The sequence below is a fragment of the Phalacrocorax aristotelis genome, chromosome 1 (assembly GCF_949628215.1).
Source record: "Phalacrocorax aristotelis chromosome 1, bGulAri2.1, whole genome shotgun sequence".
NCBI classification, from domain to species: domain Eukaryota; kingdom Metazoa; phylum Chordata; class Aves; order Suliformes; family Phalacrocoracidae; genus Phalacrocorax; species Phalacrocorax aristotelis.
Window position 1 is genome coordinate 178942595 of NC_134276.1, and position 144179 is coordinate 179086773.

The 144179-nt window shown below is 39.6% G+C and overlaps 1 protein-coding gene across 4 annotated transcripts; it reads right to left on the reverse strand.

Annotated features, from left to right (window-relative positions):
• Positions 1-241: 241 nt before the first annotated feature.
• Positions 242-94249, reverse strand: CNOT2 (CCR4-NOT transcription complex subunit 2). 4 transcript variants are annotated; one of them, XM_075080815.1, is made up of 17 exons: positions 93982-94108; positions 60077-60149; positions 40185-40307; positions 38829-38876; positions 27967-28033; positions 24438-24585; positions 23632-23814; positions 20764-20843; positions 19506-19631; positions 16820-16944; positions 15125-15245; positions 14857-15013; positions 10868-10929; positions 10722-10771; positions 9783-9883; positions 9065-9209; positions 242-1384 (listed from the first exon to the last, which is right to left on the reverse strand). In XM_075080815.1, the coding sequence occupies exons 3-17, from the start codon at positions 40293-40295 to the stop codon at positions 1298-1300; spliced, it is 1611 nt and encodes a 536-aa protein (XP_074936916.1). In that variant the 5' UTR covers positions 40296-40307; positions 60077-60149; positions 93982-94108; the 3' UTR covers positions 242-1297. The 4 variants fall into 4 exon arrangements, with proteins under 4 accessions (XP_074936916.1, XP_074936918.1, XP_074936917.1 ...); XM_075080817.1 differs by lacking the exon at positions 38829-38876 and having other exon boundaries at positions 93982-94248; XM_075080816.1 differs by lacking the exon at positions 60077-60149 and having other exon boundaries at positions 93982-94247.
• Between the last annotated feature and the right edge of the window lie 49930 nt (positions 94250-144179).

The window sequence follows — 144179 nt, forward strand, 5'->3', positions numbered from 1 at the left end:
AAAAGGATGTGCCGTTTGCTGTTACAGAGAGGGGATCTGAAACCAAGGTTAACCAAACTTTAAGGTTGTGGAAAAGAATATCAAACTCTCTCATAAATTTACTTGTCAGCAGCAAAAAGACTCTTCAAGTGTCTTAACCACTGTACAGCTCGATAGTTTTAATACTTCAACTTTTTTGTTTTTCCATTTTTCATTGTTGAAGAAATAATGTCACAATCTCAAATCAAAGTCAACACTGCAGTGAGGAGAGCTTTTCTACTTTATTACAAAGAGAAGAAGCCTTTATGTGGTCAGAAAATACAAGATTGATCTTTTTTTTTTTTTTCTCTTCCTATGAAACGCTGCTGTTCAAACAGCCAGAGTGAATTGTCTCAGTTCACTTCTTTAAGTCCCATCACATTCACTTGGGTATGGATGTCCTTGGCTGCTGAAAATCTGGCCCTTTAGTGCACAGGGCGACAAAGTAGTCCCCTGACCAGCAGTTCCAGAATGTCCCGTTTTCATATATTGCATCCATGCACACCTCCTAAAAATGAGGTACAGCAGGGCAAACATTTTCCAAAATAGATGTCATATATATAATATATACACATTCGTACATACATACCTTTATTCATGTGATGTCCAAAAATTTAAAAAAAATGTACACATTTATTACAAAATCGTAACAAAGACTGGACAGTGTTTTGCTCATTCTGGAAAGATGAAGCTCAGTAATACACAACTCTGGAAACTAACCAGAGACTGTGGCAATATCTTTCTTCTAAACAGTCAGGTATTCTTGCATTAAGCTTGGCGAAAACTGCCTTTCAAAAACAGAAGGGGAAGTAAAATGAAGGAAGCAAACCTTGCTCATCTTTCCAAATGAAATACGAGAAGGATCCTCACATAAAAATGCACAAACATTTTTTATTACCAATAGTGCTACAATGAACAATGCAAATTTTGTTGTCTAATTTTTTGTCTTTTTTTCTTTTTTTGTTTTTACATTTTGGAAAACTAAGTGGTAAACTTTTGTCAGTGTACTCGCTTGTCTTTACAGACCCAAGCTTGTCTGCTGGCAGAAAATAAAACAAAAACAAAAATTCAGACCCTGCTCAAACTAAAGAAAAACAATTACAAATTTAGTTGTTGGGCAGCACATAATTAGTAAGGCAGGACCTCAAATGGTGACCCTTCGCATGAGCCAATTGCCAGATCCTCAAGGAATTAAAACCAGGATGCCTGAGCCACATCAGTTCTGCAGTTATGTTGAGTATTGTGCTGAGACAGCCATACCCCAAGAAAAGGGAAGTCTTTAGAAGGCTTGCTGAGCAGGGTTGTAGTTGAAGGTTGATGGCAGATGAGGCCTTTCTTCTAATTTGTCATATTCCAGATGGAACTCCTACAATTGAGACAAAAAACAAGATAAAACCAAATAAAACAACTTATTTACCTGTTGAGAACCGTTCGTTCTACCAGCCATACTTGAAAAGCACAAATATGGAAGAGATCAAGTCCTAACTTATCTCAAGACAGAAACGCTTGATTTTGCTCTCTGGGATTCTGTATTTAGTTAGGCTAAAGTCAACATCCAAAGCCATCACACCTGCAACAGGTAGGCTCTCTTTTTTTAATGTTACATGACTCTCGGAACCCTAGTCACAATCTCAAATAATCTTTGTGTATATATTTATACACACACACACTCTCACAAACCAAATACACAGTCACGGCATGAGCTGAATTATGAATAAAAGGTTCTGTCTTTCCACAGTTCAGATGCACAGAGACTTATTTTGGATGACATGAAGCTACACGGTATTTTGTGCCATACTACCAGGCCCAACTGTAAGTTAAACTAGCTAGGTTTGTCCTTCTTCGTACAAAATTGGGAAACATGATCTAAAATGCTGGAGACAAACTACTGAAACCTACTTAAGCCAGAGTCTAACAAAATATTCCACCACACTTCATACTCAGATTTAAGCTATAGACTCACCCAACCCTCCCATACATCCTGAGCTTCTTGCTTCTATATCACACTTTGCCACTACCTTTCAGCACAATTTGTTCCAGTGCTTTATAAACAGCCACACAAAATCAAAACCTTTGCCTATGCACTCAGATGCCACACAAGCTACTGGTTCATAAATAAGCAGCTTTAGTGTCTCACTGGCACAACCACCTGACCTGAGGGTGTCTGGTTTGTGTAATTGTAGAACATTTCAGTGATCCTGTAGGAATTCTGACTATAGCAGCTACTACAAATCAGATTGTAGCCACTCTTGATGTCTAAATACATCCTGATTATTACACTGAAAAAAGCAGCTTCCTTCCCTGTGACCTTAATTTGTGCACACAACCCTAATTAGTGCACACTGACATTTGGTGCTTGTTACTTCATTCATGCAAAAACATACAAGGACTTACTTAAATCTTATATTTTTCAGATCCTCTCAGCAGTTTAACTGTGTCTCATCCCCAATTTGTCTTCGTCCAAGAAACAGAGTAAGCGGAAGTTTCAGAATTGTTCTTTAAGGGTACTTCTTGGTAATTCAACAACAGCTACCTTGGACACACACAGCAATTTGTTTTGCCTAACTCAGTGGAGAACCTCAGCAGAACATCATCTGTATCTGCAGAGCAAACCTCCTTCACTATTTTTATATGTGGATGAAAACACTAGGAGTAGTGAATAGATTATTTTAGAACACTCCCTGAAGTGATTAAATAGTGTAATATTTCAGTTTTTACAGGTAGACAAACTAAATTAAAGACCAAGTCAATGCAAGACTAGAAATAAAATCTACGAAATCCAACTCACAGACCTCTCCTCTTTAAGGCAAAACACGGTCCATCTAGCATAGAAAGACCATTCAGCATGGTAAGGAAACAAAGAAAGGGAAAATGCTAAGCATTCAGTAAGCCTGTATTCCCCCGAGAATACTGTCCCCGAAGCTGGAAAATCCTAGCAAAAGCTATGTGAGATTACAGCCATCTGCGCTGAAGTGCTGCATATCTGCTTCATTTCTGGTTCCTCGCCCTCTCCTCCAACCAAGGGTTTTTTTAGTTGGTTGGTTTTGGTTTTTGTTTTTTTGGTTTGTTTTTTGGTTTTGTTTGTTTGTTTTTTTACCTCATTCCAGTGGTGGGTTTGTTTCTTTGGGCTTTTTTAGGTTATATATATGAGTCAGTTACTTTTGGCATTCCTAATTAACACGGCGCGCTGGTTGGTGAACGTTCTCTCTCTGTGCAGATACAGAGACATGTGCTGATGCTGAAGAGACGCCTGCTCCCTCCTTTTGTCAGAAGCAAGATCAAGGTGTACAAATCTATTGCGGGTATTTTGGTGTCAAAGGCTGGTTTAGGTTGGGTAGATCTTCAGTAATTCTGAAGTAGTTTTGTAACGGAAAAAAAATACCACTCAATCGTCTCTCCCATTCCTGGCTTTCAAAGTTTCCATTTTGCACGTAATCATGGAAGGGTCTGTGGATTACTATCAATCTATGGTCTGCTGTTGGGAATTGCTTCCTTAACAAAACTGTAAACAAGGAGAAGGGTTAATAATAAAAGCTTTGATCAGTTACCTGAACCTCCAACAGGCTCTCAAATGCCTTCAAAATTACCCACGCAAATGGCTACTTAAGCTGGTGAGACAGCACCAGTAGCCTAAAAATTGCTTTCCAAACTTCAGGTGGTTGCACCCCTCTGTTGGCAGCAGTAGCTGCGAGCAAGGCTTGTGTCCGGAAGAAATTCTCAGGAGCTTGAGCAGCCCTTTGTGTGCCACAAATTGGAAGCCCCTTATTTAGAAGAAGGAATGTGATTCCCTACCAAAGCTTCTTTAGAAGTACATTACTTAATATTTCAAAACTATCATTGATTTTTAAAATAAACAGGCTTAAAGCATCCTTATATTTGGGGCCCAGCGTCAGCAATGCTCAAGTCCATTGTCCAGTAGTGCATTAGAACACCTAAAATTATATCTGACAATACCAAAAAAAGAACTCATTGACCAAATATTTTTGAAAACTAAAAGGCAATTATTTATTACATATAGAAAAATACTTGTATTACAGGTATACTTTATGTTTTTGCTTTTGATTCCAGGGGCCACTGTGGTTTAGGATGTGAACAGCAGCACTGATATTTTTTTAATATAAACAGATACAAATAAAAGTGTAAAACTGCCATTTATCCATTGACAAACATCTATTTTATTTTCCACACGGAAGAAATTATTAAAAATTAAATACCTTTTATTAACCAAGAATAACGAATACTAAATGTGTGTGGAAACTTATGGCACATGTTCGACACTAGATAAACTGTTCTACGCAAAGAAATCAATTGCTTCTCGCGTCATCCTGAAAACTTGTTTTGATGGCAAAGTTGCATCAGGCTGCACATGTAAAAACAATAACAGGTGAGAATACTAAAGATAGAAGAGAATTGCTTAAGGTGATCCACAGCATTAACACACAAAACAAAAAGTTAGCCAAATAGAAGTGTCCTGAGGATAAAATATTCTGGACTGTTTAAGTCCACCGAAGGAGATGGTAGAAATCCCATGGCTGGCTCAAAAATTCCAAATGGGACTGAAAAGCCAGCATGCATACCGGCTTAAAGATGGATGCAAAGATCCAAATTTAAATTAGGGGCAAATAAAAATGCTATGGCACATGCCTATTAGAAGAACAAATTTAACTTTCTAGCAATTATAAAAGTATTTCAATTAATACTGATCTTAAAAGGATAGGGAGTAATTTAATATAAGCAACAACCCTTACAAGCAAATAAACACTCAGAAATTTAACCTTCTCTCCCATGAAGAATCCCATGTTTATAACTACAAAATCAAAGTGAAAGGGTTTTATGGTCCTGTTCCTTAAACAGGGTTAATTCTCCTTACTTCTCAAAGGAAAAATTCCAGACAGTTTACTTCAGACAATTTAAATCAAGGTTTCAGTAAATGTGCAATTGTAGAATGCAAATATGCATTTTTGGTCTCATATCCACTTCTTCCTCTCTCATGTCTCCTCATCAGCAGCAAACTATATAGACAAATCCTCAGGTAAAAAAAAAAAACCAAAACAGAAGAAAAAAAAATCAAAGCCTCTTTAACCATACTGTACTTTCCACATGCCCTAGGATGAAAAACCATATACACAGACATATCTGTAACCAGCATTTTCCTGCATTTTGTTTTACGTTTTAGATGAATTTGAGGTTTATTGTCATTCATATTTTTTCACTATTTACTACCACGTATCAACATAGAATTAATTTGATTTTATTTCCTAACAGTTTAGAAATTGTCTCATTAATCAGCTGTTTTGCTGCATTTCCTTCTTTTGTCTACTATCTATTAGGAATATAAAAATAGAGCCTTCAGCTTAATAAAAAAGATAATTATATTACATTTTATGTTTTCTTGAAAGAAGTCTACCTTACTGGGCTTTGTTAAAACCAGTCTAGGACACTATCAAAACATTTGTTAAAACCGTGTCTGGTTTATGTTTTTACAAACTTAGTCTTAAGATCTAGCAATGTTACCCAAAGTAAACAGTTATAGCTCACTGTATCTATCGTAATGCAGTATCATTTAAAATCGGTAAAATAAATACATAAGCTCATAATGTACAATCCACCATGTCTGCAAAGCACAACACATTAAAATGCGCCGCCCTGTATTTGAGCATACACACTAGAACAGACAAATTTACGAAGCACCTTGAAAAACAATTGAATTTGCACATATACGAGTGTAGTTTACCAGAAATAATTCTTTTCTGACTGCTTCAAGAAAGGACTAATGAAACCGTTAAGCAACAATTACTATTGTGGCTTTCTAAGGAACTGATATTCCCGGCATTCGCTAATAATGATAGATTGCAGTCTCTGCTACAGAATTCTTTCTCCTTTTTTCAGCTTCTTATATTTTGTTATAGTTTGTTCCCGAAACATTAATTAATACTTCTGCATCTGTTAGACGAAAATGCTTGGCCATACTTTTCTGTGCATTAAAAGCAACATGGAGTTATCAAATACTGCCATTCTTGTTATAGTGAAGTCTACGTTAGTCTTCCTCCAAGGAGAAGTCAACCCCAGAAATTAATATCAGAAGTAACAACATCACCATACAATGCCAAGATCACACCTGACATACACCTAAGTTCTTATTTATTTATCAGAGATAGAAATGTAATGGAATTATTTCTAGCAAGTGATTCCTTTTCCATGTAACAAAATAGCATTTCTTCCCCAAAACCTTGTCTAGCTTCCTGTGATCAATACTCAGCTTGCCTGCTGTATTTTGCACCAAACTAAAATGAAACAAAAATTTCAAAATAATATTCCAGTTCCAACTTTTATATTAACAAGCCTAAAAGAAAAGATATTATCTCTTCCTATGGACACTGGTGGGGGGCAGGGAGGGGGAAAATCATGTTGCTTGTTAGCTTACCGCTGCAGGTAACTTCAGAAAATACTATCCCTCTCCTTATTAGCTACCAATTGCTTCTCATCTTTGGAGGAATTATTTTCACTATGCAAAGTTAAGAGAAGAGAATCTGTGTAGATCTTGGGCAAAATCATTGGCAAAACAGTAGTGATTCATATCTCTCTCTCATACCATCTCCAGGAATGCCTACCAGATGAAGGCAGCTCTAGTTTTAAAAGCAGAAAGATGCAGTATGCTAATTAAGAATTCAAGCACTGGATGCTGAATTTCAGGACAGCACTCAGGACTCCAGAGAGAGATAATACTGCCTTCAAAAGTAATGCTTAAGCATCAAGTAGCAAGCTTAACACATTTACTAGAGGTAGAAAAAGAGGAGACGCTAAAGAGGTTACTAAATCTTATACAATGGGCATGACTACCTCCTAGGAAAATAAATTATGTGTTTCCACATAGGGTAAAAACTCAATCTGATCCATCAGTACATGAACCTCTATATGAGGCTCTTATTGCTCATAAATAAATGGAACATACTCAGTTGACTCCAAAGAAGAAATCTATCCTTTCCAAAGGTAGTTACTCCCCCTCTGATGATCTTATGCAGTAATAAAATAGCTTTAAACAGTGTCTTGGGAAGCCTAAGAAAGTATACCAAGCAGCAAATAAATAATTCAAGTAGAAATTAAAACTTTCCTTTTGTTTAGGTTTTCTTTTGAAGCAAGCGATGCTTTTGCTTAAAAGTTCTGGCATTACCTTGCACATATGCAAAACCACAGAAATAGGGCTTGCCATTAAAACCTTCAGTTACAAAATCCTGGTTTTCTTACGGTCACAGGAAAGGCAACTGAGGCGGAAAGTCACACATGCAAATGGACTGAAGAGCCTCCCATATTGTTTGGGGCAACTAAAATGTTAATTTCTGAGGGGAGCTCGCACAGACTAAGCAAATTTACTGGGGTGACTGGGGAAGAAAGAATAAAGAGCATCACATCTAGTTAATCTCTAGGTGATGGCAAACTTCAATATACTGGCTAGGAAGAAAGACAACGCACTCAGAGGGGAATACACTGAACTCTATTCCTTTTAATTTAAAGCTGATGGTTAAAAACACATCAGACATGTAACTATTAATGCAGTATTTCATAATCTCCAAGTGCAGAGATGCAACTTGCTCACAGAAATGAAATGACTTTTCAGCAAACAATTCATAAGTTAAGCTTTAGGTGAAAAGATTTCTGATTAAATTAAATACCTAAGCACCCGGAAACACAAAATATAGTTCCACCATGCTGGAATCTCAGGAGTTCAAGGCTTCAAGATTAATCTGGTCTGATCTGTTAAGTGTTTTTTAGAGAAAGCAACAGTGTGATACTGTATCTACAGAAGGTCTGACATGGAAGTTTTATGTTTGTTCTTTCGTCAATGAGTCCAATACGTCGGTTAAAACTTGAAGCAACATCATGCTACATCCATGAAATCTCATATAACCAAACATAAGTGGCAAATAAGATTCTTAACAAACTAACTCAGGCTCTAGGTAGGTCTAACAGTTGTATGTATATTGTGAATTTATCTTTTACTCAGCTCCAGCTGAAGCTGAATGCATCACCCTGTAGGGCAGGCTATTTTCAAAAGAGCACACCTCTTGCCAGGTTAGTGAATGTTAGCACTCCTGATTTCTAAGGCAGTGTTTTGACACCTATCTGCTTTAGTGGAGAAATCACACAAATCAGGATCCAGCAAGGAAAAGGCATTGTACAAGATGGTCTTAAGAGCTGGATTTCAAAGTTGGATGGTCTTAGAAGTTGGAAGATACTGAAAATTAATTATCTTTGGGGGAAGGTGGAGAAAGTGTAGCACAGCTCTATGAATTTCTTCAGCTAACAAGTAAAGGGTGAACAGTAGTGACAGTATTCATGGACAGAAAGGAACAAATAGATTATCAGATGTGAGAAGGAAGACAACCGTAGCTTTCAGGTTTTTTTTTTAATGCCTCTTGGCCTAGAATACAGAAAATGAGAACTATGAAAATATGCCTCCACCCTAAAAAGAAGTGATTGTTTTCAAAGTACTCCGATGTTTAAACAGCAGAGCACAGAAGTCCTGTAGTGTGCTCAAGGAGAGACAATATCTGGAAAAAAACACCAAACCAAACCAAACCCCAAAATCAAAAAAGAAACCCCCAAAACAAAACAAAAAAGCCAACCACCCCTAAAACACCCCACATAGCTTTTTTTGAATTCCAAAGTGCAATGCAGTAGCTCCCTATTGTATTTTCTAAAGCAAAACAATAAAATATCTGCTTGCACAATTTCTGAAGTGCCAAATAATGCTTTCTATTCTATAATTCCATACTTGAAAAAAGTTTTCAATCTAAACAAACCTTCTAAGTTCTACAACCTCATACCTTGCAAAGAACACATCAAGTAGAGACATCTCCTCCTTTTCCCCAAAGAAGCCAGTTTTAGGCAATCTCTATTCCGTCACACATCAGAAATGAACATAATGAACTTAAACATTAGGTTAAAAAGTTGCAGATTTTTCAGGAGGCGGCTGGGTTTTACTCTTGTCCTTTCAAAAATACATGGTTGACAGACTTAAAAAATCTGGACAAGGGAAAGGAGATACCTTAGCTACTTTCCTCCAGTTAAGACAGTCAAAGAAGTAATATGTTCCCCTCTCGTACGTATTGGTTTTCATTGTTGGCTCCATGCCGGGTGCCCTGGTGATCCATACTCGTTCTTCTTTGTGGTATCTCCAATCCCGGTTAAATCTTTAGTTTTTAATAGGAAGGAAAAATAATTTTTAGTGTTAGTTATCTGAATTTGACTTCATAAAATACAGTTTTATGGGTTTCGCTCAAAACTATACAATGCAATCAAAACCAAAAGAAAATTTCTAAGATATTGTTATACCTGTGATATCATACCTCTTCCATACAATTACTACACCTCAAACTAATCACATATGAAACATTAAGAAGTCTGGTAGGTTCAAACAACAAATCCTTGTTATGGTTATTTACTGTTTTTCATTTTGCTGAAAATAAGTTAGATGTTTAATGATGACTGGCACTTGCCAGTTTTCCACAGTGCTTCATAATAATGCAAAGTCTATGAGAAAGTCTTGATTTCCGCTCTATGGATGAAAAAAAAAAGTACAAAATGGAACCAAGGTTGGAGGAGGTATTTTAAAAAAGGTTTCCAGCTTTCAATTGGCTAAGCTTCTATTTTCAGTGTCTAACTTGTTGGCGTTTTTGTTTTTTTTTTTTTTTTTTTTCACATCTACTACTTCATTACTGCAATAGATTAAATCATACAAGACTGACAAAATAGTTTGAACGTACAGCTCTACTGCTGCTAATAGCTGTAATACATCTCCTCCATTCATGTAATAGAGATAAAACAGGAGATCTTCTCCATATCGGCCAAGTTTTATTGCAGCCAGCTGCAAAAGATTGAAGAAAATGAGGATGAAAAATCACAATAGATAAATGTTTTAAGACATACTATCCCACTTAAATAACACAAGGATACATCCAGAACGTGCTTCCATCCTAAGCGTGTTGCAAACGATACTCTAACATAACAAGTGTAATAATTATTAAACCAATCATTTTCCTTCACATCTACTTAACCTTTCCAAATTAAGATACAACAGAAAAATAAACAGAAGTAATCAGCAAGACTTTTTTCCCTGCACTTGTGTCTATCCTCATGTATTTAATTAATTAAAAAAAACAAAACCCACAACATTTACATTTATTTGCTCACTTCACACTCTAAGTAACGTTATTATAACTTCTTACAATATTTCTCAGTGATCCCTCTTGCAGAACTACAATAGTTGAAAGATAATACAACTAAGAAAAAAAAATCCCTATTCATGTAGATACTGAAAGCAATGGATAAATGTGAGAATATATTGAACTGCAATTCTGAGCTTATTTCAAGAAGAAATATCCCTAATTTAGTATCACATTTGAATATTACAGTATATGGATTATAACAAACTTCTGCTTTGCATGAAGGGCATACTCTTAAAAAACATAGTATGGTCTTTAGCTAACCATGCCCATTCTCAGTTTTGTCTTCCCTCTCTTTTTCTAAGGTGGAATGGGCGCATGATGTGTCCAATTAGCCGGTTAATGCATCACTGTTCCTAAAAAGACTGAAAACATCCATAAAAGGTACAGATTTTGAACATTACCTATCTGAAAGAAAATGTAGATAATTACCAGTAATAAATTAACAAAAAATAAGCGCACACACATACACGTACTCACCTTATCCCTAATGTGAATGTTAGTTAAGTATTCAGATGGAACATGGAAGTCTAAAAAAGAATCGGAATTGATGCAACTATTAAGACATGTAAATGAATATAATTTGCAAATATTAATATTGAATTAAATAGTTATTTCTCTCTTACCTATGTCTTGAGGTCGACAAGGTGATGATGCCCAGGGTGATGCAAATTTGGGATAAAGATTTCTGAGGAAAAGAAAAAAAAAAGAAAGGGCGCACAAATTTATCAAAATTAAAAACAAAAATCAAAACAAACAAAAAATCCCCACAACCGAACTCACAAACCTGAAAAACCAAACCACAAAACCAAAATCACTACTGAGGGTAAGAAGGCAGGCAAAAAGGAAATTGCAAGCCCACTTTCCTAGAACAGTAACATTTATTAATTTTCTTTGTAATATGTGGAGTAAGATTATGTTTAAACTGCCATGGGAATCTACAAGGCCAAGATTTCCTTTTTAATCTACCATTCCTTTAACTGGGTGCCAGGGATCCCAGCCCTTTTTAGGGATCCAGTTCTACACAGGGTTTCAATTTCTGCAGGAACAGCTTTTTAAACAGATATAAAGGTGAGAAAAATCCTATATTGGCAGTTGTTGGTTGGGTTTTTTCTTTGTTAACTAACCAGTAAAGATTTTACTCTTCTTCTAAATTTCAGAGACGACAAATAAATGGAATCGCAGCACAACACAGATATAAGTTTATTATGATTTAATATTTTCCTTTTATATAGGTTTTGCTAACATATACTAAAAAAATGGAGCTATTAGTTTAATAAAAGAGAAAATTAGAACCTTCCAACTCTACTACAATGACTGATGTACTGAGGAATGTATTTTCTAATTAACAGTTGAAGTGAAAGAAAGGACTGAGCAAAATGTACTTCTGGCAGGTAGCTACAGCCTGCTTTTAATTATCCATGATAGCATGCTATTACGGCAAGTTTTGTAAATGAAACTTGAGTACAGCATACCCTATCATATACTTGCTTCCTTCTTGTCAAGGGCCTAATAATTACTATTAGAAAAAAAATATCAGAAACCCACCCAAATTACCTGAACACAACCAATTCCCAGCTGAGCTATATGGGCCAAAAACTGCACTGGATCAAGTGGTGTCAATCTTACTCTAGGCTAGTTAACCTTACTGTTAGCAAAAGCTTATGCTTTAGGGCCTGAAGGAAGATTTCAGAGGCAAAAATCAGCAGATGTTGAAAAATAAATAAACCATTCTTTCTGCTGAAAGTATGGCTAGGCATTGCCCCAAGAAGAGGAGCATCCTGCAACTCCATCACCTCATGTGTGACCCAGAGGCTTGGTTTCCCAAGGCTAAGAATCCATGGTATTACAGATTTGGGACTGCACCTCTGTATGCAATAAACACTGAAGCATCTGTGCACAGTGTCCCCTCTATGATACACATAAAACTCTACTAATTTAACATTTTTCAAGGAGGTATTGGACAGCCTACAGTCTATTTGATGAATATTTCAGAAAGCTTCAGAACATGAACAAACAGCTACATAATCTCTAAAGAATTAAATGTAGTAATGCCATGTTTCTTATTTCTGTTCATGTAGAATTTTAAGTTACCCTAAGGAATTAGAAGCATATTTCTTAACAAAGAAATACAGGGCTGTACAGGCAATACATAATCATTCTTTCAACAACTGAAATAAATCTTAACCTACCTACATGGAAAATCTATATAAAACCAGGAGTTAGAAGGGTTAATCCAAACGCTTAGAGATACACAGAATTCTAAAAATTCTTTCTGATGGCATGCTCATTCTGCTAATTGATTAAGTCAGACAGGTATCTTCACCATCAGAAGTACCTCACAAGGCATAAAATTTTTTTTGGCTTTCCACATGTGAAATGCTTTTAGTTTTTCAAACAGCAATTCACAAAGGAAGGAAAGGATGTTTAACATAAGGCAAGATGGCAGGCCAGACACAGAAGACCGCCCAGGCTGTTTGCAAATCTCTTCTGTAGTATAAAATAAAGCCAGCTTGCTGATACAGAACTGTCTGGATAAAATATTAACCCTATCACCTCCGAGACTCTTAATACCCTATACACAAACATTAAATGTTAAAAGCTTTTAAAAATCCACCTATTTACAGTACACCTGCTAAGGAAAAGCAGCAGCATGACAGGTGTGTGTATATATACTGCTTATGTACAAAGACACACTTATAATTTGCATGCTGTGTTCAGGAGCTGCATAACACAGCTACAAGTCATCACATCATCAAACCATGTTTAGTATTTCTCTGCAATGAGGTACTAGTTTTATGTAGACTTTCCAATAGGTATGTTAAGCTTAAGATTTATGTTGGTCATAAAAACTAAACAACAACATTGAATAAAATATCAAGTAGTATCACCAAAAGTAATACCTCTGCTACTGTTCTGCATGCAAACATCTAGATAAAGTAGCTATATAACTGAACGACATCACTAGATTCCACCTGTGTCTAGAACAGCTCAAGATTTCAGATACAGATTAAATTATTTTAGCAAGCAAAGGCATTCTACTTTCAGCTGATCATCCTCAAAACATGTTTCAGCAATCTGTACTGAGAACAGCAAATTACTTCAGTGTCACGTGGATCCAGGAGACCCACCTCCCATCTGTCATGAGGGTGCCAGAGCAGTGGAACAGGCTGCCCAGGGAGGTCATGGAGTCTCCTTCCCTGGAGACATTCAAAACCCGCCTGAATGCGTTCCTGTGCCCCCTGCTCTGGGTGTCCCTGCTCAAGCAGGGGGGTTGGACAAGGTGATCTCCAGAGGTCCCTTCCAACCCCTACCATTCTGTGATTCTGATCTCCCAGTCAGTGCTGTAAGCTCTGGGACTACCAAGGAAAAACCACCACCCATGGTCAGTATAACTGTTCTTTGTGCATTCTCTTCATATTGCAGGAGGAGATGGGAGTGGGAAACTACTGGATTCAATGGAGGAGTGACCTGTGATATTAACAGTACAAGTGAAGAAGATCCTATGTTAACATAACACATTCTGCAAATAACTACAGACAATTGTATTAGAAGGCTGACTTTGGATTATAATTTTGAAGTATTTTTGAAAGTGCCAATGGCGTAATGATTTGACTCAGTTTTGATGCAGGCTCTACAGAAAGAAATTCTAGAAGTGGTAATTTCTAAAAATTTACACCTCTAGAAAGGAATACGTAAATTCACACCAATTATTTCCATCTGTCATATGATTTCCCTCTCACCTTGATGTCCACATTTGTCAATGTTCCCTGAACCCGTGCATTCAGAGTGTAGCTCCATATAAATTTATGAAACATGGAAACTGCACGTGTATGCTGTTTGGTCTTTGTTTCGTTAATGTATTATGTATACTACTCTGTCAATAAGGCTAACGCTGTGTAAATCTCTGCTAAAACAAACAATGGGAGATTCTCAGCTGAAAGTCAGAATACCAGAAACTGCTCTCACAATTACAGTCACCTAGAAGGTAAGCATTTTTGTCCAGGTTCCTTCTACAACTACTGGAAGAAGAGGGGCACCCTGGGTTGGTGATCCATCTCATCTGTCTTAAGTACTTATTACTCTTAGTGCAGTTGCTAACTGCTTTTCTCCCCACTGCCTCTAGAGGAAGCCTAGATAACTAAGCTTAGGTGAACTGAATGACTAAAAGTTAACTATAAAACCACATTTTCATTTAAATTAATCTTTGGTGCAGGGTAACACTGCAGATACTCTGTTCATTATTACATTAATATAAATCAAATTTACCCCACACACTGCTGAGAGTTAAGCGTAGATACCCTCAAGGAATAATATTATTTGAAAAATAACATATACTTGAAATTTATTAACAATACACTATCAATTCCTTGAAGAAAGTCCTAAAGAAGTTGAGAATAAGCGAAGCCACTAGGTTTAGTGAAAGCTTGCATAACAAGATCTCAGTATACCTTGAAGCACAATTCTCTTGTTTATGAAAATTTTTCATTACATTTTCAAATTTTATTTGGAAAAATATCTTGTGGGTTTGATAACTGTGTGAGCTAAGTAAGCCTATTAGGAATGAGAGCATAATAAAACCAAAACTGAAGAGTACTAAAAACCAGAAACTTACTCAGGAGAGTTGAGATTGAGACCTAGTGTTGTTAAATCACTTCCTAATGCAAGATGTACCATTCCTGGATCTGTCTCTGCTGCCCTGATGAATGTTAACAAGCCAATCATTCCAAACTGGTCCGTCACCATCCCTTGAGGAATGTTGGTAACCCGACCTGGGCAAGAAGAACAAATTAATCCTCTCCTTTCAAGAAGTGGAGGAATCAACAAGGTGATCTAAATGACTGTCAAAACTTTTAAAGAAGAAAAAGTGGAATGACACTTACCATCAGGTAACACCTGGATCCCTTTTTTCTGCTGGTTGTTGTTTTGCGTAGTTGAACTTTTATCTCCAGGAAACTTGGGCCCATCTGTGCTGGATGATGTTTTGCCTGATGTACTCAAATTCTGTTAAAAACAGTTTGCAGAGTTGGTATGATGGAAACAAACAAAAATGGGAAAACTTGTTGACCATAGCTTTCAGTCAAGGGCTCTAAACCAGTATGCCAAGTCACTAACAAATTAGGGACTAAAATGGAACCAGGCTGAAGCTCTTGAGTTCCATTTGCAAACCTTATGTAATATTCACCATTTCCTAAAGTATACATGTCATACAATGAGTTATTAATGAGCCTGCAGCTTGCAGTGTAAAAGGGTAAGAAAATATTTTACACCTGAGCTTGAATACACAATGGCTATCCCAAGTGCCTGTGACTAAAGGATATTTTGGACTCATCACATCATATAGTTTTCCCATACAGTCTGGCTCCCACGTAACACTCCATGAAGTAGAAACAGCCAATTTCAGGTGCAAGCAACATACAGATTTGCAACTATCAGGAAAGAGATGCAAACCCCTACATCTGGCAAGAAAACCATGTCTGTGCTCCCAGAGCCCATATACTGACAAAAGATATCTTCTGTAACTATTATCCCTTACTTTTTGTTGTTCTTTAAAACAAAGTCTGCAGTAACATAATGTAATCACATTTACTCTCTCCTTCCTTGCTGTATTCAATGCTAACTGTATCAGAACACTTGGCACACAATAAAACTGGTCACAACATTTGGGGGCTAGGCCTCCCCACATCCCTTTTTAGAACAGCTCCATTTTTCAGTTTTCATATGAGTTTGTAGTCAGATACACTACTTGCTCACCAGTATTTATGCCACGCTGATTAGCATATTGTTTGCAATTATAAGTAATAAAACAATCAGAAACTGGAACATTTTGTCAAATACTGTAAGCAACTGTCCTCTCCCACCCAAATTTTATTCCCCTTTCTTTGGCAATAAAAAAAGCAATTTTTATTGCAAATCCTTCAGAGTAAACAATGAAAAAAATCCTGTAATTTATTACCTAAGCTATATATGTAATGCATGATAATTAAAATACTTAAGATATAGTGTATTCCACTCATTTACAGCATACCCATGAATGCAATCGTCTCTATTAAAAAGAGCTCGTTCCCCGTGATTTCATTTCCCCATCAAGAATTTTACCTTGAAGTGACTTTGTACCACCTAACTGCTAAAGATTTGACAGCTTTGAAGAAAGATGTTATAATGTGTAAAGTACTACTACTGATGAGACACACCAATAGCAAAAAATAAGTTGGAATTGGTAGGAAAAAACATTATGAATTGCAAAACTAGAAAAATACAATATCAATTCTCAAAAGTAAGTTTTGAGGTGTTCTTGCAAGTTCCTCCCTGGCCCCTCCCCAGAATAGAAAAAGATACATGAAGTCATATGAAATGAAGAAAGTAAGGTCTCAGTCACTGTTGGGACCAAAAAACTTCCTGAGAAATTCCATTTATGTAGTTACACACAAAATGCTGCTTATGAAAAATTTCTCATTAATTTAGAAGGGAAAATTTGAAAATCTTGTATTACAAATATAACCACTGCCCATTTTAAAACATAATCATAAAAAGAAGTATGAATACTCAAAATAAAAGAAGATTTCATGTTTACTTACAGATTTATTGTCATCATTACTCGATGTTGGGTCTTTGTAGCTGGAGCCTGGTAATGCTGGAAAATCTTCATTGTGTATTGAAAAGTCCTGGGACTGCTCACTTGCTGGTTTTGTTACCATTCCAACTATCATCAAAATGAAAGCAGGAATAACATTAAATTATTGTTAAGTAAAGCATTTTCTGCTGTTGATCTTGCTTACTGTCCATTTTCATTATGTGCAAGTTGTACAGCAGAAATGACTTTCAAAAAAACCAGGTAAACCAAACCAAAGCATATTCATTTAAACATCCACACATATTAGACTAAAGCCTCTTAAGTGAAAGCTGAGAAACACTCCAGGTTAAGTTCATAGACACATTCACTGCTTTAAGAATGAAGCCCAGTACTTTTACCAGGAACAGCACCTGTTTTGCACATCTAAATAATCTTTACAGGCATTATTAAAGCGGTATTTAAGGAAATCCACTGATGAAGGATGGATGTACTGCTTTTAAGATTATAATACATTTTTCCTCCATCCCCTAATTGCGTGAAGAATTTCTTAGCATAATCTCTCTAGAAGCACATATTCTTAAAGGATGCCCAGCTAACTTGCAACAGAACATATCACCAATTAAATACTTGCCTGTGACATAAGAACGACTCCTACTTTCAGTATGAAAACTGAAAGCATTTAGCCTGCAACTCTCAGTGCTCTGACCCTAATTTAAAAAAAGTAGGCCAGTCACATTGGAACATGGATTCTGACTACGGAAAAGCAACATTTTTTTTTTTTAATGCCAGTTAGAAAAAAAAAACCCAAACCAAAACAAACAAAAAACAACCAAAGAAAAGCCCCCACGCCACACACCCAAGGGCAAATATTCTTTGCTGAGAGACAGAGAATTAACACAGTGATTTGGTTGCAAACAACACTGCACTAGAGGAAGAGAAGACAGAAGTAGTCTAGGGCCTATTTTTCAGAGGTTCTTAATAGATTTATAGGTTCTAAAATAGTTCAGTAGCTGACAATATAAATGGCTTTTTCTAGTATTCTGAAGTTAGAGATGAAAGTTTCTTTATTTTAAGAAAAAAAACCACTGAGTTAATCTTGTTTCTGCTTTTCATCCAGAGTTACTATGATTTCTTCCACTGGATGAATAAAACTCATGAATTAACTGTGTTGCATATTCTCATTCTATCTAAAAAGCTGTTTGAATTCTAATTTTCCTAACTAAGCTAAGCATGAAGAAAGTATGTCTCTGCTCAAACCTTTTTTTTTTTTTCTTGATCACAACCAAAAGTGGTCTTCACTTTTTGCTGCTGGAGACAGTGTCCAGTGCATCTCATATCCCTGTTTCTTGATTGTTTCCACCACCATACCCATCCCCTGCATTAAGCAGATGCTCAAGATAACTCTTCAGACAGCAAAATTTATTTCCTGGTTCACCACAGTCATGCAAACAGCTATACTAGCACCAAAATGGGGAAATGGTGTAAGCATGGGAGCAATTACAGATTTGTTTTATGCGGCAGTGCTGCTGAATATTGAACTTCAGCCCATGCTGGAACTCCAACTGTGTGGATCTCCTTTGTACCTTCTATCAGTTTTCCATGTAATGGCTTCTCTTTAAGATACATAAACCTCATGTAAACCACAAGCCATATTAGCTCTCCACTCTGTGTGACTTTTCAGTGTCTTCATTTGGGGACTTTATTTGGGACTTTTCCCTGTGTTTAGGAGCACTTCAGTTTAACTCGTTTAGCTCTTTCTCACAGATATCTTGAAGCAGAGGGCCCTGGTTACGCCCAATCCATGAGGCTACTTTCTCCTGATAATGTGGTATCTATTATTTCTCTCCAATTAAAGTTGGAGATACCTCTGAAAAACACTATCTTTTTACAGTTAGAAAACACTGGGTTATTTTTGGTTGGAAATTTGACAAGTGTCACATAAATAAATTTAGGTTATAAAAGCAACTTTTCGGAGTAGCTGATGCAACATGCATGGCAAAAATCTACTAAAGCAGTAAGAAAAAAAGGAAGTATTGTGCCTCACACTAAGCTTACCTGAATTTTTTCCAGACCCAAATAATAAGATTTGTATCCACCTTAAAGCTTTTCTTTTTATTATTTTTTTAAGCTCTTCAGCAAGAATTATATAAGACACAGACTTGAAATCTGACTGATAATAGTTGACGCTTACAGGTTATCTTTTGAAATCTGATGTTCATCGTAAGAGTGACAGTGAACAGTGCTACAGCAAGTTCTACCAATAAATAGAGAAAATACACAGTATGCTTACAGCTACTGACTTTACACAGTAAAACCTCTAGGAATCAAATATTATTTCTAAAACTTACTACTCACACCTCAACAGTTCTTGTATACATGCAGTTAGAAAACAACCTATTGCCTAAGGAATGTCTAGAGTGAGAAGCTTCAGAGTAATCATATTATACAGACTGAAAACCCCAACAACCTCTATTGACGGTGAATCTAAAGCAGGTGAGTTCTAATACTTACAAAAGGCTGAGGGGAACTGCCAGTCACAGAGATATTGATTATTTGTTTTTAAAAATGAGACTTAGGAGCTCAAGTGTCTGGCATTTTTGAAAAGACTACCTATTGTCTTTTGAACAGCAAAAGGTGAATCAAGCAAATACTGATTTCATTCAAAGAGCCTTCAAAAAGTATAGTCTTACCATAGGGTGCCCTTCCAGCTAAAGGGTTTATTAATGGAGTTGGATTGCCACTTCCTTCCCTTCTGTTTCTGTCTGCTAGTGCTGGAAAATCTGAGAGGTCCAGTCCTGTCACATTTTCACTTCCATCTACAATAAAAACAGATATTTTAAATTCTCTTATGTTTTTTACTCAAAGATTTCATTATATACAAGATAAATGTTGGATATGTTTTCTTTCTTCAAGCTGATCTTTTTACTCCTACTATAATTATTACAAATAACTACAGCCTCTGTGTTATGAGACTAGCCTAAAGAGCATCAAGATGTTTGGGGTTTGTTTTTAAACAATACCTAGTCAACAGTATTTAGTAACAAGGCCTACTCATTTTGAATTAAAGACTAAGTGTAAAATACAGGCACACAATCAAAATTACAGTACTAGGATAGGTAGCCTGTTTAAAATTTAAGGACCTATCAAGAAGAAATTTCAGAGAAGGTAATAACCCATATTAGCAGCAGCATCAAGGAGCTCTTTTGTCCTTATGTAAGGTAAGATAAAGCTGAAGCAGTTCAAGTAACACAGGAACATTTTTTGATTTGCAGCAGAAAATACTACAGAGGTAAGGCCAGAGCTGCAGCTCTATAAAGGTGCCACCAGGTCCTACAGGACGCCCAAACCATTCCACCCTGTGGTGTCACCAGCACCTCAAGTTGCTTCATATACACAGCCACCGACGGAAACGTCGGTACAGACAAACCTAAAGCACTTATGAACAAGGAGATTTTCCCCTCTCTATTTCATTAAATTCACGTGAAGAAGTAATTCCCAGAGAAAAATCATGACTAAAACAATTGATTGAAAGGATCACGTTACAAACCAGCTGCTCAAAAGGAGTTTGAGATGTCAAAAAATGCCTTCCTACTGTTTTTACCCTATATAATGTTTTCATAGAAAATGGATAATCTTTTCTTCTCTGATCCTCTTTTCAATTCCATAAGCTATTTTGCATTTCTAACTGACAAGGTATAATCTATAGTCACGTGATGTACAGTGAGTTTTCTACAGAATACTTTCACTTTGTCTTAAAAAGTATTAAAATCCACTGTTACGAAGTAGTAACAGTTTCATAGCACTGCTCTTGGAGCAGCATTTCTATGGAACAACTGGAAATTATAAGGAAGTTGCACTACAACAGAACAAAGTATCTTCAATTAGTCTGATTTAGTAAAAAAAATTTCTACTGGACTTTAAGATCAACATTAATCAGAGTGAACTCACCTGTTCCATTAAAAATGTTACTTGATAAGGAGTTATTCATTCCAAACGCCTGATTTCTGTTCATCCCAAATCCAGACATACTGTGGAAAAAATCCAGGAAGTCAGACAAAAGGTTATACATACTTTGTAATTTCCAGTGGAAGGCATTAAGGGGAGGAAAAAACCTGTAAGACACTTAAATGATTTCAAGCTTAAGCAACCCAGACTAGCCTAAACTCAGTTTTAAATTATTTTCCTTTATACTTCTGAAAACTTTGAGCAGCAGCAGCAGCAAGCACTGCTCAATCAAGACAACTGGAATGACTTTAAAATTTAACAGCCCAACAAGTTATGACAAGCATGATCATTACTCAGTAATTTCATATAGAAAAATGAAGCAGCAGTAAACACAATAATAAGAAGTCAGATTGCAATCCATTCATTTACAGGTGGGAAGCTGGATCACGGCAGTGATCAAGTTTGTCATGACTCAGTTATAAGCTGAACAGTTATGGTGTGCACTCATCACCATGTACATATGGCACTATTAAGAGCACAGGGATGGTCTCTGCCACACAAGGACACCAGCTAAATTAAAATTTCACACAGGCAAGCAAAAATGTTTGAAGACATCTAAATATCATATAGGACTACTGTGGTCAGAAAGATACCCTCACAAATGATCCAATTCATTCTATCCAAGCTGGAGGTGTTGAGCAGCCCACAAACAGGCCCTAGCTAAGTGAAATTCTGAATTTCTGCCCTGTGGGAAATCACAACATTCATTTTTCCCCTGTAACAGGATGGAAGCTGATGTTTTAGAAGTTTTTCCGTAAATAAAAATGTCAAATGTTTTCCCTGTGGATATTTTACCTACACGGACTTTTCCACAGTTAGAAATCTGAAGCATTTCATTCCAACTTTAAATAGCCCTACGTGTTTAATTTTGTACTAAGCCATCAAGAAAGGGAACAGTTAGCCAAGAATGGTCCTATCCCGTTCTGCTTCCCAAAGGTGGTGTATTTGGAAGACATCCAGATCTTTGGCACCTCATGCATCTGAAGAAACAAACTCCTCGGATCACCTGTGAATTCTAGACCTGATGAAAGCACCAACAGCAGACAAATCGATCTTTACGATTATAATCTAGCCTGATGACTGACAGTATTTCTCATGCAAGGGGTTCTTGTTTGCTTGTCAAGTAATTAGAAATAACCATGTTAAGAATTTCAGGGATAAGAAAGGTATTAGGCCACAAAATGCATACTTCTCTACAATTATTTGTAACCTGTTTTACCAATGTAACTAAGAAAGGGGAAGTGAAGTATTTTTTAATGTTCAAAAACCTAAAAACTTTCATTGCTCCAACTAAGACAACCATTCAGAAAACACTTCTTGGAAGTCACATAATTCATGCACCTGTCAAGGAAACACCATATTCGCCCCCCCCCCCCCCCCCCCCCCCCCAATATAACTACAAAATTTTGTTAAATATATCAATTAACAATTGGGTATGTACTACTACCACACTTCTGTAGGCTAATAAGCTGTGGAATAAGAACTTGTCATTGTTCCTTCTCCACTTGTAAAAATTGTAGCTTCTTGAAAATGAGATATACAATGCAAACAGTGAAAGATGAGGATTTTAATTCAAATGCTCCTACAGACAGGGATTTCATTATCTACCCTACAGCTGAATGATACCTAAACAAGGACTTTCTATACAAATACCAATCTCCAAAAAACTACATACAGAGGACAATGATTTAAGTATATTATAATTTCAACCTTTTGTGATGCTCAAGTTTAAAAAATACTTTAAAATATAAAATCATCTTTTTAAATGATCATCTCTTACTTCTTGCAGTACAAGAAGACTTTGTATCTTGCCTCTGATTATGTAGAATTTGCCTTCTCTTTCCTGTGATGTACAGCAAGAACATAAACCGCTATTACCAAATCCCTATTGCTCTGATTGAGAAAAGCATTTTTATGCCTATATCACTGCAAAACTACAGAATTAGTTTTCAAGTGACCAAGTGACTAGTGACCAAGTTTCAGATAACTGTGACATTAGTTTTCACCTTCCTTTGTCCATTTTGTAAAATACTAGATTGGGTTAGAGGTAGAACCTCACTGCCATGAGCTTCTTTGTGCTCCATATAAAAGTCCCCTAAGGAAGGGCCCGAAGGGAGAAAAAGGATGAAACTGGGAGCACAGAGATCATGAGGTTATGGAATGAAGCCTGGAAAGCAGTCAGCTGTGCAAAGCTGTGACCACACACATTAAATAATCAGAATAAATGCAGTTTTTACTACAAGTTTATCAGAAAAAGCATAGCACCAACACACAGTTAAAGCCTAATTATTTATGATGTTACAATATTGCCCAGTTAGAAAAAGAGCAGAAGTGACTGAGAAGCTTTTGGCATCCAAATGAGCACCACATCCTTAAATGAATGGCAAACCACTGTTCTCTGCATTATTCCAGAATTTCAAGAAGTGAAATACTAGGTCCCTACTGCATCTGAATCAGTTAACTGTTCTTCCAGAATAACTACTGTGTTTTTAAAACTTGCCTTACTTCTTCCCAAACTCATAGAAGAATAGTCTTAAAATAGAAACATATACCCAAAAATCAATGTAAGTTTCAAAAAACAAACATGAGAAACATCACATATCTTAAAGAAGCAGCAGCAGAAATTCAGCGGTCGGAAACAGAATTTAGCTTAAAGGCCTCAAAAATCTTGTGTGAATATTAAAAGCAGCTTCAAAGTTTATTGCCAAGAGACAAGAACCCACGAACCAGTGTTTTTGAGCTTTATTCTATTTGCGCAGCATTTAAGCACGTCCATGACCGTATAGGGATGCTCTGACTAAGCAGCCTTACCTGTTCACAGTAAAAGGTTGTCGAGAGGGTTGCTGCTTTGGCATACATATTATGCTTGGAGAGCTTCTGTTGGGGCTGCCTAACCCTGAACTGCTCATACTGTTTGTCCTGCTGGGAATTCCAATGCCCTGACCAACCTGGGAGTGGTTCATCATATTCCTAGGATTCATAGGCAATATCCCCCTGAAAAAGAAAAACCATCCACAGAGATGAATCTGTATAGTAGTATTTGGTTACTCATTTAGATTACTAATGTTGGATGGACTCTGAGCTGTTGCAACTTAATTTGTGCTTAGCATCAAAACAGCGTGTTTGGATTACTCTCTATAATTAATGTAGTTTTGGATTTCTTCAGAAATAGCAGATGACCCATTACATACTGATCAAGTCCTTGGTCAGGTTTAAATACTTAAATATTATGCATTTGAAAAGGTCTTATAGCTCTTTTTTAAATCAGCACTTCAGACCTACTACCTTAATATTCTTGTACAGTGTATGACATCCACATAAAAATTTTAACTGTACATTTACCAGAACAACCAAAAAATAGCCTCTTACATTCTGAAGCAGAATTTGCCAGCAATTTGTCCTTTACATACAAAAATCAAATACTGTCTCACAGTAAGTCCTGTCTCACTGTTTTACAGTATTATCTCCCTAACATAGGCAGCGGTCAATAGAAACTACTTTTCTTCTTTTTTTTAATTAATCAGACTGTAAAGTATTCAAGGCAAAATATGCAGAACATTTAACAAGTGCTCTGCAGAAAGACACAAATTGCAGAAATATTGGCTATCAATAAATACCTGCTCGGAGATGGAGGCGTGTGAAGTGACATTGTTGGTACCCCTGTTGTTGGCGTTACGTGGCTCGGTAACTGAGTGCCTTGTGATAAGCTGCGATTTAACTGAGGGGTATTGTTGCTCATTCCCCTCATTGGAAGGCCTAGTGCACCTATTGAAAAAAAATTCAGAGGGGTGGAGATACAGAGCAATCAGGAACAAGTTCTTCTCCATCAGGCGTAGATGGAAACAATTTATGCTGACAACCTCAAAAAAGTGTAAAGACTAAAGGAAAGTGCAGTGTAAAAACTAAGTCCTTGTTTGCATAGTAGAAGCCCAATTATCTCAAATTCAGCCCCATTGCTGTTAAACTTTAGGAAGGCTCTTTAAGGAATGTTTGTATTGGAGTCATTAACAAAATTTTGTTTCCTTTGAGATGAATAACGTTGAGAAAGGTTTTTGATGAGGGCATGGAAATCTACAAGTTATCCCAAAAAAGGCGGCATTTTGAGAAAATCAATAACCGCACTCAAGAAATATGTGAATTACTTTTGAATAAACTGGCATAGGTTTGTCTAGTATTTAGAACACTGACCTGTCTTGTTAAAAATTAAGCAAATCTTTAACAAAAAAAGAAAATTATTAATATTTAGTTAACAATGACATTGCTTTTAGGACAACAAAAGCAACTTTTTAGGCCAGTTCTCTGTAAAGTTTAAGTTGCTTCTTTTTGATAACAGAACTTCAATGTCCATGATCCAGTCGATTTCAGTCTTTTGAGATAGGAAAGCAAGCAGAATTTTAACTGCCCTTTATTAGCATTTAAAAGTATACATTAGATTTTTAACAATGTGATGAAAAGTATTTTCTACACAAACAACTGGGTGTGACAGAATAAAGAAAGCACTTCAATGAGGTAAAAAAAAGAAAGCACTAACTCAGAACAGCAAAAGATAAGCAGGTGCTGCCTGTCTCAAAATGTCCAAAAACTTCATAAAGTTTCTCATCATTCTCACATCACTTCTCAGTGTTATGATATTTCAGAATGATGTCCAAAGACAAGAAAAAGTCCTTTAGTGCAACATATCAATAGAAACAAACTTAGCATATAAAAAGGTGATAGCTCTAAGTAACAGTCCCTATTGCTTTGGCGCAAGGCTGCTGAGGTATACTTAGGGAACTTAAAACCTTATCCTGGGGACCAAACAAAAGTGATGATCAATCAGTACTCTCCCATGGTAGATCATCCCTGCAGAAAAGCTGAATATGCCAGCGCATAATATGATTAAATACGACGAATGCAAGGAACGGACACCGCATGCGCTCCGGTTATTATCATGGGCAAGGTCTGAAGAAACCTCCCAGTCGTTTAGCTCTCACACTTTAAGAACTGTTGCCTGTCTGTGTCCTACCCTACAATTTGCAATCCAAGAAGTTTGCAGTAACACTCAAAGTTTGATAACACTCAAATTTCTCTCTGTACATTCAGATTAAGAGGTAGTGTGACTTGCTATAACAAGCCTCCTAAGACTTAATCAAATGCTGTTATATCAAAGTGTTCACTGTAACTATTTTGGCAATTTGCTGCATCAGAATAATTTCACTGACCATAAATATGTATTATAAAGAATATTTCATGCTGATTAACAATTAGGTGGAATTTTAAAAATAAAATGGAAAAGAAAAAAATACATATACTTCTAAACTACATAAAGTACACCGAAAAACATTATTACAATATTCAGGTTAATTTTTTCGCAAGCATTTGTTTCAGCAAAGCCAGTTTTGCACTAATGGTTATTTCTTTTTATTGGCTTTATTTAAAGTAAAATTTTTAATAATTAGGCCTGTAACAATGAAGTAGAACTATATTCCTGTGGCTGGCAAGTAGGAGCAGTTGAAATATTTACCATATGAAAAATAATTTTTTTTCTTATGCTTCCTTTTTCCACTTTTTTTTAATGGAAGCAATAGATCTGCATGGGCTATACTGGAGACTGATCAATGAAGTGGCCCATTTCTCAACCTAATAGTTAAGTTTAAGTTACATTAGCTCTATAAAATGACATCTTGCTAAATGACTGACAGCTACCAATCTAAAAGCACATAGGCATTATCAGACTTGTTTTTCCCAGAATTATTTTGATCACAAGCATTGACTTCAACACAGAGGTTTCTCGTCCCTTTTTCTCAGTATTCAGTAGAAACTGAACCCTGATAATATTTACTTTCTAATTTTTAGCCTTGCATGTCTCCACGTTAGAGAGGTTATGTCCCAGGCACCAAAAGCAACTGAATTAACACCAAAGTTGATGAAAAGAAGTTAACCTTAAAAATTAGCAACAAATAACTGTGATAAACAGAATAAATTACTTCAATATCTTTTTACAGTTATGTCTGAAAGGTTATAGTGCCAGATTCAGGACCCAAAAAGCCAAGAGCCAAACATGACTGTCAGACTGGCCAGAAACTGCTCATATAAATCTCAGCAGCATAATCAAATGCTGGCTTATGTTACATGGTCACTCATCAACAGCCACTGGTATAGTTAAAAAAAAAAAACCAAAACAAAAAACCCCAACCAAATTAAAATTAAAAAACCCAAACAAACAACAACAAAACAAACAAACTGCTATATTTTTAAAACTATCTGAAGAAAGCCAAAAGAATTTGTGAAGGCCATGCATCTAGCAAAGCTATCAGTTTGTCCAGACAAAAAAGTCCAGACTCTCTAAAATACTCTAAAGAGATTTTTTCTTAGAATCCCAGTCAGATGCACTTGGCAAGAAAGTTGCAAACATCCAAAAGCATACAGTGGTAAGAGCCAGATGTTCGTTCACAAGCCCGCTCTACTTGTGTAACTGTATCTAACTTGGATATTCTGAGTCACTTTCTGGACGCCCCTCTCAGCTGCGAGGAGGTTCAGTTCTCAATGCTGGCCCTTAAGTTAGGTGGCTAGTGTTACACACCATGATTGTTGCTCTCTAAGTCTTCCACTGCAACAGTATACACAAGACTGGCAGATACAGAAAAAAAAATCTTCAAGGTATGGGAAAGGAAAGAAACAGCGGTGCGGAAGGCATTAATCCTACTGGCAAAGTTCTTTGCCAAATGTGAGTTGCCAAGCACGTACACAAGATTTAATTTGCTCCTGTAGAGCACGAAATATTAGTTATAATTTAAGGTATAAATTCCTTCTATTCCTTACATATTTTTCTGAACTAGGTTCATTTTGGCCTAGCTCACTTTCCTTAGTTTTTCCTTCAGAGAGCCACAGGTAAATCACAGACATTCTTTACAGGATTATTATATTTGGATATTTAATAACTATACAGTGTCAATATATGACACTGCATACTAACCACTGCAAAAATGCATACTAAGCAAAGCAAAAATATATCTTAAAAAATAAATCACACAAATGAAGAGACATACCGTCTTTTTGACAAATCACCAGAAAACAAAGCCATATGCATGTTCTCTATCCAAAGAGCATAAAACTAGAACATTTTTAGCATAAAATAAACACACAATCAGTAAAAAGAATTCTTACTTTGTTGCCCGTATAAACTTGCCCCAAATTGAGACAGCTGACCTGATGGTGATGGTGATGCCAGCATCTAAAATATAAGAATAATAAAAGATTAAAGACACAAAGATATTGTGCTATCTTGCTCTGAAAGCTTACAACAGTATATTATTTTGCTAAGAAAGCTGAAACAGCAACTGAAAATTCCTTTTAAGTCATCAAAAGTTTTAGAAACTCCCCAAAATATCTGCACAGTAACAACTCTAACAGTATATTACATGCCAATAAAAATTTATGACCTTACATGTATAAAACCAGACTTTCTTTTACTTGCAACAAATAGCATAGAGGAAGAAGATCTAAAATCTTTCAGTTCTTCTACCTTGTAGCTAAGAGACCCATCTTTACAGAAGAAGGACTACTCAGTTATTTAAATACGATATAGGGTTTTTTACCCCCTATGAAACATGCATCATACAAGCAGATCAATCCCTGTTCAGTGGAATAACACCAAGTGCAAAGTTTCATATTATCAGGTATAATAGCAAAAGGTGGGAAATGAGTGGCTAGGTAGCAGCAGATATACAGAATCAGATATTAACTTCAAGATATTAAAGTTATAATGTACCCCCCTAACAGCTAGCTTCACACTTGTACACCCCATATGAATAGGTGAGATGTACAAATGTCAGAAGTAATCTTTCCTGCTCTATTATGCCCACTTTAGAGACATCACATATTACCAAATATGTCCATTAAAACCTTCTTTGTCAACTTTCCGACATCACACAAGAAATGTGACAAGCTAAAGAGACTCTTGAGAAGGGTAAGATCTAAAAAAAACCAACCAAACAAACAACAACAACAACAACAACAACAACAGAGATCTATGAAGAAAGATTGAGATTTGGGTTTGCATACTCCAAAAAGAAGGCAACCAAAGCAGGGACATGACACCAGACTTCCAGTCATTGCTGTAAAAGAATAAACTGCCCTCCATGCTGCTGCAGAAATACAAGGTATTAATAAATTTGAAAAAACAGGAGATTTAGCCTAAAATATCTGGAGGAAAAAAAAACCCTTTGCTAAAAAATCATAGGGACAGTTAAGCACTGGAGCATCCATCCCTGGATGTTTTTAAAGAACAGATGACATGTTCATCAACATTAGATATAGCTGATTGTCCCTTGGAGTAAAAAGAGGTACTAGTTGACCTAACCCACCCAGCTCACAACAGAATATGCTACTCGTATTTACTAACCCATGGGAAAATGTCTGCTTGTTTACTGCAGCAGTCTGGACCTGGATTGAATTTTAGGATAGTTTCAAGGAAAGGAATGCCGATTCTTAAACATAAGGAGATTTCAAGCTTTTTCAACTTGAGAGTAAAGAATTCGAATCAAAATAACTTTTACTGTGATAAATTGCAAATTGCTTTGTTGACTTAATCTAGGCAGATGTAAAACTCAAACAAACCTTATAAACTGAATCTGCTAGGAGTTTTCTATACTGAGGCCAAATCTAGATGACAGAAATGAGAAAGAAGACATGCAGGGTAGACACTAAATGTCAAAAGTAGCATTCATACCTATAAATCACAAAGCATTTATGATTTTTTAATACATACAGAAGGCATGAGAAGAGAAATTACAGCAGGCAATTACTGTAGACCATCTGAAGATGTATCAGAGATATCACCCCAAAATACTCACACATATTTTGAACAAAGTGCATATATTTGATAATAAGTAACTACAGCAATAAACATCCACACTTGCATACACAAGAGATTTGAAATACTAAGACAAAAAACTTCCTACAGAAAAAAAAATATAACTAAAATATATGCCAAGCTGGACCAAAATTCTCCTTTCTTAATGAAGAACTGGCTGTGAACAACAGAACATTTTAGATAACTACTGATGGCTTCAGCTCAGCACTCAGATAGCAAAGGTCACAGGCCACATTTGCATCAGCAAGTAATGCCGCCAGAGAGAAGTGCATTTGTAAAACAAAGAAAGTTGGTCCAGAGGGCCTAACACACATACTGTATGCATTTCTAACTGGTGTTAGCCATGACTATAACACCCGATGCCACAACACTGGTTGCCCTTTAGTGAGTGGAACGTGTCTGGCACACTCTTGAAGCAACTCTTCCAGCTTATTTTGATCCAGAAGGAATAAAATCCACTCATACCTAGACTGCTCTGCAACATGAAACAAAGCATGGAGAAGCAGGGACACTTGGGAGGCAGACTTCAAAAGCACACTTCTCACCCAAACAAACAAACTGACATTTGTTAAACACTGATAAAACAAGCTGATACAATAGTTCTAAGAAAGGAAAGAAAAAGTAATATCTTGAGGTAAAATAGACAAATATTCAAGTTTGACAAGTTGGAAAATCCCAAAACATGTTGTAAGGTGTGGCAAACTGTAGTTCCATGGAAAAAAAAATGATAGACAAAGTTATGACAAGAGCACACAAGCAAAACAACAAAAACAAAACCCAAAAAAACAACAACAAAAAACCCCAAGCCAACCAGACATTGAGATAGAAACCTAGAAACCGCAGTCAAAAGGTACTACTAGCTTTGGGACGGGCAAACAAAACATTTAAGCCAAAAAGAAGATCCCATAAGAACAGCTGCTCAGGGCATTCAAGAATTGCTGTGATAGCATGTAATATAATAAGCAGAAGTTGGTACAAATCTCAGCATAAAAACCTTTTATTTATGTTAACTTGGATTTTAAAAAAAAAGGTAAAATAATTAAAAAAAACAAACCACAGACCTAAGATGTACTAGATCACTTGAAAGAGAGGAAAAAGAATCTCACCTCTTCTGTACTGAGTACTACTTGACTTTTTAAATTCAGTTAAAAGAAAAGGAATGGCAAATAATATTTAATGAACACTGCTTATTAGAAATCGGATTTTCTTTTGAAACATTGCAAAGTAGGTCACATGTATTGTGCCATTTGCTTTTACATGAAAAGTTAATTGCAAAATGACTTGCAGAGAAAGCTTTATAGAAACCATAATAAAGGCCAAGTATTAAATTCAATAAGTCTAACAACTAGTCTTGAAGTCATAACATACTTAGAACATCAAACATAATAAGCCTGCAGAAGAAATAAATAAAAATGTCTGTGGATCTGTTCCAGGCTGATTAAATGCAACATTTCTCAGATCTCATGGAGGAGGATATGCCGTATCTCACCTATTCTCTCTCTAGCTTATTTTGTAATATGCCAAAAAACCCTCCTCAGTATTAAACACTTTTTATGTCATAGGTAAATAAAGAGAAGTTTTAAATTTTGTCTTCTTTTAATTAATTAATTAATTAATTAAGGTCAACAATAAAACAACTGAGTTAGCCAAAACCTTAACCTATGTTACCAGGACCTTTATTTGCATTCACCACCTTTGAGTCACTATTATAGTCTACTCAAACTTGGTCTACCAGAGATAATGCAGATTCAAGATGAACACTATTAGTAATATTAAAAACATTCCTTCTGACATTCTGCAATCATTATTTTATATGAGGGGACCACTAGCCACACAACACACAAAATATAACAACTCTCCAAAAGCGTACTTGCAACAGTGGCTGGAAGTCACTCTTGAATTTCTTTTACTCTACACCAGCCAAAGGTCATGATAATCTTAATAAAAACTAAAGCAGTCTAACCCTTAAGGTCACTAAAGCCTCTTCCAGCTTGTAAGATCTTTTAAGCTTTACCTAATTATGTCAGTATTTTAGTAAAAAAAAGTTTGGAATTATACCTGTAACAACCCTTGAGAAACAAAACATACCAAATTACTGAGATCACGTCTATAAACAGCATATTCTAGCAGTATATATACAATACCAACTTTTTAAAACAAGTGACTAACAATCATCTATCTAGTCAAGGCAATTTGTTTAACAAGCTTCTGATACCTATAGCTTCTGCTGCATGTATACAAAAAAAACCCCTCCACTCTTCAAACTTTGGCATTTAGGTTTAAATCAATTTGTCAGTGGTTAACAACTACAAAACCCAGTCATGAAATAGCATGGGTTTTCTCCTTCCATTCCAACCTTGTATGACTGAACTAGACAGTTTCAATTGGCTTTCCCTGTACATGTCAGGAGATGAAGAAGGCCTAACACTAGCATCTCCCACAGGACAAGGAGACAACTGAGCTAACAAGACCTTGTGTAACATGAAGGGTGCACATTATTCTGCTAGTATATGGAAAGACCGACACTCAGTACTGGCAGACTGAAGGACTAAGCTGATGGTAGTTGACCAAGATGTGAACATCATTTTACAAGCCTCGAACAGTCACAGTGCAGTTCTGATCATGGAAGATTCTGCTTCTTAACTCAAACGAATTGATGATCCAAGCGGATGGCCTGATTTTTCTGGACTGGTCCACACTAAAAAAGTCAGTAAGCCGTAACGTGCTATCAGGCAATTTCCTACCCCTCGTGACGAATGAGATTTTACTGTAATTGCTTTCATTAACTTATGGGTTTACTGTAGTAAGTTCATCTAAGAGTGTCAACAATCTCAAAAAACAGCACCAGCAGTTGCCTAAATTTGCCAGAACTTAAACTGCTGCATTTTACAACCGTCGAGAGAGAGTAGTGAACACAGGCCACAGCCTCCCTGAAAGCAGAGGGAGCCGGCGGGAGGAGGCCCAGCGGCAGAGCTGGCTGACAGGGTTCCCGCCTTCCCCCTGCACTGCAGCACCCTGCTTCTTCCAAGCAAACCCCCACCTTACGGCGGGGACTGCTGCCCGTCACCATAACCGCTGCGGTTGCCCACCTCAGTGCAGCGGCACCAAGCAAACTCAGTAAAGCAAGAATTCTGCGAAGGCTGCTACATTATGCAGTTACAGCCTAAAGCTACTTTCTTAAGCACAAAGCAAGCTGCAGTTAAAATACATCAATCTAATGCTAGAAAGCCAACTAAAACCAAAACACATTAGAATAAGCAAGGAAGCCTGTGAGTAATATCTGGCCAGATAAACAACGGTTTTCTCACAGGTGCAAACATCAGCATCATTTTGTATTTGCGCTACTTTATTTCTGGTATCTGCCATCTGTGCTGCACTATTTAATAATAAAACAGCTGACCCACAGCCTCAAAAGCAGATAATGTTATACCGACGTAAAAATAATAATAAATCAAGCCAACCAATGAGAGATTAAAAGAATACAGGTTTTTCTATACTATGCCAGTTTAATGTTTAGTATTATTATTAGCCTTCCTTTAGATTACAAAACACTTTAAAAATAGTGTCCACAAAATTCACACAAGAAAATATTTCCAAATCTCAAAATCAGAGACCAATGAGGAAATTCTGAAAGCCTTATATTTGATGGGTATTATCTGCAAGTGAAAATGGCTACTGATATACGTTATTTGTGAAATATAAAATCAAATGCAATATTAAAAAAAAGTATGAAATTTTATTCAATCTTTCAGATTTCATCACTTACGGTTGTGATCTCCTGCCTCCAGTGGCACCTGGGAAGCACACAGAGGTAGGACTGCACTGCAAGAATCCCCTTTTGCATAACATTTATCTGGAAATTTTTTGTTGTTGGCAGCAGTATCTCAGGATCATAAAGGCAAGATGTTGCCTTGGAATGACAATGACATTATTAACATGAGGTTAACATGGCTATTAAAGTAAAACTGTAAAAACAAATTCTCCCTGTGTAGAGACACTTGGTTTGATGGTGCAGTATATTAATGAGCCAAAAAATGACTGAAAACCTATTGAAATCTGCTACCAAAAGTGCCATAAGCAATTAAGAACTAGAACAACGAAGCAAATATTTAATTTTAATTAAATAACCAGTTGCGTATGAAAAGCTAAAAAAAAAAGCCACCCACACACTGAGCATGTAAACCACCAATATTACAATACAATATGTTCAGTGAACTGAATTTTTGTGTAAGAAACCATAACCTCCCCCTTCTAGAAAAGGCAGGGGATTTTATGCATGGAATTAATCTGGTCCGAGGAACCACTTCAAATACTGAAGCTGATGTACAAAAGCTATTATATATTGTTGATTTAAGTGGAGATGCAGTAAAACATAGCTTTTAGATAAAGTACAGAAAAAACACCTAGCACAGTCATTTAGTTCTTCTGCAAAAAAAATCTAAATACAAACTCAACCGCAGTAAGAAGTAAATACTCCAGCCATCAATAGTGAAATTAATTTACTTGTGACATAATTTCAAATTGTAAAGTAAGCAATGTGAAATAACTTTGACTAATTCAGATACATATTTCCTGCAAGCTGTGTGACAGAGTATGAAAACTCATTTTCCTCTCCAAGTACAATTCGTTTATTGTTTTATTTGATAAACCCATTCAAGTACTGACTTGTAGGTAACACAGTAAAAGGGTACGTTTTGCATTCTAAACTTTTTGGGTTTTCTTCACACTGCATAACTTTATTATGAAAAGGCAAGCTGTAAGTAGAATGACAACAGGCTCTGAAAGGGTATACTGCATTAAAGCACAAAAGCTCCCTCAATTTGTTTCTAATCTCATCCCCTGCAAGTCCTTCCAACTGTTTTCAATTAATGGCACTGCAATTTTCAGTCATTTAAGGTTTGTTTTTGTTTACTTTTTTAAACATATTATGTGCTCACTAAAAGATACAAAGTATGTTTAATCACTCTCTGGGAAGGTAAAAAGCAACTTTATTGCTTTGCAACTCTCACTTCAAAGAAAAAAGCTTAAGCTACATGTTTCACAATGCAAGCAGAGGAAACCAACCCACTATTCAGTCAAATCCACAAGAATGTTTCCATGCAAAGTAATGCATACGAAGATACTCATTCCTCATTTATAATTAAAGACATTAATTATTTTCTCACAAAAATAAGCTTTACTTTTTTTCCCCCTCCACAAATGGATCAAAACTGTTCAGGCTATGAAAAGTTAACATTAATGTTAAGTAGCTCTATTCAACAAGCCAGCATTAGCAAGAATGCTGTGACTGTTTCTGATACAAGAGGATTCCATGGGAATTCTTAAATACTTACAACTCCATGTGCAGCATCTGAAGTTAAATTATGACTAAGCTAATAAACTCTCGAGCAATGACTAAAGCAAATAGCAAGCAAGATGCCTTGGGAAACAACATACCATAGGTTTCCTTAGAATCCTAAAAAATAGCATTAGAAAGTCATCAGTCCAGCTGGAACGATGTGGTGTTCAGCAATCCTAAAGCCAAAGCTGTCTCCAGAAGACTGATTAAACCCCTCCCACACTTAGTTTCCCAAACTTAGCAAGATTCTGGATCTTTATCTCCATCATAAGCTAAGTCTTGTTTCAGGGTTTTCTCTCTTGTAAAAGCACCACGTCTTTGTAAGGCCATATATTTCAAAACATAGTAAGAGTTACATAAAGGTTCTACAAATTACTTGAATGGAAGTTTGCAGGAAAAGGCTTTGATAACAGCTTCTGACCGCCCCTTTGTTGTACCACCACCATCGTGGGCATTACAAGACAAACCCAGTGATGTCTGCCTTCATGCAACGCTCATGACAGAGGAACACCTGAATTTCATCCATCACAGACATGCTTCAACTACACCAGGATGGAAGAAACCTCTAGAAAGCAGGCTCCCAGAATCAATAACCCATTTCACTCTGCTCAATATCCAAATCTGAGGACGTCCTACTTCAGGAAAGGTAGTGTCAGGGAGCTAGATTAATAGTTGCAACAAGCCAAATCTTATCTGCAGGCTAGATCTTACTTGTCCCAATTGTTAAAATGTATTTGACTTCAGAAGAAGCCACATTTTAAAAGAACTGAGCTGCAAAAAGAACATCAGGTCTCAACTGAAGTCGTCCAGAATTAGTTAAAAAGCTAAGATTTTTCAGAGAGGAGAATAAGGTCAAACTAACCCATTGGAAGTACAAATCAGAGAATTATTACTGTGTTACTGTGAGCATTTTATCATCTGTTGAGCAACTGGGAGACAAAATGAACAGCAAAGCACTGGTCCAAGAAATGGAAAAAGCATTCCTTGAAAAAATTATCCTAACTTTCCTCATAGTTTGGGCACATCTTCATTAAAAGGAATGCCTGTCTACTGTCAGATTTATGACTGCAGTTCATAACAAAAGAAGATGCCCTCATCTTATATTCTCACATAGGGCACCTTCAGTGGATCGGGCTAGACTGGTCAAACCGTGCAGAGCACTTCTTACATTCTTACACCTGAGAAATCAAAGAAGTTCAGACTGAACAGGTGCTGTCTTTTCTCAAAGCTTATTGCCTTTTTTTTTGTTCTCATTTGAGGACAGTAGATTCAAAAGTAGATGAAGGCTTTGACTTACCCAATTTCTACCATTGTCACTCTATCCAAATAAAAATACATGTGCCCCATCCTCAAAATTATTTTGCTGAGGGCATGGACAGCTCAACTAAGTTGGTGAAACAGGCCACAAATAAGCTCTGTAATTGTTTTATGGGTACATTGTGCATCTTGTTATCAGTTTAAGTTACAGGATCACATTTGCTTCAAGCCAAATCTTAAACTATTTTCTTAAACTGTTCTAATTTCTGCAAGTTCTATAAAATAACTATTTTCTCTGCCAAAGGATTATTGACCTCTTTATCATGCACTGACCTTAAGTGCAGCAGAATTCAGAGAGAGCATTAATGGATATACTCTGTTCCACTTCCCTACTTAGTACAGCAAGGTTTGTGATGACTCAAGGCAAACCCACTCATTTAGTAAAAAGGAAGCATTAGATGACTTAAGATCTAATCTCATCTAAGGAACCATAATTTTGTGCCTAAAACAACAGACTCAAACAGCATCCATATTTTTGAAGCACTTGTGCACATGAATAACACTCCATTTTTCTACTTCAATTACCATATCAATCCTGTCTAGAACTGTATTCCCTAGTGAAAAGCAGGTAAATTAAAAGAAAGCTTTTAACTTTTAACTACACTGAGGCTCTGAAATAAAAATAACATGTACTAAACCTTTTGCTGCTACTTCTTCCCACTTGTAAAAAGTCTTCAAAGTTTAAGACAGGACTTGAGCAGCCTTAGTTCACTTCACCTTTGTGTAAAGGAAATTCTTTTAAAAATCAGATTAACCAAAGCAACAAGCCACAAGAACACCATATCAGTAAGTGCTATGAAAATTGTTCATTAAAAGGCATAAAATATTTTTTCACATATTTTTCAGATCAGTTCTAAATTCCTTTTTCACTTAATGCGTGAAAGACTATTTCCTAATATAATTTGGAAAAAAAAATAAAACATCCACCTTAGGTGTTAAAACAAGGTAGAAAGCTGAAAAACTCCCAGCAGAGTCAAACTGTGCACAAGTCATCACTGTACCCCACCTGAAGACAATGCCTCTTCACAAGGACAGAACCCCTACTATAGAAGTAAGTGAAAAATAGGTTTCAAAGTTTATATAAAATAATATGCTTGCAGTAATAGTCCTTACTCCAACTTTTAGGAAGCTTCCACCATTCTGTATGTTCCTCTGCTTGGAGTGCACATACGCAGTAACAATTCATTGGAAACCAGCAACTTTTAAGGTTAGAATCAGTTAAGACTTCAAAAGTGAAAGACACCTAGTTATGCCCAGTACAAGCATGAATACTAAACAAGCTTTATCCCTTCCCAAAGAGCAGTATAAGGAGGTCATTCACAGAGGGCTTCCCTCAGAACCACTCTATTTCAGGTTGAAGAACTCTAGAAGATAAATGAAGCATAAATGAAGGACCTAGGATTCACATGTATATATTATACATCAGAGAAAAAAATTAACATTTAACTAATTTTCTACTGGTTTGTAGCTAAAACCTGCAATAGATTAATTTTACCTGCTCTTGGTAAAGACATGTAAGAAACTGAAAATTAAAAAAGAGCAATAATTTAAATTGCAGTAAAGCTGCACCCTATTTAGACAACTCTACTATAAAAAAAGGCATAAAGACTGTAAGCTTATGAAGAGATAGTGTATGCTACATTTTAGTCTTATTACCAGTTGGATTTTCTGAATATCAAAGCAATACATTCCTTACCCAAAAATTTCCTCTACCTTTATTTTTTCCCCACATTTACCTACTCCATTTCAATATAAACGTGAAGATAGAAAGATTCAAAGTGGTTCAAGATCTAGAATGCTGGAAGATTTTCCCTACAGGTGTTCATAAAACTGGATCCAGGTTTTGAACATTAGTCTTTATTAGCTTACTCCGAGATAATTCTGAGCATATTTATTTTTGTCCGTCAGTACTAAGCGTTATCCAAACAACAACATAGTCAATACATTTATTGTGTTCTCATATACAGAACAACATCTTTAGTAGAATTCTGGTTGAAAGACTATTTGAAAACATAGTTATTTTCAATTGGAAAAGGTTTTCAAAGCTGCAAAACTGGTTGTAAACTGAAAGAATACAACCACCTTTGCAACCTTTCTCATCTACTGTGAGCCAAATGAGATATAAAACAGGAACATGTAATACAGAATATACATTTAGCTATACATGAGTGACCAAAGATGTACAATGTCAACATAACCACCATTATTTATTTTGATCAACTTTTAAAAAATATTACAATAGCATATAATGATTTAAGATTCCATAAAACTCAGAAAATTGTAATGATCAATAGTGAAGCTACGGGGGGGGGGGGATCCCATAATAAGAATTTGGAAATAAAACTTTTAAAAACTTTTGCAAAACTCGCTCTTCCATTTCCTGTTGGAACGACATCACTCTTCTCCCAACTACAGCAGCTTCTACGCCCCATTTTGGTCACTTCTCCCACAAGCTTTCGCGATTTCTCATTTGTCATTCCTGGGGTCTGGAACACCCACCTTCCTTCTCCTGAAGTCCCATTCTAAGATCCACTTCTGCAACATTGCCTACAGAAAGAGTAGGCAACTAAAACACTCATTCACTGTGTCAACAATGTGCCAAGCAGCAGCTTTCACTGTGTATAATGTACAGCATAGCATTAATCTCACTTTACCTTTCTTACTACACCGTAATGATTTCTCTCCCTCAGTATATCAAATCTAAAAGTGGGGATTTAATATCTAAGAATCACTTTGGAGAAATATTGCCTACTGGTTTTGAGTGCTAGCTGCACCTCTCAGTGCTCACAGAAAGGAAAGTATGTTCAACATTATAAATATTCTGATGTGACTGTGTGCATCTGTGGTACATGCATGTGTTATGGACATGAACAGAGAAGAGCAGCCTATTTAATGTTCTTTACACTGTAGTATAATTTAATCCTTTGTTGCCTCACCTGAAATTTCTTATCAAAATAACTTACGAAACTGAATTGCAAAGCTGCATTTAAGCGTTTTGTTTTGTTTTAAAAAGCCTTCTACTCTAAACCCATTTCCTTGTATATTTGAAAATCTGGATGAAAATTCAACTAAGAGTCAACTTTTCAACTAAGAAACGTTTATGCTTACTTTGGTCAAAGTCTATGTTCACATCTACTATTAAACAACTATATTTCTTGGACAGTCATGGAGGTGGAATTGAAGCAAATTACACCCTTCTGAAAGTCTGAAGGGATTTTTTTTTTTTAATTAAGAAGAAAATTTAGCATATATGTCGCTTACACATATTAAATGCAAGCCTGTCATAAGATGGTATTACTGACCTTCAGATGACATGAACCTCAAGTCATGCTTTCAGCCTTCCATATATTTCTACATGCCACTCCATATAAAAGTGAAATACTTCACTGGCTAATTTATTTATTTCAATAATAAGCAGAGCTTCAGTAATGCCAATGCAGGTCTAACATACAATAATGCATTAGGGAAAGAATGTTTAGGAAGGGTTGGTTATGTAACTTTGTGTCATTACAAATGGGAAGTAAAATACTTGAGCAGACGAACAAGCTGCACAAGGCTTTTTCAGAAAAGTTAAAGATGTAAAATGCAAAACTACAAAACTACTTTAGGCTCAACATGTAAATACAAGATATAATCAATAACCCAATTTGAGTTACAAATACATTCTCAAAGATGAAAACATAAAACCCTGTGGCTGGAGTTAACATGTACAGACTCACTAAAATTAACGCACTTGCCACTGAAAACAACATCATTCACAGCTTGAAGCTAAAGGAGGCCCTTCCTCACATATATTTCACGTACTTGAAACTACCTTGCTATTGAAAGTGGAAAAAATAAGCTTATTCAACTTACATCTTTTTCTGACCGATGTGGGAACATCGATGATTGGCTGTAGTACATGTTTTCATCATGGTAGTCACCATCAACCCCCTCTACAAACTTCTTCCTTGAAGCACCAAACATGCTGTTTGTCACCTAAATAAGAAAAAAGATTATATACCATATATGATTTGCTACAAACTTATAATAGTATGTATCTTAAATGTATGTAAAGACTGTTAAAAAAAAATGTTTCTAAGCAATTGAAAATTCCTCTTTAAAAATATTTTCTGTATATTGCCAACATAATGGTTCTTCCAAGTAGTATTTTCATCTGACAAACTCATATTTCAGGAAGGACTGAGTGGGGAGAGGGGATACACTTCGTTTTTTGGAGGTGTGTTCATTTGTTAGGTTTTTTTTTTCTGGGTTTTTTTTCCTTTCACTCAGGTTTATTTAAAATTACTGAATGTCAGACAACAAAACAGCAAATTTCTCAAATTTTCCTTTCCTCAGGTAAACACTTTCTATCTAAGAGATGAAAATTAAGGAATGTTCTTTACAGTCAGCCACCTTATAAGAAAAAACAGTAATAAAAAAGGAAGAAAAAAATTCTGTAAAATCACTCCCATGTCTCATCACCACAACTAAGGAAAAGCAGTTTTTTACTCAACCCTGCACACTCAGAGCCATGATTAAGAGAAGGTTGAGCTTAACCACACTCAACAACCTCATCACAGACTGGCAAAGTTACTGCAGACAGCCCATAAAAACCCATTAGATTTTATTTTGCCCTTACTCCCAGAGGCACACACATACACACAGACAGAGCTGCTAAGTCAGGAACTGGAAACTGAAGAAACAGTAACCACACAGCTGGTCACAGAACCTTAATTCATTAGAAAATTTAAGCCTGCAGCAAGGTCATACAACATCGCTAAAGCATCTACCACATGCAGTGCATATTTGTACACCTGACTTATTTATGTAAAAATACATACACCTCTGTTCAGTTCCTGAGCTATCTGGCTAGGAAAGACTATCACAGCATAGTGTTGGTTAACCAAGCCCTGGTTTTCCTAAGAGGTTAATGTTCAAACCAGTGAAATGGCACATACTGGCCAGCACTGAGCAACTCACCCAGTTTCTTGTACCATACAGGGAGACTGGAGAGAGGGGAACCAACAGGATGGTAATCAACCCTCAGCTACTGCCCTTCATAACATACCTTCAAACAGATCTTTAACATCTTGAAAGGGAAGGAATCTAAGTTACAGTTAGCTTATTAAATGCTCTGATCCCTAAGATTTACTATCTTCACTACTGACAGCATTAGCTAAACTTAAAAAACACACAGGACAATTTTTAATTCTTTTTTTTAGGGAGTCATTTTGCACTACCTTACGCTCGTGCTTGAAACAAATTTCAAAACATTTATTCTGGTGGGCTGCAAGGAGAGTTAGTTTCAGCTTGAAATCCTCTTATCCCTACTGACACAAAATTACTCTGATATTCCTCACAATGTGGCTTATTCAAATTTCACCGTTACTGATGAAGATTTCTAGGCAGTCTTTAATGACATGGGTGCTCCTGTACTAGTAACAACCCCATGATTTCAGAGTCATTGGAGTTTTGAGTAAAAGACAATGCCTGGGATGCATTTAATACAGCTATGATCACAGAATTGCTCTAAAACTTTCAGCTAACCAAAAGTCTATTCCACTACACCTACAAGAGGGTTTGAGATATTTAGACTGGATATAAGGAAAAAAAGTTTTTACAGTGAGGGTGGTGAAACCCTGGAACAGGTTGCCCAGAGAGGCAGTGAAGGCCCCATCCCTAGAAACGTTCAAGGTCAGGTTGGACAGGCACTGAGCAACCTGATCTAGTGGAAGATGTCCCTGCTCATTGCAGAGGGGTTGGACTAGATGACCTCTAAAGGTTCCTTCCAACACAAACCATTCTACGATTCTATGATGTCTCAAAACAAATTTATAATGTTACACACATGTGAAGGCATGTAAAGGTACTGCACTCCTCCTCCAGATGAAACTTATATTTTATGGTATTTACAAAAATGTACAAATATAAGGTCCCAAACTGCTCAAAAGCATTCAGCTGACTTTCACACTTGTAGTGAAGCTTTCATTACACTGTAAGCATATCCTATTGTGCTAATCCCCTTACAATGCAATTATCACCTACCAGATGGGATGGAGCATTTAACAGGCTAAAGGGATTATCTTGTCCTTTGCTCTGCCTGAGTAAAGTGGGGAGAGATGAGCAGTTGCCTTTAACGGCTGTAAAAAGGGTAGTGAAATGCTTTGGTGAAGCTATCCTGAGCAACAAGGAGAAGCTAAGTGTCCCAACCAACTACTGCTCTTGCAAAGGTAAAAGGCAGCTTCTCACAAGTCCTGAAGAATTATCTGGTGCTCCTTTAACAACACCTGGGATAAAAGACAACTTTTTTTTGGCCAACATAACCTTCTCTCATGATACGTCATCAGAACAACAAAATTTACTTGTTACAGAAAGCAAGTCACTGAAGCATACACCATACTGTACCTGATGTAATACCTAACCCTGAGCTACTGTACAGGAACTATACAAGGAGAAAAAATGACTCTGTCTTTGACCCTGTAGCTTTTAACCTTATTCCCACAAAGGTTTACACATGGCTGGCTACACACACACACACACACACCCCCCATAAAGATTTCTGAGTCAGTGGGGTGAGGTCACAGCTTTCAGTCTCAAAAATATATGTTTAAAGCTGCTGCAAGAAAGCAAGTATGTCCAAATATGAAGACAATATACTGAAAAGCTTAAAGATATTTTGAACACTCACCACTAAATTTGTCTGAAAGATTATTTTCTATATTGATAATTGTATATGACAGTGGCCCAAAAACTAATCAAGATTATGCCCTGAAGACTGATGAAGTGCACTGATATTAATATGGAGTCTTACAAGAGCATGGTTATTAAAAAAGAAATGAAGAAAACTTAATAATTAGATAGATTAAATATTGATATTTTTATTGGCAATCCATATTTCTACATGACACCTTACAGGACTGTGCTGATGAACTCCAGGGAGCAGAGCAGTGCATTACAGGCTGCAGCTGCCGGGGAAGAGGGGAAGGCCAGAGGATCCCTGCCTGCAGCCCAGCTGCACCCCTGTGCCCAACTGCTCTGAAGACCTTCAAGAACTTTTTGCAGAGACTGACGCTTCTTCACAGCAGCATTTTTGTAAGCGATTCTGTGTCATTCAACGCTGCCAAGCGAAGCAGTTGCGTGCAGTGCTCAAGCTGTCCATGCTCCCACTGAGGGAAGCCGTATAGGCGCTGGAGGGCTTTCTGGCAGCTGCCTGCACCCCTAACAGGATTTCACTTCACTAGAAAGAACTGCCACTTGTTTTCAGGGTGAACCATAGCACAGATCACAACAGAGAAACGTGGCGTTGCAATTCATGCTGCTATCCAGCCCTGTTAGAAAACTAACAGCACGATAAAAATGAGGCAGCCGCTACAGACCAGTAACTGAAAGGGCAGGAACTGGGATTAGGGACTGAAGCTGCAGCTGCCATAGCCAGGCTGCTTGCTTCTTGCTTGTTCTTAGGCTAACACCGGCAGCCAATTCATCTACTTCCCAGTAGTTGCCAGTGACAGTAAACATCTGGCAAACTTCCGAATCAGAGCACTTATCCCCATGCAGACTTTTACATTACACCAGGTTTACGCAATGACAGTGTCAGATGGTCGCCAAATTAGCAGTAGGCACCTTCCTATCCACGTGAACTTATTCCAGTAGTCACTAACATATTCATTAGTCAGCCATGCTACAAGCATATGCACAGATACTGAAAAAACACTGTTGCAGTACTATTTGTAAGAAGGTGTGAGAATAACTGTGGCTGTGCCAAAGGCCGGCAGATCTGCAGATGGAACTTTGTTGCTTATTTCTTAGGACAAGAAGGCACCAGGAAACCTCATACACAAAGGCTGCAGCTCTTTTTTCATAGACTGATAAATCAGTCTCCAATCAGCTACAAAAGTAAATACAGCACAGTTCATGCAACACTTAAGACATTTTAAATCCTTTGGAAAGTAACAGCGACTTGAGGTTTTGTACCTTCACAGGGTCTAGATAGATGAGGTGAAAGGTAGAAATCAGCTCTTGTATTTAAGCCCCTCATTCATACGTTATATGCCTATAAATATATACACACACACACACGCACACAACACACTTATGCCAACACAATTTCACAGAAATGGTACTCCAGTTGCATGGCAATTTTATTAAGTAAAGAAATCCTGTCTACTCAGCCTAATTTCATACAGATACCTCTCCTAATCCTGTTACTACTTTTCCTGTTCTACTGTGGGAACTCAGTCCTCTGTTGCACAAGACACATTGGCAGGGTAACCATTCATTAAAAATGTAAAAATGGTGCACTTCTGTCAGTTCATCCTTTAGCATAATATTGCAAAAGTACTTACAGCTCCCACTGGTAGACCCATGTACAAATATTATTAGAAAATATTCATGATAACAGAGGAAAGAAAGGGAAGGAGCTACATGTTAGGATGGAGTTCAGAGAACTAACCAGCCACAAATGGGTTGCTGCCACAAATCATGCCCAATTCCGATCGTATGAATATAAGTGCTTCTTTCGATGCACAAGCACATAGTGTTTAAAAATCAGATTTGCCCATGACTTCAAGTTAACATTAACCAAGCAAAATGCAGTCCCAAACCCGACAAGACCTTTAAATATTTGTGCAGAACATTTCCCATCAACAACCACTACAGAGGAACTAAAAGTACCATACAAATGTTAGGTGCTTGAAGCATCTAATAAGCTGTTTATTTGCGGTCACTGACCTTTGTCCTTCAGCTGAGTACATTACACATGACAACCAACAATACTTATTAAAAAATAAATTAAAAATCCCAAACCAAAACGGATTAAAAAAATCCATTACAAGATACACTGTATACCAATATAGCAATATAGCACTATAGCATACTTCAACACACAAAAACGTGTTTGTTAGCAATAACTAAAAATATGTTGTTGACACAGAATTTGTAACGAAAAACTAAAAATTTTGTCATCTTAAGCTGAAAAGAGATCTTCTCCATAATCACTTATAAAGTGATGCCATGATATTATACTAAATTAGTTTAACAGCCTGAAGCAAGTTATAGTATTAAAATACAAAAACTAATTACGTTTCTGTTTTGCAATATTACTACACATAGTGCCTAAGGAGAGCTCACTCTTAGCATTAACACAGCCAGCTCTAAACTAAGAGGATACTATAAAATCTCCCTGGAGAATTAATATTTTTAATTTTGCATAGAGCAGAAAAATCGATCATTGTATTACAACTGAGTAAACTCATCATCTTTATGAGACCTAAAAACTATATAGAGTAATATCTTCCTATTCCTGCTCCCCCAAGGACTATGGTATTTGTCAACATGCACACTATCACTACCTGAGAGCAATCAGAAGCTGTAAACTCAGTGTGATGTTACAGAGCTTCCACCCATCTATATACTAAGGCTTTTGATGTTGCTGTTTAGGTCTTACTAAGCAAAGTTAATAATTTACTCTATTTTTCCCTTCTGTCATAAATCAGTGTTTTCATATAAGGTAACATACTTGCATAACCAAAGCATCTACAAAGGTACCCTTAATGAGCCTTTCAGTGAGAAATAAGTGTCTCAAAAACTGTCTACCGAAAGTCACACACTGGTACCCACCAAATCAGCCTGCAACTTAATTCTATATTTTGACTGAAGTGAAATTTGGAATTCCATCAGCTCGTAGAAGATAGCATGAATTCAATTTATAGTACCCAGTAGAAACTCCTCCTGTTTATGATCCTGTTTTTCAGTGTCAAAGATAATTCCTATTTGGCCCAAACTGGAACTGATACACAATAGAATATATACTACCAATTTGATAGATGCAAAAGATCTGTCAAATCCCAACCCTTTAGTGGTAAGTTGTAGCTATTAAAAAACCACCATGAAATGCACACCAGTACAAATAGATACATTTTATTTTCAGGATAAAAGACAAACAAAACTAGAGTTGAGGTCCTTTGTTCCCTCATTTCATTTCACAATCGCAGCCACTCCATTTCTCCAAGGTGACTGATAACCTCTAACAGTATACTATATGCTTATGCTGGGGTACCCCTTCAAATAACAACTTTATACTATCTACAGTATATAAACATGGAAAATAAATCATTTCACTAGATCTCTTTTTTGTTAAAAAGTGTTTTTCCTTTATGAGCTTAATACTGGTACAGATTTGTAATTGTAAGAATACAACAGTAAAATAGGCGTTTTGTCCATCTTGAACAATGGGCTTTATATTATTTTAAGATATGTAAGTATTTTTAAGTTAAAAACTCACAAATATGGAAGACTGAAATGAAGACCACCACAATATATGACAGAAATCTGCCAGAAACCTTGAAGGTTGGATAGCCTTTAGAATAATCTCATAGGACTTGTGTCATACGGTCCATAAATTGATTATTTTCCAAATTCACAGAGCATAGTAAAAAAATAACAGCCATAAAGCAAATACTTGATTTACAAATTTACTTAGGTCAATTCTCAAATTAGTGTAAGATATAGCCAGTCTCCTTAAAGCACTACATGGTCTTTCCCTTCAAAAAGAAAATAACATGACAGATAAGATGTATAGCAACTTCTATGCAGGAACTCCGGACAAAAAATTTGGGTATGAAAGAAATAAAGAACATTTAGCTATTATTTTAGACTACCCTCCACTCATTCTCAAGAACAGGCATCTACAAGTTGAAATTTTTCAAGTGTTCTGTAAAGTATAATAGTGCTTTCAAGAGCTATACTAAAACCGTTACACTCTGCTGCATGCAAACTGTGTCAGGTAAGCGCAATCCCTAACATCAAAAAAGCCACAGAAAAGCCACAGAAATTCTCCTGACCAAGAGCTACATGTTAACTGTTTTAAACCTTTAACCATCCTTAACTATGACAAAATGACCATATTTTAAAACACTCCTGAAATAAAACAGTACAAGAAGAACATAAAAAAAAAAACTATTGTACTTTAAAATAAAAATAAGACAACATGGAAATTACTAAAGCTGAACTTGAAACTTGAGATTACAAGAGGCTCCATTTGGTTTCATAATATGGTTGACACCATGCCCACCCTGGGGCAGATTCCTGCAGGTTCTACTCCTACTAATCACAGACATGAGATTTGCAAGACGTGAGAAAACAACAGTGGTTGGGGACAGGACTTTGCGCTAAGCTGTGTGGAAACCTTTTATGGGTGCAATCAATGAGATGCACTGACTCGGGAAGTAATCTTCAGACATGCAATTCAACAGAATCCCAACACACACACACACGACATTTCAAAGACAAGAAAGGCAGCAAGGGTTCTGCAAAAGTGACCAAAGAGCAAACTAGCACTCCATCTAGAGCAGCTGTGGGCAGAAACCAAGGACCCACCAGATGCGTTTCACCTTTAGTGATGTGACCTGAGAAGCACGAGCATGTTCTTTGTAGATACAGCAATGAAGTCACAAGCCCTGACTAACCACACGCATACGCATACCTGCACACATACTGTAAAACATGCAGCTGGATTATCTGTCAAAGACATGGGGTAAGGATTTTGTTGATCAGGAAGAACTATTACTTGCTAATAATATTGTAAATAATAGTATTTGCTCAATAATAAGAAAACCACCCAAACCTAATAGATCACCTTCAAGAGCCTACCCAAAATGTGAGTATATTTACCCCCTTTCTCTCTTCTTCACGCTTCCAGTCATTTCTAGTATTTCCAGTCCATTCAAGACTAAGAGTGGTTCTAGATTTAATTTAACATAGCATTTCTGACTTACTGTTGTAGAATGCAACATCTTTGGCTGTGCAATGCCCTTCAACTCTTAAGGTTTCACCATGAAAGATTATTGCATTTTAGAAAGAAGTGAAAATTGTGCCAGTAACTTTAGGGGCCAATATGTTGGCTCATACTTTAAAATTCAATACTATTTTAAGTATGCATGCAGTGAACAACAGCAAGAACCTTGAAAACAAGTGATGTACTGGCATACTGCTGTTACCTACTTAAGACACTCCTCAGCCATAATATTAAAAAAAAAACCAAAAACAAAAAACAACTAGTTTAACTTGTAAACAAAAGTAACTTACAGTAGGTTCTTATTTGATGACCCATCAAGACAATTAACAGCTAAATAAACACTGTGAATCACATTTATTTACTAATTGTCTTTTGGGGATACCATCAAAGAAGAAATCAATTACACTAACAAGCCAGTCAACCAAAATTAATTTCAGAAACCAAACAAGCTTCTGAAGTACCTACACTGTCATGGGAAACCAAAATAAAACCCAACAAAAGTGAAGAAGCACATAAAAACAGGTAAACTTGCAGTTCTAGTAACTATTACAGTAAACCTGTCTATGAAAATCGGTATTTGGTTAATATGGAAATGGGTCACTCTTAGAAAGGAGAAATTCAGCTGTCAAGTTTGTAAATACACAAGCAAAAAGCAAAATTCCATTCTGGAAAGATAATGAAATTCGCTTCAAATATTCCTATAAAAAACTTATTACTATAGTAGCACTTTTGGCTTCTCAAAAGTTTAGTCTGCGAGTTTCTCTCAACCAATATTTTGCACCTTGACCATACAAAAAGCTGCCATTGAAAGATATCAGAATGACACTTCCTACCTTCTTGTTTGATAACCTTTGACTCACCCCATTAGGTAATTCAGAAAATGCAGTGGTTGAAAACTACTTGCAGTTTTAACTAAAAACTGATTTGGCAGTTGAACAACATTTCAGTTTGCTGCATGGACTGCATCCACACTTTTGAATATTTTGCTGTAGACAAAACATGTTTTGCTGTATTTCAGAAATTACCCTTTCAAAACAAATTAGAATAAAATATCCTCTAATTGAGCAAGTTAATCTATTTGAATGTTATCTCCAGATTCATGTCTTGGCTTGCCTTTTGTTGCTTTGTGGTGTGGTTTTTTTATAAATAAAAATGCACTTCACCCAGTTCAAAATTCTAGATCTTTTCAGATGAACTCCATAGAGTTCCTTAGTAAGACATACAATGGTAAAGCCCAGCTTTAGAAGATTAGTAAATCAGTTACTGCACTAAGTTCTTCAGAAATAACAAAATCCTATCGTTCCCTCCAGTCCCCAAAGAAAGCAGTTGGAATTCGTCATTTTCTTAAATGAAGCAATACTCAGAACAAATTGATAAAAATGCAATTTCTGTGTTCAGCAGAATTCTGCTGCAGCAAATTGTGCTTATGGCCAAACTCACATCATGTATGTGCAGTCTGAAAGCTGGATCGTGTAACTGGAGGAACGAACCCATAAAATAAAATCATACTAAGCACACACAAATTACTCTTCTCAAAGACTTGGAACTGTGAGATTCGATGCACTTCCCATGGAAGCAAAAAAGAAAAGTAGTGACAAAAAAGCCAAAAGTTAAAAACTTTGCACTTCCTACTCTAAAAGTTCATTTCTGTATGAAATAAGTCATAGAACTAGTTATAATTCAAGTAACTTCAGCTGAAAACTCAAGGAGGGGTGGCAAGACAAGACGACAAAGCAGTTACAGGGAACAAGAAGTTTCAGCCTGAAAAAACTGCTGCAATTTGTATAAGCAACCGAAAACGGGATTTCAAGAAGGAAATGCCAGTCTCTTGTCAGAGCACTGGTACTATCTGCTCTCCCTTTACTGTACTCCCCCTCTGCTAGAATGCACCAGATCAGGACAGTTGTTTTACATATTTATGTTCCATGGTTCATATATGAGCATATAGCAAAGAAAAGATCCTCAAGGGACATAAATGCACTCCTATAAAGGGAATTAAGAAGGTTAAGTGACAATCAGACAGGAAGTAAAGCAGGTTTCTAATTCTAGCATCTTAATTTGTAGAATCCCCAGACAGGACAAATATGTTAAAAAATGCAAAGAAATTAAGTATGATTTTTGATGAAAAGTTCAGAACAGCTTAAGGGAGAAAAAAAGAAAAAACTTTAACAGGTTTTTATTCTTCATTGGTATTCAGTAGTTATAACACACAAAACATATTTTTAATAGCAATTAGAAAAGGAATTTAACTAAGATTAAGTAGGTCGGACTTCAGCTTCACAATCAAGAGACTTGCTACGCTAAAATATTTCTTCTCTACCATGCATTACACCTTCAATACCAACACGACATACTTTGCCACCTCTGATGCTTGGTATCATTCCTATCCACTCAACACCTTTTCCCACAACTCAGGTGATGCACACATGGACCACCAGAGCTTAACCTGGAAAACAAACCAGGCCCTAATCTATTCCAAGCCAGCCAATTGCTCTCATGAAGGCCCCACTTGTGAAGCAGAGATAATTGCTCCAGTATTACAGAAATGATATAAAGGTTTCATTAATAAGGAGCATCTCAGAAACCTTTTGTGTTGATGAGTCCCCCAGGAAGTTACAAAACCAAAAGAAAACCCTTAGCAAAGTAACACACAAACTTTTTTTTAATACTGGAATAAGGTGGTAACCATTTTTCTGAATTACGCCCATTGTAACTAGTATGCTACTAGCTGATACTCCTCCTAAGGAAGAGTCCTCTACTGTTCTGCAATCCAACTCCCTGCTACCACTTACTGAAAGCGAGAAAAGCCATTCGCTCATGTTGAGGACATATGTATTTGATTGCCAACATCGTTGCAAACAAAGGGTCTACTTCTTCCTACTTCAACAACGGACAACCATGTGTTACTCTACAAATTCATCTGCAAGCTTCATTATGCTCCCTCTTTCAAAAACATCTACACATTCAGTTACACATCAGCCTAGTGTGGCACTATACTTAAATGGTAAGACACAGTTAAAATAAAACAGCCTTCAATAAAAGTGGCACACTAAAACAGCTTGTATACTGATAGGAAAACATCTAAACATCTTACTCATTTTGTACAATTTAAACCCTTTTAATTCACACGTAAAATGCATCCTACTACTTCCAAACTTTCAGAAGGAAAACTGGTGGTGAGCAAAGAGAGAACGACACTCCCAAAGATCTTAGGGAGGCTTTATCTGCCCAGGGGATGCAAAATTGAAGACCACCAGCAGCAACAATACTGGCAGGGTAGGGGTGGTAGCATGGGGACGGGAGCAGATGAGTCAGAAACATGACGGTCATTTGGGTGTCACAGGCAAGGCAAGATGGTTGCTGATGGCACAGCTGAGAAGCCCCTCTCAAGCAGTATTAGGAGGATGGCACCACTTGCTTGTCAGTGAGCAAGTAAGAAAACTATGTGCAAGCTCTATCGCTAGGAGAGTGTTTTTTCCCTTTCTCTTCATCTTGATGTGGTCCCTTATATCACATCTAAACCAAGCTGATACCGTTTCATCTGCTAAGTGTCCTCCAGCTTCCTCTGCAATTACCTTACATACTCTTCAAGCAATACTTGACAGTTCCTACACACCCAATTCAGTTGAAGGCAAAAATGCCCATGGATAAGCTTTCTAAATCTGTACTTCTGTAAGGTATTAAGCCTTATTAAATGATGTATGTTGCAATAACTATTAGGTAGTCTGTATCTTCTCAGTGGACACTATCTTTTGCTAGTTTATTTATAATTTAAAAAAACAAAACAAAACACTTTTGCACTATACATCAGACAGGAAAATAAATCTTATAAACCAAGAGGGGAAAAACAAACTTGGAAGTAATTCAAATGTGGTCATGATCTCAGAATTTAGATGTTTTCATTACATCAAGTCTCTTCTATTCTGGGAGAAGAACAAAAGATTAAAAATTAAAGAATAGGACTCCTTTGACTTTTTATTTGCTTTCAGCTGAGGCTTTCAGCCAGGAGGCCAGGTTCCTGCATCTGTGCTTCATCTAAAAGAAGGGTAACCATCGCTCCAGCCAGGACGTTTCCACATTGATTTTGAACAGCCTCCTCTTTCCAGGAGTACTGCAGCTATCTTCCCTGCCCCCTTCCCCCCCCCCCCCCCAAAAAAAAACCCCACAACCCGATTCCACTAACTTTTTAAGACACCAGCACTGCCTATCTATTCCTTCCAGGCTACAGCCAAAACCTTCATGTTTGGTTGATCTAAAACATTGTATTTTAAATGAGCTCTGGTTTCCCAAGCACTTCCTGCAGTTAAGCAATACAGTCAGCTGTAGGTCATAATTAATGGAGTAACAACAGGCTTTTTTTTTTCATTAGTCAGATGGAGTTTGTTGACACGAAGTAAATCAGCACTAGACCCACTCCTACTCCAGCTTTTGCCAGGGTGAGGTATAGGGAGGTATGTTAGGGATTTTTTGTTTAGGGATCACAAGCTAGAGGACAACTGAGAAAGAACGCAACTATTTTTTTAAAGATTTATCGAAGAGTATATTCACACATACGGTGCTGACCATTTGTTTGAAGCATTCTCAAGAAAGAGGTAATAATGCTATTTTTACTTTATGTTGAACTTTAAGAAATACACGGTTCCTTTTGGTTTGGGTTTCTTTTTTTTTCTTCCAGAGATATTCTAAAAATAGAAATAGCTGAGAATATTCTGGCCAAAAAATTCATTCTGCACACACAGCACATCAAACATCTTGTCTTACCTTAAAATACAACTGGAAAATTCAAAACATTAAGTATGTTTAATATATTGAATCCTTGAAGAGGGGAAAAAAATATTTACGAGCTGCCACAACTTCCTGGCAGCATACTTGCTTCCCAGTGACTCTCCTTCTCCAGACTAATGGTATGTTTTGCAAAAGCAGAAACATTTCCCAAGAGCACAGACAGGTTAAGTCAAATTCATGTATGACTTTTTAGCATATCCTCCTAAAACATACTTAAGAGAATCTGTGACTCTTCAGGGCTAATGCAAAAATGCAAAGTTAAAGACCTCTATCCTTTGGTTATTTATTTATTACTTTTTTAAATGAAAGCTTTAAGACACTTTAGGAAACATGTTTCTCAAAATATTCCAGGGCCTGTTTCTTGTAACCTTCTGACTATGCAGCCAGGCTGTATTGTGATTACAGCTGTACCAGGTTCAGCCATAAAATAAAGTATGACAAAACAACTTTGATGTTTTTACATCATATCTGAAGAACAAGGACACAAATAGCCTTTAAACAAAACAAAAATAATTACTGGATTTATTTTAAAGGTAACTAAAAAGTACCAGAATTATTTAAGACACTAAATTGCTGAACTGCAAATCTTTTTTTTTTATTATTACTACTGTTTAAGTGTTAATTGATATTAGTAAAGAATTTTCAGAGTTAGATACTATTCCACACTGGAAAAGATCAATTACAGACTGAGATCCCTACCATACTATTACAAATACAATCACCAACTAAAATTAAGAAAGCAATAATGCACCTATCATGCCTTTTCACTGTACTGATCTTCTCCACATCTAATTTAAACCTCCTCAATCATTCTGTTCTCCATAAACATTGTCAAAAAATGAAGTAATCTAGCTATGCACTCTTTCATTTAAGCAGGTGGACTTCAGTCAGACTCCCATATTGTAGAACTTTGGCTCAGTATTATGTACTGTAAACTTTGTTAAAATATCAGGAACTGAAATAACGTGTCATTTTTCATTTTAAAGCAACTCCTCTTTGAAGCAACAGACTTTATGCCACAACATTTCAAAATAGGGCTACCTCAAATTGGCAGTCTGTGCTCAGTCCACAAATGTTGCTTAGACCTGGCCCAAGTCCCAGACATGGGATGGTCCCCTCCATCTCATACCTTCCTCAGTTTCTCAGAGAACAGTCACATGTATTTCGAGCTCCAAGACAGGACAGCAATGTTTAGTGCCTCAACAGCCTGGTAAAACAAGCAACAAGGCATTATTTCCTGTTATTCTGTTCTCATTAAAAAATAGAAGAGTACTTTTACTCAAAACGGGACTACTCAATCTCCAGCTAATGTATACAGTCTCGCTCACAATGAAAGCTCTGTAGTTGGCAAAGTGCTTGCAAATGCAAGACCTCCATTTTCACTTTCCTTTTCCTACGGCTGGTTTCATAAGGTTCAAAAGTTATCCTGACCAGCAGCATTACTATGCTTTCATTTAGAGTTGCAATAGCAAAACATTCAAATCAATATTAGCATCAATCCATTTTACCAGTATTGCAGATGGGAAAACACAAGTATTTAAATCGTTACACCACAATTTGATGCCAAATTCGTTCAAGTCTTCTCAGGGTCAGCCAGGTCCTGGAAGAAGTTCTTGCTTCTTGAGTGATACAATCCATTCCCCACCCTCCCCCATCCTACACAGTCTTGAAGCAAGACTCTTAAAAGTTTTGCTTTTTAAAAGACGTATCGTTCCAGCATTAAATCTTGTTCAGGAAAGATAAGAGAAAGACTAATTTCTTTGCCACATTTTCAAAATGTAAAATAAATTTCAGAGAACTCAAAATCCAAATGAATACTTTGAAGGCATGGATAAGTCTTTCTCTGAGCATCAGGCTGGTGAGAATACAAAGGGTGATACATTTCATCATGAACCTATATAATGGATAACTGGAGGCAGTTATGTGCCACAAATTTGAAACAAAACATCACCCACATAGTACAGCTGTCTTTCAAAGACAGGAATTGCATAATAATTAGCTCTCAAAAACTACAAATGGCAAAAGTATTTCCAAATACTGTAGTATTCTTTGTGTTTGATCTACTTCATTACTGTCATCATTTCGTAAAATGGTTTCTGAATCTGTGGTGCCATAAGCTTTTTACTGCACTATATATTAAAAAAAAAAAGTATTCTTTACCACTCTTGTTAACCCTTCCCCCCTTTTTAAACGGGAAGTTATCAAAATGCTTATCGCTACAAAGAAAAATGTTCCTGGAGGCAGCATACATAAACAGCCTATACAGCAGCACTGTGTACAATTCACAACTTCCAGAACCTAGCCACACACAAAAAAGTATGGTTTTCTAGCTCTGTCCGGAGTTTATCTTCAAAAATCTAGTTTAGAAACAGCAATATTTCTAATATATACAGCCACGAACACATACTCCTTATAGTGACTGGATATACATCATACATCAAGAGCTTTCTGCTTATTAACAAAAAAAATCTTGCCGAGATGTGGCTCACCCATATTTAAGTGAAATGCAGAAGAAAAAAAAAAAATCAGTCACAAATAAATTTTTTCAGATCTGAACTTAAACAGTTATCAAGCAAGTTCTGTTGCAGACAAACCGTTTCGCTCCAAAATCCAAGATTGTTGGAAGGGAGGATCCATTAGCACTCACTGCTTCTGAAGTACTGACCAGAATTTTGGCAAGCAGCCACTAAGGAAGGTCTACATGACTCAAACTAAATATCTGATGAAAGCTTTGAAAGCAGAACAAGGGAAAACAGATATACTACTGATGGTTGGTAGAAAGCAACCTCAAAGTGTTCTTTGGGAATAGGAACGTTGTTTAGGATACTCCAAAGTCAGTTTACAAGCGACAGCAAGTAAGTTATGGGGTAGGAAGAATACACATAACCACGATCCACTATGGGCTGCAGTTACAGAACTCTGCTGATAGCAACGTTTCTGCATTTTGCAGTGACAGAGAGAAGCCTTCTACACATTCATTGGACAGTTCTTACAGTAAGGGGCTGCACAGGAAGACTTTATTATTATTATTATTAAAGATTCACTACAGTGTGAATCAGCACTGAGCAGGATTTTCACAAAACACAAGGTTTCACAGCAGCGAAGTCTACCATCACAGTCCTGCTCTTGGCTAGCCAGTTTTCAGCCAGCCAGCTCCTCCATGCACCTTTGCCACATGATTACAGCCATGACTACACCACACCATAGAGGTAGGACAACATAATAGCCACAGCCCCAGTTACGGTTTCTTGCCTGTTAAGATACTGTTATCTGGAAGTCAAGGTACTAGGAAATGAAGAAAGGCAAGCACCCCGTTGTCCAAATTCACCAGAAGGATGAATCCTTTATGATGGACAACACTATTAATCAAATATAACATGTAACAGATCATATGCAGTGGTGGATTGATACAGCTGCCATCTTTTTTCCGTCATGCCCCCTCCCCAGGGGCTGCTGACAAGTTGCAGAACATGAACTGAGCTACCACCAATTTACTCCTGGTAGGTTATACCGAAATTCACACAGGATTTGCTACATACCCTAGCCAACCATCCCTACACCACCTCTGGGACAGAAGGGTGGTAATCACATCAGCCACCCCACCTTTCACTCGGCAGGGTGCACACTGACGCGCAGCACCTGCCTGTGCTGTTCTCCTTTATCTGCTCATTTGCCTTCCCATTGGGAAAGAATGACAACAAAAACCCCAATAAAGCCATACATCCTAAAAGATCTTAACTACAGTTACCTCCATGCCTCTCAATGAAGTGTTAACACTCAGTCTAAAATTTCAATCAGAAAAAGAAAATGTTGACCAATGTCAGCTAATCTGTGCTTCAGGTAATAAAATTAGTGTGCTATGAGAAAATAATGCTGAAGGAAAAGAATCTGTCAGCAAGCCATGAAGAACATACAGAGAAAAGTTGAATGAATTGAAGCTTTTTTTCTTTAATAAAGGTAAACGTGCTAAATTTTAGATTAAAGCTGGTTTGAGCATGCATAGCCCTAGTTATGCAGATAAAACTGAGGAAACGTAAATTTTCTTTTAAAAGATAAACTTTTAAGTTCTTTTAAAGTTTCTACTTTTCAGGTTATTTTGGAACTAAGTAACTCTACAATGGTTTTTTCATACATTATGGCTCTCTGAACTTTGAAAGTATTCTGCATCCTCTATGTATTCATTTTTCTGGGCTTCCTGTGAAGTCTATAGTCCAATTAATTCACAAAAACCAGAAATGAAACCATTTAGGCTTTTTACTTTCTGGGAAGAAAGTACATCCATGGTCAGTTCTATTTTCCTCCTTTTATTACGTTTTTTCAGTTTAAAAGCTTTCTTTCTTATCATGATTCTGATAAATTTTAGAGGAAAAATTATTTCAAATATCAATTATTTATAGTGATCCAACAAACTTCTAAGGAAGAAAAGCTGGGGCTTAGCCTAATAAGGAGATAGACAGGAGTCCCTCTGAGAACTTACTAACTTGCAACTTTTCTTATCTGATCTTTTGCCCTGTCTCGATGCTTCCAAGTTTCTTCTCATCAAAAGCAGAGCATGCGTGCTGTTCTGTACAAGGATTCTCCAGTTTCTTTCTGTAAAGACTACTAACTTTTACCATCAGTCTTACACTTCATATTAAAGCAGAATTTTACAGTTTGCTCCCTCTCCCCATATATGTTCATAGGGACTGACACATCCTCTAGTATCAGGGTCTCTGAAATATAACTACTTCATTCTTGTTCAAAACAACAAATCTGTTCTCAAGGATCTAATACAAAAATCCACATCTGAAAACATTTTCACAAAAGCATCCTTCTGTTCTAACAAGCTAAATGTACATTAGGTACAATCTTCTGTGAGATGTTTCTGTAAAATTTCTTGGTATCAAAAGTGCTGAAGACTGGAAAAGAGAGACAACAGAGAGAAGAGTGGACAATCAAAGCAGGTTTATTTTAATACTTTGAAAAGAACAGAGCTGAAGATTACTCTCAATAAATGAATGACTTGTCATCTGTGAATCCATTATTACAAAACAGGTCTGTCTGGTACTACTTTACGAAGGATCAGATCTAGTCCAAATTTAAATAAGCAGGGCTGCACTGCCACTCCTGAATCACATGGCTAGGAGCACCCAAGCTATACCAGTCCTTACTCCCTATACCCTGGTATCTGCCTCTGTCTCAAGGACTTCTGGCTTTAAGAAGTGATCCTATTGCCTGGTTGAGAGCAGATAAATTAATAAACAAGGACAGACACCTGCCTTATCACAGTGATTAAGTCAGCACAGCTTTTTTCTTCCTGATACCAAGGATATCTGGAACTGCAACTTCTCAAACTCCCAAATTACCAGTCTGCATACTCCATTGCTGCACTTTAAATACTGGCTCTCAAAGTTGAGCCTTCACCTGTGTAGGGAACTCTTGATTCCACACTACAGGCAGCTCAGATCTCAGCTTCTTTCAAGCAGTACATGGGAGACTGATTTTTGTGGCAAACTGTTTCTCTTCAGTCTCACAAACTACTAGTGAAACAGCACACTCTCTAATAGTAAACTACTTACCCAGCTTTGCTCTAGGAAAGCCAAAAGTGTCTTGAGACTGCCTTGGAAGCAAAAGCAACCCACTGATAAATTATTCTGAGGAACAAGAAACCAAACTGTGCCAAGCATAACTTTTTCCCAACCAATTTGGGATTCTGGGACAAGAACTAGGAGCACATAGGAGAAAAGTTCACATTCACACTTAAATCCTCAAACTGAAGCCTAACTGCATATAACAAACAATACATGACAAATGAAAGGAAAAAAACTCTTCAAAATTACTTCTGGGACTTTCCACAGTCTATCATTAAATTGAAATATATTTTGCCAAAATGTAAAACAGAGTAATCACAAAAGCAAGCTATTCTTGAGGTTTACTGACTCTTCTGCTCATGTTAATGAGTCTTAAGCATGTCATGACATGTTCCTGGGAACATGTCCATGCTACTTTAACATGCTATTTGGCAAAACCCCAAAGTTAATTCATATGTTTTAACTTCATGTCTTCTTAACACGTTCAAATGTGGTTTTTTTCCAAAAATTTGTAGGCTTTAACTAACCCACAGTCTGCAGTCACTGAAATTCCTTCCTAACTCATAAGAATTTAACAAATTTTACTTTGAAAAGGGCATAATACCCCATTTAGAAATGTCACCTCATTCCTACTCTACTCTTAAGCCATAAAAACTGGCTACATTACATAGCACCATGGTTTGACTTGCAATACAAAATACAAAAGCTCTGAATTTTTACTTTAGTGATATAAAAGATAAAACAACACAGTCCTAAAATTGAACCTTCCATCTTCAAAGATTATTTTCTTGAATTTAATGCACTGCTATCCTGAGATATCCTATATAATTATTAACAACATACATTTCTGTATTAACTAAACCAAGTTTTTTGGGGGGATTTGTTTAACCTTTGTCATTTGAGCTAAAGGAATACTACAGGTTCCAAAGAACATTTATTTGCAGAGCACACTACGTTAATATGAAAATTTTAATCAAGGATTTCTTTTGTATCTTTTCTTAAGGGGACAAATGTGATTGTAACTTTGCAGCAGTACTACTGTACAGTGGGTGGACTGTATGGTAGTACTGTACAGCATTTTGGAATGTGAATAACAATCTTTGAGCCTCAACTAACTTCTGTTATGATTAACAGAATATGGTAAAAGAAAATAATATACGGATGTGTAATAATTATTGCACTACATTTCAATGCATTGAATGTAGTAAAACACCAACAGTCAACAAAATAAAGCCACCCGTGCCCAATCCCTTTATAATTTACATTAGCAAGTTATGTTCAATTTGGGAAAAACTATAAGAACACTTTGTTTAGAAATCGTCAAGAAAAATATTTGCAAAATTTTTAAATGTACATATAAAAGGTAATATACTTGTTTCAATTTGTCTCTACCACACAAACGCACATATGCATCATTCCAAGGCATTTTTAATAAAATGTCATAAAAGTAGAGAGCACATTAATATACTTCAAAGTTGCTTCCTTTAATACCGCATCATTGAATCTACTGCCTGAATATTTTAGAGAGCAAAATCTTACATTTTGATAGCTACCCCGCTCCCTTAGAATAAGGTTCTCCTCGAAGAACCTTAAGTGCACTGAAAATAGCTACCTACCTACACACTGTACTTTTGCCCATTAATTTTTTGTCTCTGCTGAGGTAAGCAAATTTTGACCGATGACCACTTCCTGTAAATGAAGTAGATTAATAAAACATTATTAGTAAATATATATTATCTTCCAAGCTTCTTAAAATTCTTAATGTTCCATAAACAGAAAAATCCATTTCAAAGCATTTTGTGCACTGAAAATAATATAAAAATTAAAATAAAAAGCTTCTGAGTATTTTTAAAGCAAAAAGCAAATGCAATAAAAAGCAATAATCACACACAAACTAAGCACAAGTCATTAACTGTCAAAGTTTCATTTTAAAAACAAAGTTACTATTATTTCGGAGACTTAGGAAAAAGATGAATCAGTAATAAGCTTCCCCTCCCCCCCCCCGAAATAGTCACAACATAAACCAAAAGGCTACAGAGATCTAACATATCTACAAATCCTTTTTCCAAACAGAAAGGCACAGATGCCTCGATCCTGTAAAGATGTTATTCTGAAAATACAGAATTAGTCTCATAAGAAAACCACATAAGAAGTCACAAATGCTCTCAAAATTATTTTTAGCTGCGTATATTTTATTCTTTGCTAAACCAAATAAAACTTGAGTACAGGCTCATTCTTTCTATTGTACACCTTAAAGGGAACTTTGCCTCCTTACATGAAATACAGGAACACTTCTGAACCAACCTTGGGACAGCAGGGGAACAAACACGGATTCATGGCCCAACAGTTTTCAGAAGTGACATAAGAAACACAACCAGAAGCTGGAAGCACAGAATCCATGTTTCCAAATCCAAAGGTGAAAGAAACAAACAGAAACCACTCCTGACAGAAGAAATTGGGGGTGAGGGTGGTGAAGAGGAGAACAGGAGAGGACAGAGACAAGGACAAACAAAAAACAAACCCAAACAACAACAACAAAAAACCCCAGCAAACAAAAACACAAAAAACCCACCACAAACACAAAAACAACCCACCCAAACAAAAAACCACACACCAAAAATCAATTGGGAAAGCTGAGGCTCTGATCTTTCAGGATCTCCAGAATCAGTAAGTTCTGGCTGTAACCAGTACGGGAAATGAACAGCTAGATCAGTGAAAAACCACATCACCTGAGCCTTGAACACACAGCAGTATTCTAGGACCCTAAGCTAGTGAAGGAATCAGCTGTTGCATGCAGTGATAAAGTTGAAATTTTCTTCCCACCACAAAAACGAAAAGGCACATTCACAGTTAAGAGTGATGCCCAGAAGAGACACAGCATGACCAGTTGTAGGTACTGCAGCTACAGGATAAAACTCCACCAAGCATTTTGCAGCACCCCTTCTCACAATACTTTTCTAATGTTCCTCACCTCAAAAGAGCAGCAAAATTTCAAAGTACATGTTAAATAATTCATATATACTTATTCTGCAAAACTACTTCAGCTTTAAGCAATTCAACAAAAACACTTCCCTGAAAACATCACCAAAGCACTGATACACTAGGGGACCTATTCAAAGTGGTCACTACTGAACATGGACTTAGGTGTCTGAAGAAAGCAACTAAGTTCCCCGGGCCCACAGCAGTTACCCCTGTGGTCCCTCAGCAACTAAGTGTGGCCCCAGTGCCAGGGCTGACCACACAACCAAAAACATAGTTTGCCAACGGTGGGGCAATGGGAGGAAGCAAAGCAGGAGAGGCTGCCATCTCTTACGCAGCTATACTGCCCTGGTGCACACCCAGCCTCAGCATGTCCCACAAAGAAACCGTAAGACAGCAGGCAAGCTGCTGCCCTCCTCCTTCCACTTCCAAAGGTTGCTAAGTCAATACACACCACCAATAAAGTCAGCAGAAAGTTTCAGATTTGCCTGGTTCTGTGAAGAGACCAGGCTTCACAAGTCACATGCCTAAGCCAGACGGTCCAGAGAGACCTTCCCTTCGCCAGCCCTAGCAAAGAGCAGTAGTGCTGCCCGAAGCAAGCAGGACTTGGCACCATTGGTATAAGATTGTGCCCAACAGCTGGTTCTTCACCTGACAAAATGGAAGTGGTACCAAATACTGTGGAAGACCCACACCTTTATTCTTTGAGAATGGATTTTTATAAGAACTACCTTTGCTGTAAAACACAAATTATATCACTTAAGTCTTACAAGCAGACTGATCCTTTCTGCCTGACAAGGGACTGGATCCTTAGAGAGCTCCAACACCATAAGACATGAAACTTTAGAGTTTCCAAGACTCCCTTCCAGGTAGGTTCTGAACTCAGAATGCATCACCCCACACTCAGTAATGCTGCTTTCTTTACTTGTCTTAAAATATTGTTATTTCAGTTCTAGCATTCATACACTTGACAATATTAAGTATTTCTAACACTGTAATCATTCAGACTGTATTAAGTTTATTTCATTAAATTCAGACTTGCTACACGTGGAATGTGTAATAATTTCATAATTTCAGCACAAAATACTTTCCTTTTCCCTTGCAAGAAGGAAAAGAACTTCAGTTACAAAGCTTTTCTAGGCAGTGCAACAGAAGTAGCTGGGTTTGAGCTCCTCCCTCTCATCTCTTTACAGCATCAACTACACCAAAGCAGCTTTGTTTTCAGTTCCAGCAGAAGAAAAAACATCATGACATTATAATGCAATCTTTACCAGGCCAATTTAAACAGCACTGATGAAATTCCACAATACTCCAGCCTTGTCATCCCTGGGACAGGGATTACGAAAGCATGAGTACCAAAATATGACTTGAGAGAGTTATAGTTAACACAAATTGAAAATTAATACATTTTGAATGAGAAAAATGCCTATCTTCATCATTTTGTTATGTATGTATATAATGTTATATTGGGAAGACAACATGTTAATACAAATATTAGCTTATTTCATATATACACACAGACTCTACACTGATTAAAAACCCTGTAATTCCACCTCATTACAGGGCTTTTGTTCTTAATGTTTTATGAGAAATGAGAATTCTTCGGTCCAAAGGCTGCACATCAAGCTGTATTCTTCTTTTCCAAATTGGATGTTTATTTGTTGATTAAGAATTTTGCAGGAAATAGGAAGTTCTCCCTAGCAAAGAGATAACTCTTACTCATGAGAGGCTAGCAACTGCTATCATCTCCTGGATGGCAGTCCCTGGCTCCTGCTGAGCTTTCATTTCTGCAAAAGTCAGGAGCCATCATCTACTTGGTAACACCATTACTGCCTCTCAGACCCATGACAGACCTACCTTACACAACCTCCCTGAGGAACCTATGCCACTGTCTGTCCACATGTACCAAAAGTTCCTCCAACCTTCAAAAAATCTCTGTGTACAAACATCATGAAAATCTTATCCCTTCCCAGACAGCAAAGAACAGCTTTCCCACCCCCTCCCTTTTGCATTTATGAGGCACAGCATTGTACTCATTCCCAAAGGAGAGCAGCTCCAGTTCTTCTGGGCCATCTTTGCAAGGCCTGTGTTCTTTAGTTCTTTTAACAGTTAATGTTAACTTCTCTAAGTACAGTACTCCACATGTGATCCCAACGTCTTCAAACACGGCAACGGTACATCACTACAATTTGGATACAGGCACTCCTATGTACACATCCTGGAATGGCGACTGCTCCCCTCTCTCCCTCAGCAATATACCGCCAGTCTGAATGGCTTATTACACGCTGCAAGTACTACATTCTTCCCTGCTAATTAATCAGTACTCCTCAGTATATGTTTGTACTGTTTGTCACCTCTGTATTTGCCTTTTCATGCAAAATGGGTACATTTACTTCCTCTTCTATCATCCAACAATCCAGGAACAATTCATTGACAAGTACTAGACTCAGGAAAATGCATACAAAACCTAGTATCCCTACAGTTTCACAGTGAAGTACTTATGCTACCATTTTCCAGACAACTGGTCGTAGCTTCAATCCAAGACATACGTCCTCAGCTTAGATATGTAGACCATACCAGTGTGTGCCAAAACCTCTTCTTAAAATACACATATCTACTGCTTCTCCTCTACCCATGTCTTCTGCTCCACCACAAGATGATGCTGGATTGCTTTAGCCCAGTTTGCTTTTGTACTAAACCTCTTTCAGATTAAGCTTCAAGAGCAACACCCAAGCCAAATTCAATCTATAGCATAGGTTTAGGTTTTCCAAAACCTCAACCAAGTGACTGACCCTCCATTCTAACAAACTGAGAGAAAATGTAAACAAAAAAACCCCAACAACAATGAAAAAACCCACAAAGACAATACACTCTAAGAACTATCTTATTTTTCTGTGACCTTTACTCCTCTGTGTCTAACTTTTTTTTAAAATAAGTAACAATCTTTTTTTTTTTTAAAAGAGAAAACGGGTATTAACAATAAATTTGACAGAACCACAGAGAATTGAAACTTCTTCTCAAACATCTGCTTCCCTTGCCTCCCCCCCTACCCCCCCAGCTTTGATTTTCAGAAATACTATGCAGTATTCGTACAAACCCAGTCTCACTTTGAATTCCAGACTACACAGATAGGACAACTGTCCTCATACAAGCCAATCGTTGCAAAAAGAAAAATCATTAAGGGCCACGAAAACTGGAAAATACTTCTTCAAGCATGCCAAACTTTAACATGGATTAATGCAAAGCTAAAACAAAGACGCGTCTGATGTTAAGACCTTAAGTTACATACAGTAAGAACAACAGGAAGTATTTCACTATTGGGAAGGTTTGATTATTTAATTTACAAATACCAGTAAAAATGTCAAAACAGTGTTTATACTACAACACATTAAAATATGTATGTCATTTTGCATAACACTTCCTCTCCACCAAGTTCAGATAATATAGCCTCCTCTATTTGTGATACATTAGTTTAATATTTGCATTCTAAATACAGAACTTTGCCTGCATTTTTCCCCATAGAAGAATTACTTTGAAAGATATTTTCTCTGTAGTCTCATACTCATTAGTCTTGACTGATGAACAGCTTCACTATTTTCAACTTTTATTTGCTGTTTTTGTAGTTGAAAATTAAACTTATTTCAGCATCTTCCTTCAAATTCAGATATTCCTATACTGCTTCAACTTTACATACGTGCAAAACCTTCAGCTGATCAGTGATCCTAATCCAAACCACTTTAGGTCATTTTCAGGAAACAAAGTGTTGACAGAATACCTTTTTTTAAACAGAGAAATAGCTCCCTCCTCCTGTCTGTCCTACCACAAAAATATAAAGAAAAGGATTCTCTAGGTAGCGAGGCCCTTTTCATGCCTCACCAAACCAAGCAAATCTGCAGCACAAGGTCTTTGTCAGCAATGAGAGAGATCAGAAACAGACAGCTGCATGAAGAATCCTGCTTTCAAAAGCAACACTTAGGTTTGCTTTATAGTCAGCCAAGAGAAGTATCAGGGGAGGAATCACTCCCTAGAGTGACCTCTATCCACTGACTCTAAAGGAAGACTGAAAAGGTAAGTGAACCAGATTTCAAACCTGTTAGTAATTAAATACAAGCAAGGCAGACCTACTCACTGCATTTAGCTGAGCATACTTTACATTTCCTCTGACCTTACTGAATGGAACAAAACCAATATCCTAAGTTTGTCATGCCAAATTCTAATGGCTCGTGTTAAAGAAAATATCATTGTTTTATTTGTCACACAGAATACACCATCTAAAACGAATGATTAATTAACAACATGCAATAAACTAAAACAAATTTTACCACTTACTGTATTTATCTGCAGCTCGTTTACCTATGCTCTCACATACTCTATTTCAACAGCATCTTACACTCATCTAAGATGGCTCTAAATTGCCATTAGTATCCCAGGATGCAGCACTTGAAGCCTGAGGTAGAACAGACACCAGTGATCTGCACTTAAAACAGTCAAAAATGATTTACAAACTGCTCAAACGTGCAGAACTTTGGCAGGAGCACAAAGGACTACACAAAAGGTAGTTAACAGAAAACAAACATTAAACACAAAGGGCCCATAATCCTGAATTATCTTTTACCATAGACACTGCTGCTATTAACTTGAGTGGGAGACAGCTATCAAAGCAGAACCACCACTACTTTGCAGACAAGTTCACCTACGTGACCGAAGTGTCACACTTTGTAAGTACAGATGCACAGAAATATCCAAATAAGGCTTCTAAAATTTCCTATTATGCAGGTAAAATCAAGTAGGAATAAAGAAACACTTGAAGCTTGTTCTAGTATCAGTTTCCCCTTTAACCACTTCAGAAATTAAAACCAAAAAAGATTATCTTTCTTTCCATATAAAAGTCCAAAATACAATAACAGCTTCCATTCAGAAAAAGTCACCACCTGACTATAATGAAGAAAAATAATGCAGGAAAGTTTTAATTAATAGCTTTAACATATTAATGGCGAGATAGATCATCCTAAAGTATTCATATTTCTGCATACTTCCCTGTCCAGTTCACTTGACAAAAAAATAAACATCTCTACTTGGCACCTTACAACCACATTCTTGTTCTCTTGCATCACAGAAATGACCAAACAATCCTAGCAGAACAAGGATTTTCATTTCACCAAAGTTAGGGGGCAGGGGTACAACAACTCCATATATCAAGTGATACACACAAATACATGTGTACATAAGATTTCAAAAGCTTTATGAACTGGTAGCAGTTACATTTGGTTTTGTTGTTTTGCTTTCATTGCATTTTTTTATTTTTATTTTATAATATAAAACTCCTAGAACATAAGCTTTTTTAACCGCCCTAACCCGAAAAAGTTCACAAAAGAGTAATAGAAGCATATTCAAAGTCATAAAACCTAAGCGGTTATTCAGTTTCTGGCTAACAATATTCACATTCCATAACATTTTGCAACTTGCTCCTTTCAAATTTCTGCATTAGCCTGTATGATCTGACAACTCCTTTTCATCTTTCATTTTTAACTCCTCCTCACATTGCACCTCTGACAATATAATTTTAAATTCACATCTCTTATCTGTTCACAAACTGATGTCTTCCTCAGTATCTGGGATCGGTATATACACTGTCTTCAGCGAATATCCTATAGAAAGACAACTTTTAATAAAGATGACTTAAAATGATGAAGCATTCATTTAGTTAGATTTCAGATTGTCAAAGATCTTCTAAACAGATAAAAAAGGGCAAGTAAATGTCAGCACAAAAATGCATAAAAATCACAGCATTCCAAAGACACCGACTTGGTCCACATTGCACAGACGTAACACAGGCTCCTTAAGAATAAGCAAAAAAGGAATTTCAAATGGGTATAAAGTCAAAAATGAATTAGAAAAAGTAACTATCTGGTTTGGGCCAGAATAGGTAAGTGTTTACAATGTCAAGGAAATTATACCATTTCCCATTGATACTACATGCTTTTATGGTCTCATATACTTGTTCCATTACCTGGAACTTACAGCTACCCAAACCATTCAAGCCTTTTTCAGTGGTCCTCCTATCAATAAAGGACATTTCAAAATATCCATTGTAGGCAATCATTACTTTAAGCCCAAATTTTAATTCAAGAAATATTAAGTGAATATTATCCTAAAGTCTGGAAAGAATTACTGCTGGAAAAGGCAAACTAAAAAGCACTTTCAGGTTCCCAACGAGACACAGAAGTGGGTCCAAACAGGAGCACAGACAGTACTTAGAAGAGCAACCAACTTTCTCACTGGCCCAAGGCAAATTTTGACCCTACTGTGCTATGGTGTGCAAATAGCAACATACGTCACTGCAACACTAAAGTTAACAGAATTGATATTTCAAGAATTTTTCTCTGAATGAGTAACAGAGCTGACAGAGATCCACCTGTACATGTCCACCTCCAACATACCGGTCCAAGTCTCCCATTCAGACTCAAAGCCATGAAGCGACTCAGACTTTTGCTAAGGTACTCTAAACACTCAGAAAACAAACTAAAGACAAACTCAATCCCTGACATGTTAATTTATTTGATCCTGGTAAACACCATGTGACTTCACAATATTTTCTTCAATAGCGATACACACCATCACTGTCACCCAAAGACAGTGTCCTGTCAGCCACTCTGCTTCACTGAAGAGCTCCAGAAAGCTGATGTGACATTTCTGCTTCACTCAGATGAGCAACTCTGAACTGCAGGACCTGCACATCCCATCTAGATTAAGTAAGACTAATTCAAGTTAAACTTTAAATTGGAAGTAGCCGCCCATTATGAAGACAATCCTAAGGGCCCTACTCTAGGTGGTAGGATAGGCACCTAGACCAAGAGTTAATGGTTCCAAATCCAAGGCAGAGAAGCCTTCGCAGATACTGTGTCCAGAATCAACCCAGTCAGCTGCATCCAACTGATAGAACAAAGCAAAATTTCTGGGCACTGCGCCTGAAGTTTAGTCTTCCACTGAGTAAGAAAAAGTTATTTCAAGTCAACAATAGTTTCTTGAGTCTCTTAATTATGTGACCCCTAATTCATTACTATGAAGAGAAAGGAGACAAAGTCACCATACCTTAGCATCCTAAAGAAGCCAATCAACTCAATATTCTACTGTTCACAGATTTGCATCACTAAAAAAATACAGATACTTCCTGTGTGACACTCACTTCCGTATTCCAGTATCATGAAATCAAGAGACAACCAATTTCTTTCCTGACCAAGAAAACGGGCAGTCCTGAAACCTTAAGGAAAAGGGAGGGGAGAAGATGAATGCTTAGTCTAAAACCACTCCATCTTTCTCCTCCTTTTTGATATTAGAAAAAACAGGCGGTAAAATCCTTTCCCTCTGCAGCACAATTAAACTTTTGCTAGTATACAGTGAAAGCCCACGCTCTGACTTCAGAAACAGAAAGGTAGCCATGAACTGTAGCATAACTGGTAAGACTTGTGGCCAGCGTATCAAGAACAGGGGAGAGTCTGCTGTGGGTTTGTGGGCGGTTTGTTTTATTTAGAGAAAGGAAACTGTAGGACAAAGCAGGTGGTATGAACTTGCTGGGACACCCGGAATGATACCAACAGAGGGAATCTAGATGGGTCACAGGTAGTGGAAGTAAAGCTTGTAAAGCCTGCAACTCTGACGGTATTTTTCTTCAAGTGTGAACAGAGAGTAAGGAAAAGCGGAAGCTGAGGTCTTCCAGCAGTGTAAAAGCTGCCTTATGGGGCGGGGGGGGGAGGGGGGGGGAAGAGGGAAGAGGCGAAAGAAAAGATGTTCAATGGATGTCACTGTCAGCTAGAAACCCTGACAAAATGAGAAATCATTTGTTTTCAGGCTGAAGGGCACTGTTTTATTAAAAGGCAGATCCTCTACAATAGATAAAAGTATTTTGGCAAGACACAGGTATAGTCTTGCATTTCCTGGACTTTCTTGGAACATCTATCCCTAAACTCTATTAAAACTTCTCTGATAGTGTAAAGACAGCCAGACGTGAAGACAAAACCAAAAATATCCTCCTGCGAACTTTGAACTTCTGACCATTCTTTCCAACAGCTGAGGAAGCAGAAGTCTGCAAAACACAGTTGTGCTCTGGCCGCACCAGCGGGTATCAACAGCCTAGCTACTGCCAGCTACTGCAGCACATCTGTGAGGTTGTGGGATGCTTCCCTTCCCTCTTCTGTTTCCAATACACAGGATATTGCAGTGCCTGCAGTTAAATCCTAGAAGCACAAGCATTGCCCCACTAGCACCTAGGGGTAGGGGTAGTGCGCTCTCTGAAGCACAAAGATGGCAGAAGACCTATACTGTAAAGAGAAGTTATTTTACTCCTAGATGATGTGGGGAAGATAGAGATCAACTAACGTACTGCACAAATCCACAGCCTGGAGCACGTGCCCAGGCAGGTTAAGTTAATAAGCATCCATCTCATCTGTTGTTTAGAAAGAAACTAAACAGAAGCTTTTTCACCTAGCCACCGTCTTTTGGCCCTACACCACACACAGCTTGAAAAGACCATCAATCCACTACCACAGATACCAATGACAAGTAAGGCGAGTAGATTTGAAGGCCAGAAACTGAGTGAAACACTGCACAGCTCAGGGAAAAACAAAAATAGCCAAGTGTTGTCAGCAAAGAGGGGAGGGCACCGAAAATACGTCACCTAAACACCAACTGCAAAGGAGAAGAGGTCCGGTTCAAGTGGCTGTGGGCATTGAAGGATGTCTGTGCAAACACATGTGTGGCTCATGCCTCAAAGGTAAAACAATCCTCACATCTGTCAGAAACCTGCAGAAGTAACTTTTTTTTCTTTTTGAGTATAGTTAAAGGAGTATTACATTCAATGAGAAGTATGGGCAAAGACATGAAGAAGTTAACTAAATAGTTCTCAAACTGTTGGGTGCAGTATCCCAGCCCCAGCTTTATAGCACAAGCAGCATTTGGCACAGTGTCTGCAGAAACGGAACTGAGACAGTCCTGACAGAGACAACTCAGCTTCTGCACACTGGGAGTTCAACGCAAATAAACATCATTCATCTGAGCACACCTGTACTACTCCTGCTTTCTCATTTGAAGTTGGTCGGTATACATCATTGCAGCTAAATCAAATTTTACACTGAAAATTAATGTCATTCTACTTCATCTAATGGATTATATTGCTCCAAGTCTTATTCCCCTTAATTCTTCAATTAAGGGTGCACAATCTTTCCATTTGACTCAACACCACAGTACAATATCCCATGAATGTTTCAAGCATTTAACCCACTGCTATCTAAGTGGATATTGGACAACATCAAAATGCCCTTATTTTTAGGTTGCCAGTACAGCAGTTTTACAGTAATGCAGCAACAATAACAGAGCAAAATAAAAGTGCAATTCATGCTAATCAGCTATACAACTCCTAATTGTGACTTACTATTACAAAGATAAGGAGATATGCCTTCACCCCTTAATACACACACAATCCTTAGAGAGACTAGAGTACATGACTTCAATAAATACCTCTTGCAGACTTTGTTAAAACCATGAAACAGTGTTTAATGCACTTGTGAGCTCTGCTTGCAAACGAATGTCTAATCATCAGTGAAAGTTACTCAAAATATTGTTAGAATTTTTGCTTATTTGGTTTGAGAGCACTTTGCAGATCACTGGTTTCACTCTTGCTAGCACTTCCTGGTTCATCCACCGACACTGTGCACTGCTCATGCACTCCCGTGCACCCAGACCAACTACAGCATCCAACAGCGACAAACAGCAGAAACAACCCTGCCCCTGAAGAGACAGTAGGAAGCAGAGGGTTCACAAGGAGGAGGAGGTGGCGAACAGGCTAGCAAGATACCTCTGCAGACATGTAAAAGAGTTGCTGGAGCAAAAAAGTAGATCAGCAACTGAGATACGGGGGGGGGGGGGCAGGATTTGAATAAAAAGGCCTCATGGTAAAATACTTAACATGTTCTGTAATTTTGTTTTAAACTGTAATACTTCAAAATTATTAGAAAATGTCACCTTAAAACAACCAGCAGTGACCCTTCAATCACTCTTCTATTTTCTTTTTATACAACCTACTCCTCAAGCTGAAACACCATACACACAATTAGCCTCACTGAAGTCAAATCAGAAACTCGTGTGTCTTAAATCAAGCTATGTTTAGTGTGGGATTGGGGCCAATCTCTCCCTGAATGCAGATGCTTTTACAGACAGGGAATCCTACCAATACCAACATGACCCAGTCTATTCCAAATTAAAATCTGAAAACTAAATTACACACACACCCTTTTTTTTTTTTTTTTACTTTGTAAGGAAGGAAAGAGGGTTGTAGAAGAGCTTTTTCCCTTTCCCTTCATTTTCCCCTCTTCTTGTTTTGAAGAGACAACAAGGAAAAAATCCAAGGAGAAAATGTAAGAAAAGCACAGTGATCTTAACTCCCCATGAATAATGTATCCTTCATATGGGAATTTTGAGAAAAGATGGTTTTCACATTAAATAATATAGCGTATTCCTTCCTAACTGAATGTTCACCTGCATAACAATCTCTGGCCAGGTACACTAAAAATTTGGATTTTACTGCTAAAGTTGCAAAACCAGGAAACAGGAAACAACTTAGAATTCTTCAAAGATTTCAGTCTTTGCAGAGTACCTATAATTATCAAGCAAAATTATAAAAGTCTAATTGCATTTCACATACAGAACTGTGGCTACAACTACTCCTTCTAAGGAACATCCAGGTTTTACATTCCCTTTATAGGAAGGAGGAAGATAGCACTGTCACTTAACCAATGTGCACATCTCTTCCAGCTGCTCAGTGTCCAGGTTATCTTGCCTTTGGTTATTCCCAAAAGCTAAATCCAAAGTACCTAGGAAGAACATGTAGCTTATTTGTCTCCTCTCTCATAACATGCTCAGTTCTCAAGTTGCAAAACTGTTCAGCCATTTACTGTCTAAATCGCAAGAGCTAAATGGTAAACTTTTCTTTTGATATATTGCAGATGACAGTGCAAGAACTCATTAAGGCAAATTATTGTTTCAGTATTGTCTATGTCACTCCACACTCTTAATTTGTTGATGGACCAGAACAGTAATTCCACTCATCAGTTCCTAAGAGGCACTAGTAATATTTAGATGACAGCTGAAGAAAAAAAGCTCACTTTCTAAAGTAAGCACAGATATATCTGAAAACACAAGGATCTTGTAATTAAAAATGTGTCATTACACAGGCACTCTTATAAATAGAGCTGTAACAGAGCACTGCTTTGATTATTTTACAATATATTAAGAACCATTCTTTTAAGGGAAGGTACATTAGAACACTTACAGCTTTACATCAAGTTTCACTATTACAAATGTTGCTATGTATGCTAAACCCCTCTTCTGCAGTATTTAAAAATCAATTAAGCTTCTAGGAACGAGCACCCAGTGATCTTCTTGACTGACTATATGTAATTAAGATTAAAAGATATATATGCATAATGGAGCATTTTTTGGAATGTTTTAAAGGCAACGCCAATGATATTTACATATATTTAAATATAAAAATATATAATATTTTTAATAAGTTTTCCCAACAGTATCAGCCCCAGGCTGCCTTATATTCAAATTTTTCTTGCTATACATTTGCTGTCCTTTCATCCCTTAAAAATAGCTCCTGTTAACAATAAAATAATTTAAAAAGTATTTTAAAACCTTCCATGACAAATCAATTAAAAATAATGCTGGTATAATCTCTGCTCTTGTATATATCTGGACTTCTGAACATGCCTTAATTTAAAGTATCAATATGCAAGACAATTTTTTGGAAAGTTCAATATATTCTCATAATAAGTGATTTGGAAAAACGCGTACTGGGACAGTTCATGTTTATCTAAGGAGATGACTAAATATTAGGTCTCTTAGAGTTTGCCTTGAGTGGAATTGGACATGCCCTATATCCATTTTCACTCTCTTCTGACAAGAACATGAAGAGCAACTAAGACAAGGGAAAAAAACCCAAAGGTCTCAGACAGCACCACTTAAACACAGAAAGCAACAGACAGGGAGAATGAAGCTGACAGTATTATCAAAGATTTACAATGAGAATTAATATAATAGGACTTACTCTACTTTTCCTTCTTTTCCATATTATCAATGAGTCTCTAAAGCTGAAATTTTTCACTGAATATTTGTTAGCACTGGATAGACCTTAACCAGCTGAGAGTAGTAACACAAACAGAAGTTATGGGGAATTGTTAGCATATTTTGCTACTACACAGAAGAGCAAATCCCAGGTTCATACTCTCTACTGAAAGGCAAAGGTTCCCTCCTTCATTCCCTCCCTATGGATAGAATGCAAGGAATGCAGCTTCTGTTTCTCTAGCTAAAGTTGGAGAAGTGAGACAAACAGAACTTATTATAAAAACTGTTATTCCTAGAGAAATAAATTCTATAAGACTATTATAATGGATACTCAGCCTGCAGCAGCCAAGAGCCAGACTTAGGAGTCACTACTAGAAAAGCATACGGTCTACCTCCTGGAAACACACACAGTTGAAGAAGCTGAGAAGTAATTTGACTGTTAGGAAAATGTCAGACAACTACTTTTGGGTAAGACAGATATATAGATAAAAACAGAACAAAAACAAAACGAAGAAACCTGAGAGGAGTCTAGAGCAATGCAAGAGAACAGATTTGAAGTTGCTCCCCCATTATTTTACCATAACTCATTTTGCAGATTTGTCCCAACAGACCTTTTCTACCTTGGGTTAGTAGCTTATCAAGTGACTTTTGTAAAAAGGTAATACTGGCATGGAAAACAACAGGACCTTTCTACACATTTGATTAATGACATGACACTCACCTTTAAGTAGGCTTAATGAGACCTGGGCCAAGAGGAACCTCATGAAATTCAACAAAAGCAAGTGCAAAGTCCTACACCTTGGGGAGGAACAACCCCATGCACTGGTACAGGTTGGGGGCTAACCTGCTGGAAAAAGCAGCTCCACTGAGAAAGACCTGGGAGTCCTGGTGGACAGCAAGGTGACCCTGAGGCATCAATGCGCCCTTGTGGCTGAGAAGGCCAACAGTTTCCTGCAGTGCATTAAAATGAGTGTGGCCAGCAGGTGGAAGGAGGTTATCCTCCCTCTCTACTCTGCCCTAGTGAGACCACATTTGGAGTACTGCACCCAGTTTTGAGCCCCTTATTTTAAGAAGGGCAGGGAACTGCTCGAGCAAGGCCAGCAGAGAGCCACCAAGATGATCAGGGGACTGGATCGTCTCCCTTATGAGGAAAGGCTGAGAGACCTGGATTTGTTCAGCCTGGAGAAGACTGAGGGGATCTCATCAACACTTATAAATATCTAAAGGCTGGGTGTCAAGAGAATGGGACTAGACTCTTTTCAGTAGTGCCAAATGACAGGACAAGGGCCAATGGGCACAAGTTGGAACACAGGAAGTTCCACTTAAACATGAGAAAAAACTTCTTTACTGTGAGGGTGACAGAGCAGTGGCACAGGCTGCCCAGGGAGGTTGTGGAGTCTCCTTCCCTGGAGACATTCAAAACGCAGCTTGGGGCGTTCCTGTGCCCCCTGCTCTCGGTATGCCTGCTCAAGCAGGGGGGTTGGACAAGATGATCTCCAGAGGTCCCTTCCAACCCCTACCATTCTGTGATTCTGTAGGCATCAAAGCAGAAAATGTTGTTCAAAAGAAGTATATTCTCTACTAACAGTTACCAAAAAAGGTATCCTATGCAGAAAAGGATCTTGGACTTCACCTCAACTTGCGCAATTTCTAATGGATACTCCATGGAGTATCATATCATGAACAGACGTAGAACATCTTACTTCAATGACATGTCTAAATTAGTTGGCGAGCCAGGATTTTGCTCCATCTATGAAATACTCCATCTACGACCTCCAAAATATAATTCTGTGAGGACCAAGAACAGCAATAGCTTCCTAGATGACGTTTAAGCTGGAAAAAAGCCCAGCAAACTACCTGAAATATCCCTTTAGAAACTTGTTCCTGTGTTTCCCTGATGTAGCAGTTCTCTTTAATTCAGCTGCCTTGCTGGAAATCAGAGATAATTGTTAGAGCCTGAGGCAGTGCTTGCAAGCCTGTCTAGCAATGAACAGTGAAAAAACGACTTCCAGATTTATCAGAGCAGGCTCTGCCAACCAACCTCTCCACCGGTTCTCACAGCAACTTTGTAGCCAGTTTATGGACTGGCAGGATCTCCTGAGTTTATGTTTATTTGCTGATTTCCCTGCCATACAGGTACCTGTGCTGGCAGGCCATTGTTTGCCAGGAAGCCTTATGAATGAAGGTGGGGGGGAAGGGAGAGCAAAGCTCTTTGTGGCAGTTACAATCGTGGATAGTCTGCTCAGACATGGATGTATCAAAGCTATTGCTCTTGCTTTGCAGTTGACATTTCACTCAGAAGGCTGACACCACAGAAGTAAAGCAGAAAAGGTTTAGATTGTTCCTCCCTAATCTCTGTCTAAGGGAAACCAGCACCTTGTATAAACGGTTTCTGTCTCTTGCTTCCAAGAGAGAAAAAACAGGACACCATCCTGAACATCCCAGATTGTGCAAGACCTTCACTGCTTTTTACATTCCCATATTTTTTCTAAAATCTCTCCACCTAATGCTTTTCACTTCCAATACAAAACACCTTTTGCAGCTATGAATGGTAATGCTGGCATTTGCAAGAAAGGCAGAGAAGTAAAAATAATTCTGAGACAGAGCTTATTCCTCTATGCCCTTGGAATGGCGAGCTGCAAGGCCAGCTGCAAGGAATCAGAGAAATTATAAACAAAGAACAGTTTAATGACTTCAGCTTTATAAACCCTTAAACAGCATTTCAGGGGACACCCTCCTATAGTCTTTTATGGCACCTGCTTATCCAATACTAGTACCTTCCAAGACACTGATCTCCAAGACAGGAGATCCAGAACCAGCTGTCCTTCTCCTAACTCGGTCACAGGAGGGGAATCCCTGGATCTGGACATTTGCTTTCCGTAACAACCCTATGGGCAGGTCATTTGAGCTAACTGAGGAAAGCTAGACTTAATTCCTAAGGTACATCTCTGTTAAGCCTTTAGCAGAGACATTTTCTTAAAGGGTTAACAGATACATTACTTAGGAAGTCCATCAGGTAGTTTTAAGCAGCCCAATAACCCAAACCATTTGCTTAACAAATGTGTGCTTTGAAACAAATAGAAGACAGTACTATCAGTTTCCTATCTGGACACAAGCTAAAGATATTTTTAAGTGGATATCATGTTTTTAGTTTTTGTGTGTCCTTTACTCACCATTCTGTATCTGGAAGTCAGGATAGGAGTCCTCCGCAATAGCTAGTTATATCACAGGCACTTCTCTGCACTGTATGGGACTGCAGTGGTGTGATTTGCTGTTTCTCAGAAGGATAAAAACTTGAGCTATTAACTTGATTTAATGAAAGTGACACTGTTGGTTTGAGATGTTTTGAGGCACCCTTCAAAATGCAATCCTAAGTTTTACTTTTCCCATAACAAGGCTCTATAAGGAAGAAGTTCACTTGAGAACTGTTTACTAAATTCTGCAAGAATGCAAACTGTAGCAAAGCCACAAGGTTATATTATCCCTCAAAACAAATCTGCATGTAAAAAACATGATTGCCTAATTTTGTAATATATACCTGATGGTGTATCAGTTTGGAGACTGCAACTCATGTTTGCAAATCAAGACTAAACATACTTTTCGCTACAGAATTACCATTTTTAAAAAAAATCCAGAAATCTCTAGACATCTCTGCAACAGGATGAAGAGCCAAAAGAATCATCTTCACTATTAAATCTACTATTTGCAATATTGAGGAACTACAGGTTTTAATACTGAAATGAAATCCAGCGAGGCCATTGCTTAACACACAAGAAATTTCACTTTTTAAAAGAATTGGCCCTTCAAGAATCTTCAAAACCACATGAAACGTTAAGTTAAAAGTTCTAACTAAAGTATGAAAGATCATCATCTTTTCTAATTGGCATAGTTACTATTTAATGCCATTTAGTATGGCTCCAGTGTAAAAAAATCCTTCAAGAAAAAGTTTTCAATTAAATACAATTAACCCACTCATACTTGTCTTTGAGAGTCGAGGTTCCTAAATTATGACCAAACATCCCAAGATAAAAGCCTAAATGAAAGAAATTGTTTCAGAAGCTTACTCCTTTGAAGTGCATCATGATTAACATGTGTCAGTTACATGATGTATATGGGAGTAAAATACTTTTGCTGCCCTAACAGAGGCTACCTTAACCACTTCCACATCTGCCTCTTTTCTGAAAATTAGATTTTTACCATTACATTTCTTACTGATCCAGAACTCTTTTTTAAAAAAGTTTTCACAGTAAATGTTTATAGTAAGTCCATCAGTATCAAGCACATTTCTACACTTGTAAAATCTAACAGCCAATTTAAAGAACACATCATAAAGATGTTTTAATAGTGTTAAAATTTAGCAGTTCTTCAGTATGTTACATAGTTGACTTGACACAGAAGAATAAAACTTCAATTAAAAAAAACCTGAAAACTAAAAAACCAAAACCCAAAAACATTGCCTGAAAGGCAACACAGCCTGATTTAGAACTTTGTTAGGAAACCAAAATTGGTTACAAGAACTTCACCTCTTATTTTAAGTAGGTTTTTATAAGCAAGGTCAGTACCTTGGGCTAACTTCATACTGTTAGCGTGGTGGCCCAGTAAGGGCTTTCTCACAATAGATCTAAAGAGAGTGCAAAAATCAGAGGACACAGAGTCATTTACTGAGAAAAAAATTACACAGCTCACAAACTTTTTATTCTGCATATTCTACACCTAATCCAATTTATACTGTTCTGATTCTTTAAAAATAAGAACAAAAACTAACTTAAATATATTTTTAGTCAAAACTGGCAATGATTTATATATTTATCTGGAGAGGCAAGCACACATTAAGAGTCTGCAAAATTAACTCTGCGCTAACACTATGCATCATTATAAAATTACATATTAAAAAATTATGACACTTTTCAGCCAAAAGAATCTAAATAAAACGTATAAACTACAGACTCTGGTTTGCCAGACAAAGAAGGCTTAAGAGGGAAGATCCCAGAGGCGCTGTGCCTGAGGTCGGAAGAGCCAGTAAACAAACCATAATTCAATACAGGCCCTTCAGAGAAGGACGAGCACCATGACACAGGCCTGACAGAGGGGGGAGAAGAAAGTATGAGTCCAGAACTGATCCCTCACAGGAAAATATGCTAACCACATTCTCATTTGTAATCTCAATAAACACTACTCACACAGGCACACAGAAGCAGTCTTCAAAAAATGCATAATCCCATAGGGATTCTACTCACTATGTATTGTTGTATGCTTTTTTTAATAAAAAGATTATTCAAAGGCTTCACAATTGTTAATATATTATACCACAATTGCTATAGTGGTACAATACTTATTTAGGTTCTTATGCTTTAGCAGAAGTCTAGCATCGCTACTCCCTATTTATATAGGAAAATTTTTACCAAAATCCTGGGTTACAGGCGGAAAATGAGCCCTGCATAACAAGAAAAAAAAATCTCTACCTGGAATTTGAAGCCTAAAGGGGTAAAGTTTTACTCCAGAAACTCATAATATCACAGTTACACAGTCCATCCCAGTGAAAATTACTGATTGTTCATTATCTGCAGCATATCTGCATAACAAAGATTTGGTGTATGTGTATTGCCACAAGTATAGTCTGAAAAGGAGGAAAAGGGTACTGCAGCACCTACACTGAATGTATGATCTGTTATACACATTACAGTAACATACATACTCTGTTCAGTTACACTTATACATCCAGAGAGCAAACAATCATTTCTGGTACCTGCATGTGTTTTCAAGGATGCATAAGGAAGTTCCTCCATTTCTTTCTCTGGACTTCCAGAGGCCTAGATGCCTACCTTTTAGCCAATTGAGGTCAGAAGAGAGAAATTTCACCTCAAGCATTAAAATTAAGTGGAGGAAGATATGTGGGATAAATCTGGATCTTAAACTGACACTCAAAGATTTGTAGCTGAGTCTAGGTATTAACTGCCTCGCTTATAAAATACAAAGAAGAGGAGAAAATGAGCCATATATTACTTGAATAGACATTTTTACTATTTTCATGATAGTTTTAATGTAGGTGAACACACCAAATAAAACTAAAACCTTCACTTCACCTGAGACCATTCACTCCTCTTGTAACAGACACTTTCTCTTTTAATTGCTTCACCCTTTTCCTCATTATGCAATCCTGATATATACACTATTACAGCTAAAGTATCTTCATTTACAGCACTTTTTTTTAATGTAGCAATGGTAGACATTTCTTAACTACGAAGTTACAGCTAACCCCTGCTTTCCAACCCATTTTCATAAATGTCAGCAATATTTTTATGCATAGAACATTTCTCCTCAAGTGAAGCTTCTTTTCAGAAAACAAACAAAACAAAAAAAAACCAACAACCAAACCACAAAGGAGTGAGCAAAAATACTTTTTCTAAGTGTTTAACACAAGTGCCATTTTAAAAAGAAATCTTGGGCAGGTAACTCACTTTGAAAACTGTATAATTTTTTAAAGATAGGAATTCTGAAAACAATCCTGTACTTTGAGGTTTATCCAACACTTCTACACTACTGATTCTCCAGAAATTTTGTATAGCTTTTCTTATACTCCATATTCAGAGAACTGCACAATAAATTGCATACACAAGAAATGCACTTCAATCTGGGCATTGTTTAAAATTGCCTTCAAATGCACTATGTTGGAAGAACAAGCTATGAAAATGTACAGATTTGGATTTACTTTTAAGAGCAACTTACATTGTTACAGACAGCACAGGCAGTAATACTATATTAGATAATCTTAGTCATTGCTTTTAAGACCCCATATTCATTCACTTGGCCAAATTACAGAACGCACAAATGCCCAAATACCTCCTTAACCATCTTTGAGGCTGAACTGATCAGATTTTTTGTTTTAAAAGTAGCTAAGATAAAAAAAACATTCAGAAATGATTGAACTAACAGGAAAATATCCCCCCTCCAGCTGAAAACATTTTAAAATCTAGTCTGCTGGGATGTCCTAGCACTTGAACACTGTGAAACACAGACAAACAGGGCATGTTCTTGTCTTAAGAAGGCACTGCGTACCATCACAAGGAAGACCTGCTCAAGCTTGCTTGAGCCGTAAGGTTCTGCAACACCACCCTGCTCACATGCTACACTGAAATCATATAAAATTTCACAACTTCTCTCTGCTGATCTACAACGCACGTTTCACGTTCTTGCATGAGACCTCTGTGCAACGGTGTGGATGTGAGCTTAGCTACAGGATAGCTAAGGACACTTAATCCTAGGACTGAGAAATACTTGAAACCTCTTAAAAATCAGTTGGGTGCTAGCAGGACAATAGCTAGGACACAGGGAAGGAGGAAACCAGAAGAGGAATTAGAGTTCAGAACAGGAACAGAAAGAAACTGCAGAGAAACAGACAGATGCGTAAGATGCTGATGCAAAAGCAGAGAGTCCCAAAGACCCAGCCACTACAGCAAGTGGAGCTTCAGACCCTGGACTTATACCCACCATTCCTGAATTTCCTCATTCCTTTGGTGTGCAGTCAATGTACCAGGGACCACTGTCAAGGTGTACCCCTAGCCTCTTCTAATTAATGGAGAAGAGGCTATAGAAAGAAAACATGTCTAAGACGTTCAAATGTCACAAATGTAATCTGATTTTATGCCTGTCTCTTAGGGCTTGTCTCTCTTTTTTTGTAGTTTTAATAATGTTGGGGAAGCCACAAAAAGATTTTCACAAGTGCCTTCTGCTTGAAATATTTGAAGAGTCTATGCAGAAGCATTAACTATGCATAGCTGCAAATTTAGTGAAAGGTATTTCCGTTATGAAATGTTAAGCCAATGCCTCAGTTTCTCTTCATAACGCATGGCTGTCACCTCAGTGAGGCAATATAAAAATATAACTTTTTCAAAAACATATTATAAAGCACTTCCATAAGCTGTAATGAAGAAAAGGGGGAGAAAACATTAATCCAGAATTTACCTATAATTTTGGATAGCATAATCTGAACAATGGGACTGAAAAAGAAAAAATCCAGTGAGCTAACACCATGCATCCTGTCCACCAAAGAAGGAGAGAGTCCTATGGAAGAAACAGCATTTGATCAAAAAACTGTAACAGTGATATGCAGATGAGCCTGCATAGGTTGCATCGATAGGAAAGAAAACTATTCCAGCATTTCTTGAATTCAGATTCCCTTAAGTTTGCAATTTTAACATTAATTGAAGCAGGGGTTTACGTACTGACTGAGTGAAGGGTTTGGTTGTAACAAAACTTGAAATGCTCATATAAATAGTGACCTATGTCCCTCTCAGTTTATGAACAGAAAGCGAGACAAGTTTATAACATGGCAATACAAAGACTAATCATCAGGAAGAACAATGAGGTAATACAAAATTTCTCTTTTCAATCTTAAATTGCTAGGGAAGCAAAGAAACAGAGTGAAGAGTAGATAAAAAAAGAAAGAAAAGCACAGGGACAAAACATCAAACTGTAAGAATACATACGGTAGAAAAAGGAGGCACTCTGGGAGCACAGGAGACAAAAAAGACTAGCTAAAGTGTTCTGCATTTATCTAAAAGCCTGTCTTCAGGTAAGAATTAAGTTCAGTGGATCATGTGCCTATACTAATGCTGGGAATGCTTTCATCACTTGATGGGACATAGCTGCTCCTCTCTAGATTTATATAGTAACCCAATTCAAAGCTTCTTGCACTAAGTGAAAAATTAAACTTTTAATAGCTAAAACATCAGAGCATGTTTGATATTACAAAAAATGTAAAGGAAATATTACAAAACGAATATGTGAGGGATACGACCACCTCAGCAGTGTTGCACAGATTTTTATCACTCACTTCATACATCAACCCCAAATTTCAATTAGCTCCTCATAACAGGTGTACAATTAGAAAAGATCATTAGGAGTCTCATTCTTACTCAAGGGACATATTTCCCATTACAAATCTAGTAATTTGTAATTCTGATTTTTTGCCAATTTTATTTTGCCAGTTTGACAGTGTCCACAGAGGCCAGACTGCTGACAGGAGCAAGAACTGGTGAGGTTTCCAATGAATGACAAGACCTTGCTATGGAACCCCAACCGAACCTACTCTATCAGCAGCTGTCCATCTTGTCCCAAGATAGCCCCCTTACCCTGACACTGCTGGACTGTCACCTCAGAGAGGAACAGTGAGTGGTTCTTCAGAGGAGAGAGAAACAAGAGGACAGAAAAAAATGATGATGTGGGCAGAACCACAGTAGCTGCATTCATAGGAAGAAACACACCACCAAAGGGAATTTCCTTTTGTTAACCAAGGCAAAACTTGGTACGTCTTCTGTGTTTGACACTACAAAGCATGAGGGCAACTGATTAGGCAAAACCATTTTCACTTTTTTTTTCTTGTTTCAGTATTAGAGTTTAACACTGACAACTGGATTATTTTAAATGCTCTTCATGCATAACAATTTCAGAAGCTTACCTTCTAAGTGAAATCTGTCACTCTCTTGATGTTTTAGATGCTTTTTTCCTTTCCAGTAAAAACAGTAACAGATATTTTAAAGTGTCACTACAATTATTAGTGACTAACAGTTTTCACAGAAAACATGTTCACAACCAAAATATCCATACCTCAGAAAGACCAAAACATACCCATACAATTTTAGAGAGTGCCATGGCAAGAGCAACAGTTAGAGGAATGTGAGCTCATTCTGACCCTGCATTAGTCAATGAAAAGACCATTCATTCTATATGTTGCAAGTCGAAACGGCAGACACTGAAGAAACCTGACAAAAAATTTCAGTTTTATTTAGAGAGGGAAGGGGGGGTTTTACACCATCTTCCACAAAAAAACCTAAAACTTTTTATAAATAGCAAGTTATACAACGAGTGTAGGATAAACACACTAACTTCACAAAATTAAATTATATTAATAGGAAAATTAAGCACTTGAAGAACATGTAATGTCCCTTTACACACAAATAAATAGGAAATTCTTTTCCTAGAACTCCCCTCTCCTAACAACCCCCATAAACCTACTGATACCAACAGCTTCCTGACACAGCCCTGCTCGAACCAGGCCAAGACAACTCAGTGATAAAATGCCAACAAGCACCAGAACCTCCTCGATGTTAGCAGTCCTCTCTTCCCAGTGGACAGATGGACAACAGACAGATGTTGTGAGGAAACTCTGGGATACGCTCTTAAAAAAAGACTGGGCACATAAATACTGAAATACACAACCAATGTTTTACTCTTGCATTTGGCTCCCTGGATTACTACTCTAGAAGAATAGGAAATGATACCAAACAGAACAAAGTAACTTATTTACTATGAAAACATTGCATTTCTCTTCTCCAAACTCAGTATTAACTGACAGGCTAGGCCCAGGCTGACACGCTGTGCACAGAAAAACATGGCCTGGCCTGCACAGGCTCTTCCTCCCCGAGATGCTTTTCCTGCCCTTGCCCTCCTGCTCCTCACCTTGCCTACCAGAGGCACATGCCCGCTCCACCATGGCTAGGACACAGTCCTGGCCTTTCTACACAAGGAACATGTCACTCGGGAGTCCCTAAGCACCAGCAGACAATTTCCTTCCTTCCCCCAGAGCCACAGTGCTCCAGCTGTGTCCCAGAGCTCTTTGGAAAGCCCAGAACTGAGAAAAATGCAAAATACTTGCTATTCACAAGGCAAAGCCAAGTAACGATTTTGTTTTGGACATCCTGCTCCTTCCCCTCACAGACATACTCATCAGTTCCTCAAGAACAGGAGGGATTGTCTCCCCATCACCAGGGTAAGGAGATGGTACCCACAGGCCTCCAGGAAGGGTGGTGCAATGATTTGTGGTTCCTCCCCTCCCCCAGTACACAAGCTGGGTCAAGAGGGTTTCTTAAGACCCACAGCCAAAGGGTGAAGGCACAGAATGACAGAACTTAGCGCACACCATCACCTACTGTCATTGCCCAGTCTCCCACTGAACAATCCAAGCCCAACCTAGAAACAAAACCTATCCATGTAGAAGTGGCACATATCTACCTATCTGAATGTGTATGTGCACCATCTGGTCTCAGGAAGGACAAAGATAACCCATACTTTGCCAAGGATAACCCTCATTCTGAAGTGTGAGCTACCGCTGTCATAAACGCCAAGCTTTACAAATTTTTCAGTCTTTCAGGATGACCTCTATGGGCGACAAGGAAGTCTGAGGGCTGACAGTACTTCCCCAGCCCCTAAGTTCTGGATAGATGACCTAGACACTGCTAGGAAATGAAATAATTTTGATTTTTTCATATAAAACAGTCATTAACAGCATCCACAAAATCTCCTTTATTCTTAAAGCTGTGACCTAATGAAAGTACTACCTGTTTGTTCAGGTACCTGTAACAAACTACCTGTTTTACAAGTATCTATTCCTTCAGACCTTAAATCCCTTTTGAATTCACTCTTCATTGAACTACAGGATCCCTCAGGGAAAGAGAAGGACCGTGTAAAATGAAGCACTTGGGATGTCAGTAAACAACACTATAGAAAATTAACATTTATAAGGACAGTAATAGAAAAAACAATGTATGTCCCTGTTTTGACCTCAGATTTTGAGAGTCTCAATTTTTGATCCTCTATTCTGAAGTTTCAGCTGTAGTCTTAACATAGAGATATAGCACCTACTTCAAGAAGTGCTGAAAAATGAGAACCAAGTTACTTGCTAATAAAGCTACAACTCTTGATAAATCCACTTTCTGTCCCTTAAATTATTTACGGATTACAAGTTTGTTCTGGCCAAGCATCAACTTATCAGGAAGGTATGATGCATTCCATCATTTAATGTAACATGTTATTTGCAGCCTGAATTCAAAAAGCATGAGAAAAGTCATATTAAAGAGATCAAAACATTGCTAAGACTACAGTGAGAGGTGTATAACAGCTAAGAGAATAGTATAATTTGATCATAAACGTCACCTAAAATACTGAAAAAAGTGAGGTTTATTTGCAAGCATATTTCAAGTTTGCCCTCAAAGTTGCATTAATGTGATTAACACCTCTTTTTCATGTCTGCAACATCCACAGACTTTCAGAGCTCTCACAGTTACAGCGCCAATACAGATCATGTGAGAGGTGTCTGAGAAAGCGTAACATGAAGTGCACACACCTGCGAGCTGGAATCCACCAGGCTTCTTTACATTAGAAAGTGCTGTATAGTACAGTAGACATTTGTTTCTCTGTTGTTTCACTCAGATATACCAAAATAATACTGTAAAACTCTGCAAATGCAGAGTAACATACTTAATAGTGAAAGCAAGATATTTGATATTCCTAAAACACAAGCAAAGTTACTGTTTGGCCACAGACACTGACAGGAAAAATACTTCCGATGTAAATACCCACAATCAAAAATTATGTATGATGTGTTCCGCTTCAAACCAGTGGGGGTGAAGCCTCTAGGTGCTAACAATACAAGAAGTCTTACATAAGACTATGCACTTATTTTTAGAAGCACATTACAAAATTAAGTACTGCACTGGAATCTGTTGCAGAGCCATGGACACTTTCATCAATGTGCACAAAGAACAATTGCTCATTTGGAGCAGAATATTAGATTCGATTCAGATTAGAGTTCTCTCCTGCCAACCCCCAAAATACTGAACCATCTGAGACTAAAAAAGTTAATTTGGGTTCATTTAAAATCAAACAAACAAACCCCCAAAACACCCAACAAAAAAAACACCACACACTGCTAATCATAAATGCAGACATTCTTTTCCATGAGCAGAACTAAAACTGGTTTCTTTTTGTTTTGTGATTTGTTCTTTTGTTTCTTAATGCTTCTCCCACACCATGATAACCCTCAACTTCCCTCTTTTCCACATCTCTTCACAGCTCTGTCTCCGCCTTGCTCCAGGGAAAAGAGAGTCGTGGTACAGACACTCTGGAAGTCTGCATGTGCTCACAGGCTGCCTGACCAGGTGCTGTCCTACAGAATACATACGAGATCAGGTTGGACTATCTCTTCCCCAAGAGGGTGCACTAATTTGGACTTCCATCTTCTACCTAGACACGTTTATGAGGCTTGTAGGACCATAATTTGAGTCTTAATTCCTCTTTCTGATATAAATTTCCACATATAAATATATTTATAACTATAAATTACGTTAAATGCTTAACTTTGAGTTAACTCATATGCCAAGTACATATAGGTAACCCGACTTCTATCTTAAGTGTTTATATATACACACATATATAGATATGTACACAAACACTGGGGGGGAGGGACAGACAAACCAAATAATCTCATAAATCACATTTCCTGAGAAAAACTGAATCAAAGCTTCTAGGTGTTTGCTTTGTTTAAACAGTACTAGATACTGCAGAATGAACCTAGCATGCATTTGCCTAGATTGAAGCTCACTCTTCCCTCACCATCTCCGATTTTTACTGTTACTCTCATTCATACCTGTTTTAAAGAATTTACAGTGAACTTAGTGGTCATACATCACACTGCTCTTCAAAACAACCACACCTGAATTTATCAATAGTGATTCCCTTATTTCTTGAGATACAGACATAAAACAATCCATTCAGTGCAACCTACTATCAACAGATTTAACTACCACTGCTTATTCATTGGCAGCCTATGCTATTCCTCTTCAGGCTCTTTGCTAAGTACATTAACAGAATGGCCTGTGGACTACACTTAGTCTATCAGGTTTTAAAAATACACCTTACAAAATGTTTTTGTTTTCAGAATCAGATTCTGCAGACGCTGGTATCCACCAGCATAGAAAAATCCAGCAGCTGTATGCTGGAATACACATGTGCTGCAGTCACAAGGTGCAGTTAAAGACACCTACTCTCAGCAAGTCACTCCTGGTTGCCAACTAGATCTACCCTTGGCCATCCCAGTTTTCAAGACTTGTTGAGCTGTTCTTATAAAAACAAATTCAGTCTAGTAGCATATTTAAGAAAGGGAGGTCTGAAATTGAATCTACAGTTAGGAACCCAAAAGAACTGCCAGATGCTTTGAAAAAAACAGAAGTTTATTTCAAATAAAGTTACATGTCTTTTGGAGACAAATAAAAGATTAAGATCACAGCTAATGTCAACAGTTTGCAAATTCCTAATTAAACTGTTATGAAAATACTACTTTCGATGAAGCATATACTGCTGGTAGTCACAATACACACCTACCTGAGATAAGGAAAACTCGGAAGAGCACCAATCTCTTGAAAACTACATTTTATCCTTCCAAGAAATTGGAAATACTTCCTGTTTCATCACAGGTGTCTCATGACATATGTGTTCTTATATAAGTGAACTTCCATGAATTAGGGGGGAAACAAATCATGTATTTATTGCCCAAAACATATCATCCTGAAAGTGCCAAAAAGCTTCCTAAATAAAGAAAACAATTAACGTCATATCACAGGAACCTGAATTTACTTCAACTTCCACCATGAAATAAAAGGAGATACTGACATTATTGTGTATAATGCTGATCTTAATCATTTTGATGTTGAAGAATCAATTTACTCAAAATGTGCATCCACATCCAGTAAATAAGCCAACAAATTAAGATTTCAGTGTAAGGTACCTTTCTACTTTGTGATGATGCTTTTGACACGTTGGAAAAGGTACACCACACAGCGCAGTTTCAAGAGAAGTACCAACATTGCAACAAATTAAATCTCATCTAAAATTATTTTTTTACTGCAAACTGTTCTACAAGTGGACACAACATCGCAAGGTACTTTTAACAGTCAGAATTTCTCAACATCTCTTCAGTCTTTCAAAAGTCGGCGCTGTGTACAACTTAGATTTCTTTTTGGAAACCTTTCAGATTTCCACTTCTTCATACCACAAAGCATGGTACACACTCTGAAGAAGAGAGACAGCCTTCTTCTATGCATTTTTTTAGCCTAGTCTTTACATAAAATACCTGCTTCGCAGCTGTTCCCCTACTTCATGCCTTTTTTTTTTTAAATATATTTATATGCAACAAGTAATTTCTCACAAATTGCATTACTACTCAATGGTGAAAGACTCCAAGCGTATATGTGAACAAGTCCCCTACACAGCAGAGGAACAGAAGGAAGGTTGGCAGACCTTTTTTCCATCATTGTAATTCACTGGCAACACTTCCTTTGCAAGAACAGTTTTCACAATTAGAAGAAAAAAAATGCATTAAAAATAGTTACAAAGAATAATCAGTCTACCCCAAACAATGCAAGGTTTTAGCAGGCTGGAAGGGGAAAAGCGCTATTCTACTGAAGCCTGTGGAGAAGACTCAGAGTCATACAGACTGTATGAGAAGTACACGGTCCACCAACACAAGCATTAGTTACTTATTTTGCATTAGGATGGGCATCTTCCTACAATCCTTAGACAGGAATGATAATGCATGACATTACATTATCATTGTCTGTGTTATGAAAGCAGCCTTAGAAAAACTTGATTGCCAGGAAGTTGCCTACAAATCTAAACATTAACAGTTTATAATATAAAATAGTTGCAGTTGTTTTAATCTAGTCAGTCATGCTGCTTCTTTTTGGTGCCTGGAATCTCCTTGCTATTGTTTTCAAATACCCACATCCTTAGACTGCAACGAAAATGTTGTGGACATATAATTCTGAAACACGTAAGGACAAACAATACAACTGGCACCTACTGAATTTGGTATAGGCCCATTTTGGGGTTTTCAACATTGTTTTCTCTAACTACATATGTTAGCTACTACTGGTATCTAGTTCCATGGAAGCCTTGAACCATGCAAGTAAAACATGGGAAAGCGTTATCCTAATATTACAGGCTAGAGTTCGGCTATAAATTGGTTAAACAACTTACCCAGAGTCACTCATCACTTCAGTATGTAGCTCAGAAAGACAGAAAGCATGCTCCAACTCTTATGTTCACACTCAATCCATTGGATTATTGTCTGCTCAGTGAGAGTAACACAAAGTAGGAGTTTCCATTTTACCTCCCCCACAGCAGTGTTTTATATTTGTTTTAATTTTAGATAAACTATACTTTTTTACAAATAACTTGACCTCAGCCAACTATATTCATCTGTCTTTGATCTTCAAATACAAAATTTGAAGGCAGAACTTTGAAAATGCTTCAGAAGTTCAATAAACTACTCTCTACAACCAAAAAGAATCATGGGTGACATGAGGTACAAGATGATACTTAAAAAGACAAAAAACCTAAAACAAACAAACCCCCCCCACCATAATCCCAAAACAAAAGGAAAAGCAGAAGGAAACAATGGTCTACTTATTAATGAATTTCTGATCAACAACTCTTGCATTGCAATTCAACAAGAGAAGGATGTGCCTGAAAAAAGTCTCAATTATAATCAAGTTTTAATCTACCAGCATAATCTGAAAGTAATCCCCCTAGAAAACATAGAGAGTTGCAAAATTAAACATATTAGCAGTGTAAAAAGCGGTCAGATGGCAGAGCAAGCAAGTCAAGGGGAAAAAATAATGCCTGCTTTTCTGTAAGACTACTGATAACCAGCGCTATCTCAAGACCGGTCGGGGGGGAGGTGGGGAGGGGGTGGGTCTCAGTAACCTCTTTGGGCAAGTATCATTTACACCTTGCTTTGGGGCCCATTACACAACCAGACCAGAACCTGAGCTAGTGCACGCTACCACAATACAAATATTCAATTTTCAGCAGAGTATTAAGTGAAGGATAAATTATAAGTGAAAAGCAATCTAATATTTTAGGTTTTTTGGTTTATTATTTTTACTGATACAAACACAAAAAGATTTTAAGTCCTATGTAGAAATCTCTTACTGATTAGCACAGACCATGTTTGGTATACACACACCTTTTCTAAAAGCAAAATAATTCCATAAGGGCAATTTTAACCATTCTAGTGTGCAATAATTTCATTTGACACAATTCTTCCTACACTGTTATAATGGTCAATATAAGCATAGTTAGCTGTCAACATACAGCATCCATCCGGAAAACTCTCACACATGAAGTTAACTGCCAACAATCAAGTAGATGCTTTTAAGTCAGTAAGACTACCCACAGACTTTCGGTTGTTCATATGTTTTTAAAGGAACCTGGGTCAGGAGACCAACACAACACACAGAAAGAACGTATGTGCTAAAGCACATTTGGAAATAAACGAAAGGGGAATTAAAAAAAGGCTAAGCCTTTCCAGGAAACACAGCTGAAACGGGTTGTTTTGAATTGCTCAGTACAGCATACCTGAGACATCAGGATAAATTTCAAGCAAAAATATTAGCAGATCTTTGTTGTGTAGAAGAATGTCTACACGCCATTTTTTAATTTATTTACATCTCAAAAGCCCAGATGAAGCAAAGTTAACCTAACCTGAACTTCTTGGCTTTTGTCAACAAGCACTGTAATTCATGTATACACTGTATTAACAAAAAAAAAAAAAAAAAAAGACTACCACTTAGAGAGCAATCATTTAAATCTGTGGCAAAAAAAAAACCCTGTTTTGACTTACTATGGTACTGCACTTCTATGTAAACTGGCACAGAACTTTCTATCTAAGCTAACATTTAGAAACACACACAACAAATATAGCAAGTATTCTGCCAAGAATTTAAGAATTTTATATATATTTTAATAACACATTTTTAAGGTGCCCTTTAAATGTCTGTATTCAAGCACATTATAGCTTTAAGAGAAGACATAGTTAAAGAGTTAAATCCAAGGATCTACTTACTTTAAAACAAAATTCTGTACTTGGAGGCTTAGGCACACTTTCTATACTGCCTCATAACAAAACAAGCAATTCAATGTTTCCCTTAAGTTTCCAGATCAAGTCAGAAAGCCAGGTGCAAGAAACCTCTATTTTAATTCAACTATAGTGTATTTTTAAATTCTATTCACTTCTTGAGTCAATAATAACAAAAAGGTGCAAGATATTTTTACATAAACAAAAAAGTTATGATACAAGACTGCTGTAATCCTATCATGAGGTTACAACTTTGCAACTACTACACAACAGACAGACCCTCGTACCAACACAAAAAGAAGTAAAAATTTTTAAAAAGCTACAGCAGAAGCTAAAAATGCAATAATGTCTCTAATTTCAGAGCTAATTTCTATCTAGACAGAAAGAAGTTTGGAAGTATAGCAAACAGCAGAAATACTTTCTGAGAGCACACAGCTTTCCTGTGAAGGGGTTGAGGTACAGGCCAAGTCTTCCAGATGCCAACAGCCACTTATGGGACCAGTTTTTAATTTCAAACTTCAGGACATGTTAACTGCCCTATTTTTTTCCACTGAATACCAATTCTCTAAAATTAAATTATTTCAAAGAGAATTCAAATCAATTATTTTATAAATTCCAGGGAATTTTTTCTTCAGTTCTTAGCCAAGGGCTTTGGCTTTTATTTGTTGGTAGAAGTGACACACAAATGGGTTACAATAACAATGACTACTTTGACAGCAATATTAAGTTTCTAGAGAGACATGCAGACAAGGTTTATCTACCACTACACTCTTAGCTTTATCAACAGCTTCGTGAAAGTGAAATGGAAATACACTTGCAAGTCAAGTCAGTCAGCTCATGATAGGAAGTATTCAAATCCCTTCCTAAAATCAGACACAGTCAACACCCTGAAGTTTAGCATGCCAGCTGGATTCTCAACATAAACAACAGTGGAAGTTGGTGGGGAGGGGGGCAGAGAAGGCACTGGACCCATAATAGTCTTCAAGATCATAAAACTGGATCTTGCAAGTTGTGTTCTGTTAACACACTACTGCTCTAAGAGAACTCAAAGTACATCAACAGACACACAACAGTTCTTCCAGGTCCAAGCAAAGATGCCTTTGCAACATAAACCTAAACAATTATTTTGTTCTTGCAGGTCTTTACAAGTTTTAACAGTCTGAAACATATCCAAGTTTCCAGAAACATAAAGGCTTCCACTAACTGATGTGACAGCAGGTTTGATCATCTCAAACTCCCTTCCCCCAGCTGAAGAGCTAAGACTAGCAGCCAGTCACCAGCACCAGATGTTACTGCCGTGCAAGCGCACAGGAATGTCTCCTTCACACACTCAAGGCACATGCACGCACGTACATATACAAGAAGGAAACACAAAAAGTTCTTATCTTCCCCTGGGGATAAAATAGTGCAAAGTTGGAAACAAGTTTTTCCCCTGATGAAACAGACTTACAGGAGAAAGGAAAACATGCTTGTGTTAGATGTGGATCTACAGCAAAGCTGCTGATCCACATCTAACACAAACATGTTTTCATTTTCTCATATTACAAAACCTCCAAAACAAAGTTAGCTGTAACTTCACAAAAAAAAACCCATCACCCCAAAACAGAAATGCTAAACCCGGATACCTGTAAGCAAACCCGTTTCCGTCAGGAGCACATGTACCCAACTACAGCGTAAACACTGCCTCTCGCACCCTTCCCCAGGGCTCTGGTGTCCCCCTCTCACCCCTAACCTGTCACCCTCTGCCACCGGCCCGCTCCCCTCGGCTCGGGCTGACAGCAGAGCTGCTGACCCCGGCCCGGCGGGCAAGGCAAGGCGGCTGCCTCCTCCGGGAGCCGCGCTCAGGAGAGCGGCTCTCTCCCTTTCAAGTTTGTTTTACAAACGCGTCTGAAGGGAACACCAGAACCTGTTTACACACCGCCTTAACCGCCGCCAGGAGGAGAGTGCAAAAGGCGCAGGCTTAAAAAAAAAAAAAAAAGAAAAAATGTATATTTTTCGAAAGCAAAGCAGCCCGCAGTACCCCTGCCTTCCTCAGGCCGGGCCCTGCCGGGGGCCGGCGGAGCAGGCCGCAGGGCCACCCCGGAGAGGCGGGCAGCCCGGCGCCGCTCGGGAGCGGGGCCGCCGGTGGCTCCGGCCGCGGGCGGCCGGTTTCACTGCCCCGACGCCGGGCCCGGGGAGAGGCGGCGGGCGGGGACCGGGCGGCCGTACACCCTCCGCCGCGGCAGGGAGACGGGCCCGGCTGAGAAGGAAGAGAAGGCGGGCAGCGGGGTGGAGGTGGGCCGCGGAGGCGACGCCGCTAGGCCCGGGGCCGGGTGGCGAGGCGGCGGCGGCGGGAAGGAGCCGTCCCGGGCGGGCCGAGCGAGCCGCGGGGCGGGCTGCCAGCGGCGGCCGCCGAGGATGCGGGGCCCAGGCAACGCTGGGCCGCGGCCTCGGCCGGCCCCGGAGCGGCGCCCGGCGGCCGCCGCCGCCCGCAGGCGCGGAGTAGGGCGGGGGGCGGCGGGCCGGGTCGGGCCTACGGCCGCGCTCCGGGCTCGGGCGCCGCGCGTCCCCCCCGCTCCCCCTCGGAGACAAAAGCAAACGGAAACCCGGCGGGACGGGCCCGGGCCCGCGGGGCCTCACCGCGGGCCGCGCCGCCGCCCGGCCCTCCTTCACCGGGCCGCAGCCGGGAGGGCGGCGGAGCCGGGGGTGGTGGCGGGGGCCGGGGGAGGGGGCGGCCGGGGCCGGACTCACCGCATGAATTTTCTTGTCCCGCGGATCCAAGATGGCTGAGTATCCAGCACGGAGGATGCTGGGGGAGCAACCTTTACCCTCTGACCCGGCCGCCGCCGTGACCCCGCCGCCGCCGCTCAGCGCCGGCAGCTAGCGGAGGGAGGCGGGGGCGGGTACTGCAGCACGGCCCGGCGGGACGCGGAGCGGAGCGGCGATGCAGTGGGGACAGGGTGCAGGAGGAGGAGGAAGGAGCAGCGAGGCTCGCTCTGCTGCGCTCCCTCCGCCTCCCGCGGGAGAGGCGGCCCAACGCTCGGGCAGTGGGGCACTGCAGGCCGCGGGACGGCCGGGCCCTGCCGCGCTCCGCGGGGCCGGGCGAGGCGGAGGCGCTGCTGGCCAAGGGCGCGGGGTGGCGGTGCCTGGGACGGACCCCGTTTTGTGAGGGAAGAGGCTGGCCCGGCCCGGCCCAGCGCGGAGCCTGCGCGGGGCCCGACCTGGGCTGGGGGCGCAGCGGGGCACCTCGGTCCTTCTCTCACCCTGTGGAGGCAGGAGCCCCGGGGGTGCCGGGGTGCTGAGGAGACCTACCCCGGGCGGCCGTGCTCCCCCTGAGGAAGCACCCCAGCTTCCAGAGGGGGAATCCCATCGCCTGCGGCCCCGGTCTGCGGGAGGCACGGCCTGGGCCGGCTGTAGGCTGAGCACTGGCCTGCCCGGGATCCGGGTCGGGAGCTACCGTCTTGAGGAGATAAATTGTGTCAAAGTTCATATTTTCTCTGCCGGTGAGGTAGGGTTGGGCGGGCAGGCCTTGCCATCCACTTTGTATGTTATTAAAATGGAAAAGCGTTGCCAAGATGACACAACTGGACTTTTTTGTTCAACCCTGAAAACGTGTATGTTTTAACAATGGCTCAAGTATAGCAAATGCAGATGCACAAAACACTGATGATGCAAATAATCCCCTTGAATTCAATGGGACTGTCAATGGTACAAAAGCTAAGCCTGTACATGTGTGTTTACAGGCTGGAGGTCAACGTTATTTGTGAACTGGCTTCTCTGCCCCAGCAGGAACAACAATGGTGCCTCTACCTTAACTTTTTAATGAAATGATAAAATAATTATGAAATAATTAATTTTGTTATGAAATAATGAGTTTACAAAGTCAAACAAGAAGATGAGCGTATAATAATTCACCAGAAATAGCAGGTTTCTTCCAATAAATTCACAAGTGTGCTTTCTTCTCAGGTTTGATTTTGAAGCTCCAAACTGAATTTAAAAAACAAGTATTCAGTAGGTTACGCAACACTAATATTTTATAGAAACATTAGTACCTACAGTAACATGTCTGTCAACATAAGCATGTTTTGAAGATCACAGAATCACAGAATGAAAGAACAGAGTCTTTCATCTAAACTAGGAGACCAGTTCCTTAATGCCACCGCCTTTTTGTGCAGCACAATTGCGTGCTGAGCATGGTTACCATGTCATTGAAATGAATGTCTATACACTTTGGCCAGGAAAATACTGCATTTTATTATTCTGATATTTTAACCTTTCCTTTGTCACTTTCCTATTTGTCACTCAAATATTCATGCATTTGCTATAAACAAATAGTTATAAAACACCATAAGCATTAAATAGAGTAATCTGTGAACTTCTGGAGTACTTTTGTTGTTCAGTCTCAAAAACTAAAGATCTCTTTACACCACATGACACATATAAAGGCAGTACTTTTATACTGTAAACAGTAATGATTCTTATTAATCTTTACTGTTAAATAAGCTTTTCTATAGCCTGACTGAGCCATTTACATCCATTTATAAGCATTTTGCTTCATTATGTTTCATTTTACACTTCAGTGGTTTGAGTTTCTTTTTCAAAAGCTGATTTTTGTTATATTTCCCCAAAGAGATGTAATTTAAGACATACAATACCCAGTGATGTACCCAAGGATGCAAGCAAACCAAGCACCTGACATTGTCATTGCATCTATGGGGGCTGATCTCTCTGTCCATTACAAAACTGCAGTTTACATGCAAATCAGTTAACATTTGTATGACAAGAAGCCTGTACGGTTCAACAGAGATAGGGAACGGAAAAAAAAACAAAAAAAGGTTTTCTTGTCTTAGACTGGTTAACTTAGTATAACAACGTAACTAGCAATCACAATGTGTGCAAATTGTGATATAAATTTTGATAATTAAAAAAAATAACCTAACCTGCCCTTCTGCCTAAAACTGTGTGTTTAGTTGAGGAACATCAACACTGTGGCTATAGTAGGTGTGTATGCGACTTCCTTGTTTGTTTTCTTAAAGAAAGTGAAAGCTGTTAGCATTTTAATGCTTCGAAATAACCTTTGAAGCTGCGAAAGAGGATGTGTTGTCATGTGTGTGCCGTGTTCATACATTTGCTACTTTTGGTCTCAGCTCAATACATTTTTCTACAGTGGTGAGTCCTGTTTTGCATAGTTGCACCTGCTTAATTAAAAGAGGCATCCTGAGCTCATTTAATGCAATGGCTGCTAATCATGTGTGGACGCTCCTAATCCCTTTTGAATCTTGTGTGGTACAGTCTGACCTCCTTGTGTCTTTGTCTACAAACAGATATACATTTGTCATTTCTAATCTCATTTAATTGATGGCACCTTTTTTTTCTTGACTTATTTCACAGACTGGGCTGATGCATATTAATTTTTAATCAATATAAGAAAATCTATAGGAGTCAGTTTGCAAACCTTTGTCTATGACAGCACAGGTGAAGGAGCTTTAATACATGATAGCAGCAATTACAGAAAACCCATCCTGCAGCTGATTGCATGTGGAGGCCCATGCAGTCAACAATTCATGTGGTGCTGTTAAAGTCAATCAGCACAGTCTTCTACCTAATCTTTGTGAAGGCCGGGCCTTAATGTGCACGTTCTGAAGTAGGCATGACATTCATCTAGTAACCTTTTGCATTTCCAGCTGGCTATTGCTTCTGCTAATGCCCACAGAGGGCTAAAAGCCTACAGCATCTGGCAGGAAAACTTGGGAAGAGATCATCAAGAGAAATGAATGTGCTCAGAATCCCCAAACGCTTCATTGTCAGGGCTCTGGGTGTTCTCTGGAAATTCTCTGCAGTTTTTCTAAACCTTTGCTCCAGAGAGTTTGTGGATACTCTTTGGCCGCATTCAAAGTGTCACCAATAGATGTAGGCAATGCAATTGCAGAAGTGGGAGGAAGGCAAATTGCCCAGAGTTTGTGCAGGTCACAGTTAGGGTGTTCCAAAACATAAAATTAAATTAGTCATAGTAAGATCATCCTCGATCACGCGTGGAGGCAGAACATAATGAATAGCCAACCTCATAAGTAACCTTTAAATAGGGCAAAAAGTGCATTGGAGCGCAGGAAGGGTTTTTCCTTCTCCCACCTACAGATTGTCCCAGTATTCCTCAGGAAAAACAAATACAGTGCAATCACCTAGAGCACGGGTTAGCAGCTTTTCAGTGGTGCTGAAACAGGCTGTATTTTTCTTCCTCAAATTAGGGCTTAAGTCCCTTGGAAGAAACAGCTTGAACCAGAAGACAGCGCCCCTCGATTGCAAGGTGCATTTGATTAACTAAAACAGTGAAACACCACTTCTGAAGGAGGCAGAAGTTTCTGATTTTTGCTGAACTCACAACTGTGTGAGGCTCATGAATTGTGAGTGGCAGCATCTCATGGATGTCTTTCTTGCTCCATGATGTTCAAAAGTCTGGCGGTTTGCTTTCTTTGGAAGAAAGTTGTAGGGTTACAATGCTGCTCTGTAAGAATCTTTGCTCTAGAAGAACGTAGCAGATTTTTTTTTCATAAATATAACCTATTTGATTTTTTAAAATATTTATAAAACACAAGGATAAAGGTGTGTTCAAAGTGTACACCAAATCTGATATTAAAGATGTCACCAAAAAGAGTTGTTAAAACATTTTTTCAAGAATAAAGGAACTAAGACCTCTCATTTTCTTAGTGTATTTTCTCATCATTCTTAATTATTACACTAACATAGAGCACAAAATACTTAGATTTGGCAGCATTTGGTTAGTTAGGTTGACTTTTGCAAGTTACTCTCCCATTTCTAGTTTACTTAGGAAAGGTAAGGGAAGGATCAGCTGTTTCCATGGCACTGTCCTTATCCATCCTTTCACTCCTACAGGGGATTTCCAGGAATGGCTGCTGGCAAGGGAAGCCCTAGAAGTGCAGCTCCATTGCTGTTTTAGTGTTAAAACGTATCACAAGGTATCCACACAGATGGCCTCTCATCTGCTGGATTTGTAGTTTCCAGGAGGGAATATTGGGAGTGGAAGTATCTTTCTCTCAGTCTTTCATATATTTTTACTATCAGGAAACCCTATCTCAGCCTTCTGCTGTAGTGCCTTCAGTGTCTGATTTAGTGCTAATTATACCAGAGCATCAGGGAGAAAAAAATACCACGTTTAAAAAGAAATCTGCCAATTCTGGAAAATAATATGACCCCAAACAGGAGGTAAAATGTAAAACTTTCCAAAAATAAGACGCTTCACGCTGCCATATAGCAACTAAGAGGTCTGCCAGAGTGCTAGTAAATGAGAGGATAAATCAAGAACTAGAGATAGCAGCAGTTTCAAGTGTTTCTTAAGACAAAGAGAAGAATAAGGCTACAGACAGAAATATGTTTTCCAGAGGAGAGAAAGTATTAGAGAAACACAAGCCGGTGCCAGAGTAGGTGCTGACTGACATTCCCAAGCATGATTATCCCCGGAGAGATGGGAGTTACAGCAGTGGTGACAGGGGAACCTTTCCTATCTCAGTTCTCAAGATTGCAGTCACTGGTGCTCTTGCTGGTGGTCATTGGAGAACTGCCTGGTCAGACATGCATTTCTCATTTGAAACTATTAAATCATGTCAAAAGACAATGTTTTATTTTGGGTGTTGTGGGCTTTTTGGCATGATTTTTCCTTGTGACTAACTGATGCAGGTACTATGAATATGCACTACATAGGACGGTCTGCATTAAGCTGCAGTCCCTATTGATAAAAACAGAGACTTGAGTGCTGGACTCTCATTTGTGCTTCTTGACAGCTTTTCATGTTTGTCAGGCCTATTTCCAAAAGGGTGCTCTCCCCTAAATAAGTGTTAATAAGCATAGCAAATGAACTCTGGCTATAGCAGATGATTATATCCTGCCATCCTACCAGAAGCCAGAGGACTCCGGCATCACGGTCCCGCTGGGCAGGGTGCTGGGTACATGGCCCCAGCCCTGTTCAAGCAAGTTGCCAGCATGCAGCTACAAAAGTTAAGCCAACTCATACCACTTGGCAGGAGTTTGATGGTGCCTGGAGAAGGGTCCCTGAGCTCCCCAGCAGTGCTGTTACCTACCTGTGTCTCATGCCGGACCCATAGCCTGCAGGTGGTTTCACATGTGGGCAAACTCTGGGAGTGCTTGATGACTGTGGAAGCATTTGTCTTGGCTTTGTGCACATCCTTTTGCTCTTGCCAACCTTGGTGTATCTGCCCATTCATCCCAATGAAGGCTGAAACCCAAATCGTAAGTCCAAAACTGCTGCTTACCTCCTTAGCCAATTCAAGCAGTGGCATGTTGCTAGGCCAATGAGAGAGAGAACTTGCTGCATCAAAGCTAATCTGTGTCTGCAGCCAGTATCCTGAATTGAATTACTTTTCATTCTGGCTTGCATAGAACCAACTCCCAGCATGCCTGGGAATCTCCAATGGCCTTTACCGTCGCACGGCTGAGACCGAGCCTTCCCAGCTAAGCAAGAACCCTGCTGTATCATGGAGTATAGTGTTCTGTAATGGAGCAATAGCAGCTACTTCTGAGCTCTTCTTTACCTTCACTACACTGCCCAGGCAACTACTGGAGACAGGGCACTACTGGAGGAGTCCAGCAGAGAGCTACAAACATGACCAGGGGACTGGAACATCTATCTCTCTTATGAAGGAAGGCTGAGAGACCTGGGTTTGTTCAGCCTGGAGAAGACTGAGGGGGGATCTCCTCAATGCTTATAAATATCTAAAGGCTGGGTGTCAAGAGAATGGGGCCAGACTCTTTTCAGTGGTGCCTAATAACAGGACAAGGGCAATGGGCACAAGTCGGAACACAGGAAGTTCCACTTAAACATGAGAAAAAACTTCTTTACTGTGAGGGTGACAGAGCAGTGGAACAGGCTGCCCAGGGAGGTTGTGGAGTCTCCTTCCCTAGAACCATTCAAAACCCAACTGGATGCATCCCTCTGCCCCCTGCTCTGGGTGTCCCTGCTCAAGCAGGGGGGTTGGATGAGATGATCTCCAGAGGTCCCTTCCAACCCCTACCATTCTGTGATTCTGTGCCTAGCAAGAGTTATAACTATGTGCACTTGCCAGCTCAAGACCCTCCAGAAGTTTCCTGGGTCTCAGCTTTGTTGCAGCCATTAGAATGCTGGTTTATTACAAAACTGTCCCCACTGCCGTGGATACTACTGATAGTGATGGTTCCCTACTCCTCTCCCAGTCAGGACCATAAATTCAGACTTTTGTTAGGCATGCAGCTGAGCTATTTATGAAATCTCATGATGCAGAGATTTGACTGTAAATATTGCCTGCTCAAACGTTTGAACTTCTCCCACCTCTTCCCACACCCATCCTGCTCATTTTCAATACTCTTAGTGCAGGAGCTGCCCAGATCTGAGAGCAAGGGAGCCACTCTGCATGGGGAGACCAATGGACATAGGTAGTCTGCTTCTTCCCCAGTCAGACATGTCTCTCAGCAGAAATGAGATTAATTTTAAATTCCATGGCGTGCCATGCTCCCATCACCTCCAGCAAAGCCTGTGGTTCCTATTGCAGCCCTGCTCCTCATTTAGTTCTGCTTCTTACCTGACTTGGCATTGAGAAAAGTGGCAGCATCTTCAGAGAAAAAAAGTTAGATTTTCTTTATTTTCTCTCTCTCCCTCTTTCCCCCTCGCCCTTTCTCTCTTTCTTGTGTTCTCTCTCTTTTGATGTATGTTTTCCTCTTCTTTCTGTCTTTTTGAAATCACATGCACAGTGATATAAATATTCTGCCAGTAAGCAGCCAAATCTTTTTAGTACAAGAGGCTAACCCCATTCCTGCCATGGCTTCTGCACAAAGAAACTGCTGTGCCTGTTGGGGAGCCCCACAGATTTCAGCGAGGGCCTAAAACAGCAGGTCTTATTGTGCAAAACTTACAATTACGATTTCTACATGCAGGATGTTTCCTGTTTCATTACACGTTGTGATAGCTACAAATAAAAGCACTTAAATCCCAAGTACTGCAGCAGGGCAGTACTCAGGCAGAAGCTGTGGCAGGTGGTGCCTGGGCTGAGCATGGCAGACCCAGGCAGACAACCCTGCACCTTTTAAAATCTTTTTTTCTTAGATACAGTCCCAGCAAGCTTATATTCACAGCAAGTCCATGGAGTATATGCACTTCCCCTTATAACTAAGCAATGGTGTAACACTGATTCCCAGTGGTATCTGAAATGATACAGTATCACGTACTGGCAGAAGTCATGTATCTCACGCAAATACATTTTATTTGTTATATTATTCTTTTGATGTTAAGTCAGATGAATTTGAAAGCTAAGCATACGATTCATCCCACCACTATACCTGTATGAAAAGGAGGCACCTAAAGTTTAGGCTAGGTGTTCATCTATCCAGTCTTTATCCAGTCTTCCTGCAAGTCAATGGAGAGAGAAGGGAATTTTTACTCCTGTTACCTCCCAAGGGTGGGTGTCCTGCTGGCTGCAGGTGACCGGTGTATTTGGAATGTGTGGCACTCAGATGGCTAGCACTAGCTGTGAGAAATTCTGCCTTACAGAGTCTGTGTACTCGGGAAGCCTGAATATTACTTGTTCTGCATATTTAGGAGGTGTTTAGTAAAAAGTAAGTTTGTGCACAAATGTAAGATTTTCCACTCAGGGCGTGTGTTTGGAAAGTATGCAAGAAGGTCTATCTTTTATGCACTGTATTGTAAACCTGGTCATGAAATATTATGTTGGCATAAAAGAACAGGAAGTATTCTCTTGATTGCAAGATTTAATTTAATAAGAAGCTCCAAGATATAAAACTATGTAATCCTAATGTATATTCCTAAAAACTTTCAGAAGGACCCTGCCTTTTTCAGGGCTGGAGAAATCATCTGCACGAAAACAATTTCTTAATGTGAAATTGTTACTAACTTCTGTGCTGGTTTTGACTGGGGTAGGGTTAATTTGCTTCATAGTAGCTAGTTTAGGGATAGTAGCTAGTTTTGAATCTGTGCTGAAAACAGAGTTGATAACACAGGGATGTTTTAGTTGCTGCTGAGCAGTGCTTACACATGGTCAAGGCTGTTTCTGCTTGTCACACCACCCCACCAGCGAGTGGGCTGGGGGTGCACAAGGAGCTGGGAGGGGACACAGCTGGGACAGCTGACCCCGACTGACCAAAGGGATATTCCACACCATATGATGTCATGCTCAGCATATAAAGCTGGGGGAAGAAGAAGGAAGCGGAGGATGTTCATAGTGATGGCGTTTTGTCTTCCCAAGCAACCGTCACACGTGATGGAGCCCTGCTTTCCTGGAGATGGCTGAACACCTGCCTGCCCATGGGAAGTACTGAATGAATTCTTTGTTTTGCTTTGCTTCCACGTGCAGCTTTTGCTTTACCTAGCAAACTGTCTTTATCTCAATCCATGAGTTTTCTCACTTTTACTCTTCTGATTGCCTCCCCCATCCCACTGGAGGGAGAGTGAGAAAGTGGCTATGTGGTGCTTAGTTGCTGTTACACCATGGCAGCTTCTTAAAATGTAAGTAGTCGTTCTAACATCCTCTGTTTTCATACCGATTAAGTTATGTGTTGTTTTTTAGTATGAAGGCAAATTTATTTCAAATTCACCAGCATAAAGAGCTGTTATGAGCTGCAGAGATCAAGGTTCTAGTGTTATAAATACAGAGCTGGAGACAGTCCTCTCCTGAGTGCTTACTGTCAAAACAGACAAGACAGAATGGAGGAAATGATGGAAAAGTGCTGAATTGACTGTGATAGTCTCCTCTCCCAAGCTCCAGTGCAGGGGTAAAGATGCTGACTAGGACTGCAGATGGACTAGCTTACCCTACAGTTAGCTTGGCCTTTCCAGTTCAAGAAAAGTGTTTCCCTAGGGAGAAAAACAATATAAGAAGTGATTTATATTCAGACATGGAATATCCTGAGTGAGACTTTAATGATTTTTAGCATTGTTAGCGTGGCAAGAGATTTTGTGATGAATAGTTTTGGCTTCCACATCCTTGTTAGCAATCCATACCAGCACCCAAGTAAAATACTAGCTGAAGGCTGGCGAGTATGAGCTTTTCTGAAAAAGTGTACAAATATGAGATAATCTGAGACATCTTCTTCAGCAACCCAGGTACACTCTGACCCTATCCCAACTTCCCCACTCAGCCTTTAGTGTTACTTTATTGAGAACATTTATGAAGATTTCTCATGCTCATCCAGTGAAAAGATAGTTGGTGCTCTGAGCCCTGAAACCACTTAGGGTTTGGTCAGAAACTAAATCTGACTTCAGAGTTCGCAATATTGACCCTAAAAATTGTGGCCCCTCTTCTGTTCATTCATACTTGTTTAAAAAAAAAAGTAAATGGATTAATTTTGTAGCAGCAGGCTTTGTGCCAAATCAAGAGCCTAGCTTAATGCCAGACCATGTGTTGTCAATCCTTCAGAAGTTAACATAAAATCAGGAAAAGCTATGAACTAGCTCTGGCTGGGTCAGCAAGCCCTCACCAGGATGGACCAGAGTGTGCCGTGACTCAGAAGTGCGCATATCTGGCATGAGCCATCATGGCATTGTGGTCTAAGGGTAAAGAGCCATATTTTGGGCTGGGTTTTTTTAGTGTGACTAGTCACATTGCAAACTGACAAAAAGCTGCTTAGCCCAGGCTGCCCTAATAATTAGGCCTCTGTGCTCAGCTAACAAAGTTACGTTGTTTTCAGGGAGGATGAGCTGTGGGAGAGGCCTCACATCTGCCTGCAAAACATCGAATGGACCTACCCTGGGAGCACAGCCTGTGCATTGCTGTGCTGCATGGTGAAGCACTACGAAGTTTGGTCTTTGCGCTTCTTCACCCTTCTCTGGGGTGAAGTGCCTGAGTCTGTCATTATCCATTGCCTTTGGATACCTGAGATGGCATTGCTATCTGCTCTGGTGCAGATAGGGATTTTACTGTCCTATCAACCATTAAAGCCATGTCTGTAGCCATCGCTTCTGGTTGTCAAAGCACTAAAGCAATAAAAAGGAGTACAGTGTACAACACTTGTTGCCAAAATCATCCAGGTCTGAGCTGAAACCGAAACACCGATCACTAGGCATTAACCACTGCTGGCTTAACTCTTCCTGAGCAAATTCACATTTACAGAAGTAGTTTTATATAGTCCCTTGTAATTCCCATAGACGTTCTTAAGCAGAACTTAGGTAGACAAGTTTCAGTGTTATCGATATTATCATTATTATAGTTGCCTGTAGAAGACTTGTGTTTAACCAAGCCCAGGTTGCAATGTGTTAGGTCAGGACCTGCCCTGAAAGGCTCCCGGTGTGACAGCCAGCTGCTGTGGAGTAGGGGATATCGGTTTCCAGAGCAGCCTGAGGCAGAACGCTTGAGCCCTTTTCCCAGGCGGATCTAACAGCCAGAAGCAGACTGTTGTCTCTGTTTCTCCAGATGGTTGCTCTGTCCAAGTGTCCAGCCTCAACTTTTCCTTCCACTATCTGTTGCCACTGTAAATAAAGAAATGCGTGATGCCAACCAAATTTTCACTATTTATCAGGAAAAATATACCCTAATTCAAGCCTATTGTGAAGTGGCTTCTGTGTATTGGCCTCATGGTAGTTTCAGTAGAAGATTTTCCTGATGCTAGATAAAAATTATGTTGGAGGGAAGGGAGTAACCCCATTGCTAAAACCTATATTTCTAAGCTCACCGTTGACGATTTTCATAAGTTTAATCATATCTAATGCATTAAAGAATTTATCATTTGTAACATAGAGTTAAAATCCCCGTAGTGTAATACAGCAGTAACTTGTACATATTCATCTGGAGAAGTGCAAGCAATTATTTTTTTGTTTACAGTATTATCAAATATTTTACATTTTATGGTTGTTTAGGGAGAAGGAAAGCTGTTGAATTAGTTCAGAATAATTCCTTATTTGTATTCTCTAAACCGGGCAAACAGTCTCTCACTTCTCCTTTATAAGAGACATTCTATGAGCACTGGGGCTTCACCCACCCACAGCAAGGAAAATAACTAACGATTGTGTTTTAAGAGCTGTGTCACATGCATGTGTGTCGTGTGTGTGAATACTGTACTGTTACAGTTCTCTGGAGAGAAACAGAGCAGTTGTGGATCCTGCTTTCTAAACCCATCTCTTGGGATGAAAATAAAAGCTCACTAGTCATCCATGCCGCTACATATCAGATGACTTTCTTTTTCTTTGGGATTTCTTGGCAGAAGGAGATGCCCAGTTCTAATTTTCACACAATCATTCCCTCTCTTGTATCCTTGTATACCATATAACTGGATATATTAGCTAAAACGAAAATATTTTTAATATATTCTGATTTCCGCTATCTGTTGAATATAGCTGGCATTGGCATTCATCTGCCAACAGAATTACTTCTCAAGTCCTAATACTCGTTTATTTTAGACTGGGAACTTTTCCAGAGGGGATATACCCTGATTATTGCATGTTGGTGGCGGAAGTATTGAAACGCTGTTTCTACACCAAACCAAAATCACCAGAGAGGTGAAATTCACTTCATACGCAAAAAGAACAAAAATGTCATAAGACAACAGAAATATCAGAGATATTCACCTCCCTACTTCATTTCTACTGTAGATACATTGCTACTTTGCTTATAGCTTGCACATAAGAATATCTGTTTACCTTCACAAAGGAGTGACCTGCAGTGATTTTTCTCTTCACATCTTATAAAAGGAACACCTTTCATCCGCCGATACTTTCTAAATCATGTAATCAGCATTTAATTATTTTAGGTCTGCCTTCTGAAGTGAAATTCTGATCTTGTGTGAAATGCCCAGGGAGTGTCATAACCTAAGTCAGAAGTCCCTGCTGGACATTCACTCCATGGCTCTGTGCTGGGTGCCAGCACTGCCCTGTGTGGTTGCAAGCCTATCCTGGGCTGGGTAATGTGCAGCACTGCCTCTGTTGTCAGTCCCTCCAGCTCACTCCCGGTATAGGTAGTATAGGTCTATATATATATAGATATACACATGGGATGCTCCAGTACAGCTGTGGTGAAAACTTCTGGACCAGTGACAACCACTGAATACATCGTATTAGTTTAACTTGTGTTGTCCCAGAATCCAAATCCTGTGGAAACCCTCATTCTGAATTAGACTCTTTCAACTGAATTTTATTTTAAGCAGCATATAAATTTAGCATATAAATCTCCGCTTGATTTCCCTACCATATTTTAGCATTATTTGGGATTTAGGTCAGTAATCCTCACCCTTCTTTGGGATTCCCTTCTAGGTTACTCTCTTAATCTAATCAGGGACTCTTTCTCTCTCTTTCTTTTCCTCTGACCTTTGAAGTACAGTTTCTTCAGCTCCATTTGGTCGATCAATGGAAAAGGGCACTCTTGCCCATAAAACCTGTGTCTTTTGAACTATTCTCAAAGTCTCAGCTTTTGGCAAGCACTTGGATAGCCTGGATACTTGTTTGGGCCTTTTTATTTGTTTCATGTTCCCTGCTTGGTATAGCTCTGCACTCTACACTTGCCTCCATCCAGCTCCCTGGGAAATAAGGATTCTTCCAGCTAATGCACACTCTTTAGCATCCCCTCTCTCCTCTCCGTGTGAAGTCTTAATGACTTCTTTCTCTCCTCTTTACTCTTTTGCATGACAGGATTCTTACAAGCCTTTAGCTATTTTGCTGCTCTCAGAGGGAAAGGATTGTACGCAGATTTCTTCAGCGCCATCAGAGCACACTGGTACATCGGGGATTGTACCAATCCCCCACTGAGCCAAAACAAGCTTTTGCATCTGGGAACCCTGCCTGGGCTGCAACTGCTTCTTTCCATCTCAGTATATCACCTCCAAGGCCAAGGATGTGGCAACCATGACTATTCATCATGAAATCTCTCACCGTGGGAGGTAATGTTGGCTGGAGGGCAGCTACAGGCTCACCAGCACGCTGCCTGTCATACGGTCTGGCTCTGGCTCTCCTCAGCCTTGGCTGTGCTTACAGTCATGCTTTGCTGTCACACGTGAAGTTGCATCCTGGCAGTGAGGAGAGTAGCTGAAAAACTGCTTGGATTAGACAAAAGTCTGGTGTTACTATTAGTAGCTACACACACACAAACACACGCACACACACACACACAAAATTCTGGCAACCCAGGACATGCAATACTTACAAGAACGTGATTCTCTGCAAATTATGCCCCTCTTTAGCCACTCTTATTCCCTTGCTCTTGCAAAAGGAGACTGGAATAAAAGAGAAGACTGAAGATGCTGAGTCCGCTGCAGACGGCTCTTTCACATAGACATTTTGCTGCTCACACCTTCCTCTGTCTGAAAGAATTATGACAGGAGGATTTTGTCTAAATACTGCAGTCTTGCTCAATAACACAGCACTCTCTTTCCTGGGAAATGCATTTTACAGACCTCAGCTTCAAACTGTAATAGCTCTCCTAACCAGCTAGAAACACGGTGTTCATGTTAAAAGGTAGAAAAAAGGTTTTGCTTTCCTGAAACACCCTTCTAATCATGAACAAACCAGATGACATTTTTCCTTGAAAGATGCATTTACATAGATGTTTTGGTTTGAAAGCAGAAAAATGTTCAAGAACCTGGTCAAAATTCAGACACCAGTCATGCAAGTCATCCTCTAGTATGAAGAATTCAAACAGCATTTCTAATCTGATGACCCTGAAATGCAAAAATCCCAACAGCCTGAAAACCCCCCAAAAGACAAAACCCCCACCCAAACCTTGCAAATAATTGTTTCCTCTTTGCTTGTTTAAAAATTCAGTCCAACAGTTTCTCACATGCAGCCACTAAGTTCTTATTTAAAATTTTCAGGATGATCTACTTCTGGCCTGCAGTGACATGAACTTGCTCCTCCACCCATTCAGCCCAGCAGATACTAACCTCTGTCTAAAATCGTTAGCTGAGCACATTGGCACTAAGAGCTCGCAGGTGCAATGCTGCCCGCCCCAGTGCTGTTGCTCCTGAGGTGAAGTCGGCCAGATACCTGGCACGGCTGCACTGCTTTTCATCTGTTCACGTGGCACCCTGCCCACTGGCAAGGGCTTGTGCCAGGCTTAATGACTCACCAGCGCCAAACTAGGAAGGGTTTTGGTGAGCATCCCGTGACATAGGCGTAGATAGCTCTGTCCCAATAGTAGGCACCGCTGCATTTGGGTGGCTGGGGCAGGGGGCTGCATCAGCAGCAGCGGGGGGCTGCATCAGCAGGATATCTGTTATCCCACAACAAAGAGGACTTTTGGGGGTTACGAATGCCTTTGTTGACTCTTGTGGGTTTCTCTCCTGCAGTGTTACCTGGTCAGCGGCTATTGAGCCTTAAAGGGAGCAGCGGGGCAGCAGTCGGAAAGGCACAATTCCCAGCCACAATTCCCAACTCCCAGCTTCTCAGCAGAGCCAGGGCCACAACCCACCAGTACAGCAAGGCCTGTTGCTGCCACGGTGTGCCATGGCAAGCAGGTATGTCAGGCTGCTTTCTTAGGCACCTGCCAGCAGGAAATACAGAAAGCTTCTGCTAGGCTGATCCTCTGAAAGCAGCAGGAAGCATTGAGATGGTATAGGCAGAGAAGGTGCTATTATTGGGTGTAAAGTTGATTTTATAAAAGGAAAATGGGTTGTAGCCTTGCACTGCATGAAAATCCTGAAAAAGGCCATAAGGTCTTGACCATCATTTTGCAACCTGCAGCTGCTCAGGCCCACCTCTGCAGAAACATAAAATACAGTAGTAAATGCCACACTGTGCCCTGCCCCGTTTCTAATTGAAAATAAGTTCCTTTACAACTAAATATCTTTTAGCAAGATATAAAAAATGCATACATAAGCCCGTGGTGCTGGATGGCATGTAAGATGTACCTATATATTTTTTCAGACATACAGCAAAACTTTTAAGACCGTCTAACTTTTCCAATCTTATCCATCTTATGTTGATGAGCAATCAACATAAGTGTCCATGTTTGTCTTCTGAAATGTTTTTGTCCTGTGTAGTCAATACTAGGAAATAACTTGCAAAATAGTTATGGGATTGAAAACGTTCGATTGTTTTTTGATCGGCTCAGGAGCAGGATAATGGCCAACTTGTCAGCTAATTTATTTGCAATGAATAATTTAGTCTTAATTATCATCAGCTGAAGTTTTGTTCCCTTATATCTTTCACTAATCAGCCTCACTTAGTGTATGGGGAATCAAGATAAATTCACCCTTTTAATTAGAAAATCAAAAGCCTTTATATGCTTCTTGGCTGACAACAGGTCTCATAAAAGTATGTCACCGAACTGCTGATGTTTCAGAAATTCTGTCTTATACATTGCAACTCATTGATTACACGAGGTTATTAAATTTCAAAAGGATGCCTGATGCCAGCACAGTAGTACTTCTGATCATGCTCTTTGACACCAGCCATCTTTTAGACATCAGCGGTCATTGCTCTGTGGCACTCAGGATGGGGTTTGAAGTGACAAGGCAAAGGTCGCATGGCACCTTATGGCAGGCTCTCATTTTTCAGGTGCCCTTAATGGGCTTGGTGCCTTTCCAAACAAAGAGATTTAAGATGCGCAGGAGAATATGATCCCCTTCTGGTAAAAGATGCAAAAGAAAAAAGGTTTTATGATATTTTACTACCAGAAATACCATCTTGATGGTGTGCTACTGTATTTTCTTGTTTTCTGAGTAGCCAGACTAGAGAAGGTGGGGTGATTGTTAAAAATATTAGCACAGGATGGAAGAAAAGAGTGCTGGCTCTCAGGTGGTGAAAAAGCAAGAAAGGGAGTTGTGTGGTTATTCCAGAAAAACAGATTAAATCAGTATAAAAACACAAGCCATTCCACATTTAAATGGACAATTTTGAAGTGCTTTCTTGTACTAAAGAAACCACCTGGAAAGATATATTGGAGTATAGTGGTCACAAAGGATCGTTTAGGGACTCTTGAAGACTAGGAGATTGAGAAGGGTTGGACAGCACCCAGACCTGCGACCACTGAAGGAAGTCCATCTCTTCACTCCTGCTGCTTGCCATCTTGTTGGTTTACAACATCTCCAGCTGCAACTATGCTGCTAAATAAGACAGGCCAGGGAGCGTTTCCATGCCTCTGATGCGGACCAGCATCCCCACAGCTCATCTTTACCAGCTTGAATTTTCAAAGCCGCAGAGCAGGCACCCTCAGCATATATGCTGGGGACATGCTACCCTGAGACCATGCCGAGGCATCTCTCAGAGAGTACCAGGTGTCACAGGCCAGGGACCACACAAATAATTGAGCGGTGTGGCTGGCTGACCCAGGGCTCAAGTCCCTACCTGCCTTGTTTGATTTACCAGTAGACATATAGCCTTAATCTCTGCTATGGCATTGTACTGCTCTTGCTAACAGACAAGATAATGAGATTATGGGAGAAGAGGGGAGAGGGCCATTTACAATCTCACCTAACCCTATAGAAAATAGCTCAAACATTGGGGAGGTAGGGAAGGAAACAGGTTTTGCAGATAGATTCTCTTTCCCTTTGGAAAGGCACTTGTACAAATGAAAGTCCCTCCTCCTTTTTCCCCCCATTTCTCTTCCTCTTTTCCTATTCTAAATTAAGCAGAGTATGACAAAGGTTGCACTATGCGCACATATCTCTCCCTCCCCAAACTGTCCAGCAACCTTTGTTCCTTTTTCAGATTTACAATGAAGACAATATTAATACAGAACAACCCTCTGCTGTCCCAGACTCACAGAGACATTTGGCTTCATTAAAACTCAAAACCCTTGTCCAAGTCAGAAATACTTATTTAGGAAATGGAAACAAAGTGAGGGATTTTTTATTGCTTTAGGTCCACCCCTATTTGAGGTGATATTATCTAGGAGCAGCTCCCTTCAGGCACTTCCTGTTTTCTTTGGTGGCCCAACCTTCTTCATGTCCGGTTGTGTTTATAAGTGGTTCTTCCCTGTAGTAATATTTTTAATAGATTAAAAAAACAACAACAAAAAAATGACACATGATTTTCCAATTTTTCTCCAGCTGTGGATCATAGTTAGATCCCCATAGCCTACAATAATGCAATGTTCATAAATATGAGTGGTCGTTGTCCTGATAATGGCACCAATGTACTGTAAATGCTCTCCTAGCTTTTCATTTCTTGAAAACCTAGGCAGTTGTCCATTCTTATCAAGAACAAAAATGAAGAGTACAAAGGGCTTTAGATGTCAAACTCCAGAGTAGTAGCTGAACAGTTTCTAGTGTATTTTTGCCTCATAGTGGTAACATCCATTGCTTTCACTGACCCCAGGAACTACAAGTAAGATGAGGTCACGGTCAACTCTCATATGGGAGACCTAAACTGCTAGAGGAGAGGTGTTGGGCATGCAATGCTGGTGACTCATTATGTGACACATTTTCTTGTGAGTCATGGCTGAATCAGTGCCCTGTCAGGACACCGAGAGGCATCAGTAGGAGCTGTCTCTGTCTCCTGAAATCAACAAGAAAGTCACTTGTTGACAGTGAGGTTTTTCAGCGCTTGTTGGCTGACATGGAGAGAACCAGGGAGAAATTGCAAAACTTTTCTCTAACAGGAGTGTCTCTCTGGGAACATGCTGTTTTTATTCTCTGCACCGTGCTTAGGTTCCTGCAGGTCTCTGATCTTGGGAACTCACAGCAGGGTCCCATAGTCGTCACCTGAATAGAACTCCTGACCTGAGGTTCTGATGTTGTGAGTAGCTTCCAACTATGCAGTAGGCACCTTCCACCAGGATTAAATTGTGGCATGTGCTGAGTTTTAGTCTGAGATTTTTCAGCACTGACTGATGCTCTGAGAGTAAGTTATATTATGCCATAGATTTTTAGATCAAGCCACTTCAGTGAAATATTTCATAATGGGAAGGACAGTGTAATTCATTGGTGTGGACAGTAAGGGGCTATAACCCTGACTGCCATACAGAAGACTACTCTGCCCAGGTCTAAGAAATTAAAATTCCACAGCACACTGCTTTGAGGATATGAACACTAAAATAAATATTTCATGATAGTAAACCAAAATTAATCATTGATGCACAAAAATACATATTTTAAATAATACTTAAAGCCAATGACATCAAGCAACAAAGACTCAACGTTGCAGCAAATAACTGTCATAGCAGTGTTATAAGCATGATGTTCCAAAACCCAGAACAAGGAAATGCTTGTAGAAAGAGCTAATATTTTTGTTAGGACATCTGCAAAAACTAAAAAAACTTTTCAGCACACAGTATCTCCATCAGCTCTGACAAAGAGGTGACAAAAACCCGAGACTAGAAATATTTACTTTTGATATAATGTTGTTAGACTGAGATAAGAATTGTTGGCCTGACAGAGTGTTCATTTAAATCAACTGTATCAGCTGATTTAATAAGAAGTATTATGCCTACCTGCACACCTTATGCTAAGAAGTGAAATGCAAACCATCACGTGTCTCATTGTTTATTTTAAGGGCAGCACTATTAGATCACATTGCTTATGCTGGTAACCTTAGTTTCCTTGACATTCTTTCATTATGTACCATCTTCAATATAAAATTACTTTTAGAAAACAAAATAAACTGTATTATGTTTAAAATAAAAATGAGCACACGCACCCTGTCTGCAAAACTAAGCAATGATTTGATGATGCCTGGCCAATGCCTTGTTTTGTAGGTGGATAGCTGACAATGAGAAAATAAACTGTGAACTCTGACCTTAAAATTACAACTTAAGAAATCATAAATATAAAAAGGAGCACATCAGACTATGCAGTTTACTTTTGTGAGAGACTTTTAGCATTTTAGAGGTATATTACTTCCCATTATTATGTGTCAGAACTTGACAGGTTAGGACCCAGGAATTATCCCAGAAAAAGCAGGCACGTTATAGCAATTAGTTTTAGTTATTCAGTGGCAGATGTTCTGTTGGAGTCACTGGGCTAATAATTGGCATCAAAAATAAAAATTCGACATCATGAAATCTTATGTCAAGCTTTTATTTTGTCTCTTATTTTGTTGAAATCAAAATGTTCTTACAAAATCTTTATTTTAATGAAACTATTTTCTGACAGAACACAGTTCATCCAAAATGCTTCTGACCAGCTTTTCACATACTGCTTTAAAAAAAATGCAGGAATCGGTAATTTCAACATAAGCCACAGCTTGCCTTTTTATTCAGTACTCTAGAAACACAGATAAGCTGTTCACACTATAACCTGAATCTGTGACATGTTTCCCTATTAAATTACCTATGATGTATTCAGTATGTTGTTACCTCTTTTTTCAGTAAGATGAAAGTAAAAACATTTCCAAAACGGGAAATTCCCTGTAGGCGGCAATTTGGAATTCATTCAGTCCTTTAATAATTGCTTTCAACTTCTGGAGACTCAGTTTCAGTGATGATAAATGCCCTGCACTTGCACGTACAACTTGATGATGCTGAGATGCATCGCTGAGTAAAGAGACTGATGTGTCAAACCCACAGGAAGATATTTTGCAGATGTCGTTTACTCCTGTAATGGTCAATGAAGTAAACACCACGGTAAATCACACAGGTGCATGCTGCAGTGATGACTGAGTTGTAGTGCGTGGCAATACATAGGATTTGGGTATCTCCCCAGTAAGCGGTTTCTGAGCCCTCTAGTGGCCCTCCCTGCGTTTCACTAGCCACCAGGGACGCCACGAGTGTGCAGAGATGGACGTCTCACAGTACACAGGGCCAGGGAACCAGATCTACCAGTTACCCATTGATAAATTACCAAATACCCATTACATAGTGTGAGTGTAGAGGGTGCTAACAGAGAGCGTATCCTTGCCTTTTGCTTCGTGTCCCTCCAAACGGCCTGAGAGCACACATGGTCATGCAGAAATGGGATGCTGCTGCTGCCTGTCACAGCCACCCCGTCTCCTACATGATATGCCTTCCAGGCATATCAGTAGCTACGGGAATGTTAAAATTATGGCAGGCATCCGTGCTGAGCAGGCATCCAGGTGGCCTCACTGCCTCCATTCATGCTGCTCTCCCTCCCAGCAGGAGGCCAAGAGGGGTTTGCATTGGTGGTATGAGGAGATGAGGTTGGAAGTACAAGCTGACAAGACCAGGGCTGGTTTTGGGCTCTCCAGCTTGGTTCTAAATCTGAGAGCACACAGCCACTGCCTCTAGCTGCTATATCACGTCAACTGCCTCAGAACAACTCATTTGTCAGTCCTTAATTGTTTATGGCCAAATGATTAGTTCTTTTTCATGTTCCCTGAGAGTCTCAGAACCAGAAACAGCCGGAGTACTTCTACCCATGTGCGTAAAACAATTTCTGCAACTCCCCACCCACTTGGCTATAAATAACCCCAGACCCCTGTGATTACCACATTATAGTGAGAAGCATTAGTGAGATAATTTCAGGCGCCCAGCCAGCTCGTAACAGCACTTTACATCCCGTCACATGGATCTCTTCTAGTATCTCCTCATGTAAGTTACCACCACAAAATAAATGCTCGCTTTGCTAATGCTGTAACAGCACATGTTACAGCATGGGACTGACAAATATACACCCCCCATTGTGCAGCGCACTAGATAAACACAGCTAAATTTGGCCATCCCCGACACAGTCTACAGGCACCAGAGCTTGGTGGCAATCCCTTCGTGCTAGCACGAAAGACCGTTGACGAGCCCATGTTCAGGGCATCAGTGAAGGTTCAGCAAAGACGAAGCAGAGCTTAGAAGTATGAAAATGAAAAATGTCATCTGTCATGTTCAATTTAAGGGTCCATTTGCCAAGTGAGAACACAGAGCATGGCTGACTGAGCTGCGGCGTGGCATCCTGGGAGGACACGAGATGAAATTCATGGGCGCTGCCTTCTCCACTCGCTGCTACCTGACCCCACCAGGTCCAGGCACACGTGGTGAGGAGGAGGCACCATCATCCCATGCTGAGTCCTGGGACAAAATGCCCATCCACGTCTGGCCCAGGACATCCTCCCTGGTCCTGAAATAGAGGCAGACCCTCCATGGTTCAGCACCTGCATGGCACAGATGAAGCTGAGCTCTCCATCTCTTCTCCAGTTCTGCACATCAGCCAGGACTTTTTTTTTTTCTGTTAAAGTTTGTAAAAGTGAACATTACATACACACAGCATTTCCAGCAAAAAGTATATAGCTAAGCTCTTTGCCTTCACACAGTCCCTGGCATTTTCACTTTATCCTGCCCTTTTCTGTATTTTTAAAAGGGAAAAAGAAAGAAAATAGATGTTTTACTCTCTTCCTCTCCACTTTAGTTCCTAATTTTTTTCCAATAAAAATCTGGTAAATAAAAATTCAACCAATCTCTTCTTAATTTTGTTGAAGTGCTTCACCAGAAGACTAATGATTCTGCTGTTGTTATGTAGTTTAGAGAAAGTAGTTCATCTCACAAACAAAATACTCAACAAAAGTTAATGCATTGTAACAGATATGACATATAGTGACATATTTTCTTGACAAATTAAAAGACCCTTGAAATACCAGATTAAAAAAATCATAGGATTTTGGTGAAAGCTTCTCACTCAGGCACACAAAAGCTTGTTAAAAGCAAAGAAAGCGTTAGACTAAAATATGCATATCTTCAAAACATGATTACATTTTTTGGCTGTGTTGATGTTAGTATTTTGTAAACTGTAGAAAATTATTTGACTAAGTCACATAAAACTTAGGCAAGTTTAAAAATCCAGACTATCACTCAAGGGATTTTATTTGATCGTGCCTTGCTTAGCTTCAAAATTATTTTCTGCTTCAGTGGACTTTGTGGAAGCAAGAGCTTTACAGTGCATATCTGTATCTGCATTTTGAATTTCACACTACACACTGCAATTATATACTGTGATATTAACATCATAATCTTCTCTCTCCATGGTGAGCATACTCAAAGTAAATTTCTCTAATAAGTGACCTGGTAAAACTCATGTACAGGAGAACTGGCTTTTTGGGGTGTCTGGAGCAGTATGTGATTGAGTGCAGCAGATGGGATTATAGCAAAACTAATACAGGCCTAGGAAATTTCCTTGCAGAAGAAAGTGGTGGAGCAGTGATGGAGTTGGGATGAGTGAGGAGACTGAGAGTGTGGGATCCAACAAAATAAATAATCTTTGAAATCATAAAGGCAGCTGAGACTCAGGGGTTTTGTCTGCAAAAATCTGGGCAGACAGTACACATTTATTATAATTAGTCTGACCTGCTGAATATATTATACAAGGAATTACCTGTCAACATTTTATACTTTGTAGACCCTTTTTGTTAAAAACATAGATTTTAGCTGGTTCATAAAGACTGAAAAAAGTCTTTAAAAATGTTAAGTACATGATTAGTATTGCTTTTACAAAAAAAAAAAACCTGTAAATGCAGTTTTGCATCTTCACTTTAGATGTGGCTGGTTTTACAAACAAATTTGATTTAATAAACTCTAGGCAGGAATGGCAGCAAACACTTACGGAATATAAAAAAATAATTTTCCCTCTGAATTATGCATTCAAGTCACACCACAGTACATAGTGTTCTTGCAGGTTTAATGAAAACAAAAATTTCAACAAGTTCCAGATACCACTGGTGAATTAAATATAAGTATTTTCACAGATTCATCTACTCAGATTCATGGATGCTATAGGCTACATGTATAGAGCACCTGCAGCTATACTGTTGTTGAATATGCAAGGTGAGTACAGCAGAGACAGGCTTTTCCAACCCATTACATACAGTACTCAGCGTATGACAGTGGAGATGTTCCTTTGAATAGGAATACATTAGCTTAAGTGGTCTGACTGAAGCACATCATTATCAAAGTGGCTTTCCACATATGTGTTCTGCAGCAGTGCAGGTATGGAGCTCTGCCATAATGAGGAAATCCCCATGCCTCTGCAAAACTATGAGGACCTGACAAGGCAAAGCATCTGCTGCTCACCCTCTACTTCCTTCTTCTCTTCTGGAGAGGAACAGGCGCCACCAGAGGGTAGTTTGTCTTACCTGGTCACATCAGATAAATTGACTTCTGTAGGCATTTACTTCATTGCGTTGGCTAGAAGAGGGACTCAGATGCCTTAGACTGGACACCTAATTTTTAGGTCACTAAAGCGGGGTGAGACGGATCCCACTTTCTGTTACTTCTGGAAGGATTGATACAGCCAGGCCATTTCTAGACCTCCAAAATCTGGGATCTGAGGTTAAACTGATTGTCTGAGGTTCCTTCACGAGGACTGGGGAAACGGAGATGCCCAGGAAGATGGAGATGCTCTACAGCATTGGGCTAAACCACCTTTGGACACCTGGGTTGCTCCCCATCATCCCGAGCAGCAAGTGTAGACTATTGCATATTTCTCATCCTAAAAAGCTCAAGTGAGAGGAAATCTAGCCATAGCTGCAGATTTGAGAAAGTATAAGATGAGTGTTAGGAAGTACCCAAGAGATCACTTGAGTTTGCTGAGTGAATCATAGTATTTACCTGCCTGTGGCAAAGCCTGATCAGCGAAGTATCCGCATACCCATGGTTCATTTTGCCATGAAAGTGGTCCCCTCCAGATTTCATTCAACTCAAAACACCTTTGGTTTTTGCTACAGATCATTTTGTGCCCTGTGATCCTCCAGGCCTGATCCAAACTCCATGAAGTTAAAAAACTTGACACCTCCAAATCTGAGCTTTGCATTCTTTATTGATTAGGTTCTCAGGTATGACATGGCAGAACAGATGCTGCAGAGAGGCTAACCTGCAGGAGCAAGCAAGAGCGTGTTTAATCCACATCACTTTTTTTTCCTATGCTCATATAAAATCTCACATATTCTGCTCTATTATTAGCACATTTGTATAATCTTCCCTGGCTACATTCTGAAATGCAGTATAAAAAAGCGTTTCCACAACAGTAGCAAAATGCTCATTTTGCAACCGTGAAGCTCTTTGTCGTTCCACAGATGGAGCTTTATTGTTGTATACTAATCCTTTTTTATTCCAATAACTTCTCAGTACTTGTATGTTTCACATATTTTTCCTAGAACTCTTCCAAAAAGGGCAAAATAAAAGAAAAAGTAAAACCCAGCTTCCTAGAGATCTTCCACAAATTGTCTTTCCAAGATTATCGCATTAGCACAGCAGATTAGCTTGATAGATTGAATATAATACCCTCTCATTTTAGCTAATGCTGCTTTACTGAGGGGGCTAACAAAATTAATTCTATCCAGGACAGGATTACCTGACAGAGTAACTGAGAAATTTTGTGTGCTTACAGATAGGATGAAGCAGATTGACTCATTTCTTTGCTCTGTTTGCATTACTTTGTTGGAAATTACTTATCCCTGGACTGTTGTTGGCAAGAGGCTGTGGTGATCTCTCACATCCCAGAGGGGTTTCACTGACAGGTCCTGCAGCTGAAGGCTCACCCTCAAGCAAAATATGTGTTTTAACAACATCTCTGGCCTCAGTCCCTCGTTGCCGGCACTTGCCTGCCCTTGCACAGAGTGGGGCAGCCACTGGCGGGATGCTGGTCCAAGAAGCTGAATCGCTTGCCCAGCAGCCTGCCCAGATGACAGGCTTTTGCCCTCCCCACTCTGGGCTCATCCTATGGCTTCCAGGGCATATTTTTAGCTTTTACCTTCTTCACTGAATGATGGCAACCCCCACAGGGCCAGGGCCAAACCACCTCTCGGTTTATCCTGTCGCTGTCGGACTCTAAGATCAGTGGGCAGCCTGCCAGCCCGGACATCCTGCGGCCACTCTGGGAGGTTTCGCACTGTCTGGGTAACCTCACATTTACTCTGCAGTAGACAGTCACAGGTTAGCAGGCACGTACAGAGGCTGTGCCAAGGCACAAGAGCCAAATACATCTGGGCAGCAATAACAAGGCAGTCACTGGGTGAGTGGCAGGGCTATAGTTGGCCCAACCTGTAGTAAAGCAGAAGCCAGTGCGTGGGTAACCTTCCTCTAAAAGACAAACAAACTCCAGACCTTCTCATCTCTTTAATTATATGGTTGCTACCAACAGTTTAAGCAAACAGCTTTTTTTTTTTTTTTAATGCTCATCGTTGCTGTGACCATGCTGTGGAGCCTCATGCATTTCAAAGGCTTTCTCTGCTAGCAGAGACTGGGTGGCCATAGCAAGGCATCTTTGAAGAAGAAATGCTAGCAGTGAAAAACTTTTGTAGCTTGCTGCTGACTTCAGACAATCTCCACAGTGTTAAAAAGCAAGAGAGGACGTGAAAGAGGGAAGATTCAGGCCACAAGAAAAGACTAATGGGAGATCAGATTACATATCCTAAGAAAGTCCTGTATGTGGGGATGAGGATAAGTGACAAAAGGGCTCTCATTCTCAGGGAGTTTAAATTATTAATATCCTTGTAGAGAAGCCACTGTAAGGTTTTTTTCTACTCTCAGATATAGTGAAAAACATGTCAAATGCAAGCAAGTATTGAAGAACAAAATAATGATAGCAATCTACATGGGAAGGCATAGCAATCTCACTGGGAAGGAAGAAAATCCTTTATTGAGAGCTAAGCCTTATAACACGTAAACCTTGTTCTCTGGTACTTTTTTCCATGGACTTTAAATCACTTTAGCAGAGAGCCTAAGTTCCCCTATTTTACGAAGGAGGGAGCTGAAAGAAGTTAGACACAAGTCTTTTAACAGGTGATCACTCATTTTCTTTGCCCAGGTTGACATCTCTGCAGCCTGGCTTTTAAAAATTGTGGAGGACCACAGACTCCACCTGATTAATTTGCTTTGGAAGAGCTTGAGCAGGATTGGCATGACCAAATTCACCCCAAGTCACAGTAGGAGAGTGTGAAATGACAAGTGTATTTCACAGTTCAGCTTGGCATCCCTCTCTAGGGAATATGTGCTAGACATTAGTTCTAGTCAAGCCATTTTGACAAAAAACAAGAGCTAACATATGCAATGGCAAAACTAAGAATATAAATAAATGTTGAAATCCAACTCTGTTAGTCTGTCTTAAAATAGCCTGCCCTATAATAATAACGCTGCTACATATATATAACTGACAGCAGGACTGTCAAGCAGATTTGAAGCGTAACCATTGTTGAGACTGTTTGGTGTTCCTATACTTTGGCCGCTCTCCCTTTCCAAGCTGCCTGACAGCTCTTTGGGAAGTGGGATGCACAACCTGTGCAAGCAAACCTCAGGCTGTGGCTGGGCCATGCAGTAAGGGTGTTTGTCAGGTTCCTGGAGCCAGAACAAAACAACACTAGGTACCAGCATGTGTCCTGTTTAACACACTCACGAGTTCAACCTTGCTCAAAAAGTATTAACAAGTTAACTCTGCACCAGAGTGCTTAGGTCTGATCATGCACTTTCTCTCTGGGCTACTTCCAGTTTCTATCAGATCAGGTAATGCCTGTGTTCCCACAGCTGGGCTGGAAGCATGAAGTTTCTGTCTTGTGGGTGGGTTAGCCCATCTCCAGCCTGTGGACATGCCTGGACAAGGCTGGAGTTGTGCTTCTCCAGGCTTCAACATTAATCTGGAATTAATGAATGAAGGATGCCAGGCTCACTGACTTCTGCAGGACAGCATAAAGGACTAAGCACTAGTGAAAGAGTTGTGTCCAAGCCTGAGAGGTTGTCTCTGTAAGCCTTTGGTTTGACTTAAACACACATACTTCCTTTTTCAAATGACATTTTGTCCTTGTGAATGTTGTGGTACTGACAACCAACTTCACTCAGCAATAAACCTCCCATTAAGAGTGCAAAATACACTGCCCTGGCAGTCTGCCCGCAGCCTGTTTTGCTGAGGTTTGCCTTAAATGGAAGTCCGCATTCCCTCCATGATGAGCCTGCGATGGAGATGCCTCTGGCACGCAGACCACGAGACCTGCCCAGGAGCAGGGTGGACGCAGAGGTAGGGAGCCAGGCGCCTGGGTGCAGGGAGAGGGACTCTGGGAGCAGAGCTACAGGAGCAGCTGGAGGCTGAGCAAAGAGGTACGGTTTCCAGCATCTTATTGGAAACTTCAAAACGAATACAGCAAAGCCTATCCTAGACTAGCCCAGACAGTGTACAGCTCACACATGTCACAGAATCACAGAATGGTAGGGACTGGGAGCAGGAGGCACAGGAACGCATCCAGGCGGGTTTTGAAGGAGTCTCCAGGGAAGGAGACTCCACAACCTCCCTGGGCAGCCTGTTCCAGTGCTCTGGCACCCTCACAGTAAGGAAGTTTCTCCTCATATTCAGTCTACAGTTCTACTTCTTTACGTCAACACCGTAAACCAGTAAACAAATATATGCTTTGCTTTTCAGAATTTTAATCTCTGCGTTGCTCTATGTTGATTTTTCCTGTTGGAAGAAACTACCGCAGGTCCTGTGATTCTCCTCTCACAAGTCTCCCTTTAAAAAAGCAGAGAAAGCTTATGCACAGAAATATATTTCAACTTTATGTATGGAGGCTTATATACGGAGGCTTATTATTATCATCAAGAATTTCCTGGCGCTATTAATAAATGGAATAGTTTCTATGCTCTTATGAATGTACACAAATTTACCTTCTTGGTGTCTTCTTGGTGTACTATATGTGGTGGCAGGGAGTTTCCACGATCAAAGTCCAGCCAGTTCAAAGACATTATCTGATCAGCTCCATGCTGCTAGTGATTGAGATAGAAATTTAATACTACAGGAAAAGAATGCAGGAGTTCCTGCTGTAAAACTTATTTCATAACACTGGCCGACATATATGGTGTTTTAAATGCTGGTTAGCATTCCATCATATACTAGTTGATTCCAGCTGCTGCAAGTAACCCAATACGTCATGGTCAGGAGCAGCTCCAAGAATAATGTAAATATTGCCAGATGCTGGAAGCCTGTATTAGGAGAAGTACTGCTCTGTCCTTCCGCATCAGCTGGGTTTATGTCTCTTCCATCTAAAAGAACCTTTCTTTCCTTCCTCCGTTCATAAGTCAGTCTGTTGTGGATTTCTGATTCACTTGTCCAGGGGAATGCTCTGGTCTCCTACTTTTTGGGAAGAAAGTGAGCCTCACTTTCAAATTACCTAAGGTGAAAATGTATTACCTTCACCTATAAATGTAGCTCCTATTGACAGCAAGGAATACATTTCCACATAGTAGAGTGTTCCGTTATTATTCCTGAAAAGGTGTATGCACCTATGCAAAAATATAGTCGGGGAGGGCTTTTCTTTGTAAATGTAACAGACTCCCATGTACCATCAATATGAAGGAAATAGGCTTTTTAAATTTAGCTTAGAGAAAACTCTGCCTTTCTTCTGGTATTTACCATCAGTTTTGGGGATACCTGTTTTATTAAAGGTGTTTTCACTGATTTTCATATTTGGGGATTTTCACTTATATAATATTGCTTTTTTTTAGGGAAAAAAAAAAGGCAGTTGACCTCTGCAAATGACACTGTTAAATTTTATGAACTTGACCTATTCTGTAAGCATTAAGTGAAAGAAATATTACATGCAATACTCAGACAGGGACTTTTGAGGACTGTACCATGAAACTCTGCCAGTCAGGAAATTTATAAAACAACAGGCTCAGCCATATGAATTAACTTCACTCCAAACCTGAGACCAGTTTATTTAGAGATTTTAGACTAACATAGATCTGTTCTCTTCTGGATTGCCAAACATAACCCACCCCAGAGAGGAAATGGCAGAAGGCACTTGAAAACACGGTGAGTGGAAGTTTCTACTCGTGACTGCAACCCAGCTTTTCATCAAGACAAGCCTACACCACAAAACACAAACAACACTATATATTAATTTACATCCTGTCAATCACAAGAAAGGACAAGAAGCAGAGAGCACCAGAACACTACACCCATGCAATGCAAAAGTCCTATTTATCAATCAGTTAAGCATTAATTTTGTTCACCTGCAATATCACCCTTTGCGTGGTATCTGCTTTCCATGGAAGATTGTAACACAAGCTGAATTTCTTTTATTCCTGCTGGTTTTGATCTTCCCTGTCCATCAGGTTTCAGTTCAAAATACTACTTTTAGATGTACTATGTCGTGGTTCAGCCTCAGCTGGCAACTGAACACCACACAGCCGCTCGCTCACCCCACCCCCACCCCTGTGGGATGGGGAAGAGAATCGGACGAGCAAAAGAACTTGTGGGTTGAGATAAGCACAGTTTAATGATTACAATAAAATGATGATGATAAATGATTATGATAATAATGACAATAATGTTAATATAATAAAAGGGAAAAGGAAGGAAAGGGAAAACAGGAAAAAAAAAACGCAGAAACACGAACGATACAACTGCTCACCACCCGCCGACCGACGCTGCCCGTCCCCGAGCCGCGATTGCTCCCTCCCTCCCCCGGCCAGCCCCTCCCAGGTAACATACTGGGCATGATGTTGCATGATATGGAATATCCCTTTGGTCAGTTTGAATCCGCTCTCTTGGCTGTGCCCCCTCCCCTCCCAGCTTCTTGTGCACCCAGCAGAGCATGGGAGGCTGGACATGTCCTTGACTAGTATAAGCGCTACCCAGCAACAGCCTAAACATCTGTGTGTTATCTCAACAGGTTTTTTTTTCCATGCTAATTTCAAAGCACAGCACTATACCAGCTAGAGTGAAGAAAATTAACTCTACCCCAGCTGAAACCATGACAGCATCCACCCCTTATTCCATATCATTGACATCATGCTCAGGTCCCATACTATTCAGTACAAATTCAATAATCCCTATCCATCTTCTCATCCTTTAACAATATACATATATCTCTATACAGATTTTCATTTATCATTCCACTAGTCTATGGAACACCCCTATAAAATGCCTGTGAAATGTCCATTGAGTTCATTTAGTCCATGACTTTGGATTTCATCACTTGCAAGGGTCCTTCAGAGAGGCGGTGTGCGTGGGGTCAGATTGTTGCATGTCAGTCCTTGTTCCATCACCGCTGCACTGGTAGTTCTTGTTCTCTCACTGCTGCACTTTGCTCGGTTCCATTGAAAGTTCATTTGCTATTATTATTAATTGGGAGATTCCCACCATGATGACATTCCATTGATGCAACCATAGTAGTGATGACATACAACATCATATAGCAATTAACAGCATATTATTCAGTTCATTGGCTGTTTTCACCCAAAATTAAATCCCCCTGAGGTACACACCGGACTCCTCCATCCTCCCGCATCACCCACCAAGTGCACCCAGGTCCTCGAGCAAACGCAATCCCACGAGTGGGTTTGCCTCTGCTGGAAGCAGGAATAACCCAGACTGTCTTGCCCAGCATATTTTTCATGTGCACTACAGGGACTCTATCCCCTTCCACAGTACGTAAGGATTCTGATTGGGCAGGGCCAGCTCGCCTGGCAGATCCCCTCGTGTTGACTAACCAGGTGGCTTTTGCTAAATGTGTATACCAGTGTTTAAATGTTCCACCCCCCATTGCTCTCAGTGTCATCTTTAATAGTTCATTGTATCTTTTGATTTTCCCAGAGGCTGGTGCGTGATAGGGGATGTGATACACCCACTCAATGCCGTGCTCTTTGGCCCAGGTGTCTATGAGGTTATTTTGGAAATGAGTCCCATTGCCTGACTCAATTCTCTCTGGGGTGCCATGTCGCCACAGGACTTGTTTTTCGAGATCCAGGATAGTGTTCCGGGCAGTGGCGTGGGGGACAGGATATGTTTCCAGCCAGCCGGTGGTTGCTTCTACCATGGTGAGAACATGGCGCTTGCCTTGGCGGGTCTGTGGGAGTGTGATATAGTCAATTTGCCAGGCCTCCCCATATTTATATTTCAGCCATTGTCCCCCATACCACAGAGGCTTTACCCGCTTTGCTTGCTTGATTGCAGCACATGTTTCACATTCGTGGATAACCTGTGCAATAACGTCCATGGTCAAGTCCACCCCTCGATCACGAGCCCACCTGTATGTTGCATCTCTCCCTTGATGGCCTGAGGTGTCATGGGCCCATCGAGCTAGAAATAGTTCACCCTTATGCTGCCAGTCCAGATCCACCTCAGCCACTTCAATCTTGACAGCCTGATCTACCTGCTGGTTGTTTCGATGTTCTTCAGTGGCTCGACTCTTGGGGACGTGAGCATCCACATGCCGTACCTTTACAACCAGGTTCTCTACCCAGGCAGCAATATCTTGCCTCAGTGCAGCAGCCCAGATGGATTTGCCTCTGTGCTGCCAGTTGCTTTGCTTCCACTGCTGCAGCCAGCCCCACAGGGCATTTGCCACCATCCAGGAGTCAGTATAGAGATAGAGCACTGGCCACTTTTCCCGTTCAGCAATGTCTAAGGCCAGCTGGATGGCCTTCACCTCTGCAAACTGGCTCGATTCAGCTTCTCCTTCAGCAGTTTCTGCTACTTGTCGTGTAGGACTCCATACAGCAGCCTTCCATCTCCAGTGCTTTCCCACAAGGTGACAGGACCCATCAGTGAATAGGGCATACTGCTTCTCCTTTTCTGGCAGTGTGTTATACAGTGGGGCTTCTTCAGCACGTGTCACCTCCTCCTCTGGTGATATTCGAAAGTCTTTGCCTTCTGGCCAGTCCATAATCACTTCCAAGATTCCTGGGCGACTGGGGTTTCCTACTCGAGCCCGCTGGGTGATCAGTGCAACCTATTTACTCCACGTAGCATCAGTTGCATGGTGTGTGGAGGGGACGTTCCCTCTGAACATCCAGCCCAGCACTGGCAGTCGGGGTGCCAGGAGCAACTGTGCTTCAGTACCAACCACTTCTGATGCAGCTTGGACCCCTTCATATGCTGCCAATATCTCTTTCTCCATTGGAGTATAGTGGGCTTCGGACCCTCTGTATCGATGACTCCAAAACCCTAGGGGTCGACCTCGGGTCTCCCCTGGTGCTTTCTGCCAGAGGCTCCAGGTAGGGCCATTCTCCCCGGCTGCAGTGTAGAGCACATTTTTTATATCTTGTCCTGCCCGGACTGGCCCAAGAGCTACTGCATGAACTATTTCTCGTTTAATCTGTTCAAAGGCTTGTTGTTGTTCAGGGCCCCATTTGAAATCATTCTTTTTCCGGGTCACTTGATAGAGAGGGCTTACGATCAGACTGTAGTGTGGAATATGTATTCTCCAAAAACCCACAACGTCCAAGAAAGCTTGTGTTTCCTTTTTGCTGGTTGGTGGAGACATGGCTGTTATTTTGTTGATCACATCCATGGGGATCTGACGACGACCATCTTGCCATTTTATTCCCAAGAACTGGATTTCTCGTGCAGGTCCCTTAACTTTACTTTGTTTTATGGCGAAACCAGCTTTCAGGAGGATTTGGACTATTTCCTTTCCTTTCTCAAAAACTTCTTCTGCTGTATTGCCCCACACAATGATGTCATCAATGTATTGTAGGTGTTTGGGAGCTCCACCTTGTTCCAAAGCATTATGGATCAGTCCATGGCAAATGGTAGGACTGTGTTTCCACCCCTGGGGCAGTCAATTCCAGGTGTACTGGACACCCCTCCAAGTAAAAGCAAACTGTGGCCTGCACTCTGCTGCCAGAGGGATTGAGAAGAATGCATTAGCGATATCAGCTGTGGCATACCACTTGGCTGCCTTTGACTCCCATTCGTATTGAAGTTCTAGCATGTCTGGCACGGCAGCACTCAATGGTGGAGTGACTTCGTTCAGGCCACGGTAGTCTACTGTTAGCCTCCACTCTCCATTAGACTTCCGCACTGGCCATATGGGACTGTTAAAGGGTGAGTGGGTCTTACTGATTACTCCTTGGCTCCTCAGTTGGTGAATGAGCCCGTGGATGGGGATCAGAGAGTCTTTGTTGGTGCGATATTGCCGCCAGTGCACTGTTGTGGTGGTGATTGGCACCTGTTGTTCTTTGACCTTCAGCAATCCCACAACAGAAGGGTCCTTCGAGAGACCGGGCAAGGTAGACAGCTGTTTAATTTCCTCTGTCTCCAAGGCAGCTACACCAAAAGCCCACTTGCACCCTTTTGGGTCCTTGAAATACCCTCTCCTGAGGTAGTCTATGCCAAGGATGCACGGAGCCTCTGGGCCAGTCACAATAGGGTGCTTTTGCCACTCATTCCCGGTGAGGCTCACTTCGGCCTCCAATACAGTTAGCTCTTGGGATCCCCCTGTCACTCCAGCAATGCTGATGGGTTCTGCCCCTATATAGTTTGATGGCATTAAGGTGCACTGTGCGCCAGTGTCCACTAAAGCTCTATATTCCTGTGGGTCAGATGTGCCAGGCCATCGGATCCACACAGTCCAGTAAACCCGGTTATCCCTTTCCTCCGCCTGGCTGGAGGCAGGGCCCCCCTAGTCCTGATCATAGTATTCATCACTCACTTCCGGTAAATATGAATCACGGGTGTCTCTGTTAAGATCAGTCAGGCCATCAGCACTTCTGCTCCTCTGTCTGGAGAATTGCTTCCTGCAAACTGGAGCAGCAGCTCTCCTGGGGAAACTCCCCTGAGTAATTGTTCTCCCTTGCAGCTCACGTACCCGTGCCTCTAAGGCTGAGGTAGGTTTTCCATCCCACTTCTTCATGTCCTCTCCATGATCACGCAGGTAAAACCATAGGGTGCCCCGTCATGTGTATCCCTTCTCTTGAGCCAAGGGACGATTACTCCTAATGGCTGAGATACTGGTCCGTACTGGTGGGGAGTAGGACATATCTTCTTTGAGTTGCTGGAACTCTCGGGACAGTTTCTCAACAGCAGAGACGAGCGAGGAAGAGAGATTCGCTTCATATTCCCGGAGTCTATCAATCAACTCAGCCACCATTGGTGTCTCGTCATCTTTCCAGGACATCACTGCCAATGAGTTTGCATACGAGGATGGTGCGCTCCGTACAAACTTCTGCCACATGGGTCATGTACACTCAGCTTCATCTGGATCTTTGGAGGACCGTTGATCGTCCAGGTCACCATAAACCACCTCAAGCACGGCTAATTCCCTTAGATGCTGAATGCCTTTCTCCATGGTCATCCATTTTCCTAGGCGAAATACAATATCTTCTTTGAAGGGATACCTCTCTCTCACCGCGGACAGGAGCCGCCTCCAGAGGCTGAGGGCTTGTGTTCCTTTTCCAATTGCTTTATCAATGCCCCCTTCCCTAGAGAGGGATCCCAGTTGTTTGGCTTCCTTCCCCTCTAATTCCAAACTACTGGCCCCATTATCCCAGCATCGGAGCAGCCAGGTGATAACGTGCTCACCTGAATGACGCCTGAAATCTTTCCGTATATCCCGCAACTCACTCAAGGATAGAGATCGGGTAGTTTCCGTTTCTTGTACACATGGTTACTCCTCCTCCTCCTCTTCTCGTGATGGCCCTGGTTCCTCGTAATCTCTTTCTAAACAAGTTGACCTTCTCTTCCATGATTTCTTCTCACGTATAGGGGCGACTGATACTGACACAGGTTGGTCCTCTGGTTTAGCTGCAATGCTTGGCACTGGGGTTTGAGTAGCTGCAGTGCCTGTCATGGGGGTTTGAGTGGCCGCCGTGCTCGTCACCGGGGTTGGAGCAGCTGCAGTATCTGTCGTGGCGTGTTGGGTGGCTGCAGTGCTTGTCACTGGGGTTGGAGTAGCTGCAGTATCTGTCGTGACGGGTTGGGTGGCCGCAGTGCTTGTCACTGGGGTTGGAGTAGCTGCAGTATCTGTCGCGATGGGTTGGGTGGCCACAGTGCTTGTCGCTGGGGTTGGAGTAGCTGCAGTATCTGTCGCGATGGGTTGGGTGGCCGCAGTGCTTGTCACGGGGGTTGGAGTAGCTGCAGTATCTGTCGTAGGGGGTTGGGTGGCCACAGTGCTTGTCGCTGGGGTTGGAGTAGCTGCAGTGTCTATCGTGGGGCTTTGAGTGGCCGCAGTGCTTGTCACGGGGGTTGGAGTAGCTCCCTTCTCTTTCCCTTGGGGGTACTGAATAGTGTTAAATAGGGCTCGATAGGCATAAGCCAGACCCCAGCACATGGCAGTGATTTGTATCTCTCTGGAATTGCCAGGGTGACAACATACTTCCTCCAAATGTTCTACTAATTTTTCAGGATTCTTCACTTGTTCAGGGGTGAAGTCCCACACCACGGGGGCTGCCCACCGTCTTAGGCATTTGCCCATACTTTCCCACATACCCTGCCACGCATAGCTATCGAGCCTTGGGACAGATCTGTGGATTATATTCTTAACTTGCTTACTAACCTTAGACAGATCTGATACCACCTGCCAAAGCAATATCAACAGATGTATCTTAACTACACAAGGATGTTCAAGATACTGAAAAGTTGTTGTAATGAAGGAGGAGACATTACATAAGATAGTAGCTATGGTGCCATTCTGTATTTCCTCCATTAAAAACTCCTCAGAGGAGGAGGTATAATTGCTAATTGCCTCCGTGAGGTGGTAGCTGTAGTACAGTAACGGATTCCATGCAAAACCTAAATAACCGATAACAGTCAAGGCCAGTGTTTTAATAACAAGTCTCCTAGGCAAAATATCTCTAATCACTGCAGAGCACAGCAAACTGACAAAACCAACAGCAAGTTTTAACATGTACTTTACAATCAGCATGGTAAAGACTGGACAAACTAATACTGCGAGCAGATGAATCAGTGCTGTGACCAGCAACTGTTATTATCTCAAACCCTTCGTGCCCCACGTTGGGCGCCAAAAATAGACTGTCGTGGTTCAGCCTCAGCTGGCAACTGAACACCACGCAGCCGCTCGCTCACGCCACCCTACCCCTGTGGGATGGGGAAGAGAATCGGACGAGCAAAAGAACTTGTGGGTTGAGATAAGCACAGTTTAGTGATTACAATAAAATGATGATGATAAATGATTATGATAATAATGACAATAATGTTAATATAATAAAAGGGAAAAGGAAGGAAAGGGAAAACAGGAAAAAAAAAACGCAGAAACACGAACGATACAACTGCTCACCACCCGCCGACCGACGCTGCCCGTCCCCGAGCCGTGATTGCCCCCTCCCTCCCCCGGCCAGCCCCTCCCAGGTAACATACTGGGCATGACGTTACATGATATGGAATATCCCTTTGATCAGTTTGAATCCGCTCTCTTGGCTGTGCCCCCTCCCCTCCCAGCTTCTTGTGCACCCAGCAGAGCATGGGAGGCTGGACATGTCCTTGACTAGTATAAGCGCTACCCAGCAACAGCCTAAACATCTGTGTGTTATCTCAACAGGTTTTTTTTTCCATGCTAATTTCAAAGCACAGCACTATACCAGCTAGAGTGAAGAAAATTAACTCTACCCCAGCTGAAACCATGACAACTATCAAGTGACTGTTGACACAATGCAAACATCTTGCCTTGAAGGAGGATGCTTAAGTTTTTCATACTAAGACCTGGTTCCTGATGTTTCTTTCTGAGGTAAAATAGTATGTGTTCTCCCCTCACAAGTGAAAAGAATCTACAATTTATTTTAACATTTCATTTAGATTTATAAGAAGTAAAAAGAAGAAAGAAGTATCTGTATACCAAGCTGTGACCACCACCACCAGTGCTGGGAGCAACAGGAGAAAAAAATAAACCCTAAATTTGATCTATCATTATGGGCTTTTTTCTTTTTGCACAAGAAAGATATTATATTTTTGACAGTTTTATTGAATATTCTGTGAGTTAATTTGTTGCATATATGAATATTCTGCAAATGAACAGTTAAAAATATTAAGGGCTCAGGTCTATCTTAAGACATGTAAAGGATGTGTTAAGTCAATGGCCCAGATTCATCGCACCTATTTCAGGGTCTGGGCATGCTGGGTGTGCTCTGTCATCAATAAGGGACATAGGCATCTTCCAGTTGGCTAATTAGTCCAGTGGAATCTCTCCACTGACTGGAAAGGAAATCAGGTTGAATACCTGCCTCACCTAATTAGATGTTTCATTTCAGCAAGATGCAGTAGGTGCCAGCAAGCTTGAAGTCATAAACCCAAGAGCAGAATTTGGCACTGTATGTGTATGTTATTAAAACATAAGACAGGCATCTAAATTCATTCAGCAGAAAACCTCACATTACTTAAAGTGTTAATTAAATTACATATTGAAGTAACATTTCTTTACCACTACAAGGGAGAGGTTTATAATGTTGTTCAATGAGGACTGGTAAGAATGCGCATGCCTAAGTATAGACAGCCCTATGTATGTGATTTGTTGATAATCATAAATACCAAATGACACTAAAAAGCAGTAACTTTTTGTTGCAACAATGGACTTAGTAAAGCTATCAAACCACTCACTACATTGAAAGGCCATGTCTTACTGCAGCAGCAGTATATTTGGATACAGATCAAACAGCTCTGCAAGTAGCACAGTTAGAAGCTTCAATTTACAAGTCTTAATTCTCAAGAAGTCATAATTATAACCAGTCCTTATCAATGATCTGTCCAGTCATTGCTTAAAATTAAAAGAATCTTTTGTGCACCTAATTAAATACTAAGAACTATAGATTACTGATCTTTTTACTGCTACATGCCTCTTTTTTTTTTCTTGTTCTAATCTCCTTATCCTTACATTCTTCTGTCATAGCTCTTGTGAGGAGACCCATAATAATTTGGGCTAAGGAGCTATTTGCATCAGAATTACATCAATGTGCTTTCACTCTCTTCCATCTTACCTAGGCAATAGAGAGCCCTACATAGTGCTTAGGGCCAGATGGTTATATCACTTTAACTAGGTGCTCTGTATCACCTTAACTCTTGGAGCACATCAAAAAAGTCAGTAGAATCACCCCTACAGGAAAGCTGTATTTGTTGTTTGAAAGTATGCAAGAACTTTGCCTCCGCGATTATACAAGATGGGCACGTAAAGCCAATTTTGATGTAAAGATGATTTGACAAATGTAGACTCCTGCTGATAGAGCTACTAATTACATTCTGCAACTGTGCTATTAGATCAGAGGGATTAATATATCACATTCATGAAAATTCCTCTTTTGGTGGATAACACGTGCATTAATTTAGTAATTCTTCATATATCTCTGTAGTCCAGTAAAACAAGGAATTACTGGCTCACCAAGGACATATAAAATAACACCAGTGCTTAGAAGGATTTATCCCTCTGAGTTCCTGCCATCTTTGCTGCTGCTTCTTTTTTTTCCTTTGGTATTTATATTTTCAGTGCAACAGTAGGATTTCAAATCTTGTGCTGTGAAAATTGATAAAGTGTTTATTACAGGCAAATAGGTGGCAAGAACTAATGTAAATACAACACCTGAACTGAGAATTCAAGCAATTTTCCACCAAGCCATTCCTTAACCGCAAGAACCAGCTCTGAAAGGAACAGGATAATCCAGGCCACACATCCATTTACTACTTAGTCTTTCAAATTGGGTTACAGGCAAGGATGCAGTTCTTGATCATTTTTGTGATGCATCCAAATATTCCTGGGAAATTATGCTGCCAGAATCACTTACAATCATCAATTAATAAAGACCTGGGTGAATTTTGGTCAACTGCCCACAGGATGCTGAATGATCCTGTAAATATCAGAAATCCCCAAGACATCCAGACTGTGAGGAACTTTGTTTAACAAATCATTAAAAGTTTCCAAGTGTTTAAGCTTATGGAATGTATACTTCAACTTCCTTGCTGTTGTACTTTTAACACAAGCTAGTTATCTGTCTGGTCAAGACTCCAGGCTCTGACATTCCTTTGAGAAGACTTCTCATTTTTCTGAAAACCAGCTCCTAGTCCTATAAGGAAAATTTAAGCCATAGAAGATGCTGCTGGCTCCAGGATGAGAGTGTTTTTATAGGATAGAGACATGTCCTGATTCTCCTTTCCTCCAAGATCACCGTGTAGACAGTGAGTAGTTTCACCGGAGTTAAAGGAAACCTGTAAGCACAGGGCTGATGCAAGTCAGTGGGGAAAGCAAGGCTCTGCAGATGAGTCATTTTTAGCATTAATTGTGATGGTTTTGACTCTGAAAGTTGCCTCCCTGATGTCATGCACCACTCAGCAGGCTCAGGCAGGGACCCTGCCGATGTGGAGGCAGATGTTTCATAATGACAGCTTCACTAAATCACAGTCTCCTTAAAGAAAAACGATCCTTAAAGAACGAATATTGAACTTCTATATAAATTATCTTTCTTATTTATTGGCCAGCTTTTCAATTTTCCCAGGTTCCTCCAATTCGAAAGCTTTCTGTCCAGGGAAACAGAGAGCTTCATAGTATAGGACAGCCTCAGGGACAGACAGTCTTAGCTAGATGCTAAACTGGGCATAGTGGACATATGGACATAGTTGGACACTATGGACGTAGTTTAAGCTAAGATATTTGGAAGTGACCATAAGGGGCACATGAAGGGATAGGCCCTCAGTTTTTCCTAAGAGATTGTTTGGCAAGGCTCCAACAGGACTGTGGCAGCCAGGCAGGCAGCCTGTGGGCAGCAAACATGACATATTAGGGAAATAATTCATCTTCATTCCAAATTATCTGCCATTAGTCAGTGTGTACGTGTACACAGTAATTAATCCCCTTCTTGCTGAAGGGCTAGTTCACTGCGATGTAACACAAATTTCTCCATCTGCCTTTGCTGCCATCAGCAGCTTTGCTTGGGCTTTCTCCTGATCACATTCTCCCTTCTCTCCTGATGCAAGCTGCAAAACAGTAGTGGAAATTCAAACACTATCCCAGAGGGAAATCACTTGGATAAGGTAAATTTATAATCACCCAGTTGCAAAAATCTGTTAAAGAGGATGTAATTTGTTTCTGTATCCCATGGTATATTGATAAGTCAGACAAAAATATCATCTATGCAGGTACCTTTTGTTACAAGAGGAGCCTTTTAAAAAAAAATGGAGTTAGAGATCAAAGTACAGGACTTTCTCCCTGTTTTCGTTCAGATGAGCAATTCTTTTTTAAGTTCTGGCTTATGTGCTGGTGGGTGGTGGGTTTAGACCAAACACTCCACCTAAACACCTCAGAGTAATGAAGACTTAAATTGTTATTGCTTATATTTTGAATGACAGGTAAGCCATCTCCCCCCCAGATGTGAGATACAAAGACAGTTTTTACAATGTGTGGGGTTCTTTACACTTAATGCTATTCTAGCTAGCATATTATTAATAATGTAGGATTGGGGATTTGTTGCCTTGACATTTTTTATTTAGTTGCTACTTTGTAAACTGAGGTAGGAAACATTTTTTGAATGAAAATTTATGAAAAAAATTGTGTTTGGTCCACAGGTTTATTTAATTCCTACTATTTTTAAGTCAACATTTTAAGTTTTGTTTCTACACATTTTAAAAGAAATCTTTCTAGTTATTTAACTAAAAATTAATTTTTCCTTCAAAAAATATAATTTCTTTTTGATATTTTAAAAACTGTTAGAACTAATGTTTGATTAAATACTTATCTATGGACTAATTATATATGTAGTAATTAGTTCAAACTATGATTGCCAAACATGGGATAGTTTCTTTCAAAATTAGCAAGACTCAGTAATTCCTGTGTGCAGAATACAATTAGCACAACATTACTGCTACAGCAAATAGCCTTAAAAACATTACAGCAGGCAGTTGCATATATCTGGAATGTAGACAAGGAGGTCCATGCAATTAGAGATTCCAGCTTTTCCTTTAATACTCTCAGGTAGCATTTGCATAATTAAACAAAGTGATTGCAATATTAAGGAATGCTACCTGGGGAGGGACCTCTCTGAAATTATACCCTCCCCTATTCATGCCACAAGATACCATTTTACACACACCAGCTTAGATGTAGTCAACCCAAAGAACAGCTTTATGATGATGTCCACCACTATCACTTGGTTAATTATAAAGCTAATATAGAGGTATGTAGTCATTACCTTAGGGTCTGCAATGTCGGTGAGACATACTTTTGCAGTTCAGCTGTTCAGGGAAGTGCACACTGCGGTTTCACATTTTGTAGTCTTATTTTCCCAGAACACACCTTTTCTGAAAACTTCCATCTTCTTTTTTCTCTAAATACTATCTTATACTTCGGCTAAATAATGATCCTAAATTAACTGTTGTTAAGCTTTTCAGCCTTACCATTCTCCTTCTGTTGTTACGCAAGCATAAACCTATGAGTCAATTTCATCTGTCCTCAAACTTCTATTTTTTCAAACGCTTTCATCTTTGTAAAAAAAGGAAAACAGTTTGAGACATCTTTAAAATGAATGGGAGCTGAGGGTTCCTGCATTTTTTTGAATGGTTTTGCCAGTAAACTGAAAAACCTGTAATACAACAATTGCCATAAGTCACAAAAGAAGGAATAATTTTACCATTTGTTACTACAACTCAAGGGAGGGAAAGCAAAATATTTAAAGCATTGAAGGAAGCCTAACCTTTCTTCTATTTATCTGTAGTTCAGTCAGGTGAATTATTTGGAATCGTGCTGAAGATGCTCAGATAGCTGGGGTTTAGCTGGTATTGGATTTAGCAGAAACCTCCCTCATGCTTCTTTCCCTGTCTAGGAGATGCTCACTGTAAACATCCACAGAGTGTGGGTAAAATAATGTTTAAACTGAGCCACCTTTGTAGAGCAACACAAAACAACTGCACAAAGCAAGACACAGTGAGAACAGCCAAGCGTAAGTCAGCTTCTGCGTCTGAAGCTTGCAGATCATATGGTGCATGACCCAATTATCCACCCTTGAACTCAGATTTGCTCCACTGCCACTAAAAAGTCTTCGGCTATGTTACTATTGTTTTCTTCTGGCTGGAGTGTGGAAGGAAAACATTTTAGTGCAAGATTAGATTGAGTCCAGATGGCTAAGCTGGACTCTCAGATGAAACTCCTGTTTGAGTTCTCATCGTCCCAAACCTCTGTCTCCATAGCATGCCCCTCTTGGGCTTCAGCAAACCCAGTCTGATACCCAGGCAGAGCAGGGCTGCAGAGAGCACTCTCCTTGCCAGTCTCCTAAGTGTCATCCCCCTTCCCTCCCTCTTCCCCATCACAGGGTGCTTGTCCTCTCTGGTGCTGCTCCTCAGTGGTTATTCTCCTTCCATATCTCTACCCCCATATCCCCACCCCCTGACAAACTTTCATCTCTCACTAGGTATCAGGAGGGGACCTTCTGCTTAATCTTGGCCCCTGATGTTAACCCCTGTCACTAATTTTCAAACCAGGTCCTTCGCACGTGCTTGGAGGGTGCTCCCTGTAACCACCTGCAGAGCTACCTACCTTGCTGTCCTGTTTTTGGTCCCTTCCTTAATCCGCCCTTGCTTTGATCACAGTAAGAGACTTGTTGGCAGCCAGGTTGCAGATATTCTGTAGCTCACCGCTTCTCTGCAGAAGAAAATCAGAAGAAACCTTCTGCAGAAGAAACCTTTCTCACAGAGAAAGGTATCAGGGAATGTGTATTTTTCACCTGGAGCTGCATCAAGATTTACAGTATATCCAGTGATGATGGCTCCATTCAGAGTCAGGAACATCCTGACTAAACATAGCAGGGATCAGCAAATTTCCACTGCTTCTCAGAAATGGCCAGGGACCCTTTCTTCCATCTCCTGAGGTCAGCCAGACCTTCATGAGGTTCCCAGCACGCAGGCATGCCACCTGGGCATCACATGAGCTCTCTGAAGCCATCACACACCTTTCTTGGATGATAACTACTTGTGAATAATGGATCGCCACAGCAAGGTATGCTGATGATCTATTATTCAAATGACAGCAATACCCAAAAAAGAAAAAGCCATGCTTGGATTCTATATAATCACAGGATAGCAATCAAGCTCTGAACGCATGGGTGGCTGCTTTCCTGGCACCACACATCTGGTAGAAGAATGCCAGGCTTGCAACCCTTAATTAGTACTTAATAAACTGAAAAGGTGTAATTTACACTTCTCATTTACCTCTAGGAGAGAGACATATTCTTCTTGCTGCCTCTGTGCATCTCCAGGCTTCAGGCCTTCCTGTTTTCCCTCTGCCCTCAACGGCAATGGAGAGAAAATACAATGGCATCTTGAAGCTGAGACAGTTCATTTATTATGATTGGTGGCACTGTTCTTGCAGCTAGCTAGCAAAGCCAAAATCAAATGTCTTTTTACATATAACACTCAGCTAAATTGATTCAGGAGCTGTATTTCAGCGTAATGTGCAGTGCAGCAGAGGCATTATCCTCTGATGGCACAGACGCAGAGACCCCACTGGAATGAGTCTCCATTTGACTGCATTTAACCTGATGAGAACGCGGTCATTATACTTTATGTAATTATTTCAAGTTGTTACATCTATCCAGAGAAATACAGCCCCATCACTATGGGACAGGTTATATTTATATTAGTATTCATATTCATATTCATATTTACAATGAGGGTGGTGAAATACTGGAAGAGGTTCCCCAGAGAGGTCATAGGTGCCCCATCCCTGGAATGTTCAAGGTCAGGCTGGACGGGGCTCTGAGCAACCTGATATAGTTGAAGGTGTCCCTGCTCACTGCAGGGGGGTTGGACTAGATGACCTTTGAGGGTCCCTTCCAACCCAAAGTATTCTATGATTCTATGATTCTGTGATATTCTAGTTTTTAAGTAAAGACTGAGGACGTGGGACTTTCAGTCTGATGCTGGCTGTGCCAGTTGCCCTTTGTATAGTTTTAGCAGATCCGGCAACATGTGTGTCTCCACTCCTTAAAAGGGAGGTTGTGCATACGAAAGGAGGCCATGCATGCATATACATCTCTGCAGTCCCTCATCAATTCATGAAACTCAGTTATTTCCATTTGCTGTGCAAAGGCAGTACCTGGGATGATGAATAGTAGTTCACAACTCTCCTGTACAATGGGACACCAGTCACTGAGCAAGTGGCATTAAAAAAATATGTCTTCAGCCACAGACAGCAAAAAGGCTTTAAACTGTGTCTTTATGTCCAGCGAAAGAATGAAGAATATTCAGAGGGTTTATTATTCATTACACAAAAAAGAGAAGTCACTAAACATAACTGCAAGAAAATTAATGTGGAGAGCAGGTTTATAATATAAACATATAAAAGCTTAAGAGCAACATATAAATGTTCTTTTTGTCCCAGAGCAGACACTTTCTGGACAACTATTTCAAAATACACCTATTCTGATACTGTAATTATTCTACCTCTTTGAAGAAATTAATCCATCCACTTATATCTCTAAATACTGTCTTTTACTTGCCTTCCAAGGGCTCTTAACTATCATTAAGCTTTTCAGCCTTGTCATTCTACTTGTGTAACCATGTAAACATAAAACTGCCAGACCATTCCAGCTGACCTCAGACAAGTGAAGCATTATTGTGGATAAAACCTGAGAAAATCACAATTAAAGCTCTCGTTGACTTCAGCAATGCCAAGGTTTCATCCAGATATTCTTTCCTAATACAGAACCTTTCTGAAGCTACAAAGGCACTTGATTATATGTAGCAAAGTACAGGCTGATGACCTCCAGCTGAGGTGCCGATCCTTGCACAGTGGATTTCAGCCTAGTAGCAATAGATTTGCATTTCTTGGTTGCCTTTTAAGCCATACATACCTGTGGACAGAAGACTGAAAGCCTGGTCCCCACTGGAATGGCACGCACCCATATCTGAACAGCAGGTTCAGCAAACGGCAAGAACTGGTGGTGTGCAGCTGCAGAGCTCTGCAGGGCAGTCTTTCTGCACCACAGAAAGTGATCTGGAGCTATCTTTTTACTAATTTTTAATTACTATTTGCCAGCGTGACTGTGGCATCTTCAGAAGCCATGATGAGATTTAAGAGTGTAAGTCTCCTTCGGTTTCACTCCTGAAAGTCTTGAAACATACCCAAGCATTGCGCAGGGGTTCTTCCCCATTAGTTGCCAGAATTTGGTGCATCAAAGGAATGTTGAAGTTTAGATTATTCACATATTCAGAGATGTCTGAGCTGATACCTGCCCTTCCTTAGTTGAGGCTGATGCTTTTGCAATGCCTCCTGGATCTGAGTGCTGGCTGATGCAGATAGACTTATTTTTCTGGGAGCACAGCCATCCTGTCTGAGCCTGTGAAACACAAAAAACATAGGCAGTTTTGTACAAAAGCAAAACAAAAGAAAACAAAAATTTGCTAGGTTGTCTTTCAAAGAGCTTTGCACGGTTCTGTGGTATCCAGATACTGTACCCTGCAGGGTCCCCTGTGAATCCTGCTGTGCCCACAGAAGCGAGTCAACAGGGCCCTGAGGGCCCAATGCTGGCTGACGAATGTAGAGGTTTTATGCTGGGTCTACTGATGGGAAAGTTTCTCCCTTCTCCAATGGCCATAGAAGGTGTAGTGGCTAATGCAGCAGAGGAGAAGGGTTTGCAAAACACAACCGTTTGGTGATCACTAAAGGAAATCTTTAATATGGACCTTTTACTTCAATGGGGTGAAAGAAAAATCCAGTTCTGAGCTTCCAAATACTGAACTGAGATAAAAGAAAGAGGGCTTCAGGGAAGTAAGTATTAATCAATTTGCAATACATTTCATTATTTAAAAAATTAATTCTCTTTCTGCTAAATTAAGCTGAATCAGTAGCTCATTTTAATTCTGTCTACCATAGTAAAATCCATCCTCGTTTTCTGATCCTTCTCCTGCCCTGCAACGGGAACCATTCTGTGAGGCAAATCTTTGGTCTAAAAAAATTAAGTAAACATAAATATTTTAGGTATGGCCATTTTATTTAGAAACCAGGTGCTTTCAGGAAAATAATGCTGAGTTTTGATCTGCAATACATTTGAAGAATAGGCTAATATATTCATGCTAATATTTTGCATCTATGGAATAACTTACACAGACATGTTGATTTTTAGATAACTTGACTTTGGAGATATTTTCCTCTTTTTTACACCTAAATTTTTGTTGTGGTTTTTTTTTCTTTTTTTTAAACAGAGCTGTCATTCCACATCTTCCAGGATTTTTTAACACATATTATAGCTTTTTGTTTGTTCCAGAATTACCTTTTAGTTAACGGACAAAGTTTAACAATACCAGTTCAGCTCATCTCAGCCCATTAAACTTTGAAAGTAATGAAGTATAAAGCTGTGATACAAATTAAATAAACACCTGAGAGATTGTTTTCAGTGAATGCCAAGATATTTATTCTAAATAAATAATGAGACCATTCGATTTATATTTTTAATGCTTCCAGCTTCAAAAAAATGTTATTGCTCTAGATCAGGCAAGTAGTTACTAGTTTAGGATGTAAAAGCAATCAGTAAAAAGTGAAAAAAATATATTTTCATTTATGTAGAATAACAGAAAATGTTGTTTCTCCTAAGACTGTCTTTGGAAATTTTATATTTCATTAAATATTCCTAGTTTTGAACATTCAGCTGCTTTTGACAGGCAACATTACTTACTCCCACCTGGGATGTTTCACACAGTAGTCCCCTCAGGATGTTGTGAGGAGCAGGCTGCCTTTATGGAACCTGTACAAAGCAAACAGATTTCAACACAAATCAAAAAATAATGATGAGGGGGACTCAAGTAGGGAAATGATTGCAGTAGTAACTGTTCTTGGCAAATCAGATCTGTTTGTGCAGCTGATCCTCTTAACACCCAGAGAAAGTGGAGGGTGGTATTAGGAAGGCCCTTCCCTTCCCTTCCCTTCCCTTCCCTTCCCTTCCCTTCCCTTCCCTTCCCTGGAATTTCCACATTAAAAACAAAAAAGGAAGTTTTTCTGGTGGTTCTGCAAGCTGTAGTTATGGAAGGCATCAAGGCTGTTGCTTCTGTATATGTTCCTCACTGCATAAATTAGGTCCCATGTCCATACTAGGAAAGTATCTGAGCATTCTGGCATCGTCAAAGCACAGATCATCCCAAAGCCACTCTGAGGGAGAAGATGCTAACAGGCAAGTGATGGCCAAGTGCCAGAGTTTTACTTCTGTGGCAATACTGGCTCAAATGTTTCCATCAGACTTCAGCCACCCACTCCTGCTCCCCATCAACTTCTTAGCTGTGCCTCCCCAGTTGCTTTTGGGGCCACATGGTAAAATTATATCAGTTAATTTCTCTGGGATAAAAATAAGCCTGCGTGAAAAGGGAGAAGGCTTTATGTTCCACCCAGAGCAGCTCCCTGATGGGACTCATTGCTCAGCCCCATGAACAGCGGTGGCAGCGTGTCATCAGGACATGTCAGGGCAGGAGAGCCTGGAGCTGACATTGCGGCTGAGGAATGTGAAGGGGGAATCAAGCACCACGCTTGATATCTGCGCTTACCGGACTGCACTGAAACTCTCCTGGCTGGAAGTGAAATAGCCTTTATTTGGTTCATTGAAAGTCTAATGAACATCTGTGCACTGCAGTCTGCTGTGGTTTAATGAGGTATTTTACACACTTACCTCTAGTTAATGCAGATTAATTTCCTGAGGATGTGCCTATACATAAAGTTATTTTGGAAAGGCAGCCCCTGAGTGCTCTTACATGTGCAGTCCTGCTCCTGAAGATTCCCCAAAGCCCTGCAGCAGGGCAGGAGCTACCCCCAGCCTCTCCCCTAACCCCAGGGTGCTCTTCATTCTCCTGCCATGGGGCCTAAGGGCATGGGAGCCAGGAAAGCAATCCCAGGGGATCGCTGGTGGATGGGGTTTCCACACCTTCAGCTCAGTTTGTTCTCCCTCTGGCACCCCATCTGTCCCCACTGGGGGCAGGGAGCCTGGCAGAGCCAAAAGACAAGTTTCTGGCCAGGGTACAACCAGGCCCATTGCAATTTATAATGGAGCTTCCATGAAATTACCTCATTGTAACTTTGTCAGTACCAAATGAATTCACCATAATTAGTGCATTCACTGTGAATCCCAGTGGAAGCAATAATGATTTCCAGTTTATTCAAAAAGGTTGCTATTTTCCCTGACAAAAAAAATGATGACCTAAAAATATCTGATGTATTTCTCATTACTTTAGTGACTGTAATGATATGTTTGGAAGAAACACCAATTTTCCTGTCTACTGCTTTTGACACAACAACAATTAGTCATAAGCAATGAAAAAAATACTTGCATTACTTAAGAAGTGGTGAGAAATACACAAATGTTTCTGTATTCATAGCTGCTGCAATATCTTTTGGTTACATTAGCCTAACTCGATTTGTAAGATCAGGGATTTGGAAAACACACTGTGTAAAAATTCAAACCTGTTGACAATAAAGAGGTAAAAGAGTTGTATTTCATCAGGATAGTCCTCCCAGAGATAAAAAATACTTCAGTAGTATCCAGGTATCACATCACGTGACGGAAATAACAATGCAGTTGTCAGGAAATCACAGCTAGCCTTAGGATAGTAGTGCTTGTCTCCTTATATAGAGAGAATGTAATCACATCATATGATGTCTGTGTCTTGTCACTAAGTTTGGTTGGTATATCTCTAGTTATTCAAGTAAATATATGGAAAAATACATTTGTAAATGTTGTCCTTAATCATTTACATTATCAATCCTTATTGGCATGCTTATTGGTCACTTCTTTTATTCATCTATTTAATAAACATAAAAAGATATTATGAAAATGGTCACTATTAATATTAGAGAAATTTAAGAACACTTCACTAGCACAACTTTACTGTATCAATTTTAGCCTTTACTTTCCCCTTCTTTACTCTTTCCAAGTCTTTTTCCCTCCAGACATTGCTCTTTCAGCTATTCTCTTCACACGTGGTACCTTACACTTGCTTCCCTGTCTTGCAGCATTTTCTGCACATCCATCTTTATAAATAATACATGGGGGAAGAATCTACAATTTCTCTGTCAATCTTCATCTGGAGGATAGGTTCGTTCTCCCAGCACCAACAGGCGAGTCACTGAAACACATCACCCTTGTCATACAGATTGGTTCTCTCGGAGTGAGATGCATCTTTCTCTCAGCTTTTCCTAGCACTTTGTTCTCATTATACTATTACTAATTTACTGCCTGTTAAACATAAATCTAGTGTGGTTTCAAAGCCTAGATTCCCAAGGTCACCATCTATACTCTTAATGGAGGGACAGTGGCTGAGGTTCTGGGCTCTGTGGAGGTCCAAGCCTGTTTTATTCCTCCATGTGGACTTGAAGCCTTCCCATGTAATGATGGGATGTGGATTAGGCTACACATGCTATCTCCCACTCTGATGAGAGAAATCATAAGCCTGGCAGCTCCCGAGCAGAATATTAATCTGAGAGTGAGCTACAGCTACGTGGGAGGAGGACACATGGTCACAGTCCCACCACATGCAACTCTGATAAGAAGTAAGATTTGGCTCCTGTAAAAGTCAAAAGGAAATTTGCCTCTTGCTCAATGCAAAACCAGGTCCTACCACAGCATGAGGCTATTTCTCCATTTGTTTCTTTTTCTTTTGAAGTTAGATAGTTTCCCTCCCCTACTTCTTCATTTCTTACTATTTCTGGTAGACAGAAATCTGATTCTGCTAATTTTTATATCTTGAACACTGAAGAAAATGTTTTTGTTTCATTACTGCTCACCCTGCAGAATTTGGGTTTCCACTGTGCATTTTGCCTTCCAGCTTCCAATTACACACAAAGATACGCTATCATAATGTAGAATAACTTGCACTGCTTGCACTTTTCTAAACCCTACTGCTATGGGAGTGATTTAAACAGCACACACTGCATCGAGTAGACAACTTGGTCTTATTACTTTCTACAAATAATGGGAATGGTCTGTTATTAATGAAGCACCTCGATTTCCTTGTTGAGTTCCCCCAGCAGCAGATCCCGAACAACAAGCAAACGAGGATGGAAACATTTTTTAAAGGATTCGGCATTAGCAGGGCCCGAGCTGTCCAAGAGAGAGGCTACACGAATCCTGCCATGGCAAGACAAGTCCTCTTTGAGGCTTCTTCTTTACAAAAGCCCCTCTGAGAGTGTCTTGCCTCTGATGTGTGTGGGGCCAATGAATCCCACCAGAGCCAACGTTCAGCAGTGCTGCAGCTTTACCCACTGACTCTCTCCTATGAAAATGGGGAGAGAGTATCAGACACACTGGTGCCCTTTCTCTGAGGGTCCTGGGGTGGGGCATAGGATTTAAATAACACCAGAGTTAGGAAAAATCACTTAAGTGGAGAAATGCCTGCACATCTCCTCCCTGGAGTAGGGTTTGAAGTGCTTTACGAGATAAGCATCGTACCTGGTTGCTGGTGAAGAG

What these genes read in the sequence shown, in the direction of transcription:
- CNOT2 (XM_075080816.1), bottom strand. Translation starts at nt 40,295, where the DNA reads ATGTTTGGTGCTTCAAGGAAGAAGTTTGTAGAGGGGGTTGATGGTGAC. An exon ending in GTAATGATGACAATAAATCT is followed by an intron (nt 15,246 to 16,819) that starts GTAAGTAAACAT and finishes TGTTTTTAACAG; the next exon opens with AATTTGAGTACATCAGGCAA. An exon ending in ACATTCACATTAGGGATAAG is followed by an intron (nt 9,884 to 10,721) that starts GTGAGTACGTGT and finishes AATCTTTTGCAG; the next exon opens with CTGGCTGCAATAAAACTTGG.